The following is a 121,896-nucleotide window of genomic DNA, read 5'->3' as shown; positions in this document are numbered from 1 at the left end:
AAAATAGTACAAACAACGAATACATCGTTTTAAAGGTAATTTTGCTACTCGTCTAACAACATCATTCTCGAGGGTGGAAAAAGTTGTTTGTAGAAAAAAGGTTACCACTTAGCTAACTTTACTAAATATACACCTCCAAATATACACACAAAATATACATCCTACAGTTTTAAACAATCAATTTTTATTCATATACCCATATAGTTGTTTGGATAATGCGTTACGATTGTCTGAAAACAAAACAGATTTCGAATATCTAATTGAATGAAGTCGTGATGATTTTGGGTGATATTTAGAATGAATTCCCGTTTCTACCAATAAACACTCTAAAGTAAATTTCTCAATTCAGGTCAGACATCTACGAACCCCCTTCATTGACGGGTATCTTTCCTAGAATTCCCAATAACACAGACAGTGCATTTGTGCTTTGAGGACATCTCTTTATTGCGAAACCCTTCACAAATTAAAGAAAGTTTCATGAAAAACATAGGTGGGAGACTTCTTCTGAGAAATATTTTTTACAACAACAGTGTTGTCCCCATATCACACATGTCAATTAAACATAGACTACAGGAAAGATTGAGCAACAATTGGTGTCCAAATTGCCATGGAAAGTTGTCATCTGGGCATAACCAAAAAGGGACAAGTAAAACAACTAAATCAGAAAGAAAACAAAATTCCTAAACACTTGTCACAATCAAAAACCTCAAATGGAACTTGGCTGGATACATGGCAAGGACACAGGCAAGAATTACAAACTGGCAACCGAAGTAAAACCCTGAAAGAAGTGCAATGAGATCCAAGATCAGATTGAGAGATTAAGTTCTGTTACCATTTGAGTTTTTGCAATCAATTTTTTAATAATTCTCTATTATGAGAATATGGAGAACCAAATTAATGAATTTAATATTTTTTTAAGCTGTCATTTTTTATCCTCCACCTAATTTTTCATATCCTGGAATTTCAGATTTCAGCTCTCCTGTATGGATCTTCATATGTTCTTTCAAATTGCCTTTTCGAGAGAAACCTTTATCACATATTGAGCATTTGTGAGGTCGTTCTCCTGTATGGATCTTCATATGTGATTTCAAATTGCTTTTTTGAGAGAAACCTTTGTCACATATCAAGCATTAGTAAAGTTGCTCTCCTGTATGGATCCTCATATGTTCTTTCAAATTGCCTTTTCGAGAGAAACCTTTATCACATATTGAGCATTTGTGAGGTCGTTCTCCTGTATGGATCTTCATATGTGATTTCAAATTGCTTTTTTGAGAGAAACCTTTGTCACATATCAAGCATTTGTAAGGTCGCTCTCCTGTATGGATTCTCATATGTGATTTCAAATGGCTGTTTTGAGAGAAACATTTATCACATATCGAGCATTTGTGAGGTTGCCCTCCTGTATGGATCCTAATATGTGATTTGAAATGGCCTTTTCGAGAGAAACTTTTATCACATATCGAGCATTTGTGAGGTTGTTCTCCTGTATGGATCTTCATATGCGATTTCAAATTGCTTTTTTGAGAGAAACTTTTGGCACATATCAAGCATTTGCAAGGACGTTCTCCTGTATGGATCCTCATATGTAATTTAAAATTGCCTTTTAGAGAGAAACCTTTATCACATATCGAGCATTTGTAAGGACGCTCTCCTGTATGGATCCTCATATGTAATTTCAAATGGCTGTTTTGAGAGAAACCTTTTTCACATATTGAGCATTTTTGGGGTCGCTCTCCTGTATGGATCCTCATATGTAATTTCAAATCGCTTTTTCGAGAAAAACCTTTTTCACATATCGAGCATTTGTGGGGTCGCTCTCCTGTATGGATCCTCATATGTAATTTCAAATGGCTGTTTTGAGAGAAGCTTTTATCACATATCGAGCATTTGTAAGGTCGCTCTCCTGTATGGATCCTCATATGCAATTTCAAATCGTCTTTTCGAGAGAAACCTTTATCACACATCGAGCATTTGTGAGGTCGCTCTTCTGTATGGATCTTCATATGTCTATTCAAATTACTTTTTGTCAAAAAACCTTTATCACAGACAGAGCACTTGTCGGGGGTTTTTTCAGTGTGGATCCTCATGTGTATTTTGATGTTATTCGTTGAAGCAAAATCCATTCTGCACACATTACACTTAAAACGTATTTGCCTTTCTACAACCTTTTTGTGTTTGTTTAATTGAACATCAATCTTGATGTTGCGAGGACCAGACATTAACTTGTATTTCATACAAAGTGAGTCTTGATCATGTGATTTTTTCTTCAAAAAAGGCTTCTTCTTCACTGTCACGTTGTGACTGGACCTTATTTGTCCCATATGACTTCTGGATTGTTCTACAGAAACAAAGAAACAAAGAACTTTTTTTGTCAAAATCAAATTTGTAAAATATTTAACACTTTTCCGAAAATTATATATTTTCTCAACACAAAAGATTGTATGTTAATTTTATACATTTCCACTCACCAGGTGCAAAACAGGAAGAACTTCCGTTTGTCATGTGAACATCATCTGAACCTTCCTTTGCAGAAGCACATTTGGAATCTTCTGTGTCAGATGAATTGTTGTGTTGTCTGCCTTCCACATTTAAAAGATCACCTGTGTACAAATAAGTTTCAGTCCTTTGCAGGGAAATGAGACTGAGAATCATATTGAGAGTTCATAGAACATGTTACACCATTAAATGTATACTTCCATTTAAATATAATAATGAAGTTCAAGATTGTTTCAAATAAAAATTCCAGATGTTAAGCACGACTGAAGTAGTCCTCTACATCACCCTTGTACACCACCCTACTTAACATGTCCAAGTACTGCTAAACTGGCGGGTATTGGAAGTAACAAGAAGGCGATTTGTGTTCAACAGTGTTAAAGTATTTAATTCAATTTAATTAAAATATAGATTGTAAGATTCATCAAAATGTTTTTCGAGAATTTACTGACGTTAAAAATTTCTCAAAATTCCCTTCCACAAAGTTGGAACAAGTGTTTTTCTACCCTCAGGAAAGCGAGGAAATAATATCTCTCTCCTCTCAAGACTGAACTCTCAAACCTGCCTCCCTCCTCCAAGTCCTGGCCGTATCAGGTCAAATCCTTACATGAAATGGTTACACACCTGACAATGAACATGAAAAAGCTGAATGCCTCAACTCTGTGTTTGCCTCAAAATCTTGTGTCACAAACCCATTGCTCTTTGTACTCACCATAACCAGTCATACCGAGCTGCTCCTGGAATCTTTGTCCTTCTATCCCAACAAGGTGGAGAAGTTTCTGTCAATTCTCGACTCTAATTTTCCGCAACTGGACCAGACGGCATCAGCCCACATGTCCCAAAATCCTGCTCTGCCGCGATATCACACCCTCTCTCTGTTCTCTTCATGCTCTCTTTTGTTCAAGATCATCTGCCATCTGCTTGGAAATCAGCCAACATTAAAGCTTCACACAAAAAGGTGCAAAAAACAGATCCTGGCAACAACAGACCAACCAGCCTGCTCCCCATAATCAGCAAGGTCATGGAATCAATCATTTTTTTTTTCTGACATCAAATCCTTCCTCTTCTCCAATGGCTTGATCTCGGATCATCCATTTGGATTCAGACCAGGTCATTCTACTCTGGACATGCTGCTTCTGTTGTCTCAACAATGGATGGAGGTCCTTATTGCCAAACAGGAAATCAGAGCTGTCTCCCTCGACATATCACGTGCCTTCGATACGGTCTGGCACCACGCTTTGCTCACCAAACTCTCCTCCTATGGTATCCATGGAAATCTCCACGCATGGCTTGCAGACTTCCTCTCTGGTTGTAGTCAACGTGTGGCCCTGAATGGTTTTCTCTCATCTCCCCTTCCTGTTCTGGCTGGAGTTCCCCAAGGAAGTGTTCTGGGCCCTGTGCCTTTTCTGGTCTTCATCAATGATCTCTCCGACTCTCTGGAAAATCCTCTCCATCTCTTTGATGATGACTCCACTCTCTGCCGCTCCTATCCTCATCCCTCAGATCGGCAGTCTGCAGCCTCCTCACTCTCTGCAGAACTGGACAAAATCACAGACTGGTCAAACAAGTGGAACATGTCTTTCAATCCTGACAAATCTCACACTCTTACTATGTCTCTCCAAAAAGACCGTCTGGACTACCCTCCCATGTAATTTCTCAATAATCCTCTCCAAGAAGTTCTGTCACTCAAGAGCTTTTGGGTCTCACTATCTGTCATGATCTTTCCTGGGAAAACCACATTTCCAAACTGGCCTCCAAAGCCAGTCGCCAACTGGGCAACTGGGCATCTCATCATCATGTGAAGTACTTTCTTGGCACACCTGAGCTCCTCACCACATGCGCTGCTTTCATCTGCAGCTCAATGGAATGCTGTTCTCCCCTCTGGGTCGTTGCTCCTGCCGCACACCTAGCTCGGCTTCACGATGTTGAAACCAAAGTTTTCAGAATCATTGGAATCTCCCGCGATGAAGCTAACTCGGAGGGCCTTTCACTCACTCGCCGCAAGCAGGTTGGTAGTTTTTCTGTCTTCTACCGACTCCTCTCTGGCCTTCTTCCCCCAGCTCTCTCTGTGCTCTGTCCCCCAAATATTCCTACAGGTCACACAAGATCTGCCAGCAACCCTCTTATAGTTAAACTGCCAAAATCAAGACTCTCTATTCACCTTCTCTCTTTCATTCCCCTTTTCTGCCGCCTGTGGAACAAACTCCCTCACTCTCTTCAATCCCACTACTCCCTCCAAGTCTTCAAAACAGCTGTTCAGCACCATCTCTTATCTTCCCCCATCCAAAACCTTGATATTTTCTACCCCCGTTAATTCACCCCAGATCCATATTTTTGAAATACTGACTTCTTTCCTGGAAGTCCTCGCAGTGCCCATGTGTTTTTTTTTTACCTCCTCCCCCCAAGCCCTCTCTCTCTCTCACAGATCTCCCGATGTCTCTGCTCTCTATCTTGTCTCCCGCTCCCTTTATCATCTTTTATGTGTCAGTTTGTATTTTTGTGATCAATGTTAGTTCTTACACTAGACTCAATCTTGTATACCAAAAACAAACAAACAAACAGACAAAAAACATACTCAGTTAGGATTTTCTTGTTCATTCGGATTCGCTGTTGCCCCGACTATGACTGGTACAATTTCATGTTTCTTCAATTTCGAAATCCTGTTAACCTCATTTGTCATGTCCTGCTATTTCAGATTTCAGTTTTCATGTATGGATCTTCATATGCGTTTTCAAACGGACTTTTTGAGAGAAACCTTTATCACATATCGAGCATTTGTGAGGACGCTCTGCTGTATGGATCCTCATATGTAATTTCAAACTGCTTTCTTCAGGGAAACCTTTAACACATATCGAGCATTTGTGAGGAGAAACTCCTGTATGTACCCTCATATATAATTTCAAACTGCCTTTTTCAGAGAAACCTTTGTCACATATTGAGCATTTGTGGGGTTGCTCTCCTGGATGGATCCTCATATACAATTTCAAACTGCTGTTGTAAGAGAAACCTTCATCACATATCGAGCATTTGTGTCGATGCCCTCCTGTATGCATCTTCATTTGTTCATTCAAATTGCTTTTTGTTAAGAAACCTTGATCACAGACAGAGCACTTGTGGGGGTGCTACCCAGTGTGGATCCTCGTGTGTATTTTGATGTCACTTGTTGAAGCAAAATCCATTCTGCACACATTACACTTATAACGTATTTGCCTTTCTAGAATACTTTTGTGTTTGTTTAATTTAATATTAATCTTGGTTGTGCGAGTCCCAGACATGCACTTGTATTTTATAGGATGTGAGTCTTGATGTCGTGATTTTCTCAAAAACGGCTTCTTCTTCACCGTCAAGCTGCGACTGGAACTTATTTGTCCCATGTTGCTTCTGGATTGTTCTACAGCAAGGGTTCCCAACATTTTTTGTGTTATGGCCCCCTTCGCTCCCAGAGCACATCCCCAGCACCCCCTCCCTTTTGTGAGGAGCAGGCGGCGGAGCGCATGTAAGCAGTCTAGGGGCATGCCCGCCAGAATTTTTTTGATTTCTAGATGCTCTGTGGTGCATTCTGTGAGGTGTTTTTTTCCTTGAATTGGCTATTTTGTTTGTATGAGAATTGGTAAATTACTACACAGGAAATGAGGAATTCCAAGTAGCCAACATGAACATTTAGTTCCATAGTTTTTTTCTGTTCATTACTGGCTCCCAACTACATCGTTTTTGGAAGAAGCAAACAAAGCAACGTCGCTCGAATGATGCATGTTTGACATGAGATTTTAATATTATCAGTAGCAACACTATGGACAGCATAAAATAGAACTGTCACACAAGAAAACAGTATGAAAAGGTTCCAAGTCAAGAATATGTGAAAAATAAAAACCTCTGTTGTGTCTGTATTTAACGCAGTGTGTTATAATCTCACAAAAAGAAACTCAATTTGACAACAACTCAGGTAATCAAAACTAGGGACGTGGTGCATGCGCTGAAAAAGAGAATTAAAAACTCAGTGGGATGACTGAAATTGCATTTTTGCTACCAATTGGGGTATCTGTGGTTGAGTCACAGTCAGGGCACTGCGGAGGTCATCTTCCACATGGAGCCAATTACGCTGTTTCGATTTGATATTCAACAGTGTGGAAAACCCCGCTTCACAGAGATAGGTATAGTGGGGGAGCCATAGACCCAAAATTCTGAAGGAGGTGGTCAAACATGTTATACTTTTTTCTTATATGTTTTTGGGTAGGTATATACATTCCTCACATGATTCCTCACTGGATGAACTGAGATGTCATTTGTTTATAACAAAAAAAGGAGATACATGTTCACTGCCAGCTACAGAGGATGCATTTCAGCTACATCTTCTTCAGGCACTGCATCAAATAGCTGTTTGTAAACGAGCAACAGATATAAATCCGATTTTACCAGACCCAACAAAATTTGGACGAAAAATTGAGAATGGGTCCTTGTTTGCAATCACAATGACAAAGGCTCCCAAACCCCACATTATCGTGACGTCATTCAAATGCCAAAAAGGACGTTGTCGACTTCACTGTCCATGCAAATTAGCCAATGTCAAATGTACAATTGCCTGTGTTTGCTGTGGGAATCCTAAGCTTTGTGATCCAGCTGAATGAGATGGCCAAATGTGCATTTAAAAACATTGAGAATATTTGTAATTCAAGTTCTTTTTCTTGTTTCTATTGGTTATTGGAAGCTCCATGAAAGCCTTCCATGTACAACATTGCATGATACTCTGATACGCCTGTCGCCTGTTTCGGAATCATGAAATTGCTTCATTAGCGTATCGTCTGGTTTTGGTTAGGACTTTTGTTTTGACCATTTTTGCCTTTCTCAGTGTTCTATTATCACTATTTTCCTGTCAGTAATATCTACATATGAATGGCTGGTTTATTTGTGAGGATATGTTTGCCTTTATAGGCTGCAGTTCTCATTTAGAGCAAATACCAGTAACCATCATTTAACAATTAACGTATTAAAAATCAGGTTCATGTTTTCAGTCAATAAGGGTTAACTGCCAAACAAAGGATTAAAAGAGACATTCAGAAGTCATAGAGTGATTAAAGCATCAAGATACCCTGATTGGATGTCCTTCCAGTAGCGGACTGGGTCTTAAAACCGGTCCGGGCATCCTTCACCTAGGTCGGCCCATTATTCATTTATATGTTGCTTATCTGAGGAAATAGACGAAATGCTTGAAAAAAAAAATCCACTGAAAATTAAATGTAATGTTGCGGATATGGGATTTGGCCTCCATATCCGCTCGTAAATATTCCCCTATTTCCCCAATACTCCCCAACTATCCCCAATCCCCCATTCCCTAGTCCCATTGTCTGTAAACAACACTCCGTAGAACCGACCTGCCCCTTTTTCCCCCATTAAATGTCGTGCCCAGGTCCACCGCATCTCATGTAGACAACTTTCGGACATCTTGCGAGTTATTTTTCGTCTATGTCAGTTAAGGACTCGTTTCCATTAATTCTGACTCTTCGTTGCACCAGAATGTGATTGTATGGCACCAGTAGTGAGTTTAGGACCTCCCCATACCTCCTCCCATCTTCCTCATGAAACCACAACAACAACAACAACTACAACAACAGCGCGCGGGGAGTGTGCGTCCTCACTCCGGCTTGGTTAGCCGCCATTGCCCATGTGCGCCGACGGGGTTACCACGAAGGGGCTGACTGTCGGCCCCTCGTCAAGGGCGGAGCCCGGTAACCCCCAGCACCCAATAAGAAGCGGCGGGCCGATTCCATCTGGGGCGGAGCTAACGAGCCGAGGGCGTGTCACTCCACGCCGGATATACGCAGCCACTTACCGGACGTGACATCAGATGCGCCCCGAGCTTGAAGTGAAGAGAACCAGACGCCACCTCCGAGCGCTGAGAGACCTCCCTGCATCTTTTGGGCCGCGCTATCCTGTCCCTGAGCACAAGGTGCACCTTGTGCTGTCCACCGACTACCTGCCCTTCCTTGCCATCAATCCCGGTGTGAGTCAGTCTTGTCCTGTTTATCTGTGGTCTGTCGGGGTTACTATAAGACCGTGATTAAGTGCCCACCTTCCTATGCTGTCTCTCTTGTCCTTGTAATCTAACGTTCCGCATATCCCATATTATAACCTCCTCCGGAGGTCTTGAGAACTGTACCCCTGGTGTCTTGTCATTTTAACCCAGCCGTTGTGTCCTTTCCTTAATCGATTTAGCGTAGCGCGACTCGGCCAACGTTCGAGTATAATCGGGTAAACTGTGCAGACGCGGTCATACCAAACCGCTCGGTAAACCAACATCCACAACCGCGTCTGTAACATTTGGTGTCAGGAGTGGGATTTGGACCTGGGACTAAATTTGTTAGGCCCAAATTTTGGGACACCAATTGTACCATTAGGGTAACAGTTGGTGTCGGGAAGTGGGATTCGATCCGGAGCGCATTTCACGCGCTCGAAATTATAACGGCGAAATTTGATTGTGTTTTCCAAAAAAAAATAAAAACCCGAATTTTGAAAGTCGCGCTATGGCAGACCAAGACGGCTGGGTTCCGGTAGAAGAGAGTGAGGCAGGGTCGATCCAGGACCAAAATGAGGGACATAAGGAGAGCGAAGCAGTGAGGGTGGCAGGGTCGCAAAATAGCGTCGTCGCGCACGAGGTGGCCACGGCGTCCACGCCCGCGACCGTAGTAGCGCCGCCGATGGATTTGAACCTTTTTTTTATACAAATGAAGGCCCATATGGACAAGAATAATGAAGAAATGGAAAACAGAATGAGGAGGGCAATGTCAATGAGGGACGAAGCGAGGGCTCGGAGTGAGCAATTGGGGGTAATGGGAAACCAAATGGGGGTAATGAGGGACGAAGCGAGGGGTACCGGTGAGGGGTTAGACAAGACATTTGGGAAGTTAGACAATAATTTTGAGGAGTTAGACAAGAAATTTGGGAAGTTAGACAATAATTTTGAGGGGTTAGACAACGGGATAAAAGAGGTGAGAAATGGGTTAACGGGGGTAGAAAACAGAATGGCCACTCAAGAGAATCAAATGGAAGGGATGCAAAAGGGGTTAGAGGGGTTAGAAAACAGGATGGAAGGCAAATTGAGGGACATGAGGGACCAAGCGGAAAGGGAAGTTAAACAAATGGGGCAGCAGATAGAGGGGGTCAGAATGGGGGTAGAAACCAAACTGGATGCTCACAGGGAGGAAATGGAGCAGATGAGGGTGGCATCTGGGCAGGAGATGCAAGTGATGGGAGAAGAGATCAGAAGAGGTGTGAGTGAGGAGGTCGGAGGAGTGCGCGAGGAGGTGAGGCACTGTAAGGAGCACATGGAGAAGGAGGTGAGAAAGGGGACTGTAAAGTTACAAGGGGGCATAGAGGACCTGACGGAGGGACAAAAAGGACTAACGGAGCAGGTTCAAAGGAACACTGCAGTACTCGGAGGGTTAAAAGCGACACAGAAAGAACTAAAAGATGACTTGATAGCGACGAAGAGGGAATGTCAGATGGTACGTGAGGGACTGACAACGAGGTTGGACGAGGTGATAGAGGTAATGGAGACGAAGGACCGGCAGGTGAGGACGCACATGGAAACGGTCAAGGTAGCCTTGGAGGACGAGCTTGAGGAGACGTACCGGGAAATAAAAGAGGTGAAGCAGAAATTAGAAGAAGTGGAAGAAGAGGTGAGCGAAATTAAGAAGCGACGGAGAGGGGATAAGAAAGAGATAAAAGAGGAGATAAAAGAATTGGTTCAAAGTCTGTGTTTGGATCGTGATGATGTGCTCATTAACCGGATGAGGGATTCGCAGGTGATGGAGGAGAAGCGAAGAGGAAGAGGACCCAGTGTAAGTGGTGACCAATATGGTCGTGCGTATGATGCGCCAGGGGATTTAATAAGCTTGGGGGTCGAGATAGACCCGGGTGTTCGTGAGAGGCCGTTGGTGAAGTGTGCGACAGGTCTGGTGTGCGAAAAAGGAGGTGTGCGAGAAAGTCCGACTCTGGGGTGTGTGAGGAAAAAGTGTGTGCCAAGGAGTGAGGGTGCTGGCGAGAGTGAGTCGGTCGTAGCGCGTGTGCGAGGGAGCACATGGAAGCGCGGTTGGGTAAGTGTTACAGAGGGTGTGACGGGAGAGTGTGCGCAGGAGTGTGCGCAAGAAAGGTGTGTGACGGACAGGTGCATGGGGAAAGAGTGCGCTGTCAAAGGCAAGGAAGAATGCACGCCTGTGGTGAGTGTTACAGAGGGTGTGACGGGAGAGTGTGCGCAAGAGTGTGCGCGAGAGAGGTGTGTAACGGACGGGTGCATGAGGAAAGAGTGCGCTGTCAAGAGTAAGGGTGAGTGCGCTGTCACGAATGGAGGTGAGAGTAGTGAGAGTGACAAGGAGCGTGAGTTGGTTGTGACAGGTGAGAAAGGATGCACACCTGGAATGGTAGAGCGTGGGTGGGAATGCACGCTGGAATTGGTAGTGAGGCACGTGGTTGGGTGTGCGAATGAGAGCACACCTGTGATTGTCACAGAGGAGGTGACCGAGGAGGGGGTGCGAAGAGGTGTGTTGGTGAGGTGTGCGACCAACGAATGTGTGCCAAGGTGTTCGGTGGTCAGGTGTGTGACCAAGGCTGGGAGTGGAATGAGTGCACCGAGGTGTGTAAGGAAAGGTATGAGGAGCATGGAAACGGCTGGATGTGTGAGCAAGGAACGGGCTGCGGGGTGTAAGCGTCCAGGTGAAGCATCGACGGTAACCGGTTTAGAGGTTAGAGCGACTTTTAGCCGAATCGGGCCCTCGGTGCGTGCTGGGCCTCGCTTTGAACGGCCGCATCCGTGCTCCACCAGGCGGAGCGGGCGGCTGGATAGGAAGGGTCATCATGGCGACCACTTTTTGTTGAGGCATTCCGGCAGGTCGAGATCGGGACATTGGATGGCTCCACGCCGAGATGGTGCGTGGGATCTCGGCCCGGGTAAACCTCCTTCCCTGCACCGAATGCGGGACGTATCCAGCTGCCGGCACGGAACAACCCGCATTCATTGCTCGGCTTTACGAAGCCGGGCTTTGGACAGGAATTGGCGCACCGAGAGGCATTAGTGAGTAGACTGTGTGATGAGGATAGTGTTTTGGCCCCAAAATTAGAGAAAAACAAAATTTGATGATTGGCAAAGGAGTGGCAGTAATGATTGGCAGATGATGAGTAGTGATTGGCAAATTTTTGATTTGTTGAAAGTTGATGTGCAAAATTGGTAGTGGGAGATGCCCGATGTGGTAAGGGTGGCATCCATGCCACCCTTCCCATAGTGGGGGCAAAGGAGCACTAGATTATGGGGTGTATGGCAGTGAAAACTAGCCCGGGTGGGTTAGGTTATATTGATAGGGACCTAGAAGATGACATTAGGTAACGTTAAGTTTAGTTAGTGACTGATACCTGTAGTGGGGACGCAGGTAGATTAGTGTGGATTATAATGACGTGGGAGCGCAATAGTTTAAAGGGACGACTGGGAAGCGCAAGTTTCAGAGGGGAGTAGTTAGATGAGATGATGCTGTGTGAGAACTGGACAGGTGTGTGGAGCAGTGTATGAGTAGCGAGTGTTGTGGATCAGCGCGAATGCGCTTGGGGAGAGAAGGGTGCAGGTGGCACCAGGTGTGAGAGCACAGGTGTGCAAGTACAGGTGTGTGGAATATATGGAGCAGAGAATGAGTGGTGTGGAGAGAGTTGGAGTAAGTGGTACGGAGTGGTGTGCATGGTGCGAAGGTGTGAATGGGGGAAGAGTGGACCCCTTTCACGAGTACCCGGGGTGGGTAGTGTAAGTGTTAGGTAGAGGGTATAGGTAAATTGTGGTTGGATATTGGCATTTGTGGTGCGGTTGCAGAATGGTATTGTGGATGGGTGCATTAGTGTTGTGGAAATGGCTGGGCGTGTAGCCTGTTAGTGTGTGTAGTTGGTTGGGCACTCCACCACTGTGAGGATGTCGGCCAGGTGAGGCCGCAGGTAGGCTCTGGGAGCCGGTAGTTGTGGATGGGGCCCGAGGATCCGGAGGACGGACCCGGGTAGCCCAGTGCCAGAGAGGGCACCGAGTGGGGAGAGCGCCAGAGGGCCTTCCCCAGGTAGTTAGGTTAGGGTAAGGAGCAGGTAAGCTCGGAGGCAACTGCAGTGGTGGAGGTGTGCAGGTGGGTAGACCCGCTGGGAGAGGTACACACCACAGCCCAGAAATTGTGCGAGGGCACCGGGAGATGAATCGGGGGAGTGAGACCCCAAATTGAAAAGCACCACAGTTTGGTCAATGGGAATTGGTTTTTAGAACCCATAGTGTAAGTTGGCCAATGGATTGGCAGGGAAAGACCCCGGGTAATGTAAAGTTGTTAAAGTCATTTAGGAAATAGTTAGGATTGATGAACCTGTCGCACCATACGCAGCCACTTGCCTGTGGTGATGATGATGACTCCACACCTGTGTTTCTTTGTTCTGTGTGCAGGAAAGGAGAATTGCTGTGAGGATTTGTGAGACGCATCACGACGTGGATGAGACATTGGGGTGATTCCATCTCTCCCTCCCTAGGAGGGACTGATGATGAATTGGTGATGGCAAATTATGATGTTGAGTTGGAGATGGCAAATTTTGATGAGAGTTGGAAATGGCAAATTTGATTGGTTAGGAGGGAGAGAAGATGAATTTGGTTTATGGGAGGAACGGGGAAGACAGTAGGGACGTTTGTTGATTTGTAAAGTAGATGTTTATGGGTAGTGTTGTGTTTTGTGGATACAGTAAGGGGTAAGGGAGGGGCAATGTAGGTTACCTGATGGGGGGGGGGGGGCGTACGGTAGGAACGTACCTGTCTCACCTGGTTCCCATGTGCCCCCAGTGTGCATTACCTTCTATTGCATGCACTTTGCGCCCTTACCACCTTACTCACTTGTTTTCTTCTTTTGTCTCCCACCTCCGAGGATCTGGCTTTGGGGCAGAGAGAGAGGAGAGAGAGGTGCTGGCTCCGCAGTTGTGGGCCTGCACTTTCGCTGCTTGCTGCTGGGATTGATACACCATATGGACCGCAATTTTGGTGGCCACCCACAATGGACCGCAGTTCTTTTGCGGCCAAGCACCACCCGTGGATGGACCTATGGGTCAACGTGGCACCTATGCCATGCAGGTGAACCACTAATAGTTGGCCCCCTGACGGCCCCAATTCAGAAATGGACGCGGTTGGCACCTTTCTTTATTTTTAAAGAAGCAAGAAGGCCAAGTGCACCACACGAAGGCAAGACCAGCGGCAGAACATCGGCCGGCTGCGACACCACCGGTGATTGTTGAACACTTTATTGGTGCACCGGATGGTGCTGACTGTGTTATGGGGTGGTGCTTTTGGTGCTTGGATGGGGTGCTCTGCACATTATTAAAGGGCGTAAGGCCACAGAGCACTCGTGTGTTGGTGTATCGATGCTGGCATGCGTGCTCTCTCTATGCATAACATCTGCATGTGTTCCTCCAAAAACAGGTCCTGGATCGTAGTGTAAATATCAGCGTAGTCTTGTGTAAATAATGCTCCCTACCGGCTGTATCTTTAGTTTGCGAATTCTTTCCGCGATTCGGTTATCCTGTGGGTGTGTTTCTGTGAGGAGAAGGGTGCAACATCGCAGGGGGACATATTTACTCATTTGTGAATATCTGTAAAACTGTCGCACTCAGGGTAGAGTTAATAGTAGAGGGAACTACATCTGAGTGCCACACTAAAGTAGGTAAAAATTTATCGGGTCGGGACGCCCCGAGGGTAGAGAAGAGTGCAATGGTGTCAGGAGTGGGATGACCTGGGAGATGAGCAAAGAGGCTGCACCAAGAGGAGCGGTGAGATGCGAAACACTCCAAGCCAAAGAGGAGAGGTACTCGGCAAGGAAACCAGCTTTGGAGAGACGCGCTGAAAGGAGGGAGACGGCTCCACCACAAGAAGAGGAGCAGGTGTGCCGAACCAGCGAGTGACATCTACCGCAGCGGATACACGACGGAGGGTTTTCCCGCCAAAACCGCGAGGAATTGCGAGCTGCTGCCTCCCGACTTTGCCTCCCTCTCAAGCAATCCACCTCAAGCCCTACCTGCCTGCATTATCCCCTGTGTAAGTGTGAACGTCCTGTCCTGCTCGTTGTCTTGGGGTTAAGTAAAAATGAATAGTGTAAGTTAACGATTCGCTGTGTTACTGCTTCTTCCATCCATTGCTGTGTGTGTATAATAAATCTGTTCTTCCTCCGTATTCTTCTTCTTCTTCTTTTTCATTCTCTTTCGGTCGCTTTAGAGGTTTCCCGATTGAATATCTGTGGGGCGATCTGGTCAACATCGGGTGGAATCGGGTTCTAATCGGGGAGTAACTGTTCGGACGCGGTTAAATACACCACCGCTCGGTCAATATAACATCTAAAGCCGCGTCTGTAACAGTATTTTCAGTAACACAAGCACATGTCATGTCTAAGAGAGTAGGTGCCTGCGCAGTTCGCTGCTTCTGGCAGGCACACCATCAATGATATCCTCAGTGTCAAGCTTGGCCAGGTTCCCTTTTTCCACAGACATCAACATGAACGCCTCAAGATGTTCTTGTGTCATTGTACTTCGCAGACGGCTTTTGATTCTCTTCAAAGCAGAGAAAGACCATTCACATGCCACTTGTGACACAGGCAGCGTTAGCAGCAGCGTGTAGGCAAGCCCAATGCTCTTGTAGACATCAGTGAAGAGGTTCAACTTGAGGAGCACCTTGTATCAGCAGAGAGGACAGGCTTTACATGACTTGCATGTACTTGGCAGAGTCTTCCTGTCCTGTTCAGACTCATTGTCCTCCTGCACTGTATAAGCATCTGCTACTGATTGTTTCAGTGTTGACCATTGTTCTCCAAGGCTTCGCAGTTCTTTTCGTAGCTGTTCCGCAGTGACACCATCATCAAATCTCAGCAAATGTTTGTGCAGTTCTTCCAGAGCTCCCGATGGCACTTGATCAAAGTTCCTTGGGTGAAGAAGTGAGAGATCAGCATACAATGTTGATGTTGCTGATCTGTCAAACCGCTGCTCGATGCTGCTCACAATAGTGTCCACTATTCGGTTGTACACTTCAATGCGATACTTCTTTACTGGGTCAGAAGCTGATGTAGCCTCATCTATGGACAGTTCGCCATCAATACGTTTGTGCTGTCTTTGCCGTTTTATAGGAAGGGACTCTTCCATAACAAGATTTACATCCATTTCATCGAGCTGGTCATTAGCCCATGGAACAAAATTTGCAGCTGCATCATGACAAGCTTGGAAGTCATCCCGTAGCAATCGTAGCATCTGCATATTCTCTAGCAATTCATCCACCATCTGGTGCACAGTCAGCAGATCCAATTGCACAGTTTGTAGATACTTGGAGAGTGCTGTAGTGCGGGAGAATACATGCAGATATACTTGTGCAGTCAGAATTGTTTCAAACTGCAGGAGACTGGCAATGTATCCCTTCATCTTGGCCTTAACAGCTGCTTGGATCTGGTGAGCAACAAGTATGGCATTAAGAGTGGTGATAACCTCCATGAAAAGTGCTCCAGTTGGATTGTTGAACGAACCAAAAACCTTCTTCAAGGCGGCATCCTTTGACCACCATCTAGTTTCTCCGATAGTTCCCATTCGTTTCACAGTAGTGGAGTGTCAACTCCAGATGTTCATTCGCTGATAAGATTCCTGAAAGAATACTGCAATGTCATTCAGTAGTGAGAACAGTGATGCGCTAGTCACCACATCACTTGTAGCTTCAGTCACAACGAGATTTAACATGTGCGTGGCACCAAACATGGATCTGCATTGGAGCTTCCTTTGATAGCAGAGTACTGAAGCCTTTGTACCGCCCCTGCATGTTTGCTGCACCATCAGTTGAGTTTCCAACACAGTTCTTGAGGCCAAGATTCAGTCCTAACAAGACTTCAGAAACAAGTTGCACAAAAGCTTCGCCAGTAGATTCCTCACATTTCATTCACCACACTCACGAATCTTTCTTGGATAGTGCCAGTGCTATCAACATATCTCAGAACAACAGAGCACTGGTCTTGTGTTGAGATGTCTTGAGTGGTATCAATTTCCACAGCAAACATGTCTGTTACTTCTTCAGAAATCCACCAACGTATCTTATCCCGGATAACTGTGATAACATAATTCACTGTAGTTTTAGACAGCAAAGTTACCAAGGAGCCTCGACCTCGTGAACTCTTTGCCTTCTCATGTTGCTTCTTGCTGTTCTGGACAAAGTGAGAGAGATGATCGGCTGTGCAGGAATCATACTTCCGAAGTAGTTTTACAACTTCCAGAAATGTACCATGTTCGATCTCCTCATTGACAAGTATGTATGCTGCTTCTTCATTACTTCCTCTGGAGCTCAGTCCCCTCGTATCAATGAGTTTGACCACATCCACAACTCTTTCCATCACTTGTCGTGTCTTTCTAACCTCATCATGATGGCTACGTGCGAGCAGGTGAGAAACGCTGGACTGTTGTCGATCTACCAGGTATGCTGTAGAGCATCTCAAATGAAAAGAAGAGCGTTCCTGTTCTTCAACACGTGTATGTACATGTCGCCAGTCAGTCATTCCCTCGATGAACGTGGACCAGTCTGAGGTGCTGGAAAACGCCAAGCACACTGAACAGTGAAGAGAATGATTGTCCTTGTTGTATGACAACCACCATCTGTTTGTACCATCTTTTCGCATGAAACACCTCTTGACCACTCGGTTGTCAGTTTTTTGATTACGGTGGTAATTCCAAAACAGCAAACAATCTTCATCTCTGCATGGTTTCTTAAAGTAGTTAATCGAGGGGTATCCCTCCTCTGCAAGTGTAGCAGCTGCAGCAGGTACATCTCTCTCAGCTGACCGCACCTGTTCGTGTTCACCAATTTGCACCAATTCTGCCGATTCAGCTGCCAATTGGTCATCTACTGATTCATCTGCCAATTGATCATCCACCAATTCAGCTGCTGATGGTCGAGCTACCGATTCAGTATCCTTATCCCCGTGTTCACTGACTTCACCAGGCCCAGTATTAGTACTCTTGAACAGATCCAAAAGGTTTCTGCACTTTGAAGCACTATCTGACAGTTTCTTTTTCTTTCGATCACGTTCCTTCTCAGCACCTCCTTTTCTTCTCTTCTGGTTTGCTTTATCCATTGTTGGTTACAGATGCAGATGCTGGAAAAAAAAATTAGCATCGTAAGTCAGTTCGCGACATTGTTATCAATACTAGATCAGTAGTCAGTAGACCTATCTAAACTTACTCGGCCTATCGGCTCAAAATCCTTTTAACTGTTGATTTGGTAGTTTTTACAATGAAGGAAACACGTATCGGGAGTACATACGACATAGCGATTGTGAATGTAACAGCTCTGAGGCGTCTTTCGCTTCGCATCGCAATGACAGTGAGCACCAATATGGCGGCTGTAAGATTAAAATCTGGCTTCAAACCCCTCACCTCACAGCCCACAGCCTTCAACCAGACATATTAACATGCTCCTCCCCCTTCATTCCCGTTCTTCAAAGCAAAGCGGTAAAAATGGTTGAGTCGCCATTATATATGACGAGCAACGGTACCCGCTCTGAGGGCGGGGCTTCAATTTGGAGGCGCGATTTATTTTAACATCCGTTAAATATCACACACAAATCATCAAAATGTGAACAGTATTTTTAGAATTTCAATTAAAAAACCACATCACTGTTCATATCGGTAAATATTATTCCATCGTGTTTCAAATCGTGATTATTGACATCAACTGTTCGCTTTTCTTTAGCAAAAAAAATGGAATGATTTTGTACGGCACCTCTTCTTCAGCTTAGAACTTCAGGATACACGTCATTGCTGATAAAAGTTCCTTTTCTCTCTTTGAAGTTCTTGGCAAACATTTTAATATTGTCACTGCTGCCAACGCGACGCCATGGCATTATTCATACATTCATTCATTCATTCATTCATCTAATGATCATTAAACATTATTCTTACGCTCATTAAACGTTCATTAAACGTTCATTAAACGATTACGAAAATAAAAACGAAAAACATTACGAAATTACGTTCACACTGTCACATCAAACACTACCGTGAACACAAAAGTCACAAACATCGTCACAAATGTTACGTTACGTAATTCAAACCGTGAACACATCGAATATTGGAGAGCCCATTGCGCAAACGATTTGTTTTCTCTGGTACGTGTTACTGGGCCGGTACCGTTGCTAGTAATTATAATGAGGAGTCAGGGGCGACCTTTTGAACTTTTGATATTTAGCGGGGAATCCCCGGGGATGGAGGCAGAGCCAGAAGTTTTCCATGACAAATTTTTTTTCAGCTGTTTTTTATCCAGCCCAGCGGCCCATTTTTTACCCAGCGGTCCCAGCCCACCGGGCATTGCCCAAATGCCCTATGGCCAGTCCGCCCATGTGTCCTTCCCTGCTTCAAAATAATCTTTGTTTCATTATTCTGAAAATGTCTGAAAATTCCCAAAAAAAATCCATTTTTGCAAATTTTGTCCCTGAAACAGAAGGGGTTAACACTGTAATGCTAATATATTTGTAGTTTCTTGATAATAAAAACTTCCTATATAGGTCCTCTAAAATATGAGTCAGTTTTCTTTTTACAACCTCTTTGCATTTTTTAAATTTAACCCTTTTATTGCACACGTATCCCAGATTTTCACTTCCCCTTCAACTTCGTGACCTTTTGACCTCTGATGATGTCATTGATGACGTCATCAAAATTGGCATACCAGCAATTTTTAGCCTGATGCAAGACCTTTCCAATGATACCCAACACAAGTGGTTTTATTAACTAAAAATATATAATAAAGGCATTCTTATTTCCCCTACCCCTAATTTTTGGGTCTAATGAAATCGGGACGCAAGTCCAGATTCGAGCCCATACTGTGAGTTCGCAAGAAGATCGGCCAGGTTAACAAGTCATTTCATATGCGGAATGTATATACCTACGCAAAAACACATACGAAAAAAGTACAACATGTTTGACCACCTAAAACCTTAAATAGGCACATTTTTGCACTTTGGCTCCCCAACTAGTAGACGAGAATGGCAGAAGCACCCGGATAGCTATCTGGCTGATATTAGGGTAGCGACGGATTCCCACCCAAAACTCCTTCAAGCTCTTCTCTTCGTATGTGTCTTTGGCAAATGAATTGTTTCGGAGATCCAGTAATTCATCCTGAATTGCCTCAAGCATGTTCTCCACATAAAGGTTGACGGAAAAAGGATTCCTCACAATTTTTGCCTCATCGTCGTCTAAATCAGGAAAACACGTATGACATTCTAGCTCCAGTGACTACAGATGCTCAAGAGTCATTTTTCAGTATGGGATCAAGCTCTTTTCCCATGCTATCTTGCAATTCAGACATTCTTTCGAACATAGCAATGTTTCCTGTGTTCACTTTCCTGCGCCAGTTTTGGAGCTTGTCAACAAATCTTCTGAGATGATCGTGGAAAAGAATAATATTAGTCGCTCTTCCTTGTAGCTTACGGTTCAGCTGGTTCTGCTGCTTGAAAATGTCAGCAAGATAAGCAAGTCGTTCGTCCCACAATTCTTCGTCGTAATGCTGCAGGAGGTCATGTTTCCCTTGCAGATTCAAGAAATGTTTGACTTCCGCACGAAGTTCAAAGATGCGGTTTGGAACATTCCCTTTCAAAAGCCAGCGTACAGCAGTATAGTACAGCAACGTTTCATGTTCCGCGTTCATGTCTTTGCACAGCTCCTTGAACATTAAGGTGTTGAGAGCACCTGCCTTGATGTAGTTAACAATCTTGATTATGACTTCAAGAACTTTCTTCAATGTGAGAGGGAGAGTCTTACAAGCGAGGGCTTAGCAATAAACCATACAGTGGGTTCCTTTCGCTTGTGGTGCCAGCATAATTCACTTTTGCTTGGAATCCAGAGTTGAAACCAAACATGGCAGGAGCACCATCAGTACAGACACCACATACATTCTCCCACTGAATTCCTCCCGCATTGGAGAACAACTTCATTTTTTCCATGACGTTGTTAGCTTTTGTCGTTGTTTCCAGGGCACTGCAGAACAAGAATACTTCCTTGATATCATCTCCCATGACATAGCGAATGAATGCCAGTAGCTGGGAGCATGAACTAACATCAGTGGATTCATCAAGTTGAAAAGAAAAACAAGCCGAAAGGCGCTGCCTTAATCTCATTGATGATCTGTTGTTTCACATCTTCCGACATGTCACGGATACGACGCTGCACTGTGTTGTTTGATAAAGACACCTGTTCAACTTTGCGAGCCTCTGCCTTGCCAAGATCCCATTCGACAATGAGGAGGGTACAAGGCTTGATGAGTGTCTCCCCAATCGAGTGGGGTTTTTTCTTCTTTGCAATTTCAAGAGAAACTTCATAAGAAGCCTGGACAGTTGCTACATTTTGTTGTTCAAAAGCTCCTCCCTCATCCAACTTCTGTTGCTTTAAATTTCTTTCATGCCACTTGAAAAATTCGGGATTCTGCTTTGCATGTTGTGTGCGATTCGTCTCGAGGTGCAACTTCAACTTGGATGGCCTCATGGATTCAGTACTCAAAACCTTGTGGCATAGCACACATTGTGGTTTCACTTGGCCAGACATGGTAATGGACGTAAATCCAAGCTTTATGTATTCGTCAAGATAATTTCTTTTTTCACTCCCAGAAGCCATAACGTCAAATCTGCAATAGGAAAAAAGCAAAACAATATCAAAGTCAAAACAATATAAATTTAAAAAACAGTATTGAATTTTTAGTATGGTTCAAATTACCCCTCCCCCCCCCCCCCCCCCGAGAAATACACCATGGCCCCCCAGGGTTTGGAACCACAGTTCTACAGAAACAAATAACACATTTTTTTTGTCTAAATCAAAATGCAAGATATTTAACACTTTGACGAAAATGTTATATTTTCTCAACACAAAAGATTGTATGTTATTTTGTTACATTTCCACTCACCAGTTGCAAAACAGGCAGCACTTCCATTTGTCTTATGAATATCATCTGAACCTTCCTTTGCAGAAGCACATTTTGAATCTTCTGTGACAGATAAATCATTGCTGTGTTGTCTGCCTTCCACATTTACAGGATAGACATAACCTGTGTACAAATCAGAGTCAGTCTTTTTGCAGGGAAATGAGACCCGGAACAATCTTGAAAGTTCATAGAACATGTTACGTCATGGAACGTATTCTTCAATTTAAAATATAAACATAGGGGCAACACCCCTGGGTGCTCACCTGGTAGAATAAAGCAGTATACTACACTGGCTAAAGGTATTTTAAACCGTATCATGTGTTACGGGGTCCCCCCCCCCCCCCCCGCCTTACCCCTGGTCTCGGTGGACCTACGGACCCCGAGAGGGTCCCCGGCAGAAAGCTGCTTTAATCCCTCACTGGAACCAGCAAATGGAACAGTCGAGTCAAATGATGCAACCCCACCCAGTTATAAGCAAACCATAATATTTTATAAATCCCACACAAAGAGCCATACCGCAATGAGGCAAGCCATACAGCAATGGGGCAATCACACACTTTCAAATCCTATGATAATATCCTTATCAAGCCCCTCAACCCCACACTCACGGCACCTCCCCCAATGTCTCTGCTCCACTCTAAGGCGAAGTCCCAATGTCTCGGTGCGCTCCCGCGATCGGGGAGTCGAGGCCCGATGGTCAATTGAGGCGTCGACGAGCGAGACGACCCCGAGGTCGCGTGCTCAGCCCCCAGCACAACAGCGGTGGAGAGGAACCTCACAAAGATTTGAATTGAGTCGTCGACGAGCGAGACGACCCCGAGGTCACGGGCTCAGCCCCCAGCAACACAGCGGTGGAGAGGAACCTCACAAAGATTCGAATTGAGGCCTCGACGAGCGAGACGACCCCAAGGTCATGTGCTCAGCCCCCAGCAACACAGCGGTGGAGAGGAACCTCACAAAGACTCGCTCCGATGTACACATTGCAGTTCCACCCGCGAGCCTCCGTAGAATTCGCACGTGCCCCTCTCTGGCACGGCCGTTCCCGGCAATCCACCAGGGAATAATGCCCAGCCGACACGACGAAAGCCAGTTCCCTGCAGGGTGCTCGCGTGGCCAGAATGGCGGGAGGCTTTCGCTCCAACCCGGGTTCTCCAGGTCTGGATCCTCCGGAACCTTGCTGAGAATACCCGGCGACACCGGCTCCCCGCACTCTGGCGATATTTCTTATCGACCGACCTCCGCTCCACCTCTTCCGGTCTCGATCCGGATTTTTCCACCACATTTTATCAGGAGCGCTTTTAACCCTTTTAACCACAACAAGCATAATCTGGAAGCAACCATGAACAAGAACCACCATAATTAGGGCCGGTATCCATAACACTTCCCCCCCCTCAAGAAAGAAAGTTTGAGCATAGGGAAAACTTTTGTTGTAGGCAAAATTCTTTACACCAACAAGAGTAAGCTCACCCCCAAATCATCAATTCCTGTGAGCAACAACCATCCATAGTTCCCAAAAATAAAGCAACAAACTTTTCACACCCCCCACAGAATTCCCCAAAATTAACTCACTCTGGAAAACGCGTCCGCCATGACATTGTCCCGGCCCTTCACATGTTCAATTTCCAAGTTGAACCCCTGCAAAGCCAAACTACATCTCATCAACCTCTGCTTTTATTTTTCATTTTTTGAATGAAGGTTAAGGGGTTGATCAAAAATCCAAAGTTACGCATCTCGATAGCCCTTTTTCCGGGAGGCCAAGCCGAGTATTCACTACATGGATGCCTTTAGGAAGGTGGAGTTCACGGTTAGTCCGGGAAGGAAAGTTCACTACATGGACGCCTTCAGGAACGTGGAGTTCACGGTTAGTCCGTGCAGGAAAGTTCACTACCTGGACGCCTTTAGGAACGTGGCGTTCACGGTTAGTCCGTGTAGGAATCTGGGCTCGGCGGCTCTGCCGCATTCCGTGCTTCAACTTCTCCGGACTCCGAATAATTACGGTGGGACCACTTGTCACAGTAGTCACGGGAATAGCGGTATCCCTCTCGGCTGCTACCCTGATAATCATTCTTTCGGGAGATGCTGTAACTCTGGGAGCTTCCATAGTAATATCGGCTGCGGCCGCCACCAAAACTACTGCCAAGTTGTGCTCTTCTGTAGACCTCTCGACGCCTACGAAATGCCTTCCCTACTGTTATGGTCCGACCCTCCAAATCCTTGCCATTCCAATTCTTCTCTGCCTCTTTTGCCTCCTTTGTGCTTGCAAACGTGACAAAGCCAAACCCTCCTGACTGTTGCGTTTCCCTGTCTTTTACCAACCGCACTTCCACAAGCGGTCCATATTTGTTGAAGACAGAGGTCAGAACTTCCTCCTTTGTTTTGAAGTTCAGTCCACCTACAAAAAGCTTGCCAACTTTGCCTCCATCCCTGACTGGTGAGGTGTGATTTCCCATATTTGACTTTTTCACAACCATCAGGTTACTAGAAACTTGACCCCCGGCCAAATCATTCCCAACCACAACTGATACTCCCTCTACAGGAAGAGTGGCTTGCAACCCCACGGTGACTGGTCCTGACACCAAATCAGACTCGAGATTGATGACATGAAGGGGAGCGCTAACCCAGCCACCGATCCCTTGTAACCGAACACTATCACCAGTTGCTGTACTCTCCGACAATGGCAAAATGCCTTCAAGCATTAAGGTTTTATGTGCTCCTGTGTCCCTCAATACCCTAACAGGTCTTGGGTTAGTCGAGTCTCCCTCCAATGAGACAAACCCCTCATAAATAAATGGTTGGTAACTCTTCTGTGGGCGATTTCTCATGTTTGCCATCGCATTCGGAGTTGTACTAGTCGGACTCAGCTCCTGATTTTCCTTTCCCAAAGCATGACAGTGGGACATCAAGTGTCCGGGTTTATGGCAAAAAGCGCAAGTAGGCCCGGAGGAGAACCTCGTGGTCTGCCTCGAGGTCCACGGAGGATACGTCTGCCTTGAAGCCGTTGACTTCTGACCCCTAGAAGTCGTAATATCAGAGTGGTCCTCCTCTCGAGGCCGTCCCCATGAATTTTCGTTCTCCGCCCCTGCCGCACCATAGCTCCTCTGGCTAAGTCTAGGCGAGAAGTTAGGGTTGCGGAACCCCATCCTGTGGGTTAAGGCATAGTCATCTGCCATGGTCGCTGCCTCATACAACTTTGGTACTTTCCTTTCCTCCAGGTGTATTTTAATGTCCTCGTGGACACACTGTTGGAATTCCTCCACCAGGATCAATTGTCGCAATAGTTCGAAGTCTTTCCCAACTCCTTTTGAATCGCACCACCTATCAAAGATGGTTTCTTTCAATCTGGCAAACTCCACGTGGGTCTCACTCTCCCTCGTCCTGGCATTCCGGAATTTCTGCCGGTAAGCTTCCGGGACCAATTCATAGGCTTTGAGAAGGTGTTTCTTCAATACCTCATAATCTGCACACTGGTCAATCGGTAAAGCCGAATAAATCTCTTGAGCTTTACCCACAAAAACACTTTGCACCAGTACGGACCAGTACTCCTCAGGCCAGTTTAACTGTCGAGCCACTTTCTCAAAGTGTGGAAAAAACTTGGCTACCTCATTCTCATTGAAGGGTGGGACCAGCCTCACATGTCTGCCAACATCCCAGGTGTTCTGACTAGATGTCGAACCAGTCAGTGGGGATGGTACCTCTCCCCGTTCTCTTATTAATTCCAGCTGCTTGACTTAAATTTCCTGCTGACGCGCCAATTCACGGTCCTTTAACTCCCTTTCGGCTCTTCTCTCCTCTGCTTCGAGGTCTCTTTCCACTCTCCTTTCCTCTCTTTTTTTGTCTTCTAACCTCTCCTGGAGTTCTCTTTCCAGTACTTTTTCCCTTTCCTAGCTCCGTAATTGCATCTCCAGTTTCCGGATCTCCACATTTTCTTGTTCTTCTGGTAACCAATCCCAGGCTACCTCTTCCCATGCTTTTAATCCCACCATAGATTGTATCACCACTGTCTGCAACTCTGCCTTCCTCATATTAGTTCGGACCTCCAAGCTAAAATGTTTGGCCAATTTCCAGAGGTCCGATTTTACTAGCGCTCTGAACTGTGCTTCACTCGGGGTCACCGTAAACTTCTCTGCGTCAAACGCCATAGTGACTACTGGTAACACCTGTTAACCTTCACACAAGATATTTCTAACAAAAACAAAAGTATATATATAAATATTTTTTGTTGTTGTTGTTGTTTGTTTTTGGAAAAAATTTGGGAATGTTGGAAAAAGTTCCAAACTTGGGAATTCTTTCCCGGACTAAATTTAGGAATTTTTTAGATCCTGGACGCAGACCCAATTGCGAGTCCACGAATATCAATTTGGAGGAACCCCCAATTTCTGTTACGGGGTCCCCCCTCCCCCCCCCCCCGCCTTACCCCTGGTCTCAGTGGACCCTAACAGGGTCCCCGGCAGAAAGCTGTTTTAATCCCTCACTGGAACCAGCAAATGGAACAGTCGAGTCAAATGATGCAACCCAACCCGGTTATAAGCAAACCATAATATTTTATAAATCCCACACAAAGAGCCATACTGCAATGGGGCAAGCCATACAGCAATGGGGCAATCACACACTTTCAAATCCTACGATAATATCCTTATCAAGCCCCTCAACCCCACACTCACGGCACCTCCCCCAATGTCTCTGCTCCACTCTAAGGCGAAGTCCCAATGTCTTGGTGCGCTCCCACGATCGGGGAGTCGAGGCCCGATGGTCAATTGAGGCGTCGACGAGCGAGACGACCCCGAGGTTGCGTGCTCAGCCCCCAGCAGCACAGCGGTGGAGAGGAACCTCACAAAGATTCGAATTGAGGCATCGACGAGCGGGACGACGCCGAGGTCACGTGCTTAGCCCCCAGCAACACAGCGGTGGAGAGGAACCTCACAAAGATTCGCTCCGATGTACATGTTGCGGTTCCACCCACGAGCCTCCGTAGAATTCGCACGTGCCCCTCTCTGGCATGGCCGTTCCCGGCAATCCACCAGGGAATAATGCCCAGCCGACACGACGAAAGCCAGTTCCCTGCAGGGTGCTCGCGTGGCCAGAATGGCGGGCGGCTTTCGCTCCAACCCGAGTTCTCCAGGTCTGGATCCTCCGGAACCTTGCTGAGAATACCCGGCGACACCGGCTCCCCACACTCTGGCGATATTTCTTATCGACCGACCTTCGCTCCACCTCTTCCAGTCTCGATCAGGATTTTTCCACCACATTTTACCAGGAGCGCTTTTAACCCTTTTAACCACAACAAGCATCATCTGGAAGCAACCATGAACAAGAACCACCATAATTACGGCCGATATCCGTAACACATGGCATTTTTAACCAATTTCAATGGTTGCTAGAAGACAGGGCAGCATGTACAATCCTACGAACATAATCATAAGACTTTAAACAAACAAACATAAAAACCTATTTTTGGGGTCCAACCTCCCTCCCTCCACTCCCCCCACCCCCCATTGACTTCATTAGACCCCAATTTATTTTAATGCCTGGAACAAACGTTGGTACATGGGTGATGAACGGAATGATGTTGTCAAGTTTCATTGGAATTGTATGTGTAGTTTCTGAGAAGAAAGCAAATACCTATTTTGGAGGCAATAAAAATGTTAACGGCATGAAAAAAAAATCAAAGAAAATCGGGGTTTAAGGAGGTTTTGCCGGAGGCAAATTGGGTCCAGGTTTCCCCCCCCCCCCACCAATCCCCGCCCCCCCCCCCCAAGATAGGTATTTGCTTTCTTCTCTGAAACTACACACACGATTTCGATGAAACCTGACCACAACATTCACCACCCATGCTGTACCAAAATTTGTTCACAGCATTAAAAAAAATCTGCCCCTTTGGGGATCTATGTGGGTGGGTGGTATTATTTTTGCATTTATACAGGGAGGGTATTGCAGCCCAAGACAAAACACCCCCCCCCCCCCAAAACATGTATTTTTTTGTTTGTTTGTTTAAAGTCTTATGATTAATGTTAGTATGATTCTACATACTGCAGTGTCTTCTAACAACCATTTAAATTCCTTTAAAATACCGTTAGTCAGTGCAATATACTGTTTATTCTACCAGGTGAGCACCAGGGGTATTGCTGCTATGTTTAAAATTCCTTTATCTTTATTATTTCCCGCTTTGCACCCTTTCGTTCCTCTTCTACGATTACTTTGGTGTCTTCCATTCTTTCTTTCATTTTCTGTTATTTTGTCACAGATCCAAACAATTTTTTTTATAATGAGTTATACTGATGTTCTACCAATAAATCCAAACAATTTTTTAATTTAATTTTCCCAATTTTTTTCAATTTTCCAAATTTTTAAAGTTAATTTTCAATTTTTTCGTTTTTCAGTTTTCCCAATTTTTTTATTTCATATTCAATTTTTTTTTTCAATTTTCCCAATTGTGTGTATTTCATTTCCAAATAGATTTAATTTAATTTTCTATTTTTAATTTTTTATCCTCTTGAATATCTATAGACTTTTTATCTGTGTGAATGTCTATAGAGTTTTCATCTTTATCTATAAAATTTTCATCATTAAATGTTTCTTTGTATGATTTAAGGGGTATATCTAATTCAATAATTTCAACATCACCGTCAAGTTTATTTTTTGACTTTTCATTCAATTGGTTCACGAAGAATACAATAATTTTTTTAAAGGGATCATTCTTAGATTTTTTAATAATTATCTAAATGTTTATTTAACAATGGTAAAATATATTTTATCACTACTTTAGCTGGTTTCTGACTTCTTTGATTATATACTGCACATGAAAAAAGGCTAACATACATACGATAATAATAATAATAAGAATAATAATAAGAAGAATAATAATAATAATAAATGCTATTTTAAATTTATCGATATTATTTGCTAAAAATGTACTATTACTGCTAGTATTATATCAGTTAATAATGGTAATGGAGCAGATAATGAGAATAGACGATTTGTGAAGCAGTTCAACAAAAAATGTTAAATTACCTGTAGTATTGATATTTGTATTATCATACTGACTAATCATGACTGTATAAAAAAATATAATAAAATAATTGAACATTGTATGTTTAAATTGAAATATTAATTACTATTTTTTGCCACATTACTATTATCATTACTATCATCATAGTAATCACCATCACCGCTATTATTATAGTAGTCATCATCATACTCCCCATCGTTTTTCTCTTCACAAATATAAGTATTAATTGTAATAAGAAGTAAAAAATATTATTTGATACAACATGTATTTGAATAATATATATTTTTATGTATAATTTAGATATCGTTTGAATTTATCATGAGAAATAGCGCATGCAGATTTATTATTTATTTTTTTACATATAAAGTATAAATTATTAATAAATGAATATACAACCATTTTTTCTAGAATGCAGTTTTAAAACAAATGATCAATGGAAGAAGAAATTTTTCCAAGATTTGGCATTTGAGAAACGGGGGTTAATATTTAATCGTAAATATATATATATATATATATATATATATATATATATATATATATATATATATATATATATATATATATTAATACCAAACGGGGAATTCTTCATTCATAAAAAAAATCAATAGAAGATAAATTATTGTTTGAAAAGTTATTCTGGCGTGACACTAAATATTTTTAACGAGAACAGAAAATTAAAGTCTATAAGAAAAATATTAACAGAAAAGATGAAATTAAAATTTATTTTTATTTATTTATAGATTGAATATTCAAACTAACCAAAATTTAGAATTAATATATAATACATTACTCATTATACTTCTCCTTAACATCGATGTCTACCAATAGCCGAAATAGGTCTAACTAATTTTCAGATACTAATGGTTAAAAAATATTTCGATCTATAAATTATCCAACAGAAAATTAAAGCCAATAAGAAAAAATATTAACAGAAAAGATTTGCTTTCAAGGGTATTATCTGCTTATTTGTGTATTTTCTAATTCCTGTGAATAAAATGAACCCAAGATTTTTTCCCCATTCATATCATATAATTTATAAGTCCAAGGGATTGTATCCATTACATCAACAATTAAAAAAATTTCATTAGTCCATCTCTTTGTATAACCTTTCTCAAAATGGCTTTTCCATCTGTATAGTCTTACAAAATCACCAACTCTGAACTTGGGCTTTCTCAAATTAATCTGCTTTTCATATTCGAATTTTGTAAATGTTTCCGATGGTTTTGATTTTGTTGATGAATGAACTGTATTATTGTAATTATCTGCAATACCCTGAATTAAAGCTATCCATTCTTGAGAACCGAGTGGTGTGAATTTTTTATACAGTCACTCTTTCAAAGTGTGATTAAAACGCTCAATAACAACTGCTTTTTCTTCATTAAAGGTGCTGTATAATGTAATACAATTATCTTGAAGAAGTTTCATAAATATTTTGTTATAAAACTCTGTTGCCTCATCAGTCCATAACCTTTTTGGTTTTCTTTTGCTTTTACTAAACTAGGGCATGCCCGTACTATATATATATCTAAAATTATATCCCCCCCCCCCTCTATTTACATGAAATGGTTTGGTCCATTCGCAAACCCAAAGCGAACGGCTTGCGAGTACGGTGACAATCCCCCCCCCCCCTCTATTTACATGAAATGGTTTGGTCCAAAGCGAACGGCTTGCGAGTACGGTGACAACCCCCCCCCCCCTCTATTTACATGAAATGGTTTGGTCCAAAGCGAACGGCTTGCGAGTACGGTGACAATCCCCTCCCCCCTCTATTTACATGAAATGGTTTGGTCCAAAGCGAACGGCTTGCGGAGTTTGGTAAAGAAATCGCCATAGCGTGCACAAATGCGCAGGAAAGCGAAAGAATCGCAAATTAGTTTTAATTAGTTTTAAAACATAGTTTAACGCCAACATAGCAGCAACATAGTTTGCCAACGTGAAATAAATGAATACGCTCTCAAATGTGCCGTCCGAGGCAGAGTCTGTTCGCCACGTTCGGCACACGTGATAGCTCGCTGCTCTCTGATTGGTTGAATCGTTTTTTGGATATAGCTCGGTAACTACTTCTCCGATTAATATGAAACCTTGAAAAGGCACATCCTCGGGTCCCCAGCAATATACCTGGCAAGTTTAAAGTATATCGGACCCGTGGTTGTCGAGAAACAGCGGTCACAGACATACAGACATACAGAGATTACTGGAATTATAGATAGATATTCCACTGAAATCCAACATAAGAGTATCACCCCTTTTGTTTTTCAGGGGAACAACCCATGCAAATCTGCTCCTCAAATCAATAACGGTTAAAGTATCCCCCATCATTATTTAGTTCAATTTAATCAGTGGACCAGATGTAATCAACACCTTTGGAATAAACCTTCCTTCTTTTAAACTTTGTGATTATAGGTTTATGTAATTCATTAGCCAAAAGCTCCTCAGTCTTGATGACATCATTAGAGCTTAATAGTTTTTTGAGGGCTCTGTCCACAATAAACCTATCAACTTTCTCTCTCAACGTTGGATTTTGTATCAAAGACAAATTATACAACATTTCTTTGTCGGCTTTGTGTTTTTCATTAAACGTAGTGCTCTTCCCATAAGCAATATCATGCTTCATACACACTTCATCAACCTTATTTAGAGATTTACACCAAGGTTTTGGATTGTCAGCCTCATTTAATATTAATATTTTATCCAAGTTTGTTCCTGGACCACAGAAAGAATATCCAGAAACGTGTAATTCCCCTGGTATTCCAGTTGTTGCAAATTTACTCCCTGACAAAAACTTTTGTATATTTTCCCTCACTTTTATTCTTAGAAATAAATTGGCACTTTTTAGAGCCACACACTAAACATATTCCCTTTTGATAAACTCTATTATTTTTATTTTTAACATATGACATATTTTTAGATTTAGTTTTGTTTTTACACTTGAGACAATAACTCATTTTATTTATTAGCGTAGTTTTTATATATTTTTAATCTAATTTTCAATTATTTATTTCCGGAGAAAGCTGTTTAACCCTCCAACCCTCCTTTTTTGTATCACTTATATATTTATCTTACCACCTAGACTTATATATTTATCTTATCACCTATTATCTTAACACAGATCCATAAGGGACACTATCAATTCCATTTCTTAAAATAAACCTCTTATCATCAAAAGCCCCAAGAGCTTTCTTGTTCACCTTCTCTGTATGTAATTGATGTTTATAACTTCTTATCATATTAATTTTTCTAAACTCTTCTTTCTTTAAAGTTAAACAATTATAATAATTTCCAAAGTTCATTGTTTCTTTAATAACATTTTTACCTTCGCAAAAGCGGAAGGTTATGTTTTGATCGCTGTGTATTTATTTGTATGTCTGTGTGTGTGTGTGTGTGTGTGTGTGTGTGTGTATGTTATTCGCATAACTCAAAAAGTATTCAACCGAATTGCATGAAATTTGGTGGGATGATTGGTTATTATACGGGACACATTTGATTAGATTTTGGGAGCAATCGGGTCAAAGGTCAAGGTCAAGGTCACGAAAAGGTCAAAATCGTATTTTTACCAAGTACAGAACAGTAGCTGCGGCGAAGGTATGCGCTCTACCGAGTGCCCGTTCTAGTTCTTTATTACCTTTAACTTATCACTCTTCTCAATATTATTATTGTTATAGGAATAAGCTTTAGATCTCAATCCTATAAATTCACTCATTACCTTACCCCCCCAATTCATCCTTAAACTTTCCAATAACCTTTTTATTCTCTGAAGCAAACAACTTATCACCCGACATATTATTACTTGTATCATATATATCAATAACATCAATCATATCTGAATCAACATCTTCTGTAATAATTTGCAAAATAAAACTATCTGTGTCCATATAAAGTAGATTAACATCATCTTGATATGTCTTCCTTAAGTTATTGTAAAAGTAATCAGACATTAATGATTTTGATAAATCAAGAATTGATGTTCCAATATAAATAGGTTTATCCATTTCAATACTCTCCTTAACCAAATGGAGAGCACAAAAGTTCTCTGAAAACACCTCTGCTCTTTGAAAACTGATTCTATTAATTAATTTTGATGCTTGTTTCCAAGATGCAGCAAGTCTTATGTTTTGTCTATTCGTATTTCCATCGTCTTTCCAAATACAGCGTTATTCATCACTTTAGAAAAGTCTTTCTCAAATTCAATTTTTGCTTCAGTTCTCCTTTTTGTATTAAAATCAATATATTCCTTCAACCAATGACTTTGTTTAAACTGTAAAACTCCATGAATCTTCTTTATTCTCAGCCCCGCTGATAAACATTGCCTCAAATTCCTTTGGTGTAGAGCATAATTTCTTTATCATATAATGGACCACCTTTAGAGGCCATTTTTCCCCGCAGAGCAGGGGTTGGCCTTTTTTCAGGCACCGTGGTCCCCTTTTTGAAGCAATGTTTTATGGCCGGATGCTCTTCCTACCACCAACCCTGTTAGTCGCCTCTTGCCACACACAGGGAATTAGCAGTGAACTGGTACTCAATGAGATATTTTTGACATATAATGTAGGAAGTAATTTCTCTGTTGATTTACCTTTAGTATTAAATGATTGTTGATAATCACTTAACCATTCTTTTCTTGGACTCTATCAGGGGCATAAGGTAGATCTTTATGTTTATTATGGAGAATATATATCTCAGTCAGGATATTTCAAATCAACAACAAAATTATACCCAATTTTAGTTTATCCAATAATTTTTGTGTAGAGATAACGATATCCTGTAAAACCTTTTCATAATCTCTCTTTGACCCATTTGAGTTCTCCATATGGTAGGGATTGAGACATAGCCCATCCATACAAATTATTAGCATCGTAATACTTCAAATAAGAACTATCTTTTGTAGAATGATAATTAGAAAGATATTTGTTGTTAGCTTCAGCATATCTCTTGGAACAGACTTATGATATTCCCCCTCTCTCAGCCTTCTCTATCATCAAGAGCATATCGACATCACTGATTAAATCCAAAACTTGTTTTGTCATTTTTAACATTGCACTCCAAGCCAATCCTGGGGCAGTGTAATAGTGGGTGGGGTCTAATCCATAAGAATTTCTATTATGACAGACGGTTGTAAAAGTTTCAAATACATCAGCCAATAGTAATACATCAGTTTTAAGATACAAATCATGATACTCTCCAAGGTTCTTTAGATTAAACTTTTTCCAAACATTTTGGGCTTGTGTGTAATCTTCATCAGACATATGAGTTTCATTTAACTTATTGTGGAAATTTTCTTTTGGTGGGAGTTGTGTTTCTTTAAATCTCTCAAATGAATCCATATAAGCATACGGATATATCCCCTTTTGTGATAAGAGTTCAATCTCTTCTTGATTTGTGAAATACTCTGAAAGACTCAGAAAGTTTTTAATATTTGATACCAAGTTAGATAATGAACTTGCCATAAACATGAATGTATCAAGAAATCTAATATTAGTCATATCATATGTAATTTTTTTTTTCATGTCAAATCCTGTTTTTATTTAAAAAAAAAAAAAAAAAAAGTGAATGAAATGTATTTCTGATCCGTGTTGGGAATTGCTGAAATGTTTCCAGATGTCTTTGAAAGTTCATTGATGAATAGATGTGTATCATAATGTGCGTTGTTGTGAAGAAAGACTGGAATGAAAGTGGGAAGTTTATAATTAATATTACAACTTTGATGAGCTGGACCTCCATATTTACCAGTGAGATGACAATGATATCTAACCTTTAGACCTTCACCAATTTTTTCACAAATATGGCATATATTATTATTATCTCCAAACATAATTTTTTCTTCTTTTGTTAAGCACATTGGTATATTGTTTTGTTTTTTTTCATTATTTTAGTTAATTTTATACAATCCCTTTCCACTCGCCTCACAAACTCCTCTGAAGAACCTTCTCCTCTATAAAGTTCTAACTTCTTGTATTTATCACCTACGGATGATTTGATATAATAACAGAAACCACAAGGAGTATGTTTTTGTTATTTACTCGTGTATGTTTTTTTTGGATTTGGAGAAGCAGTACCTATCTTTTCAGGAATACTTTCAAAGTCAGCATATATCACAAATGGATGTTTTATAGTTTTGTTGAAATATTTGAATGATACATTTGAACATTCCCCCGGCATATTAATTATGATGGATTTACGTTCGCTGGTTTAATCTTCCTTTCCTATGAAAGAAGTTGAGACATTGCTTACAGGGATATGTTTTACATTTTCGATTGAATACTTGTGAAGTGGTTAATCTTAATTAAATTTTTGATGGAAGCATACTGTGAATTTTCTTCCAAATCACAATATCGGTCAATACGAGTTTCCTCATTTTTATAATTATTAGAAAATTTCAAAATCTGAACTTTGTTTCTATCTGTTAATCCAAATACATTAACAGATAGATTATTCATCTTTTCAAATTTAGGAATCTCTTTTAATGATATTGGGAATTTTAAATCTTTAACAGAAAGTGTATTCTCATATTTGTTATAATGAGATACTCTTTCTTGATTCTTATTTTGAGGATAAAGGAGCGAGAATAGACCATAGGAAACGTTTATTATCTTTGTTTTGAATATTAACAACAGCCTTTTAAAGTTTTTTTAATCCCATGGTAAATCAATGAAAGAAGAAGCTTTAAAAGGGTCTGATTTTAGAATGTGTATATCTTGGAAGATTATTTTAGAAATAATATATCCACAACCTACAAGTGTATTATCTACATCCTGTTCCTGTTTTACAAGCTCACCATAAACACCCAATGATAAGAAATCTTGGAACGATGTGATAAAGTGAGGGGGTGTTCTCATATTGGGAGTCATTTCAATACCCTCTTTTTCAATACCCTCTTTTACCATACCCATTCTTATTCCCATATAAAACTTCAAAGTATTCATCTCAGACCACGTATCTTTTACAAGTGTTTCAATAGCAGGTTTTACCAACTCAATCGCCTCAGCTATTGATTTTAGTCCACGAGTTCCAAACTCAAAAACCCTTATCTTAATATGTCCCTTAAATACTCCATCAGAGTTATTAATAGAGTATCCAAGTAACTTCTTGTGTTTTTTTGTGATTGAAGATGTCTAGGAAAGCTCTTCTTCACTACAACCTTAAAACAAACATCACAATGTTTTGTTTCTCGTTCAAGTGGGGATATCAGCTGAAAAAGCTTGAATGTGTGTTTGTTGGTTTGGAGGTGTGTTTTGTAATATTTATACATGTTCACAAACATCACAATATGTTGTATTCATCTCTATTTTCAACAACAACAACAACAACAACAACAGGCATTTTAAGGCCATTTTCCCTGCAAGAGCGGGGGTTAGCCTTGCGGTCCCCATGACAATCTTCTCCATTTTGCCCTATTTTCTGCATCACTCCTTGTTAACCCCCTTGCCCGCATTTCTTCTTCCACCATCTTTAGCCAAGTCTTTCTCGGTCTTCCCCGTCCTCTACCTCCTTCTACATTAATTTCCATCACTCTTCTCAACCAGTCACTTTCATCCTTCCTCAACAAATGACCAAACCATCTCAACCTGTTTCTCTTCACAGCATCCATCTTCACAGGATGCTCTGCACAGGAGCTTCACAGGAGCTTCACAGGAGCTTCACAGGCTCTATTTCCCATCATCTTTCGCCATCCATAATGTCTTCCTCTCTCTCAACGATAATCCACACATCCACCGAACCATTCGCATTTCCACCCTTTCCAGCCTTCATTGCTGCCCGAAGTTCATTACCCATGTCTCGCTCCCATAAATCATAACACTTCTCACACATGCAGCATACACCTTTCACTTCAGCTTCAACGACACTCCCCTTCTCGTCAGCACGCCACTCAGTCCACGAAACTTCTTCCATGCACATCTCACTCGAGAAACCGTTGCCGAGTCTGATCCACCTTCTCCATTCAGCATGTCTCCTAGGTAACAAAATGTTTTCACACCTTCCAGCTTCACGCCGTCTCCAAGATCCAACTCAACATTTCCTCCATCTGCAGCTCCCTCTGTGCACACCTTACACTTGAATGTAGCTGCCACACTGGTTAATGACCCTCTCAAACCACTACATTTTTGATGAACCCACTCAGCGCACATCGGACATTGAATGGGCTTCACTCCGACACCCTTCCTGCACACAGCACACGGCCACTTCCCAGTTCTTTCCACCTCACCACATGCTTTACCACATGCCATCACCTTCCTTTTTCCGATATTCACCTTCAGACCATTAGTTTCCATAGATTCCTTCCACTTGTTCATCTTCTCCTTCAGTCTCCTTGTCAACCCTCGACTCTGATTCTGCAACTGGTCCTGATGGCATCAGCCCACGGGTCCTAAAATCATGTTCTTCTGCTTTTTCACTCCCTCTTTCTGTTCTCTTCACCCTCTCTTTTGCTCAAGGTCATCTGCAATCTGCTTGGAAATCAGCCAACATCACCGCTTTGCACAAAAAAGGTGCAAAAACAGATCCTAGCAACTACAGACCAATCAGCCTTCTCCCAATTATCAGCAAAGTCATGGAATCCATCATTGCTTCAGATATGAAATCTTTCCTCTTCTCCAACGGCTTGATCTCTGATCATCAATTTGGTTTCAGACCTGGTCACTCTACTCTGGACATGCTGCTTCTGCTTTCTCAACAATGGATGGAGGTCCTCAACGCCAAACAGAAAATTAGAGCTGCCTCCCTTGACATTTCACGTGCCTTCGAAATGGTCTGGCACCCTGCTCTGCTCACCAAACTCTCCCCCTTTGGTATCCATGGAAATATCCACGCATGGCTGGCGGACTTCCTCTCTGGTCGTAGTCAACGTGTGGCCCTGAATGGGTTTCTCTCATCGCCTCTTCCTGTTCAGGCTGGAGTTCCCCAAGGTAGTGTTCTGGGCCCTGTGCTTTTTCTGGTCTTCATCAATGATCTCTCTGACTCTCTTGAAAATCCTCTCTATCTCTTTGCTGACGACTCTACTCTCTGTCGCTCCATTCCTCATCCCTCAGATCGGCAGTCTGCAGCCTCCTCACTCTCTGCAGACCTGGACAAAATCACAGACTGGGCAAACAAATGGAACATGTCTTTCAATCCTGATAAATCTCACACTCTTACGATGTCTCTCCGAAAAGACCGACTGGAAAACCCTCCCATCCACTTTCTGAATAAGCCTCTCCAAGAAGTTCTGTCACTCAAGCTTTTGGGTCTCACTATTTGCCATGATATTTCCTGGGAAAACCACATTTCAAATCTGGCCTCCAAAGCCAGTCGCCGACTGGGCATCCTCCGTCGTGCGAAGTCCTTCCTTGGCACACCTGAGCTCCTCACCACATACAAGGCTTTCATCCGCAGCTCTATGGAATACTGCTCTCCCCTCTGGTCTGGTGCTCCTCCCTCACACCTAGCTCGTCTTCACGCTGTTGAAACCAAAGCGTTCAGAATCATTGGAATCCCCCGCGATGAAGCTAACTCCAAGGGCCTTTCACTCACTCACCGCAGGCAGGTTGGTGGTCTTTCCGTCTTCTACCGACTCCTCTCTGGCCTTGCCCCCCAGCTCTCTCTGGGCTCTGTCCCCCAAATATTCCTACAGGTCGCACAAGATCTGCCTGCAACCCTCTTATGGTTAAACTGCCAAAATCAAGACTTTCTGCTCACCTTCACTCCTTCATTCCTCTTTTCTCCCACCTCTGGAACAAACTCCCTCACTCTCTTCAATCCCACTCCACCCTCCAGGTCTTTAAAACAGCTGTTCACCACCATCTCTTATCCTCCCCCATCCAAAACCTTGATCTATTCTACCCCCGCTAATTTTGGTCCCCTTGTGTTTTATACCTCTCCCCCCCCCCCCCCCCCCCTTCCCACGCCTCCTGCCCCCAAGCCCTCTCCCTCCCACACTTCTCCCTGCTCTCAAATGTTGTGCTTGTGTGCTTCCCCTTCTCTCCCCATCTTGTCTTCTGCTCCCTCTTTTTGTATATTTTGTTTGTCTGGTTGATTTGTTTGTGAAATAAATGTTAGCTCTTTCACGAGCCTCGATTCAGTATACAAAAAAAAAAGAAAAAAAAAAAAGGCCATCCATACTTTCTGCAATCAACACCAGATCATCTGCATACAACAACTCCCATGGTAAACCCTCCTTTATGTTCTGAGCCAGCACCTCCATGACAGCTACAAATAGTAGTGGACTTAGTACCGACCCCTGATGCACTCCCACCTTCACCTCAAACTCACCACTGTTCCCGTCCTTCGTCCTTACAGCTGTGCGCGCTAATTTTGTACATTGCCATCACTACTCTGATCAACCATTTCTCCACTCCTAACTTCCTCAATGCCCATGTCACTACTTCACGTGGAACCCTATCAAATGCTTTCTCCAGATCAACAACCCCAAGAAACAACTTCCTCCTCTTCTCCATATACTTCTCCTGCAACTGCCTCACAATAAAAAGCATGTCTGTCGTTCCTCTTCCTGGCATAAATCCAAACTGCATTTCATCAATCTTCACTTTCTTCCTTATCCTCCTATCCAACACCCTTTCCAATACCTTTATTCCATGCTCCAATAACGTTTTCGCTCGATACGAGCCACAGTCCAGAGGGTCACCTTTCCCCTTGTATAGAGGAAAGAGGGTACTCAGTTCCCAAGCCACTGGAATGCGGCCTTCTTTCACCACCACATTGCAGATCTCTGTCATTCTCTTCACACCCCAATTTCCCGCTGCCTTCAACATAACTTCCACAACTCCCGTTGGCCCTCCGCTTTTCTACTCTTCATTGCTTTTATCGCTTCCTCAACTTCCTTCTCGGTTATCTTATCTGCCGGTCCGAAAACTGAGTTACTCTCTATGTTCTCTATTCATCTCTATTTACATAACAAAATAATTATTAATCATAAAATAAATTATATTGTTACGGATCTCAGAGACGGCACTCCCCTTAGCAAGGGGGGGTTAATCCCCTTGGACTGTTAAGCTGGCCGACTCTAGTCCTGATACTTATAACACTCCTTTGCGGGGTGACATTGGTCAGGGTTATTGGTCAAGGTGTTCTCCAGAATACCTTTACCAATCCCTCCGCAAAGCAGGGAGACAAGTACCGCTCGAACCATGGACAAGATGGTATTTGCAGAGCGGTTTAGCAATCCGCGATTCGAGCCGTTAGCAATTGACTAATCCGATTCTGCGCATTGGCCAAATCGTGCCACAGGTACCAATGGGGAAATCACTAAAGCGATCGGGGGAAGAAGAAACCAAAAGGGTAAGGAAGAACACAGGTTTATTTCTATACTAAAAGAGGAAACGAAAGGCAAATATACAAGTAGGAAAAAGCAGATACACAGGGAAACTCCCCTTAGCAAGGGGGGGTTAATCCCCTTGGACTGTTAAGCTGGCCGACTCTAGTCCTGATACTTATAACACTCCTTTGCGGGGTGACATTGGTCAGGGTTATTGGTCACGATTGAAAACTTCCGTTTCCGGTCTTGCTGGCGACGGTTCGTTTTTTTCGCAGGTCTCCACGCTCTCCATCGAAATCGAAGTTAAGTCATTGTTCCAATTTGTATTTTCGTTATAACTGTATTTCTTTTATAGTGTATGTACGTATGTTGTCCCGTCAAAGATTTTTCGGTGCAAATCTTTCATACCTGTATTGAAAATCGCGTTAATTCGTGTCGTCTCGAGGCCCTGTACAGTGTGCACTGTACAACCTTGAGGCTTTGGTTTTCTCTCAGCGCCTGTCGTTTGTGGTCCAATAACTTTCGTTCTCTGTTTTCGCAGTCTTTCCACCCCAAAGCCTACTTCCTTGTGTAAATCTCAACTAAAAAAAAACAAAAAAAGGAGACTACCTTCTCTGTGCTCATTCGTTTATTCGTTCTTATTCGTTCGTTCGTTTCTTCGACCACGTGTTTCTCCCCCATTTCCCCAGATAGATTGTCAAATTTCAATTCGTTATTTTATCGTCCATGTGATATTGTTTGATTACAGTTAGTTTTGGTTTGATTTTCCTGTAACTCGTAATTAATTAATCGTGTTCTGCTCCTCGTGTGTGGCCCTGTAGTTGTACCCCCGTCGGTGTTTTGTTAACTTAAGTGTGTTTTGCTTGGCTCTTGGTTTTTTCCCTTCTACCCCGAACATAATACTGTCTAACGTTCTAAATCCCCACCCCCCCCCCAAAAAAACAAAAAAAAACCAAAAACATTTATTTTATTTTCTCCACGTGTACTGTTGTCTCATCCTGTATTTTCTGTCCAGGTGTGCTGTTCGCCCCACCCCCATTATCTCCTTGCCATCCACCGTTTGCCCTGTTCACGTGACTCGTGGTGGTCCCTCTCGGCTCTCCCCCCGTTGGTATTTTTGTGCATATAAGATTGTTCATAGTTCTGTTTAAATATTTTTAAATATGTTCAACCTTTCCCCTTCTGTTTTTTATTCAGTGGTATATTACAACACGCTGTTTTTCTTCCTATTTAAAAGGCTTTTCTCAAGTTCCTCTCCAACTCATTCCACTTCAAAAAAAAGAAATTCAATATCTTATACGTCTCCCTCACTACATGGTCTAAATTCACATTCATTCCATCCCTCCTCCATCATCCTGAACCGGATTGCTAACTTGAAGATCACAACAAACCCAATTTGTTATCAATGTTCGTCTTTCATTAATCATCCACTTTCTAAACTCCCCTCTTGCCCCTCCCATCCAAATCCCCCCCCTTGCACCTACACTCCGAAACTTCCCCCTTGCCCCTCCACTCTTAAACTCCCCCCTTGCCCTTCCCCTCCTAAACTTCCCCTTTGCCCCTCCCCTCCTAATCTCCCCCCTTGCCCCTCCACTCCTGATCTCCCCCCTTTCCCCTTCCCTCCAAAACTCCCCCCTTGCCCCTCCCCTCCAAAACTCCCCCCTTGCCCCTCCCCTCCTAAACTCCCCCCTCACTCCTCCCCTTCAAAATCCCCCCCCAATCCCTCCCTTTCAATTCTCCCCCCATACCATTCCTCTCCAATTCTCTCTCCTCCCCCCTCCTCCTCCAAGCTGCCTCCTCCCCACTTCGTCTCCCTTCTATCTCATACCTCCACCCCCCCAAACCTTCTACTTTCCTCTGCCCCCCCTCAAACAACCCCTCACTGTGCCGCATCCCTTCACCAGCAAACCTTTCATCCTCCTCATCCTTCCCTTTCTTGGAACTCTTCTGCAACATCTGAAACACTATCAACTGCTCTCCCTACCTCCCCCTCTCATCCTTCATCTTACCCTACTCCTCCCCTCCCCTGTCCTGTACCCGATGCTCCCCCTCTCTCTTCATTAACGGTATGGACCTCAAACATCCGGGGCCTTCGCTCAAACCTGACTGATCTCTCCATACAGGTTGCTTCTGACAATCCAGACTTGATCTGCTTAACAGAGACTTTCCTCCTTCAAGATGTCTCTGATTCCTTAATATCTCTTCCTGGTTACTCCCTCCTCCGGTATGATAGACCTGAGCCTCGGCCTGGTGGTGGGGTGGCTATCTTTGTCAAAAACTCTCTTCCTCACTCTCCTTGCACTGCTCTCATTCCTCCTCACCCGCAGGAGTACCTCTGGTTACGGCTTCCTCTCCGCTCCCACCTTTTGTTCATATGTGTTCTGTACCGTCCCCCAAACAGTGATGACTCCATCTACATTTCACTGTCTGACAACATGGACCAACTTCTATCCACTCATCCCAACTCTCTCTTCCTCATATGTGGTGACTTCAACTGTCATCATGCCACCTGGTTGGGTGTGGGTTCCTCTCTCACTAGTCATGGCACCTCTGCAAAGGACTTCTGTGACTCACTGGGATTGACACAATCTGTCAATTTCCCGACCCGGATCTCAGCCAATGGAGTATCTTCTCTTCTAGACTTGGTTATGACAAACTTCCCTGCTAATGTCTGCTGCTCTTCTTCTGCTCCAATCGGTTCTTCTGATCATGTGCTTGTCAAAGTGGACATCTCTCTGGCCATTCTCAGAGAGCCTCCTCAGCGTCGACGAGTCTGGCATTTCACTCAGGCCGACTGGGACGGTCTTCAAGCAGCCATCAATCGTCTGGATTGGTCTCCCATCTCCACTGCCTCTGACATCAATTCTTCCTGGGAATTCTTCCAAAGCAAACTGATCTCTCTCATGCACAGATTTATCCCATCTCGCCTTCAATTGTCTTACCCTTCCTCCCGTCCATGGTACACTGAATCTTGTGGTGAGGCAGTTGCCCTGAAACAACTTGCCTTTGCCTCTTGGAAGGCTAATCCAACTGAAGGAAATCTCAGTTCCTTCCACCAAGCTCGGAACAAGTGTGTGTCTACCCTCAGGAGTGCCAGGAAGCACTATCTCTCCTCACTCAAGAATGAACTCTCAAACCTGTCTCCTTCCTCCAAATCCTGGTGGCGTCTGGTCAAATCCGTTTCTGGTGTTTGTTCCCCCTCCATCCCCTCCCTTACCTCAAATGGCCACACAGTTGACATCGCACGTGACAAAGCCGAATGCCTCAACTCTGTGTTCGCCTCGAAATCCTTAGTCCCAAACCCATCTCTCTCTGTTCCCACCTTTCCCAGTCGAACCCAACTGCTCCTGGACTCTGTGTCCTTCTCTCCTGACAAGGTGGAGGAGTTTTTGTCAAACCTCGACTCTGATTCTGCAACTGGACCAGACGGCATCAGCCCACGGGTCCTAAAATCCTGCTCTGCCGCTCTATCTCACCCTCTCTCTGTTCTTTTCACCCTATCTTTTGCTCAAGGTCATCTGCCAGCATCCTGGAAATCAGCTAACATTACCGCTTTACACAAAAAAGGTGCAAAAACAGATCCTTGCAACTACAGACCAATCAGCCTGCTCCCAATTATCAGCAAAGTCATGGAATCCATCATTGCTTCGGATATGAAATCTTTCCTCTTCTCCAATGGCTTGATCTCTGATCATCAATTTGGTTTCAGACCAGGTCACTCTACTCTGGACATGCTGCTTCTGCTGTCTCAACAATGGATGGAGGTCCTCAATGCCAAACAGGAAATCAGAGCTGTCTCCCTTGACATATCAAGGGCCTTTGATACGGTCTGGCACCCAGCTCTGCTCACCAAACTCTCCTCCTATGGTATCCATGGAAATCTCCATGCATGGCTTGCGGACTTCCTCTCTGGTCGTAGTCAACGTGTGGCCCTGAATGGATTTCTCTCATCTCCCCTTCCTGTTCAGGCTGGAGTTCCCCAAGGAAGTGTGCTGGGCCCTGTGCTTTTTCTGGTCTTTATCAATGATCTCTCTGACTCTCTGGAAAATCCTCTCTATCTCTTTGCTGATGACTCCACTCTCTGCCGCTCCATTCCTCTTCCCTCAGATCGGCAGTCTGCAGCCTCCTCACTCTCTGAAGACCTGGACAAAATCACAGACTGGTCAAACAAGTGGAACATGTCTTTCAATCCTGCCAAATCTCACTCTCTTACTATGTCTCTCCGAAAAGATCGACTGGACAACCCTCCCATCTACTTTCTCAACAATCCTCTCCAAGAAGTTCTGTCACTCAAGCTTTTGGGTCTCACTATCTGCCATGATCTTTCTTGGGAAAACCACATTTCCAAGCTGGCCTCCAAAGCCAGTCGCCGACTGGGCATCCTCCGTCGTGCGAAGTCCTTCCTCGGCACACCTGAGCTCCTCACCACATACAAGGCTTTCATCCGCAGCTCAATGGAATACTGTTCTCCCCTATGGGCTGGTGCTCCTGCCTCACACCTGGCTCGGCTTCACGCTGTTGAATCCAAAGCTTTCAAAATCATTGGAATCTCCCGCGATGAAGCTATCTCTGAGGGCCTTTCACTCACTCACCGCAGGCAGGTAGGTGGTCTTTCTGTCTTCTACCGACTCCTCTCCGGCCTTGCTCCCCCAGCTCTCTCTGTGCTCTGTCCCCCAAATATTCCTACAGGTCGCACAAGATCTGCCAGCAACCCTCTGATGGTTAAACTGCCGAAATCTCGGCTCTCTGCTCACCTTCACTCTTTCATTCCTCTTTTCTCCCGCCTGTGGAACAAACTCCCACACTCCCTTCAATCCCTCTCCTCCCTCCAGGTCTTTAAAACAGCTGTTCACCACCATCTCTTATCTTCCCCCATCCATAACCTTGATCTTTTCTACCCCCACTAATTCACCCCAGATCCACCTTGTTTGAAATTCCAACTTATTTCCTGGAAATCCTGGCAGTGTCCATATGTTTATACCTCTCCCACCCCCCCCCTTCACATGCCTCCCCCCCTTCACATGCCTCCCCCCCTTCACATGCCTCCCCCCCCCTTCACATGCCTCCCCCCCCAAAGCCCTCTCCCTCCCACAGATCTCTCGATGTCTCCATGTCTCTCGGTCCCTGCTCTCAAATGTTGTGTTTGTGTCCTTCCCCCTCTCTCCCCATCTTGTCTACCGCTCCCGATGTTATTTGTTTTATGTGTCTGTTTGTCTTTCTGTGTGATAAATGTTCGCTCTTTCACGAGCCTCGATCTTGTATACAAAAAAAAAAAAAAAAAAAAAAAAAAAAAAAAAAAAAAAAAAAAAAACCTTAAAAACAGTCTTAATTATCAACGCCCAGGACAGAACACACAGACTTACACGAAAGGGGAATAGCAGGCAGGATTGACTGGAAGAGGGAGAAGGTCCAGGTGGGACAGCAGGGCTGGAAGGTCTGGGCAGAGGCACAGCATTGAGGTCTGCTCAAGGTCCATGCTCCGGGCTGGAAGTGAACAGCCAGCGGCAGCCTCTGGTCTCGTATCTCACACGGTCGGACAATGCGAATAAAGCGCGGGATTTAACCCGTCAAAAGGACCCACTCTCCTCCTTACAATGCTCCGTATCCTCGTCGGGTACCTCGCTCATCTGCTGGATCACGTCTTCTCCTCAAGTAATCCCTCACAGCCGCTTTTATTGTCCGTCTCGGAATCAAGCCGCCGGCTCTGATGACACGCCTACCGGTTGGCTCACCTCGGCGCTGGTTGGTCGTTAAGGGCTTGCTGACTCCACCTCTGCTGACGGGTCGACGTGCCACACCTTGTTCTTGTGGCTCCGCCTGCTTCTTCCTCGGCTTGACCGCATGGCTTATGGCAGCGTGGTGCCAGCAAAACAGCCCAATGCAACGGCAGCGAACGCTGCTGGCAAGTGAGGTACCACAATTTGGAGAGGGAGAGCAAAATGGACGGAATGGGGCCTATCTAATTTGATTAATGCAACGCAGATTCAACTATTGGGAACAGATCCTTAACTGAAACACATAATAATGAAATAACTACGGAGAGGTCCGATGGTTCGCTACGTGTTGTACATGGACTAACTAGGGTGCGATCTTTAACAAAGCCAATTGATGGGGATATTTACAGGGGGTCATTTATAAGGGAAACATTTACTACAATTTACTAGTGAAGGTTCTAAAAACCGTAACAATATATATATATATATATATATATATATATATATATTGTTACGGGTCGCGGACAAGATGTTACTTTGGGCCGAGCGGATGGTCACCCACGACCGTTACAGGATCCCCGATTAGCCCGACTCCCCCAACGTTGACCAAATCGCGCCACAGATATTCAATTTGGAAACCTCTAAAGCGACCGAACGAGAATGAAGAAGAAGAAGTATGGAGGAATAACAGGATTTATTAAGTATTTTCACAAGCCAGAGCAACGAGAGCAATCAGTTATATTCAGCGAATGGAAGGAGCAGATACACAGTGAATCGTTAGCTTATCTATGCAGTTTACTTATAAACCCCAGGACAACATTCAAGACAGACGACGTTCACACTTACACGGGGAAAATTGCAGGCAGGTATGGCTTGAGGTTGGATGGCTATTGAGAGGCAAGGGAGGCTCAGCTTCCACGTGTATTGCTGCCTGGCGCGTCCTTTTCGTGGCCGGCGTCCTCTTAGCTGCAGCGCAGCTGGTCGCACGATGGCTCGCAGGCTCGGTCACACCTGCTCGTTCAGGCGTCTTTCTTTTCCCCAGCAACAACGAGCGACAGCAAGCAAGAGGACGGGGTCAGAGCAAGAGGAGCAAGAGAAGAAGAGCAAGAGGACCAAGAGGACGGAGTGCGTCCCGCGGCTGTTTATATTGGTTTCTCACCGAACCTTCGCGCACTTTCTCGGGGGTTCCCGCTCCGCCCTTTCTTAGCCAAACCCCTTGTTCTGGGTTGGATGAGCGGGGACGACTTACTCCTCGCCCCTATGATGAGGGGGGCGACCCGTCTTCTCTAGCCACTCCCCTTGTTCGTAATGGCCGCAAATGTCGAAAACCGGTCAGCAGCTGCAGGTAATGCTCCGTCACGTTGCACAGCAGTTCAGTACTGCAATAAACGGTTGCTGTCAAAGCTCAAGTGGGGGAATTCCTGGCACTTGAGCTGCCATGGATCATCGGAGGGGCCTAGCTTATTTCGTTTGATGCAATGCAGAGTCAATCTAGTGGGAAACACATATTTAGCCTACATAGAATAAGGAAATAAACTATTTAAAAGAAGATATATCGTGGCCTGTCTGCAGGTTCATGGAAATAACTAGGGGGACGTCTTTCGATCTTATTTACTCTATGAGGGCCAGTTAAAACACAACAAACCAGTTCTCACATTCTTTACACTTTCCAAATTCGTTACACTGCACCCTCCTTTCTTCAGGTCCGGTCCCGGGCCTACAACTTTAATTTAGTGTGACACGTAGGTGTAGTTCCCTCTACTTTTAACCTGACCCTGAGTGTGACGATTTTAATACACAAATAAGTATGTCCCCCTATTGCATTGCACCCTGTCTAACAGACTCAAGCCCACAGTTAACCGAATTACGGAATTGTTCTCAAACTATACATTTACGGTGGGGAGCATTATTTACAGTGACGTTATTTCTTATTTACAACGCAACCCAGGACCTTTTTCTTTTTTTCTTTTTAGGGAACAAGAAAAAGAAATTCCTGTTGGGAGGGAGGAGACAGCATGCATTGCATCGATGCACCAGTACCAATAGCACCAAAGCACCCAAAAGCACCACAAAGCACCAAAAGCACCACTAAGCACCAAAAGCACCACTAAGCACCAAAAGCACCACTCGGTGCACAGTCACCACTGTTCATAATAAACACAACAAAACAACTGGTGGTGGTCCTCTCTTTTTCTGCTGGGCCGATGTTCTTCCCGACGTCTTCTGGCTTCATGCGGCCTACTTGGAGATAATTTTAAAAAGCACAACTTGTGTTCATTTTTATTTAGGGCCTCAGGGGCCAACTAAGGGTGGTCCACCTGTTTGGCATAGGTGCCACCTTACCGAGGTCCACAAGCAAGATTCCCTGGCCAGTCTCCAACAGAGGTGCCCTGCCCCAGAACCTGGGGTCCATCAAGTGGTACTTGGCCGCAGAACAGCGGTCCATAAAGTGGTACATCAACGCAATGCATGCTGGTTCTGAGAATCTCGTGCGAACAATGGCCACCTCACGCACGCTCCCCTCGGCGCCCAATGGCGCACAGGTCCTCAAGTGGGAGACAAAAGGGGGGAAGACAAATGAGCAAGGGGTAAGGTCACAAGGGTACACGTCAATAAAGGCAATGCAGGGTGAAGTGCGTACGGAGAGCGAAGTGAGAAAAACTCGTCCCTACCGTACGTCACCCCCCCTGTCACCTACACTACCCTTGCCCTTACCCCATATTTACAACAATGTACACCTTTACAAAGTCGTCACTACGTCTTGTCTTCCCCATCTTTCCCTTCTACACCAAATTCGTCTCCAATCCCTCTATCCAAAATTTGCCATCACCAATTCATCATCAATCCTCATAAGGAGGGAGAGATGGAACACAAAGCACAATGTCACATCCACGTCATGATGCGTCTCACAATCCAAACATTTGCACAATAAAAAATAATTAAACATGGCATGGTGCGGAGTACCTGTCACCTCAGGTGAGTGGGTGCAGATGGTGCGAGGAGACTCCAATCCTAACTATCCTCTAAATGACTTTAACACACTTTACACTACCCGGGGTCTCTAACTGCCAATCCATTGGCCACTTACACTATGGGTTCTAAAAACCAATTCCCATTGACCAACTGTGGTGCTTCTCAATTTGGGGTCTCACTCCCCCGATTCATCTTCCGGTGCCCTTGCACAATTTCTGGGCTGTGACGTGTAGCTCTCCCAGCAGGTCTACCCACCTGCACACCTCCACCACTGCAGTTGCCACCCGAGCTTACCTAGCTCCTCACCCTAACCTATCTAATTGGGGAAGGCCCCTCCTGGCTCTGTCACCCCCTGGTGCCCTCTGGCACTGGGCTACCCGGGTCCGTCCTCCGGATCCTCGGGCCCCATCCACAACTACCGGCTCCCAGAGCCCACCTGCGGCCTCACCTGGCCGACATCCTCACAGTGGTGGAGTGCCCAAACCAACTACACACACTAACAGGCTACACGCCCAGCCATTTCCACAACACTAATGCACCCATCCAAACATCATTCTTCCAGCCGCACCACAGATGCCAATATCCAACCACAATTTACCGATACCCTCTACCTAACACTTACACTACCCGCCCCGGGTATTCGTGATGGGGGTCCACTCTTCCCCCATTCACACCTCCGCACCATCCACTCCACTCCACAGTTCCCATCCTACTCACTCCACGACCATCCATTCCAATACTCCAGATATTCCACACTACCATTTATTCCATACACCCATTCTCCATACACCTGTCGTTGCACACCTGTGCAATCATACCTGGTGCCACCTGCACCCTCCTTCCTTCCTGGACCATTTGGTCAGCACAACTCCCATCACCTTCACTCACTCATACACTGCTCCACACACCTGTTCAGTTGCACACCTGTGCAATCACACCTGTTCACAATACACTTCTATACACCTCCAACACTCACACGGCATCATCTCATCTAACTACTCCCCTCTGAAACTTGCGCTTCCCAGTCGTCCCTTTAAACTATTGCGCTCCCACGTCATTATCATCCACACTTAGCTACCTGCGTCCCCACTACAGGTATCAGTCACTAACTAAACCTTAACGTTACCTAATGTCATCTTCTAGGGCCCTTCACACAATATCCTAACCCACCCGGGCTAGTTTCCACTGCCATACACCCCATAAACCTAGTGCTCCTTTGCCCCCCCCCCCCTTTCTGTGAGGGATGACCGAGTTGCTATCCCACCACAGCGGGGGGTTCCACTATCAATTTTGCACATCCAAATTCCACAAATCAAACATTTTCTAATTTCTACTAATCCTACTCACTTTTCTAAATTTCGTTTCAAAACCACTATCACTATCATCATTATCGTCCACTTATTAGATCCTCTCGGTGCCCCAATTCACGTCTACAGCCCGGCTTCGTAAAGCCGAGCAATGAATGCGGGTTTTTTGGTGCCGGTGGCTGGATGCGTCCCGCATTCGGTGCAGGGAAGGAGGTTTACCCGGGCCGAGATCTCACGCACCACCTCGGCGTGGAGCCATCCAATTGCCCGATCTCGACCTGTCGGAACGTCTCAATAAAAAGTGGTCGCCATGACGACCCTTCCTATTGGGCTGCCCGTTCCGCCTAGCGGAGCACGGATGCGGCCGTTCCCAGCGCGGCCCAGCGTGGATCACGTACGGCGGTCCTTTCGAACCCGCCGTGGTTCGGATCCCCGCTGGTCCTCGCGGCACGCGAAGCTGCCCGACATGCACCGAGGGCCCGAGTCGGCTCTAAGTCGCTCTAACCGCTAACCCGGTTACCGTCGATGCCTCACCTGCATGCTCACACGCATACGCTACCCCTTTCTTGCTCATACACCCAGCTGTTCCCATGCTCCTCGTCATTGCACCTTCTCTTACACACCCAGGTACACTCATTCTGCTCACAGACTTGGTCACACACCTGACCACCGAACACCTTTGCACACACTCGTCGCTCGCACACCTTACCAACACACCTCTTCGCGCCCCCTTCTCGGTCACCTCCTCTGTGACAATCACAGGTGTGCTCTCGCTCGCACACCCAACCACGTGCCTCACGAACAACTCAAGTGTGCATTCCCACACACGCTCTACCATTCCAGGTGTGCATCCTTCCATTCTAGGTGTACATCCTCGCTCACCTGTCACAACCAACTCACGCTCCGTGTCACTCGCACTACTTTCACCACCACTCTTGACAGCGCACTCACCCTTACTCTCGACAGCGCACTCTTTCCTCATGCACCTGTCCGTTACACACCTTTCTCGCGCACACTCTTGCGCACACTTTCCCATTACACCCTCTGTAACACTCACCACAGGCATGCATTCTCCTTCACTCTTGACAGCGCACTCTTTCCCCATGCACACGTCCGTTACACACCTTTCTCGTGCTTCCTCTTGCACACACTCTTTCGTTACTTCCTCCGTAACACTCACCACCAGCGTACATTCTCTCGTTACATCCTCCGTAACACTCCTCACTACGCGCTTCCATGTGCTCCCTCGCACATGCGCTACGACCGACTCACTCTCGATAGCACACTCACTCCTTGGCGTGCACTTTTTCCTCACACACCCCATAGTCGGACATTCTTGCACACCTCTTTTTTCGCACACCAGACCTGTCGCACACTTCACCAATGGCCTCTCACGAACACCCGGGTCCACAACAACCCCCAAGCCGACTGAAGCTCCCCTCACATCATATACATTTCCTCGTATATCGCCACTCACCTTGGCACCTCGTCTCCTCACCTCCTTTCCCACCTGCAAACTCTTTATTTGGTTAGTGAGCATCACATTATGAGTTGAGCACCGACCTTGTACCAATTCCATTACTTCCTCCTGGATTTCTCTTTTCGTTTCTGTCCGTCTCTTCTTAATTTCACTCACCCCCTCTTCCACCTCCTCTAATTTTTGCTTTACCTCTTTTATTTATCGGTGCGTCTCCTCGAGTTCGTCCTCTAAGGCTACCTTGACCGTCTCTATGTGCGTCCTCACTTCCCGGTCCTTCATCTCAATTACCTTTGTCACCTCGTCCAACCTCATTGTCAGTCCCTCACATACCATCTGACATTGCCTTTGTGTCGCTATCAAGTCGTCCTTGATGTCTCTTTGTGTCGCTTTTAACCCTCCTAGTACCGCAGTGTTCCTTTGAACCTGCTCCACTAACTCCGTTTGTCCCTCTGTCAGCTGTTCCACCTCCTCCGTCAAGTCCTCTATTCCCCCCTGTAACCTTGCCGTCCCATTTCTCACCTCTTTCTCTATACGCTTTTCACCTCGCTTTACCTCCTCGCGTACCCCCGAGACCTCCTCACTTACACCTCGTCGTATCTCCTCTTTCATCCCCTCCCTCTCTTTTGTAGATGCCACCCTCATCTGTTCCAATTCTTCCCTCTGAGCATCCAGTTTGGTTTCTACCCCGATTCTCACCTCCTCTATCTGGTTCCCCATCTGTTCGATTTCCCGGGCGGATTGCTCCCCTATTTCCCGCAATTTGTCCTCCATCCTATTTTCTAACCCCATTAACCCATTTTTCACCTCTTTTATCCTGTTGTCTAACCCCTCAAAATTATTGTCTAACTTCCCAAATTTCTTGTCTAACCCCTTTAAATTATTGTCTAACCCCTCACCGGTACCCCTCACTTCATCCCTCATTACCCCCATTTGGCCCTCCAATCGCTCACTCTGAGCCCTCATTTGCTCACTCTGAGCCCTCATCCGGTTCCCCATTTGTTCCATTCGCTCACCCTGAATATCCATTTTTGCTTCTAGCCTGTCCATAAGGGCCCCCATTTGTAACATAAAAAGGTCCGAATCCCCCAGCGGCGCTGCTACGGTCACGGGCGCGGCTAGATTTGGTGCCGCTGTAACCGCGTGCGCAAAGGCGCCATTTTGTGCGTCTGATACCCCCTCAACCGCCTCCTCATTGCTCCCCTCCATTTGATCCTGGGTTACTCCTAACCCCTCTATCTCCCCCACCGACATCTGATCGCCTTGATTGTCCATGGCGCGATCTCAAAATTCAGGTTTTATAAAACAACAAAATTTCGGCAGCTTGTAATTTTGACCAAATTATTAATTTTTTTCTACACGTTTTAAAAATTTGGTTAGGGCCTCGTATCCCACTCCTGACACCAATTGTTACGGGTCGCGGACAAGATGTTACTTTGGGCCGAGCGGATGGTCACCCGCGACCGTTACAGGATCCCCGATTAGCCCGACTCCCCCAACATTGACCAAATCGCGCCACAGATATTCAATTTGGAAACCTCTAAAGCGACCGAACGAGAATGAAGAAGAAGAAGAAGTACAGAGGAATAACAGGATTTATTAAGTATTTTCACAAGCCAGAGCAACGAGAGCAATCGGTTATATTCAGCGAATGGAAGGAGCAGATACACAGTGAATCATTAGCTTATCTATGCAGTTTACTTATAAACCCTAGGACAACATTCAAGACAGACGACGTTCACACTTACATGGGGAAAATTGCAGGCAGGTATGGCTTGAGGTTGGATGGCTATTGAGAGGCAAGGGAGGCTCAGCTTCCACGTGTATTGCTGCCTGGCGCGTCCTTTTCGTGGCCGGCGTCCTCTTAGCTGCAGCGCAGCTGGTCGCACGATGGCTCGCAGGCTCGGTCACACCTGCTCGTTCAGGCGTCTTTCTTCTCCCCAGCAACAACGAGCGACAGCAAGCAAGAGGACGGGGTCAGAGCAAGAGGAGCAAGAGAAGAAGAGCAAGAGGACCAAGAGGACGGAGTGCATCCCGCGGCGGTTTATATTGGTTTCTCACCGAACCTTCGCGCACTTTCTCGGGGGTTCCTGCTCCGCCCTTTCTTAGCCAAACCCCTTGTTCTGGGTTGGATGAGCGGGGCCGACTTACTCCTCCCCCCTATGATGAGGGGGGCGACCCGTCTTCTCTAGCCACTCCCCTTGTTCGTAATGGCCGCAAATGTCGAAAACCGGTTAGCAGCTGCAGGTAATGCTCCGTCACATTGCACAGCAGTTCAGTACTGCAATAAACGGTTGCTGTCAAAGCTCAAGTGGGGGAATTCCTGGCACTTGAGCTGCCATGGATCATCGGAGGGGCCTAGCTTATTTCGTTTGATGCAATGCAGAGTCAATCTAGTGGGAAACACATATTTAGCCTACATAGAATAAGGAAATAAACTATTTAAAAGAAGATATATCGTGGCCTGTCTGTAGGTTCATGGAAATAACTAGGGGGAATAATAATAATAATAATAATAGCGGAAATAATAAAAAATAACGTCTTTCGATCTTATTTACTCTACGAGGGCCAGTTAAAACACAGCAAACCAGTTCTCACATTCTTTACACTTTCCAAATTCGTTACACTGCACCCTCCTTTCTTCAGGTCCTTTCCCGGGCCTACAACTTTAATTTAGTGTGACACGTAGGTGTAGTTCCCTCTACTTTTAACCTGACCCTGAGTGTGACGATTTTAATACACAAATAAGTATGTCCCCCTATTGCATTGCACCCTGTCTAACAGACTCAAGCCCACAGTTAACCGAATTACGGAATTGTTCTCAAACTATACATTTATGGTGGGGAGCATTATTTACAGTGATGTTATTTCTTATTTACAACGCAACCCAGGACCAACCCAGGACCAACCCAGCAAACCAGTTCTCACATTCTTTACACTTTCCAAATTCGTTACAATATATATATATATATATATACAGTGATCCCTCGTTTATCACGGGGGTTACGTTCCAGAACCCCCCGCGATAGACGAAAATCCGCGAAGTAGCGACCATATTTTTATTTTATTATTTATATATATTTTAAAGCTTTATGACCCTCCCCACACTCTTATTAACCTTTCCCATACTCTTATAAACACTTCCTATACTCTTAAACACTTTTTACACCCTTAAACATACGTAATTTTAACAACATATAAAATTCTAATGGGTACTCACCATTGAAGATACTGTAGCTACCCATGGGTCCCCCAAGCAAGACCAGCATCAGAATCTCCTTGCTCCAGCCAGTGACGTCACCGGCGGGGATCCCCGGCGCCAGAGTGGCTGGTCACGTGACCGCTAAAGCGTGCCGCGCGTGCGGGTATAATCAGCTACACCTGTTGATCACGTGACCACCGAAGCACGCCACGCTTGAGAGGCGTGGCTTTCGGTTTCTGGTTGTGCTTTATAATGCAGCCCGATAAACGGGCTTTTCAGTGTTCCCGAGTTGGTTTTGAGAATAAATATCTTCTCGGACGAGTTTGTGTCTTGCCCGTCATTTCGTCCGTATCAAGCAAGAGCCCCGGCTCTTCAATACTACAACTTGCGTGATGAAGATGATGATGAATTAGCTGTGCAGTACTGATGACGATGAAGGTGATGACGATGATGAATGTACTGCACAGCCAGAAAGAGCATTACAGTTACCCATTACATGGGTAACTAGCGCAAGTGGAAGCTGCTGCATCTGCGTTTTCCATACGCACGACTTTGTCTCTTTGTCTACTCTTCTACTGTACACTATGTACAGTATTTTATTTCTTGTAATATGTTTTAATTACTGTATTTTTCTTATTTTTTTACGTTTTTTAATTTTTTAGGCTAGAAAATGCTTATTTTACCACAAAAATATTTAAAATAATAGTATATAAAAATACATTTATACCGCAAAATCCCGCGATATAGCAAAAAATCCACGATATAATTTTACATATACTAGCGAGAAAAACCCGCGATGTACCGAAGCCACGAAAAGTGAACCGCGATATAGTGAGGGATGACTGTATATATATATATATATATATATATATATAGTCATACCCCGTTTTACACCATTTCGACCTACGTCAAATCCGACTTTACGCCACTCTTCTAGAGTAAATTTCAGTTCAGCGAACGTCATTTTGTGCGACTTTATGTCACTCCTACATCATCATCTCCTTTATCTCGAAGGAGGAGAAGACCATGCCAGGCTACAAAGTCACAAAGGAGCGGCTAACGCTAATGCTTGGGGGTAATTGCACCGGCAACTTCAAGCTGAAGCCGCTCTTGGTGTATCTTGGTGTATCATGTGTGTGAGTATGAGGATGAGCTTTAGGCGCAAATGAGGAATTGAATGAGGATCTTTGGAATGAATTTTGTGAAATGAGGCATTGGTCGAGAATGGTTGTGTGTGTGAGAATCTGGTTATTGTTGAAATTGGTGAAATGAGGCATTGGTCGAGAATGGTTGTGTGTGTGACAAGCTGGTTATTGTTGAACTTGGTGAAATGAGGCAATGGTCTGGGGTGACCGGAGAAAGTGTATGAGTGGTGTATTGAGGACATGTGTAATGTTGAGAGATTGACTTGCATGGATAAATGGAGAGGATACTTGGTGTGTGGGAATAAATGGTGTGTGGAGTGAGCAGTGTGGATTGAGTGGTGTGGAGTGCATGGTGCGAAGGAGTGGATGGGGGAGGATGGACCCCTTCACGAATACCCGGGGAGGGTAGTTTAAATTTAGGTAGAGGGAGTAGGTAAATTGTTTGGAAATTGACATCTGTGGTGCAGGGAGTAGCAAGTTGTTGTTGATGCATATCCTTGTAAAGAACCGATCGACGTGTGCATGTGCACATGTGCATGGATTTGCAAATGCCTGCCTGTACGTCGTCGTTTCTGCGTATATCACATCGTCCAAAAATAAATAAGCAAGCAACTTCGGCCGCTCGAGGAAAGATGGGGCACGCCTACGACTCGGAGGCGAGCATTGATCCCCAGGGCGGCCGGGTTCACGGAACCCTGAGCTCGTTCGTTCGTCACAGATGACACGACACGACCACCGGTGAAACTGCTCGGACACGTTGGGTAAAGCACGCTGTGGTGAAGCGGGCCGCGGAGCCACTAGGCACACAAGCCAGCTCACGGTTGACACGTCCGTGCCGGTCACCCCGTTCGAGGAGAAGACCCGTCCGATAGAAAACAACGGAGGGACTCACGTGGGGGAGCGGCAAAGATTCAGGGCGAAGCCGCAGCCTCCTCCAGTTATTTACTCTGGTTTTACGAATTACGGTGTTTGTCTTCATTTTTAGGCATTTTTAAGACATTACGCCCGGTTTACGTCAAAAACCGAGTTACGTCATGGCTTATGGAACCAATTAATGACATAGGCCAGGGTATTACTGTATATATATATATATACATATATGTTGACACAGATCCAAACAATTTTTAATTTAATTTCCAATAATCTTTTTTAAATTTTCAATTTTTTCAATTTTCCCAATTTTTTCAATTTTTAAAATTTAATTTCCAATTTTTTATTTTTTCCCGTTTATTTCTTTAATTTTCAAAAAAGTATTTCTCAATTTTTATTTGAGGCAATGTTTTGTTACAATTTTTTTCAAAAATATATAAAATGAAATCTTTTTTTACCCGTTTGGGCAAATAAGATAAAATTTAACAACCAGAAAAATCTTCCAAATTCATTAAGATGTCTAATAGTTGGTTCAAGTGGATGTAGGAAAACCTGTTTGCTTTTAAAGATGCTCCTTACTCCCAACTTTTTAGATTATGAAAATTTAATAATTTTCACAGTCAAGTTTTCAACCCGAGTATCAACTACTATCACAAGGTTTTAATGCGATCCTGAAAAAAAGTTATAATTGGTTTATTTAAACAACACAAACTAAATGATCACAACATTGAAGATATAATACAACTATTTTGTGATACACAAAAATGTAAAAAGAAATCAAAACCCATAACTTGTATTCTCAGTGATAATACGGATGATATACCTTCACCCCAAGATTTAGATAAATCAACAAAGAGCCTCGTTAGCTTTGACGATTGTGTTAATGAGAGAAACCAATCGGTTATAGACAGCTACTATACAAGGGGCAGCATTCTTCTTGTAATTGTATTATCTCAGTCAATCATACTTTCAAATCCCTCGTCGCTCAATAAGAAACAATGCTAATATTTTTAATTTTATTCACGCTAAATTCAATAGATATAAATAATTTTTAGAGAGATAATTGTTCTACATTATGTAGTAAAAAGGAATTTGAGGGGTAGATGCAACATACGGCCAGAAAATATCAAACTGTTGTTGTTAAAGAAGATGAAATACTAAACAATATTTTAAAAATTATTTTATAAATAAATGAAAGTCGAAGAAAGAGCAAGAAAGTTTAAGAAACATCACCATTAGTTTCAAAAATTGTTAAGCAACAGGAAGAGATAAAGAAGAAACGGAGACAAAAACGAAATAGTGAAGAAACATTTAAAAGAAAAGAAGAGATTTTTGAAACCACTTTTAAAAACCCAACAAAAAATGGTTTTGTCTACAATTCCTGCGATAGTATATACTCCGAAAAAACTTCAAATGCTCGAAGAATTCAATCAAATGACAGAGCAAGAACTTGGAGAATTAGAATATCATGATGAAGGATTATTCCGGCAACTTGAGGAGACAGATCAACCTCCCAATTATATTGTGAGGGCCATTTCAAACAACGAATATTCAACAGATACAAAAACCATACCGGGTCTCATAGCAAGAGAAGAAACAGCAATGTTTCATCTTTTGAAAAAAAAAGGTATTGATACATAATGATGAATTGATGTTCTTGAGTTCTACTCAAACCCCTGTTAAATTAACCCCGAGATTAATGTTTCTTCTAACAAAAGATGGAAAATGAGCAACAATTAATAGGCTTAAATCGCATTATTTTGATAAACCATTGAATATGAAAAATGAAGATGATAGAGCATATTGTTGCGGTTTAAGAACCCTCACTTGTAAATATGACATCACTTGTAAATATGACATTAAAGGTTAAAGGTAGTGTGATGAAATCGTCATCCAAGTTATGACACTGATGTTATTCTCCTCATTGCCGCTACGCGACACCTCCGCGGCTCCTATAAAAGAGACTGCCTTTCAGCGCAGACATGAGATCTTCATCCATCATCGCTATGTAACTCTGGGCTTCCGCAGAATGGTAACTATTCTGCCATGTACACTATCTGCTCGTTTATTGTTATACCACCTGTACGCACCTGTATTCACCTGAAGTAATATTAATACAATGAATATTGGTTCCTCTCTAGATGCCGTCGAGAACGATTACAATTAAACCTACTCTTGGGACAATGTTGAATCTTATCTCTGATTTACAACAGGTAGCACCCTTAGTTAGGCCACAGCAATACCTAGGTCACCATAGGAATTCCAGTTATTTCATTATTATGTGTTTAGATAAGGCTGTGTTCCCAATAGTTGAATCTGCGTTGCGTCAATCAAATAAGGAGTAGGCCCATCCATCCATTTTGCAACCTCCCTCTCCAAGCGACGCCATTACGCTCCTCCAGTCTGCCCTATGGCCTCTCCCAAATTGTTATGCCTTCGCTGCTGCCCGTGCGCTCGTTCCTTGATGCCATAAGCTATGCAGTTTAGGGCCGAGAAAAGGGGCTGACCGGCAAGAAGAAGGTGTGGCCTGTCATCCAGCCGTCAAAGTTGTGGCCGGTAAGCCCTCACCAGCCAACCAGGGCTGAGATAACATCGCTGGCAGGCATGGCTTTGTGGAGCACGGAGTGATCGCGTGGCGCGTTATATAAGCGCAAACGCAAAGCCCTTTTATGGACTTGGTCGGGAGAGTGCATTGCAAAGGGACTACTTGTCGGGAGCGCTGGTTGCTTCAAAAGACTGATACGGAGCGCACATTTGGGAGAGGACTCACTCGCTGGCGCTTTTAAGAGAACCTTGGAGAGGGTGCGTTTGGCACGCTGGTGCAAATATTATGTACGGAGGACACCAGCTTATCCCCCCCCCCCCCCACCATATATAAGGTCCGGTCGTGTTCCAAGATACGCGGAGCTGCCTGCCGGGTTTCGTGCGCTGGACTTGAGTGGACTGGAGCCTGGACCCCATCGCCGGACCCTCTACCTGACCATCCACCAGCTACAATCCCCGTGTGAGTGTGCATGTTTGTCTGGGGTCCTAAGTTAAGACTGCAATAAGACTGCCCTGTGTCCTGCTTCTTCCTCTTCCTTTCTGTACATTCTTTCCTTTCCTCTTTTTGTTTGTAATAAATTCACCTGTTCCTTCTAGTTTCGTCTTAATCCCTTCGCTTTCGTCTTTTCTCAATTGAGTACCTGTGGCACGATTAGGAACCTCTACAATCGGGTCTAGTCATTGTTAACGGCCCGAGTCGCGGCTCGCTTTGCTCGGCGTATCCACTAACGCTGCGGCTCGGGTAGGAGGTTATCTCCTTGCTTCACGGTCGGTATTGGTAATTAGGTAACAGGACCAAATTGACCAGCAACCCTACCTAATACCGACCGGAGGGAATGGGGTAACTTCAGGATCACGTCGGTCAGTAACAGACAAGGGGATTACCCCCCCCCCCAATGATAAGGGGAAAAGGCCGACGTTTGAGATCCGCAACAATATATTGTTTTACTAAACTCACTTGATTATGGGGTTTATGTTGCTGGTAAAAGTAAGAAGAATGAGAAGGAGAAACATATTATTGATGCTTTAAGTAAGCTTGGTTCAGGTGTTAGTTTTCATCCAAATGACCCATCACAATTAGTTAATAGGCTATTATTGCTGTTAGGTAGTAAGAATGCTGAAAACAACAATTGTTTTCATGAAGCCTCAGCCATTTTTGATCAGTTGATGAATAAGAAAATAATTAATCAATGTCAATACAAAGATATTTTATTACATATTGTGACGAATTTGGTAGAGCAACATGTAGAGCAGAGTAGATCTGAATAGGTAACATGCTTCGAGATGTCGCAATAAGGAACACTTCCTGTAATAAGTCATGTGTAGGTGGTCGGGATAAGATGTATGATTGTGACTCTACCAGGAGATTCGTGTGTTAGTTAGACTAGGGTATAATGGGTAGAGCCCTTGTATGTCTCACCTGGTAGCCAAACCTTTGTCCATTTTGGCACTGCACACCACTTGTACTAAAGGTCCTAACTAATGTTTAACACTAATGACGCCCTTCCCCTCTGACATGACTTCGGAAGAAATTAGACTAGAACACCGCCACAATTAGCCGCCACCATTTACACCTCCGAGAGGCCTACCTGCCTCGGATAGTACGTGCTCTGACCAAGGAGCAGGAGCGGGGAGAGTTGGCGTGACGCAGTGGGCGTGACCTGGACGAGCCAGCGAGCCGGGGGAGGCTCTGATTGGCAGAGCAGTGCGCCATTGTGACGTCATCGGCCGGAGATATTAGCAGGGGCCGGACGCCATTTCGTGCAGATGAGATCAGAGGCCCGACCTGAGTTGGAGTCCCGGTGTGAGTGAGTCGAGTTCAGTCAAGTTCAAGTGCACCCGAGTTGAGTTCAGTACGAGTTGAGTGAGCAGTGCAGAAGGGTTGGTTCGAAGGAATTCGAGTTGAGAGAGGCAGTCTGGAGAGTTGGAGCCCGAGTTGAGATCCTGAGTTGATTTGAGAGTGAGCACCGGATGCCTTTGCAAGCAGTTGGATTCCTGGTAGCACATTTCAGAGACCCCGACCCAAGTTGGGCTGAGGTGTAGCCTGGGTGGAGCTCGCTGTCCTACTGTGGGACCTCGTGGTGCTTCGGAGCTTGCAGCGGGACCTCGGGTGTGGCGGCGAGGGTGTTGGCTGGGGCATAGCGGGGCATGCGAGGCGGACGGGGGATTCGTCCAGGCCGGGAAGAAGATGATGAGACAGATAAGCCCGAGCTCCACGTACATTGTGAACAAAAGACGTGTTTATTTTCGTATTCATCTCCCTCGTTTTTGTATTTGATATCTGTGGTGTGCGGGATCCCGATTTGGATATTTATTACCGGTGCGTGCTTTTCCTGTCTTGCTCTTCCCAATAAACCCTAATATTATTTTTCTTGTACATAATACCTGAACGCAGTTTCCTCATTGATTTGATAGTTAAGGCTGCAGGGCTCTCGTCGTTCCCCTCCATCCTGCGCGCTTGAGGCTTTTGGTTTTGGAATGCGCTATTGAGTTTTCGCCTCGGAAGTTAAAGCCTTCGTAATCGGCATCCGCAACTCTGGTGTTAATCGGAGTTGCGCGAAATTTGGTGTCAGGAGTGTGGGATTCGAAACCGTCGGACAAAGTTCTTTTTTGTCCGTGGCGAAACATCGACACGGTCGGGCGTACATTGCGCCCGACGTTCCAACGCAAAATTTTTATAGGCGAGGCGGAGAAATTTAATAGTCAATTGGACATACGATATTGGACATATACGACATACGACATACGCAAACATACGATATTGAATAGTCAATTGGACACGCGATATCGCGTGTTCAACAAATTTTAATTTTTTTTTTTTTTTTAAATTAAAACAAATACGCGCGCGGGAAACAATCTTCCAGAAAGTGGATGTCGGAGATTGACGAGATGGAGGTACGCAGCGAGGCTTCCATCAGTGTAGGGAGTGAGCCGGAAATGGGGGAAATGGAGGATAGCGTTGGAACTTCCCCCGTCGGAGGGACAGCCTCCAGAGACGACCAGGCCTTAATGAAATTTATGAGGGGTTTAATAAATGGAAAAATTGATGGGCTGGAAAACAGAATGAGTAATGAGATGGGAGAAATGAAAAGTGGGTTGGAAAATAAAATGGATGCCCAAAAGGACGAAATTCGAGGAATAAATGATAAAATGGAGTCCCAGGGGAATTAATGTAGGGAAGGAATGAAGGGAATGGGTGATCGATTGGAGGGAAAAATTGAAGGAGTGGGAAATATAATTGATGAATGGACGAATGAATTGAAGGAAGGACGAACGAATAGTGCCGCCAGGGCACAGGAGAAGCCAAATGTGGCAGGGTTTGAATCGGAATGGTGGGGAAGGCAAATTGGGAATTGCACCAGGAATGGCAAATGAAGAGGCTAATGGGAAATGCCTACAGGTAAACGGGGAGTGCTCCCAGGTGAGCGAGGAAGCCAAATTTGGAATGGGAGAGAGTGCGGCCCATGCAGATGTGCATGTTGCTCAGGAACAGGAAATTGCACTGGGAACGGCATGTGAAGAGGTAAAAGGGGAATGTCCACAGGTGAATGCGCACAGGTGAGTGTAGAGTGCGCACACGTAGATAGGGAGACTGCATGTGCAGAGGTGGATGGGGAATGTCCACAGGTGAACGGGGAAGGAAATTTGGAATGTGAGAATTGTAACAGGGAATGTTTCCCACATTCTGGCCTTGTTGTTTGTCGGGACCGGGTGGATGTCAGAACACCCCAACCGGGGGACGAATTGGAAACCTAGCAGCACCAGAGTGGTGGTGCGGAGCAAGAGGGGGTAGAGTTTTTGGGGGGTCCGTGTAATGCAGCCGGACCAGGTATTTATTGGGGATATTGATGAAAACCTGGCGGGGCCAGAAATGATTTGTGATGATGATGATGATGATGATGATGATGATGATGATGATTTGATCCAGCCGCTGGGACCTGGAACAGTCCCATGGAGGTAGAGTTTGTTCAGGCCCAAAGGAGTTTGGGGGAAGAGGTGAGTCGGTCCGAGGAGGCGGTTGTGGTGACCGTGGGGACCCTCACCATGCATACCGATTGGGCAACGGAGGCCCCAAAATTGGACAACCAGTTTGGGGAGTGTGTTGGCTCCAGGCTGGATTTGGATCTTGGAGGATCGGGAGATAGAGCCTCTGGAGATTTGGTCCCTGTAGGGAATGTGGACCAGCTGCAGGGAGGGGCAGAACAACCTGTGGTAGAGGTTGTTACCTGCAGCTGTGGTTTGGCACAGGTGGTGAGAAATTTTAAAAGAAAAAAGAAAATTACATTTAAATGGGAGTTGGATTTGGAACAGCCTTGGGGAGAGTTGGTCCCCGGGCTGCGGAATTTGGACATGGGGAGGTCATTGGAGATGGCCTCGGGCAAAAATTGCCCCTTTCAAAATTTGGGGATGCCAGCCAGCTGGGGAGCTGTGCTGGCGAGATATGGACGTGGGGTCCAGCCATGGGTGGCATGGTGCGACCTGGGCCCCACGGGGGGTCTGGTGGAGTGTGGCATCCCTTGTCTGTCGGGGCGCCGTCCGAGCTGGTGGCTCGGGCCGGCAGGGTCACTGGAACCTGGTGGGGGTTAAAACCTTCAAGGGGGTCCGAGGTGGTTTCTCAAGCCTGGGATGGCATTTATTGGGGACCACTAGGGGGAGGTGTTGTGGGTCGCGCTTTGCTGGTGGCACCGTGGACGGCCAGCTTGGGGCTGATGTAGTGACCACCCGGGCATGCGGCCTGGCACCCTCCTCCTGAGATTCTGGGACAGCCAGCATGTGGTGACCTGACATGTTGTGATGGGCTATGGACACAGGTCGAACCGCATGGACAGGAATGAGACAGCCTGCCAGACAACCATTGGGGCATCTGTGGAACGTGATGGTGTGAGAGTGACCTTCCACAGGTGCTCCGTTATGATTTATGGACTCTCGGGTTGGGAAGAGAGCCCTGAGGATGTGAATCAGGAGATTTGTAACGAGCCGAGCATATGGGCCATGCTCGGCTGGCATGTGTATGGCAAAGCATCTTTCTTTGGTTGAGATTAGTAAAATGTGAAAAATGTTTGGCATGGGTAATCTGTGGATTAGATGCAAATTTAAGGGTGAATTTTGTGAAGAGAAATGGTGGACACTGTATAGTGACGCCGTTATTGATCCAGGTGTGTCAGACCAAAGTGTTGGAGGCTGTGAAAAAAATTGATAGGGTATCAGGACACAGCTTTCAACTGGTTGCGGGGGCAACTGTGCTGATATTTGGGACGCGGGGTTATGGGGATGTAATTGTGTAGCCTGAGGGTCAACGTGGTGCTGTGCGTGTCCTAGGTGTGTGGACCATGTCTTCTGGGTGGGTCTCCTGGTGGAGCATGGCTGTTGACTGGACCTTGGAGTGGTCAAGTGTGGGTGAGCACTGCGGGGCTGCGGTTCTGTGGACTGGGGGACGAGAGGGCGGCATAGGTGACGTGAGGGGAATGCCACGCACTGCGACCATCTCCCCCAGGGCCGAGGTTGTGTGTGCGGTAGTGTGTTTTTGTCAGCAAGTGCTCACTACATTGGCCAACTGGGGCTGGTGCAGCTGTGTTCCTCACAGTGGGACTGAAGGATGGATGGTGGGTCGCACCCTTGTGGGCACTCATGGGCCATGTTGGCGTTTTGACTGCTCACCTTGTCCTGATGACCCTTGCACGGTGGAGGTGCAGAGCTGTCGTGGCCACTGGTGGTTGTGTAGTGATGATCACCATTGGATGTGGAGCCACATACCTGCCAGTGTAGTGGGGACAAAAGTGAAATTTGGAAGTATTTGGTCAGCCCGATGTGAAATTTTGGGATTGTGAAGGGTGGAATGCACTTTAGGCTTGACCAACCGGAAGTTACCTGTGCATAAAGGTAGAGGTAAGGCCTTGATGGTTACTGTCCCAGGCTTCAGGACTTGCTTGGTAAATTGAGGGACATGTAATTTGGAGTTGGGGAGGGGGGTGAGAGTGATGACATGGCCGGTGAGGGGAGGAAATTGGGGCCACACAGTGTCTTGTGGGTGGCGTATGTTTTTGTGTAGTGGTTATGTTTTTGATGTGGTCGTGAGAGTGGAAACTGGAGAGAGAGTGATGATTATTGGAGGACGAGTGATGATTATTGAGTATGGAAATGTGTAATGATTCAATGATTTGAACTGTGAATGGGATTTCACATGTATCAGGCCAGGGCAAGCTTTGTAACACCTTTTACACCATCTATGGAATTGTGCTGAATTGTGCAGAGTTGTGTTGAGAATTGAATGGCAGCAGGGGAGGAAGTGTGTTTTGGGGATCTTGTGGGTGGGGAAGGTGTGTGTGTCCGAAGGTATGGATCAAGCTCTGGGGAGCAATGCCTGCGCCCCCCCCCCCTCTGCGGCAATTACCCCTGGCAGCTGGTGGTAACTGGAAATTGGAGGTGGAGGGTCTGGTTAGGCGCCGAGGGGTGAGGAAGTCCCCTGGTGACCCGTGTTGCTGCGCTGAAGCAGGAGGCCGCAGAGGAGCCTGGTGTGTCTTGAGACCCTCACCGGCGAGGTAACGGCGGAAAGGGGCTGTTGGGCTGTCATGGGGCCAAGAGGTAAAGGGGGGGGGGGCAATGAACTTGTAAGTCGGTCGACTTGTTTTTGGACTGCGGGCACCACAGCCTGAAGCACCCCCACCATCTTTTTGTGCGGTACCTCACCGCTGCCTAGTTGAGGAATGCACACACATGATATGACATCAATGTCATGGTCCTGCAGGGGGGTGTATTGTGTAAGTGCTTGTTAACTTTTGAGATTCCTTGATGGTTTTTGGAATGAGAATGAGTGGTTAAGGGGTTTGTGTTGAATGAATGTGGGTGAAATCCACCGAGCCATGTCACTCACCTGTAACACCTGGACATGGCCCGTGGAAATTTAGGGGGTGGATTGGGGATGGCCCCGCAGGTAAGGTTGTGTCTTGTGGCATCCACTGGGGGACGTGGTCTGTAGACCGGGGTATGTACAAAGGTTAGAGTTTTGAATTTTCTTGTAGGTTGATAAGTTTTGTGGATGAGGTAGGAGTTTTGGTGTGTTGTTTGTTCCTCCCACCACAGGAGCGATGGAACCAAGAAGAAAATGTACATACTTGCATGATGGTTAAGGGGTTCAGTTGTTAAGGAAGTGTAGGTAGGTAGTCCGATTCACTTCCCACAGCCCTTCCTGATTTATTTCATAGGTTCATTAAGTGAGTGACATTAAGTGTTAAGGCTGGAATGGTAGCGCCTGCAGTGAACCTTGCAGGAGCTACGGTTCCAGGGGGGAGGGGGAGGGGAGGCTGTGTTACAAATTTGGGAGAGCAACATGTAGAGCAGAGTAGATCTGAATAGGTAACATGCTTCGAGATGTCGCGATAAGGAACACTTCCTGTATTAAGTGATGTGTAGGCGGTTGTCAGGATAAGATGTATGATTGTGAATCTACCAGGAGATACGTGTGTTAGTTAGACTAGGGAATAATGGGTATAGCCCTTGTATGTCTCACCTGGTAGCCAAACCTTTGTCCATTTTGGCACTGCACACCACTTAAACATTAGTTAGGACCTCTAGTACAACACTAATGACGCCCTTCCCCTCTGACATGACTTAGGAAGAAATCAGACTAGAACACCTCCACAATTAGCCGCCACCATTTACACCTCCGAGAGGCCTACCGCCTCGCATAGCACGTGCTGTGACCAAGGAGCAGCAGTCTGGAGAGTTGGAGTGACACAGTGGGCTTGACCTGGACGAGCCGGCGAGCCGGGGGAGGCTCTGATTGGCAGAGCAGTGCGCCAATGTGACGTCATCGGCCGGAGATATTAGCGGGGGCCGGTCGCCATTTCGTGCAGATGAGATGAGAGCCCCGACCTGAGTTGGAGTCCCGGTGCGAGTGAGTCGAGTTCAGTCAAGAGTTCGAGTGCACCCGAGTTGAGTTCAGTACGAGTTGAGTGAGCAGTGCAGAAGAGTTGGTTCGAAGGAGTTCGAGTTGAGAGAGGCAGTCTGGAGAGTTGGATCCCGAGTTGAGATCCTGAGTTGAGTTGAGAGTGAGCACCGGATGCCTTTGCAAGCAGTTGGATTCCTGGCAGCGCAGTTCAGAGACCCCGACCCGAGTTGGGCTGAGGTGTAGCCTGGGTGGAGCTCGCTGTCCTACTGTGGGACCTCGTGGTGCTTCGGAGCTTGGAGCGGGACATCGGGTGTGGTGGCGAAGCCGTTGACTGGGTCCTAGCGGGGTGTGCGGGGCAGACGGAGGATTCGTCCAGGTCGGGAAGAAGACGACGAGACAGATAAGCCTGAGCTCCGCGTACATTGTGAACAAAAGACGTGTTTATTTTCGTATTCATCTCCCTCGTTTTTGTATTTGATATCTGTGGTGTGCGGGATCCCGATTAGGATATTTATTACCGGCGCATGCTTTTCCTGTCTTGCTCTTCCCAATAAACCCTTATATTATTTTTCTTGTACATAATACCCGAACGCAGTTTCCTGATTGATTTGATAGTTAAGGCTGCAGGGCTCTCGTCGTTCCCCTCCATCCTGCGCGCTTGGGCCTTTTGGTTTTGGAATGCGCTATTGAGTTTTCACCTCGGACGTTAAAGCCTTCGTAATCGGCATCCACAACTCTGGTGTTAATCGGAGTTGCGCGACAATATTGTTGCGGTTTTGTGTTTTTATAACAAAGGTTAATCTTCCCCTCTTAGTTTAGTTACACCACAACATGTAGCTTCGTTTAAAGCTCAGTTATTTCTTCGTAAATGTAAGCGTAGTCCTTTTCCTGTGTTCGTTTTGCGTTGAGTAGGACAAGGAGAGTTAGGTCCTTTCCGATGCTTATGATGCCTCGATGTTTTGGGTTTTGGTGTGAAATACCATGAGGCCGGCCTGACCAAGTCGAACAAGGCCGAAAGAAGGCAGGACAGAAGGAGTGGGAGTGACGGTAAGCATGAGCCACCAATCAGGGCTTGAGGGGAGTGGCTTACCACTGTGGCAAAAGGCGGGGCTTGGAACATTTGATGCGTGCTAAGGGCATGGCAATATAACCCTTTGCCCAGAGCCCCCCACCTTAGTGTGAAGAGACGGGACCTCAGTTATGAGGCGAGAGGAGACGCGCATGAATTACGAGTTATGAGTGGAGTTGAGCCGAAGGCAGATCCTCCATTGAGTTACGAGAGTGAAGGTGCGCAGTTGTATTAATCGCGCTGTGAAAGACAGCCGTGCTGGGCCACAGATGCGCATATTTCCCGCCTGCCTGCTTTGCCGATATTCGTGCTGCGAGGATTCTTCCCGCCTGCATGCCTGTCTTCGCCGGGGAACGTGCGGCGACCGCCAGAGGGCCATGCCGGGTGAGCTGTTCCTGGACGACCAAAGCCAGCACGTTCAGCGCATGAACAATTCTTCCTTCATCCCCCTGTGAGTGTGAATGGGCCCATTGTCTGGGTAATAACTTAAGACTGTTTAAGAATGCCCTGGTTCTCTGCTTCTTCTACCACTGCACATTGTGTAAATAATAATAATTAAATCTGTTATTCCGTTGATTCGATCGTTTTGTCTCTTCCATCATTGACTTAGCGTGGTACAAATTATATCGCTTTGATCGGGTTCCAATAGCAAGGTAACAGCATGGACCACGTGGTACGCCATCCGCTCGGGTGTACTCAAATTATGCGTGGTTCGTGCGAGACTTGATCCCCGCTTCCGCGGCGGCGTGGGTACTTAGGTACGTGAAAACATTGTCCCGAAACCCTGTCCCACATCTGACCGGAAGTGCCGAATCAGTCTCGCGGTTTCGAAGACCCAAGGAGAACAAGGGGCTTAATCTCCCCTTGGTAAGGGAACGGGCTTCGCACAAAACCGTAACAATATTATATATGGAATGAGAAGCACAATTCTTAGTTTTAATTTCACAACGAGTGATCACACAGCTTCATTCCCTTACCCACCACAACTTGACCCCGCAAAAGAATATGAGGCATCTTTATTGTCAATGGAAACTTATAATATCTTGTTTAATGTCACAGAGAAAAACAAAAAGTTCAGTTATAATTCAGGAAGTGGATATCAAACTATAACAGTTTCACCCAGAGCTTACGAGATTTCTCAAATATCTTATGGAATTGTCCGTCTTATGAAAGCCAAAGGTGATGAACTGAAAAATATTGTAATAGATATTCAAAAACATATTTCAAAATCAACCATTAAACTTAAAAATAATTATAAAGTTGATTTCACGATTGAAAATTCATTCCGAGAGCTATTGGGTTTCTGTTCAAAAAAGATTGAGAATAACGGGACATTTTACAGTGATAATGTTATTCAAATATCCTCCGGTATAAATTCGGTATTAATTCATTGTCTCGCGAGAAGTCTCGAACTCGCGAGTCTCGCGAGATCACGGCGAGGTCACGTCTTTTCGAAGCTGTTCCATGCGCTCACGCTTTCGAAGCTAAGTGATATTTCTCAATTGTGTTTTTGTCGAGACTGTATCTATCTTTCGGTGTCTGTACATATAGCGTATCTTTTTGGAAAATTTTCGGTGCTAATTTTTCGTACATGTATACACAATCGTCGGTTAATGCGTATCGAGTATTCTGCGGCCGAGTAGTAGTACTCGTAGGCTTGGCTACCGTACCGTCTCCGACCTTGTGGTTTTGTTTTTCTCTCAGCGATTCGTCGAATACGCTGAAATTATTTTCGTTCTCTGTTTCATCCCAGTCGTTCACCCCATACCTCCTTGTTTAATATCTCTACTCACAAAAAAAATAAAACCCAAAAAATATTTCCTTCCCAGGTCTTATTCGTTTATTTGTTGTTCTTTTTGTTCGTTCGTTCTTCTTTCGCGATCACATGATCACGTGGTTAGAAATGTATAATCTCTCCCCTGAACAACTATTTTCTCTCATATATTATAACACCCTTTTCTTCTTTTCCTACAAAAGGATGCTTTCGTCTTGCTCACCAAATCTATTCATTCCAAAAAATATATATAATACCATCTCTTACAGTTCCTCCTTTCTACATTCCCTAAACTATCCAGAACTCCACCCCTCCTCCAGTGTCCTCAAACGTATTTTTGACTCGAAGGTCTCAAACTCATTTTGCAAAAAATGTTTGTTTCCCATGAATCGTACACTTTTCAAAATCCAATCTCACCCCTCCCCTCCAAATCCTCCCCATCACCCATCCCTTTCAAATCTCCCCCCTTGCCCCTTCCCTCCCATCCCTCCTAAACTCCCCCCACACCGCTCCCCTCTGAGACTCTCCCTCGCTCCTCCCCTCTTGGACTCCCCTCTCACCCCTCCTCCTCAATGCATCCTCCCTGCTTCTTCCCCCTTCCAACTTTCACCTTCATCTCCCCCAACCTTCTGCCTCGCTCTTCCCCCTCCTCAAATAACACCTCACTGTGCCTCACCCAATCTCCATCAAACCTTTTGTCCACCCCATTCTTCCCTTTCTCCAAGCTATTCTGAAATCTCTGAAATCTCTGACACACCTTCAACAGCTCTCCCTACCTCTTCCTCCTCTTCCACATCTTACCCTACCCCTCCCCCCCCCCCTGTTCTGGACCCGATGCACCCCCTTCCTCTTCATTAACGGTATGGACCTCAAACATCCGGGGCCTGCGCTCAAACTTGACTGACCTTTCCATACAGGTTGCTTCTGACAAACCAGATGTGATCTGCTTAACAGAAACTTTCCTCATTCATGATGTCTCTGATGCCTTGGTATCTCTCCCAGGTTACTCCCTCCTCCGGTATGATAGACCTGAGCCTCGTCCTGGAGGTGGGGTTGCTATCTATATTAAAAAAACTCTCTTCCTCACTCGCCCTCCACTGCCCTCTCTCCACCTCACCCCCAGGAATACCTTTGGCTACGGCTTCCCCTTCGCTCCCACCTATTGTTCATATGTGTGTTGTACCGTCCACCAAACAGCGATGACTCCATCTACATCTCACTGTCTGATAATATGGACCAACTTCTATCTACCCATCCCAACTCTCTCTTCCTCATATGTGGTGATTTCAATTGTCACCATGCCAGTTGGCTGGGTGTGGGTACCTCTCTCACCAGCCATGGCTCTTCAGCAAAGGACTTCTGCGACTCACTGGGACCGACACAATCTGTCAATTTCCCGACCTGGATCTCAGTCAACGGAGCATCCTCTCTTCTGGATTTGGTTATGACAAACTTCCCTGAAAATGTCTGCTGCTCTTCTTCTGCTCCAATCGGCTCATCTGATCATGTGCTTGTCAAAGTGGACATCTCTCTGACCATTCTCAGAGAGCCTCCTCAGCGTCGACGAGTCTGGCATTTCACTCAGGCCAACTGGCACTGTCTTCAAGCAGCCATCAATCATCTGGACTGGTCTCCCATCTCTACCGCCTCTGACATCAACTCATCCTGGGAATTCTTTCAAAATAAATTGCTCTCTCTCATGCACAGATTTATCCCATCTTGTCTTCAGTTGTCATACCCTTCCTCCCGTCCATGGTACACGGATTCTTGTGGTGAGGCTGTTGCCCTGAAACAACTTGCTTTAGTCTCCTGGAAAGCAAATCCAACGGAAGGAAATCTCATTTCCTTTCACAAAGCCCGAAACAAGTGTGTGTCCACCCTCAGGAGAGCCAGGAAACAATATCTCACCGTTCTCAAGACGGAACTCTCTTATCTGTCTCCCTCTTCCAAATCCTGGTGGCGTCTGGTCAAATCTGTTTCTGGTGTTTGTTCCCCCTCCATCCCCTCCCTCACCTCAAACGGCTTAACGGCTGACTCCGCACGTGAAAAAGCTGAATGCCTCAACTCTGTGTTTGCCTCTAAATCTTGTGTCCCAAACCCATCCCTCTCTGTACCCACCGTACCCAGTCGTACCCAGCTGCTCCTGTACTCTGTGTCTTTTCCTCCTGACAAGGTGGAAAAGTTTCTGTCAACCCTCGACTCTGATTCTGCAACTGGTCCTGACGGCATCAGCCCACGGGTCCTAAAATCATGTTCTTCTGCTCTTTCACTCCCTCTTTCTGTTCTCTTCACCCTCTCTTTTGCTCAAGGTCATCTGCCATCTGCTTGGAAATCACCCAACATCACCGCTTTGCACAAAAAAGGTGCAAAAACAGATCCCAGCAACTACAGACCAATCAGCCTTCTCCTAATTATCAGCAAAGTCATGGAATCCATCATTGCTTCAGATATGAAATCTTTCCTCTTCTCCAATGGCTTGATCTCTGATCATCAATTTGGTTTCAGACCTGGTCACTCTACTCTGGACATGCTGCTTCTGCTTTCTCAACAATGGATGGAGGTCCTCAACGCCAAACAGGAAATTAGAGCTGTCTCCCTTGACATTTCATGTGCCTTCGATACAGTCTGGCACCCTGCTCTGCTCACCAAACCCTCCTCCTTTGGTATCCATGGAAATCTCCATGCATGGCTGGCGGACTTCCTCTCTGGTCGTAGTCAACGTGTGGCCCTGAATGGGTTTCTCTCATCTCCTCTTCCTGTTCAGGCTGGAGTTCCCCAAGGTAGTGTTCTGGGCCCTGTGCTTTTCCTGGTCTTCATCAATGATCTCTCTGACTCTCTTGAAAATCCTCTCTATCTGTTTGCTGACGACTCTACTCTCTGTCGCTCCATTTCTCATCCCTCAGATCGGCAGCCTGCAGCCTCCTCACTCTCTGCAGACCTGGACAAAATCACAGACTGGGCAAACAATTGGAACATGTCTTACAATCCTGATAAATCTCACACTCTCACGATGTCTCTCCGAAAAGACCGACTGGAAAACCCTCCCATCCACTTTCTGAATAATCCTCTCCAAGAAGTTCTGTCACTCAAGCTTTTGGGTCTCACTATTTGCCATGATCTTTCCTGGGAAAACCACATTTCAAATCTGGCCTCCAAAGCCAGTCGCCGACTGGGCATCCTCCGTCATGCGAAGTCCTTCCTTGGCACACCTGAGCTCCTCTCCACATACAAGGCTTTCATCCGCAGCTCTATGGAATACTGCTCTCCCCTCTGGTCTGGTGCTCCTGCCTCACACCTAGCCCATCTTCACGCTGTTGAAACCAAAGCGTTCAGAATCATTGGAATCTCCCGCGATGAAGCTAACTCCCAGGGCCTTTCACTCACTCACTAACCGCAGGCAGGTTGGTGGTCTTTCCGTCTTCTACCGACTCCTCTCTGCCCTTGCCCCCCCAGCCCTCTCTGGGCTCTGTCCCCCAAATATTCCTACAGGTCGCACAAGATCTGCCTGCAACCCTCTTATGGTTAAACTGCCAAAATCAAGACTTTCTGCTCACCTTCACTCCTTCATTCCTCTTTTCTCCTGCCTCTGGAACAAACTCCCTCACTCTCTTCAATCCCACTGCACCCTCCAGGTCTTTAAAACAGCTGTTCACCACCATCTCTTATCCTCCCCCATCCAAAACCTTGATCTTTTCTACCCCCGATAATTTCGGTCCCCTTGTGTTTTATACCTCTCCCCCCCGCCCTCCCTCCCACGCCTCCTGCCCCCAAGCCCTCTCCCTCCCACACTTCTCCCTGCTCTCAAATGTTGTGGTTGTGTGCTTCCCCTTCTCTCCCCATCTTGTCTTCCGCTCCCTCTTTTTGTGTGTTTTGTTTGTCTGGTTGATTTGTTTGTGAAATAAATGTTAGCTCTTTCACGAGCCTCGATTCAGTATACAAAAAAAAAAAAAAAAAAAAAAAAAGTACGATTTGATTGATGGTGCTTATAACGATGGAATGAGAACAAATACAATATTTTCATTCAGCACATACTCAACCCCGATTGGTTATAAATTCAACATGGAACCAAAAAATCTCATCTATTTACCTGTCAGGAAAAAATATTTATAGAGTAAATTTTAGGATAACCAATCAAGATAATCGGATGATTTCTTTCAATGATGAAATTATATCCATCAGAATTCACAGAAGTGAAGTTTTTCAATAAATAAATAACGGTGAATAATTTTTTTTCTAATAAATAAACAATGGTTATTGTGAGAAAACACGAGTTGGGAAAATATAAAAGAATTATGATAGATGGGAATGGGAATGGGGAAGGCTTTTTTTTTTTTTTTTTTTTTGTATACTGAATCGAGGCTCGTGAAAGAGCTAACATTTACTTCACAAACACATGAACCAGACAAACAAAATATATAAAAAGAGAGAGCGGAAGACAAGATGGGGAGAGAAGGGGAAGCACACAAACACAACATTTGAGAGCAGGGAGATGTGTGGAAGGGAGAGGGCTTGGGGGGACGAGGCATGGGAAGGGGGGGGGGGGGGGAGGGAGAAGTATAAAACACAAGGACACCAAGGACTTCCAGGACAGAAGTTGGTATTTCAGAAAAGTGGAATTGGGGTGAAATTAGCGGGGGTAGAAAAGATCAAGGTTTTGGATGGGGGAAGATAAGAGATGGTGGTGAACAGCTGTTTTAAAGACCTGGAGGGTGGAGTGGGATTGAAGAGAGTGAGGGAGTTTGTTCCAGAGGCGGGAGAAAAGAGGAATGAAGGAGTGAAGGTGAGCAGAGAGTCTTGATTTTGGCAGTTTAACCATAATAGGGTTGCAGGCAGATCTTGTGCGACCTGTCGGAATATTTGTGGGACAGAGCCCAGAGAGAGCTGGGGGGGCAAGGCCAGAGAGGAGTCGGTAGAAGACGGAAAGACCACCAACCTGCCTGCGGTGAGTGAGTGAGAGGCCCTTGGAGTTAGCTGCATCGCGGGAGATTCCAATGATTCTGAATGCTTTGGTTTCAACAGCGTGAAGACGAGCTAGGTGTGAGGCAGGAGCACCAGCCCAGATGGGAGAGCAGTATTCCATTGAGCTGCGGATGAAAGCCTTGTATGTGGTGAGGAGCACAGGTGTGCCAAGGAAGGACTTCGCATGACGGAGGATGCCCAGTCAGCGACTGGCTTTGGAGGCCAGATTTGAAATGTGTTTTTCCCAGGAAAGATCATGGCAGATAGTGAGACCCAAAAGCTTGAGTGACAGAACTTCTTGGAGAGGATTATTCAGAAAGTGGATGGGAGGGTTGTCCAGTCGGTCTTTTCGGAGAGACATCGTAAGAGTGTGAGATTTGTCAGGATTGAAAGACATGTTCCACTTGTTTGCCCAGTCTGTGATTTTGTCCAGGTCTGCAGAGAGTGAGGAGGATGCAGACTGCCGATCTGAGGGATGAAGAATGGAGCGACAGAGAGTAGAGTCATCAGCAAAGAGATAGAGAGGATTTTCAAGAGAGTCAGAGAGATCATTGATGATCATGTACCTTTGTACATGTACCTTTCAAAGGTACATGTCCCTTTCAAAGCTTTCATGTACCTTTCACCATACTATAAGGGTGAAGGTATGTTTCTTGGTCGAGGATACTGTAACGATTTTGAGAAGTGTAACGGTTTTTGAGAAGTGTAACAATTTTGGAGGAAGTGTAACGAATGTGAAAACGTTACAATGTGAACGTTACAAACGTACGGTACCACCCTGTAATGTAAATAATGGTCGCAGTCAGCGTCCTAGTTAAATTGCATGAAATGTACACGCAGGCCACGATATATCTTTTAAATAGTGTATTTCCTTATTCCATGTAGGCTAAGTATGTGTTTTCCCACTAGATTGACTTTGCATTGTATCAAACAAAATAAGCGTAGGCCCTTCCAATTTCCCCAAAACCTCCCTTCCAATTGCCTTCCGCATTTTGGCCGGTTTTCTTCAAACCACCATTGGCCACGAGGTAAGGTTGGGGAAGAAAGGCGTGTCTCCACCTCGTCATAAGAGGGAAGGAGTGAACCAGCCCTAACAGCCAATCAACACCGCGGTGAGTGACCCGGTACGTGTGCCCTCGGAGTCGGCGGCTTGATTTCGCTCGAGGTGATAAAAGGGACTGCTTTACGAGATGACTGGAGATGAGCTGGAGATGACCCTGGGAGAGGAGCAAAGAGGCTGCACCAAAGAGAGGCGGTGAAATGCGAAACGCTCCAAGCAAAAGAGGAGAGGTACTCGGCAAGGAGACCAGCTTTGGAGAGACGCGCTGAAAGGAGGGAGACGGCCCCACCCCAGAAGAGGAGCAGGTGTGCCGAACCAGCGCATGCCGTCGACCACAGCGGATACACGACGAGGGTTTCCCGCCAAAACCGCGAGGAATTGCGAACGGCGGCCTCCCGACCTTGCCTCCATCTCAAGCCTACCTGCCTGCAATTATCCCCTGTGTAAGTGTGAACGTCCTGTCCTGCTCGTTTGTCTTGGGGCTAAGTAAAAATGAATAGTGTAAGTTAAGGATTCGCTGTGTGACTGCTTCTTCCATCCATTGCTTGTGTGTGTATAATAAAACCTGTTCTTCCTCCGTATTCTTCTTCTTCTTCTTTTTCATTCTCTTTCGGTCGCTTTAGAGATTTCCCGATTGAATATCTGTGGGGCGATCGGGTCAACGTCGGGTGGAATCGGGTTTTAATCGGGGAGGAACTGTTCGGACGCGGTTAAATACACCACCGCTCGGTCAATATAACATCTAAAAGCCGCGTCTGTAACATTTGGTGTCTGGGAGTGGGATTCGAGGCCCGACCAAATTTTTTTTTAAAACAACGAATAGAGGAAAAAAAAAAATTTGGCCAAAATTTGGAGCGGCCGAAATTTGTTTTGTTTTATAAAAGCCGCGTCTGCAACATTTGGTTGTCAGGAGTTGGATTCGGACCTGGGCCTAAATTTGTTAGGCCCAAATTTTGGAACACCAATTGTGTTATAGCAGTAACATTTGGTGTCGAGGAGGGAGATCGGACCCGAAATCGGATCCGAAGCGCGCTTAACGCGCTCAAAATTACAAGCTGCCGAAATTTATTTTGTTTTATAAAACCCGAATTTTGAGATCGCGCCATGGACAATCAAGGCGATCGGATGTCGGTGGGAGAGATAGACAGGGTGGAATCGACCCAGGACCTCGGGGAAATGTATGTGGAGGAAAAGGAGGAGGAGAAAAATAGCAATGTGGTTGCGGAGGTTTCAGACGCACAGAATGGCGCCCTCGCGCACGTGGTTGAGGGGGCCACGGTCGTGGAACCAATGAGCGCGGCCCAAATGCAAGCCTTCATGGCCCAATTCATGGTGGAAATGCAGAAAAAAAACGACAGTATAGTACAAATGCAGGCGTCCCTCAACCTGCAGAGTGAGCAAAGGAGGGCTGATAGTGAAAAAATGGAAAGCAGAATTATGGGGCAAATGGGGGTAATGAGGGACGAAGCGAGGGGTACCGGTGAGGGATTAGAAAAGAAATTTGAGGGATTAGACAAGAAATTTGAGGGGTTAGACAATGGGATAGAAGGGGTGAAACATGGGTTAACGGGGGTGGAAAATAGAATGGCTGCCCAGGAGAATCAGATAGAGGGGGTGAAAAATGGGTTAATGGGGTTAGAAAATAGGATGGAGGACAAATTGCGGGAGATAGGGGAGCAATCCGCCCGAGAAATTAAACAAATGGGAGAGCAGATAGAGGAGGTAAAAATCGGGGTAGAAACCAAACTGGATGCTCAGAGGGATGAATTGGGACAGATGAGGGTGGCATCTACAAAAGAGATGGAGGAAATACGACGAGGGGTAAGTGAGGAGGTTTCGGGGCTGTGCGAGGAGGTAAAGCGAGGTGAGAGGCGTATGGAGAAAGAGGTGAGAAATAATACGGCTAAGTTACAAGGGGGAATAGAAGATCTGACGAAGGGAGTACAACAGCTGACAGTCGGACAAAGGGAACTAGCGGACCAAGTGGAAAAGAACACTGCAATCATCGGGGGTTTAAAAGCGACACAAAAGGACATTAAAAACGAATTAATAGCAACACAAAAGGAATGTCAGATGGTACATGAGAGGTTGACGAAGAAGTTGGAGGAGGTGACAGAAGTGATGGAGACGAAGGACCGAGAGGTGAGGACGCACATCAAAACGGTTAAGGTGGCGTTAGAGGAAGAAATAGAGGGGGCGCACCGGGAGATGAAGGAGGTAAAGGAAAAATTAGAGGAGGTGGAAGAGGGGGTGAGCGAAATTAAGAAGAGATGGAGGGAAACTAAAAGGGAGATAAAGGAGGAAGTCATGGAATATGTACAAGGTCTGTGTTCAAATCATGATGAGGTGCTCACTAACCAAATAAAAAGTTTGCAGGTAGGCTTGAGATGGATCGCTTGAGAGGCAGGCAATTTTGAGAAGGGTGCTTTCATGTACCTTTCATGTACTATAAGGGTGAGGGTATGTTTCTTGGTCGAGGATACTATAAACCTAAGAGACAACGGGGTGTAAGACATCAATTTAGAAATAAAGGAGATGGAATAATTGATACTCTAATGGGTAATGGTTCAACTATTCTTCAACATAAAGACCTAATTGATTGAACCGTGTCTGCCATGGGAAATGTAGCGGATGCTGTAAAGAGTATAAAAGACGCTCAAAAGGAGTCTCATAAATTACAAGCAATCAAAGAAATTAAGAAAGGTAAAATGCAACTATCTCCACATGACAAAAAATGATTGAAATACTTGGGTCAGGGTTTCAAAAGTGTTAAATATTAGTAGAATGGAAATGTTGATTCTGGCTCACAGCACCCCAATGATGGTTCAACATGGTTCAATATAGTTCAACATGGTTCATTATGGTTCAACATGGTTCAACATGGTTCAACATGGTCCAACATGGTTCAACATGGTTCAACATGGTCCACTATGGTCCACTATGGTCCAACATGGTTCATTTTTCAATTTTCCCAATTTTTTCAATTAAAAAAAAAAAATTAAATTTTTCAATTTTAAATTTTACATTTAAAAAATTTTTTCAATTCTTTCTTGAATTTTTCGTTTAAAGAATATTAACATACTAGTGGGGTTTATAAATGTTTATAGATGTGCATAAACCTGTCTCAAAAGATGAAGCTAATGCTATTTCTATGTTTAAAGGTTCATTTATCCAAAATTGACGTCATTGAGAAATTGAAAAAGGAAAAAGGAAAATTTAAAGCATTTGTTAATGCAATGGATATATTTTGGCGGAAACGTGATGGAGAAATTCTTGTTGAAAATCATCCACCGGTAATGTATCCAAAATTGTTAACCAAACTTGAGAAATATAGAGATACTACCATTCCTCTTGAAATCACAACTTTCTATAACAGTAATGTTACCAAAGATGGTGTTGATACTGATTCATGTCATATGGATCCTATTGAGAATAATTTGTTAAATACCAAGTGTCAAGTTGTCTGTGCCATACATGTTTCCAATATTTTTATTGGATGTAATGGACCCTCAATTCAACTAAAGGAAAATTATGTAATTGTACAGCAAATATTTGAACGCTGTAATAAATTAATGATCAACGTCAAAAATATTAAACCCGTTGAGAATAACAGCGATTGTGTATGTTGACAAATCAAGATTCCAATCAATTTTTTTAATATAAAGAAAAATTGATAATAACAAAATAATGCAAAATAATGCACGATCAAAACATTCAAATAAATTTAAAGCTCTATTTGAAGTACTATATCATAATATGACTACAGTTTGTTTTACCATTAATGATAAGGGTTTATACCTTGAAAAATACACTGCACAAAATACGTTAATTAAAATCGAATTAGATGCTGAATATTTTGAAACATACAAGTATAATCATTCTGAAGCAATTCATATAGGATAAGGCTCACATATTAATCACTTTTTTAATTTCATAAAAAACAAGACCGAGATTGTTTTTAAAATTAAGTAACTGTTTAAGTTTAAGTAACTATTCTCAATTGTGTTTTTGTCGAAACTTGTCTTGTATGTACCTATTGGGGTGTCTTGAATAGTATTCTTGGCGTTGGTTTTCCATACCTGTGTACAGAATCGTCGGTCTTTCTTATCGTGTATTCTGAGGCCTAAGTGTAGTACTAGGCTACTGTGTCCAACCTTGGCTTGAGGCTTCGTTTTTGTCTCAGCGGTTCTCCGATCGCGCTGCAATTATTTTCCGGTCTCTGTTTTTCACGGTCTTTTCATCCCATACTTCCTTGTTTTAAAATCTCAAAAAAAAAAAAAACCCAAAAACATTTCCTTCCGTTCTTATTCGTTTATTCGTTCTTATTTGTTCGTTCGTTCGTTCTTCGACCACGTTGTTTGTGATCACGTTGTTAAAAAATGTCTCATCTGAACCCTGAAGACCTGCATTCTGTCATATTCTATAACACCTTTTTCTTCTTCTTCTATAAAAGGATGCTTTCGACTTACTCACCAAATCCATTCATTCCCAAAAAAAATTCCACCTCTTATAGTGCATCTTTCATTCATTCCCGAAACTCTCCAGCACTCCATCCTCCCTCCAGCGTCCTCAAACGTATTTTTGACTTGAATGTCTCAAGAAACTCATTTTGCAATAAATGTTCGTTTCCCATTAATCGTACATTTTTCAAAATCCCATCACCCCAAAATCCCATTTCCCATCACCCCTCCCCTCAAAACCTACCCCCTTGCCCATCCCCTCCAAATCTTCCCAATCACCCATTCCTTTCAAATCTTCCTCCTTGGCCCTCCCCTCCAAATCTTCCCAATCACCCATTCCTTTCAAATCTCCCCCCACACCCCTCCCCTCCGAGACTCTCCCTCGCTCCTCCCCTCCTAGAATCCCCTCTCACCCCTCCCCCTCAAAGCGTCCTCCCCGCTTCTTCCCCCTTCCAACTTTCACCTTCATCTCCCTCAACCTTCTGCCTCGCTCTTCCCCCTCGTCAAATAACACCTCACTGCGCCTCTCCCAATCACCATCAAACCTTTTGTCTGCCCCATTCTTCCCTTTCTCCAAGCTATTCTGTAATCTCCGACACACATTCAGCAGCTCTCCCTACCTCTTCCTCCTCTTACCCTACCGCTCCCCCCCCCTGTTCTGTATCCGATGCTCCCCCTTCCTCTTCCTTAACAGTATGGACCTCAAACATCCGGGGCCTTCGCTCAAACTTGTCTGATCTCTCCATACAGGTTGCTTCTGACAAACCAGACGTGATCTGCTTAACAGAAACTTTCCTCCTTCATGATGTCTCTGATTCCTTGGTATCTCTCCCAGGTTACTCCCTCCTCCAGTATGATAGACCTGAGCCTCGTCCTGGAGGTGGGGTTGCTATCTTTATAAAAAACTCTCTTCCTCACTCGCCCTGCACTGCCCTCTCTCCACCTCACCCCCAGGAATACCTTTGGCTACGGCTTCCCCTTCGCTCCCACCTTTTGTTCATATGTGTGTTGTACCGTCCACCAAACAGTGATGACTCCATCTACATCTCGCTGTCTGAGAATATGGACCAACTTCTATCTACCCATCCCAACTCTCTCTTCCTCATATGTGGTGATTTCAACTGTCACCATGCCAGTTGGCTGGGTGTGGGTACCTCTCTCACCAGCCATGGCTCTTCAGCAAAGGACTTCTGTGACTCACTGGGACTGCCACAATCTGTCAATTTCCCGACCCGGATTTCAGTCAACGGAGCATCTTCTCTTCTGGACTTGGTTATGACTAACTTCCCTGAAAATGTCTGCTGCTCTTCTTCTGCTCCAATCGGCTCTTCTGATCATGTGCTTGTTAAAGTGAACATCTCTCTGACCATTCTCAGAGAGCCTCCTCAGCGTCGACGAGTCTGGCATTTCACTCAGGTCAACTGGCACGGTCTTCAAGCAGCCATCAATCATCTGGACTGGTCTCCCATCTCTACTGCCTCTGACATAAATTCTTCCTGGGAATTCTTCCAAAGCAAACTGCTCTCTCTCATGCACAGATTTATCCCATCTCGTCTTCTGTTGTCATACCCTTCCTCCCGTCCATGGTACACTGAATCTTGTGGTGAGGCTATTGCCCAGAAATAACTTGCTTTCGTCTCCTGGAAAGCAAATCCAACGGAAGGAAATCTCATTTCCTTTCACAAAGCCCGAAACAAGTGTGTGTCCACCCTCAGGAGAGCCAGGAAACAATATCTCTCCGTTCTCAGGACTGAACTCTCTTATCTGTCTCCCTCTTCCAAATCCTGGTGGCGTCTGGTCAAATCTGTTTCTGGTGTTTGTTCCCCCTCCATCCCCTCCCTCACCTCAAATGGCCACACGGCTGACTCCGCACGTGAAAAAGCTGAATGCCTCAACTCTGTGTTTGCCTCTAAATCTTGTGTCCCAAACCCATCCCTCTCTGCACCCACCATACCCAGTCGTACCCAGCTGCTCCTGGACTCTGTGTCCTTTCCTCCTGACAAGGTGGAAAAGTTTCTGTCAACCCTCGACTCGGATTCTGCAACTGGACCTGACGGCATCAGCCCACGGGTCCTAAAATCCTGTTCTTCCGCTCTTTCACCACTCTCTCTGTTCTCTTCACCCTCTCTTTTGCTCAAGGTCATCTTCCATCTGCTTGGAAATCTGCCAACATCACCGCTTTGCACAAAAAAGGTGCAAAAACAGATCCCAGCAACTACCAACCAATCAGCCTTCTCCCAATTATCAGCAAAGTCATGGAATCCATCATTGCTTCAGATATGAAATCTTTCCTCTTTTCCAATGGCTTGATCTCTGATCATCAATTTGGTTTCAGACCTGGACACTCTACTCTGGACATGCTGCTTCTGCTTTCTCAACAATGGATGGAGGTCCTCAATGCCCAGCAGGAAATTAGAGCAGTCTCCCTTGACATATCACGTGCCTTCGATACGGTCTGGCACCCCGCTCTGCTCACCAAACTCTCCTCTTTTGGTATCCATGGAAATCTCCACGCATGGCTGGCGGACTTCCTCTCTGTCGTAGTCAACGTGTGGCCCTGAATGGGTTTCTCTCATCTCCTCTTCCTGTTCAGGCTGGAGTTCCACAAGGCAGTGTTCTGGGCCCTGTGCTTTTTCTGGTCTTCATCAATGATCTCTCTGACTCTCTTGAAAATCCTCTGTATCTCTTTGCTGATGACTCTACTCTCTGTCGCTCCATTCTTCTTCCCTCAGATCGGCAGTCTGCTGCCTCCTCACTCTCTGCAGACCTGGACAAAATCACAGACTGGGCAAACAAGTGGAACATGTCTTTCAATCCTGACAAATCTCACACTCTTACGATGTCTCTCCGAAAAGACCGACTGGACAACCCTCCCATCCACTTTCTGAATAATCCTCTCCAAGAAGTTCTGTCACTCAAGCTTTTGGGTCTCACTATCTGCCATGATCTTTCCTGGGAAAACCACATTTCAAATCTGGCCTCCAAAGCCAGTCGCCGACTGGGCATCCTCCGTCGTGCGAAGTCCTTCCTTGGCACACCTGAGCTCCTCACCACATACAAGGCTTTCATCCGCAGCTCAATGGAATACTGCTCTCCCCTCTGGGCTGGTGCTCCTGCCTCACACCTAGCTCGTCTTCACGCTGTTGAAACCAAAGCTTTCAGAATCATTGGAATCTCCCACGATGAAGCTAACTCAAAGGGCCTCTCACTCACTCACCACAGGCAGGTTGGTGGTCTTTCCATCTTCTACCGACTCCTCTCTGGCCTTGCCCCCCCCAGCTCTCTCTGGGCTCTGTCCCGCAAATATTCCTACAGGTCGCACAAGATCTGCCTGCAACCCTCTTATGGTCAAACTGCCAAAATCAAGACTCTCTGCTCACCTTCACTCCTTCATTCCTCTCTTCTCCCGCCTCTGGAACAAACTCCCTCACCCTCTTCAATCCCACTCCACCCTCCAGGTCTTTAAAACTGCTGTTCACCACCATCTCTTATCTTCCCCCATCCAAAACCTTGATCTTTTCTACCCCCGCTAATTTCACCCCAATTCCACTTTTTTGAAATACCAACTTCTGTCCTGGAAGTCCTTGGTGTCCTTGTGTTTTATACTTCTCCCTCCACCCTCCCCAGCCCCCTTCCCACGCCTCCTCCCCCCAAGCCCTCTCCCTTCCACACATCCCTGCTCTCAAATGTTGTGTTTGTGTGCTTCCCCTTCTCTCCCCATCTTGTTTTCCGCTCCCTCTATTTGTGTGTTTTGTTTGTCTGGTTGATTTGTTTGTGAAGTAAATGTTAGCTCTTTCACGAGCCTCGATTCAGTATACAAAAAAAAAAAAAAAAAAAATGGAAACCCCCTTTGAATTCATTATCGATATCACTTCATTGGTGGATAATTCCAATACATGGTTAAAAATTAATACCGAATCTATTCAAAATATCATACCGACCCCTATTCACGATTATACGTCTAATCCAGTTCTTATTTCAATGATACATTTTGATAAGCTTTGTCATTCGTTTAAGGACCCTATTATTGAAATAAAACGCACTAAAATATTCTTTATTTTATATTCGAAATAATACATATCTCAAAGAAAATTGTTCATTATAAAACAGACGATGATGATAACAATGAAGATGATAACGACAAAGATGATAACGATTATGATAAAACAAATAAAACAGATAAAAAGAGTGATAAAACAAGGTGTGATGAAACATGTGATGAAATGTGTAAGGAAATAGGAGATCCACCCATGGATCACGCCAGATTAACTTGTCATCATTATTTCAAATCCGAACAATTTACTCGTATCGGAAAAATTGGCTCGATATCTAATAAGCCTATCACTGTATATACCGAATTAGATGAAAATAATCAACCCAAACCGTTATTATTATATTGTAATAGTAATATCGGTATTGTAAAAATTTATATTACACCAAATATAGATTAATAATATAGATGAAATAATATACAATGAAATAAAATATTGCTTTTCAAAACAATAATTTATCCACTATGGTTCAACATGGTTCATTTTTCAATTATATAATTTTGAATTATATAATTTCCCCAAAAAATTTCTCCCATTTCTCCTTAACATTCTTAAAATGTTGGTGTAAATTGCCACCCCAATATATTAAATAAACCCTTACATATTTTATCGTGAAATTGTTTTCTTTAGACCGTTTTAAGTATCGTAAAATCTTCAATATTACATTTATGATTATGCTTACGTAATAACTGAAATAATAAATATTGTATATTCATCAAATTTTTCCAATCTAATTCTTCAACTTTATTTTTACCATGTTTTTCATCGTATAATTTTAATAATTGTTTAAAATCTTTAACCAAATCATACTCCAAATGAGAAATATTATCTAATTTCTTTTTCGTTAATATTATATATATTAAATTAACACCATCATAATATTTTGTGTATTTTAATTCTTTTAAAAACATAATGATATGAGTAGTAGAGAAAGGGGGGTTCTGGCTCACCTCAAATGTAACATTGGAGTCAATGGGGAAAGAGGTAAAAAAAAAAAAACTGAATAAATCACTGTTTTTTCACCCAGATTTCACCCTCTTTTTGCCCATCTACAAATATTAAATCCTCAATAGACCCAACTACTAAAACATATTAAATATAACATTGAAGTCAATGGGGCTATTGACTCACACTTGCATTTTACTTATTAACTCTCCCCATTTTTCATTATACTCATACAGAGACCCAACAAATATTTGTGTTTCATTTTTAGGTAATAACTTAATTTTCTTAAAAGCAAAATCACCATCTTGAGCTAACATTGCATCATTTCCAGTTAAGGCATTGCATTGCATTGCATCATTTCCAGTGAAGGCTTGCCCAGGGAATTCCCACAGGAAATGACACACACCAACCATTCTTATATAAAGGGTTCCAGTGCAGGCATTTTTTAAACAGACTTCCTGCTTCCCTTGAGAATGGACTACTGCCCACAGCTTGAGTGGGATGATTGTGGCCTACCTTGGGGTCCTACTACCTGTGTGGAGCTCAACCTTCACCTTGATGAACTGGACTCGAACCTCCTATCAATGATGGAGGTAAGTTTGTTTGTTTGTTTATTTGTTTTGTTTATTTGCTTGTTTATTTAATTATTTATTTATTTATTTATTTATTTAAATATTTAATTATTCATTTATTTATTTATTTATTTATTTATTTTTTACAAAGTTTGATTTATGCAAATAATAATATTGTAATAAATTAATACATTGTTATTTTCTCTCACAGGAAATTGTATCTGAGATGCAATATGAAAATACCACTTTTGCCACAAACTGGGGTGAAATGATTGATTTGTTTGAAGACCTTTTGAGCAACCAAGACCAACAGAATGAGTTCTACCCTGATGATCCAGCCAAAGAGTTATACCTTGGAGACTCACTAAATTTGGGAAAAACAGATTATGAGGTCTGCCTAGATGGTTCTAACTGTGGAGCCTGCCTTGGAGACTCACTAAATTTGGGAAAAACATATTATGAGGTCTGCCAAGATGGTTCTAACTGTGGAGGCTACCTTGGAGACTCACTAAATTTTATAAAATCAGGAAAAGAGTTTTTGCCTTCGAGACTTTGAAAACTGGTTTCATTTTGGAGACTGTACTTGTGGGACCCATCTTGGAGACTCTTTGGATTCTAAAGCAATGAACAATGTTCTTTGTTTAATGACGCCTGATTTAAGGTAAGTTCAGTTGATTGAAAATAAATTAAATTCTATATGTTATTTAATTTAATACGAGATAAGTAATATACCGTATTTTCCGGTATATCAACCGCGGTTTTTTACCGACGGGAAAACCCTAAAAAAGGGGATGCGGTTGATACACAGTAACAGAAAAATTTGTGCATTGAAAAACAGTCATATCAACGGGACGTAATCTTTATATTACTTTGGGGTTGCGGGGATACAATGATGAATGATCGTCAATTACGTTACTAAGGTAGGTTCATCGCCGATTACTGCTGCCAGTCAAAATACAAGAAAGTTTGAAGTTTGTAATATTTGATTTTTCTATGCGTGTTTGTGAAAATGTGTACTTTCACTAGTCCTCTTTGAATGACAGGTCACATAGTGAATAGAGTGTGCTAAATAAAGACAGGATTAAGTCACAAAACAAAAGCGTCAACATGGTAAACAGGATGTTTTGCATGGGACATTATGACGTACCTATTGTCTAATCAACGCCGCGGTAAGGCCACATAAAAATAAAAAGTTGTTGAGCGTCCTTTTTTTCTCAAAAGTTCGGGTAGGGAGGGAGGTTTTTATTTTTATTTTTTATATTTTGTCCTACTTTCCATTGAGTTTTGTTGACATGGAAAAATATGAAATAAAGACTCCTTTCTCCTCAAAATGATTTTATTTCTTCATTCATCGGGTTCCATCCTGTGATCCGTGGCCGTGTCTGCAGCCAACACAAATTTGAGAAATGAGCCAAGAGACTTTGTCACATAAGAAACTTTGCAAGCTGGTGAAACTTTCGTCATGTCAGTTTTACTGGGGCCGGCGAATACTTTGACAAAAGTACCACGTTTATCGTCAGGCAATGGCTCCCTATCCCCATCATACTTGCAGTCTGAGAACTCTGCATAGAAGTCCGAGATTGTAACATCCAACTCGATATTGCACGCAAACCAGTCCTTCACCGTCTTGGAAGAGCCCTCACGGGCTATTGATGCGATCACAATAGGCATTTCAAGCCGATTCTAGCATGAATCAATACAGATTTCAGTGGGAAAAATCTCACACGATAGCCGCCATGAATGGCCAACGTAAAATGGGTGAAGTTGCCCGAGGCACTTGCGATGCTCGGCACAGCATGCACTGCGCATGCGGTGCAGAACGGCACCAAATTTGAATGTGAAAAGATCGTTTTTTATGATTTTTTTCAAAATAAAAAAGTTTCGGGTCGGGTGTGTTTCGTAGGGTCGGGCGAAGACGATCAACAACTCTTTTTTTTATCTGGCCTAACCTATTGAAGTCGGCTTTGATGCCGCTGCATGGGCTGGGCGAATGTATAAAACGGAGAGGTCAACGGGGAGTTTCACCATTCGTTCTATCCTGTTCGAGCTATCAAGACCAAGATTCACCATTCGCTTCTATGCTGACCAAGACCAAGCTTCACTATTCGCTTCTATCCTGACCAAGACCACGAGATGGCACCGCGATCATTCACAGCAGCTTTCAAGCTCCGTGCCTGCAGGTTTGCAGAAGAGTTTAGTAATCGGGTGGCTGGCCGACACTTTGGAATCGACGAGTCCGTCATTAGATGCTGGCGGACTAACAAGCAGATGCTGGAGACGATGCCGAAGAATAAGAAGGCGATGAGGGGCAAAGCAGCCCAGTGGCCGGCCTTGGAGGAGAGACTGCTAATGTGGGTGAGAGAGAAGCGAGCCGAGGGACACGCCATCGCGACACTAGCATTGCGACTCCAGGCCCGACTCATCACCAGGGAAACAGGGGTCGATGTCTTCACGGCCAGTACGTCTTGGGCGTACAGGTTCATGGGTCGTCATGGCCTTTCCATTCGCCGGCGAACCCACATCGCACGGAATCTCCCTGATGACATAGCAGAGAAGACTGCTAATTTTCAGAAGTTCGTGATCAAGTTCCGCAAGCAGCACGACTATCCCCTAAGCCGCATCGGCAATGCAGATCAGACGCCGCTGACGTTCGATGTGCCTCGAGGGACCACCATCTCAGCCAAAGGTGACAAGTTGGTGTCCATCACTACAACAGGTCATGAGAAAGATCGTTTTACGGTTATGCTAGCGTGCACCGCTGATGGGGGAAAGCTGCCGCCGTATATCATCTTCAAGAGGAAGATGCTACCAAAGGATAAATTTCCTCTGGGTGTAATCGTTCGTGCCCAGGCCAAGGGGTGGTTGGACCAAGCGCTGGTAGATGACTGGCTCCGCGTCGTGTGGGGGAGACGAGTTGGTGGGCTTTCGCGGCGACGGAGCATGCTCGTCCTCTATGCCTTCCATTGTCACAAGACAGAGGAGACCAAGTCAATGCTGAGGGGCCTCAACACTGATCTGGTGATGATCCCGGGTGGCATGATGTCGCTGCTGCAGCTGCGAGACGTTTCAGTCAACAAGCCGTTCAAAGACGGTCTGCGGTGCTGTTGGTCAGAGTGGATGCTGTCGGGGGACAAGACCTTCACCAAGACTGGGAGGATGAGGAAGGTGGACCTCCCGACGATCGGTAGCTGGATACTGAAGGTCTGGGAGGAGTTGCCGGCAGCCATCATCGAGCGGGCCTTCCTCAAGTGCTGCATATCTAATGCCCTTGATGGCACTCAAGATGACATCATCTGGGAGGATGAAGTGGCAGTGACCGACGATGGAGAAGAGGATAACGATGACGATGATCTCCCCTACCCAGACTCAGATGATGACCTTCGTAATGTCTTCCCTGAAGAAACAGATGACGAGGACTTCTTCAGATTTTAGAGCCTAAACCCAACGGCCCTTTTCAGGGACCCACATTGGCAAGAAAGAATAATTATAATGTTTTTTAAATTCTCTTTCAACTCATTTCATGTATTTTCACTCTTTCTCTGTCTTCAGTTTCTCTTTCCTTTGCATCATATTTCGCTTTCCAGTTTATTTATTTATTCTCTTCTCTTTTTTAAATTTTCCTAATTTTTTTTTTCCCCTCGAAAATCTGATTTTTATTTTTATTTTTTTTGAAGTCGAAAATTGGGGGTGTGGTTGATACACCGGAAAATACGGTATATATATTTTTACATATATTTCAGCAATATCAAGAAAGTTCGAGGAAGAAAATGCTGGAAAATTCTTTCTTCCCATTTCTACTTCTTCAAACTTGAAAGCCTTGCAAGACAGAATTGGGAGAAGCGAATTGGGAGAAATCCACTCTCTGCCGCTCCATTCCTCTTCCCTCAGATCGGCAGTCTGCTGCCTCCTCACTCTCTGAAGACCTGGACAAAATCACAGACTGGTCAAACAAGTGGAACATGTCTTTCAATCCTGACAAATCTCACACTCTTACTATGTCTCTCCGAAAAGATCGACTGGACAACCCTCCCATCTACTTTCTCAACAATCCTCTCCAAGAAGTTCTGTCGCTCAAGATTTTGGGTCTCACTATCTGCCATGATCTTTCTTGGGAAAACCACATTTCCAAGTTGGCCTCCAAAGCCAGTCGCCGACTGGGCATCCTCCGTCGTGCGAAGTCCTTCCTCGGCACACCTGAGCTCCTCACCACATACAAGGCTTTCATCCGCAGCTCAATGGAATACTGTTCTCCCCTATGGGCCGGTGCTCCTGCCTCACACCTAGCTCGGCTTCACGCTGTTGAAACCAAAGCTTTCAGAATTATTGGAATCTCCCGCGATGAAGCTATCTCTGAGGGCCTTTCACTCACTCACCGCAGGCAGGTAGGTGGTCTTTCTGTCTTCTACCGACTCCTCTCCGGCCTTGCACCCCCAGCTCTCTCTGTGCTCTGTCCCGAAAATATTCCTACAGGTCGCACAAGATCTGCCAGCAACCCTCTGATGGTTAAACTGCCGAAATCTCGGCTCTCCGCTCACCTTCACTCTTTCATTCCTCTTTTCTCCCGCCTCTGGAACAAACTCCCTCACTCCCTTCAATCCCACTCCTCCCTCCAGGTCTTTAAAACAGCTGTTCACCACCATCTCTTATCTTCCCACATCCAAAACCTTGATCTTTTCTACCCCCGCTAATTCACCCCAGATCCACCTTGTTTGAAATTCCAACTTCTTTCCTGGAAGTCCTGGCAGTGTCCATATGTTTTATACCTCTCCCACTGCCCCCTTCCCACGCCCCCCCCCCCCCCAAAGCCCTCGCCCTCTCTCAGATCTCTCGATGTCTCCATGTCTCTCGGTCCCTGCTCTCAAATGTTGTGTTTGTGTCCTTCCCCCTCTCTCCCCATCTTGTCTACCGCTCCCTATGTTATATGTTTTATGTGTCGGTTTGTCTTTCTGTGTGATTAATGTTCGCTCTTTCACGAGCCTCGATCTTGTATACAAAAAAAAAAAAAAAAAAAAAAAGAGGAAAAAAATATTTAAATACGTACTAAAAACAAACAAACAAAAAAGTATGTTGGGTTAGGGATTTTTTTTTTTTTTTTTTTTTTTTAAATACAAGATTGAGGCTCGTGAAAGAGCGAGCATTAATCACACAAAAAGTCAACCGACACAAAAAACACAAAATAAGGGGAGTGGAACACAAGATGGGGAGAGAGGGGAAAGGACACAAACACAACATTTGAGAGCAAGACACCGAGAGAAATGTGGGAGGGGGCGGGTTTGGGAAGAGGTGGTAGAGGTATAAAACATAACACTGCAAGGACTTCCAGGAAAGAAGTTGGAATTCCAAAAAAAGTGTATCTGGGGTGAATTAGCGGGGGTAGAAAAGATCAAAGGTTTGGATGGGGGAAGATAGGAGATGGTGGTGAACAGTTGCTTTAAAGACCTGGCGGGAGGAGTGGGATTGAAGGGAGTGGGGGAGTTTGTTCCAGAGGCGGGAGAAAAGGGGAATGAAAGAGCGAAGGTGAACAGAGCCTAGATTTTGGCAGTTTAACCATAAGAGGGTTGCTGGCAGACGATAGCGACCTGTAGGAATATTAGGGGGACAAACGATAGTGACCTGTAGGAATATTAGGGGGACAGAGCACAGAGAGACCTGGGGGAGCAAGGCCAGAGAGGAGTCGGTAGAAGACTGACAGACCACCAACCTGCCTGCTGTGAGTGAGTGAAAGGCCCTCAGGTTAGCTTCATCGCAGGAGATGCCAATGATTCTGAAAGCTTTGGTTTCAACAGCGTGAAGCCGAGCTAGGTGTGAGGAGGAGCACCGGCCCAGAGGGGGGAACAGTATTCCATTGAGTTGCGGATGAAAGCCTTGTATGTGGCGAGGAGCTCAGGTGTGCCAAGGAAGGACTTCGCATGACGGAGGATGCCCAGTCGGCGACTGGCTTTGGAGGCCAGCTTGGAAATGTGGTTTTCCCAAGAAAGATCATGGCAGATAGTGAGACCCAACAGCTTGAGCAACAGAACTTCTTGGAGAGGATTGTTGAGAAAGTAGATGGGAGGGTTTTCCATTCAGTCCTTTCGGAGTGACATTGTAAGAGTGTGAGATTTGTCAGGATTGAAAGACATGTTCCACTTATTTGACCAGTCTGTGATTTTGCCCAGGTCTGCAGACTGTCGATCTGAGGGATGAGGAATGGAGCGGCAGATAGTGGAGTCATCAGCCAAGAGATAGAGAGGATTTTCCAGAGTCGGAGAGATCATTGATGAAGACCAGAAATGGCACAGGGCCCAGAACACTACCTTGGGGAACTCCAGCCAGAACAGGAGGCGGAAGGGGAGATGAGAGAAATCCAATCACGGCCACACGTTGCCTACGACCAGAGAGGAAGTCCGCAAGCCATGAGTGGAGATTTCCATGGATACCAGAGGAGGAGAGTTTTGGTAGCAGAGCTGTGTGCCAGACCGTATCGAAGGCACGTGATATGCCAAGGGAGACAGCTCTGATTTCCTGTTTGGCATTGAGGACCTCCACCCATTAATGCGATTAATGCGATGTGATTTTGAATGTGAGGGTTCGGGTTAGGGTTGGGGTTGGGGTTGTGTTGCGATTTTGAATGTGAGGGTTGGGGTTGGGTTCGGGTTGCGATTTTGAATGTGAAGGTTGGGGTTGGGGTTGGGGTTGGGGATGCGATTTGAACACAAACTCTTTGTTTTTGATTTGAACACGTAACTATCGTTTGAACACAAACTCTCAGTATCATAACTGTCTTCTTTTCCAATAGAGATACTATCATCACTATCATCATCCCCAAATCTTTGGTTGTATAATGGCGCATATTTAATTTGTAGAAAAAACATTTCCGTCTATATCCATATACTTTTTTTCATTAGAGATAAGACATAATCAAATCTTATAGGTTCTGTGAGTGAGTTTCTTAAACTTAATACTTTATAAAAAGTCATATTTTTAAACACTTATTTGTTATGATCTCAACTTAAATACTATATAAATAGAATTTATTTTTTAATCTACTCTACAGGGTGATGCCAGGTCCACGCAGTGGAGTAGGGACATAAAGGCGCTTCTGACATGCTATTTGGGATTGGGACTAAAGACGAGTGATAACGAGACGAGCAAAGTGAGTTGAACTATTGGAAGTTTTTGGGAGCAGTCCCAAATAGTGTGTTAGAAGCTCCATTTTGTCCCTACTAACATCTGACGCTTCCTTTACAGAAGCATATCTCAAAGCTTCTAAGACAGAAGAATCGTTGTTGTTTTGTGTGCATTCCACTTTCATTGGATAGACATCACCTGCATACATTTCAGTGTCAATCTTTTGCAGGACACAAAGTTTAAAACTTCCAAATATAAATCAGGTAATTAAGACATTCAGATAATCCTTTTCCTCGACTGAATAAATATCACAATCACTACACCATCACACGACATTTGGTCCACGTCCTTACTGCAACCTCCTCCCAGCACACGTATCAAAACTAGAACGGCACTCAGTAGAGAGCATAGCTCCGCCTGGTTGGCCATATCACTCAATGGTGAAGAATCACTTTTAAAATTACACGAGCTGGATCCGGATCCGTATCAAAATGATACTGCTCTTGCACCTTATTTCCATGTGGTGATAATCACAATGAAGATTGTGAATTTTTACACAACCTTCCAGGAAGAGACAGCATGACTGACAGACAGACAGACGGAAGGAAGGAAGGAGCTGATTACAAGATGACTACGATGAAGCGTCTTCATATTTTTCAAAAAGCGTGGGACAAGGACAAGCCTTCCATGGGTAAAGAGAGGTAAAAAGAAAACCTACTTCCTGCATGCAGATAACTTAAATGCACCGTTTAACACAAAACACGTAGAAATTTAATGCAATTTCCAAAAAAGAAAAAAAAATAGAGGCAATGGACCCCGATTTTTCAAATGCTGTGAACAAACTTTGGTACATCACTGGTGATGAAGGTTGTCATCATGTTTCATCGAAATCGTATGTGTAGTTCTAATTTGGGGGGCTGCGGTGAGTCAAACCTGGACTGACTTTGACCCCCAGTAGACCCCCTGAGACGACGATTTTTTTTAATGCCGCGAACAAACTTGAGTTCCAACACACAAAATATAGTCTTAGACAAGTTTGGTCACAATCCCATTAGCAGTTTCGGAGAAGAAGTTGCAAGTGTTTATGGACAGACTGACGACGCACCATCCCATTAGCTCCCCGGAAATATGCTCCAGGTGAGTTAAAATTTACCTTGTACCCTACGTCAAAAATCCATTCTCATTAGACAATACAAAACTGCACCAATAGAGATCACACAAGTTAAAAGTATCCCAAAAAAAAAACAATGGCAAAAGATCAAGATATTTGTTAGCATGCGATGTTGTATTAAAAAAAGTTACATACCAGACGTGGGTCTTGATCCATCATCCTGAGAGTGGAGGCTGCAGAAATCACTGAACCTGATTCCAGAGAAATCAGAATCATTTTCCAGCTGCACATTTTGGAATCTAACAAAGTTTTGAGAGAATTAGGAAACTTCCCGAATAACATTCTCCAAGTTGACAAAAAATACTTCCCAACAGAGAAGAATCCACAATCTGGAAATCTTGCGACTTCGAAAAAGAATTCATAAATTTACAGAAGTCAGCATACATTGCAAATTGTATTTTCTCTTTGGAGAGAGAGAGGAGCTCGGTCCGCAATGCATCCGACTCAGTACAAGGTCGAATAACCTCCCGATTCTCAATTCCAAGCTTATCGATCACTGCTTGGGCTGTTTCTGCTCTCAGGCCTTGGAACTTGAGCCATTCCAAGAAGCTCTCCATTTCACCGATGACCTGCCAGGGATACAATGCCTGTGTTAAGAAAGGAAAGGTTATACATGTTATTTTGTTTACTCTCTTTGGAATGTTTGCGAGTTATTTACATTGACAATCCAATCAATTATTATCCAATAAATGCGGCCTTTTGCATCCAGTTTGTTCACCGCTGTGTCCCATTTTGTAAGTTTTCTTATCAATCAGCATCGAATGAATGTGAAATTTTTTATACAGAGACAAAAATAAACCCAGAGTAAACGAGAGGAGACCATTCGGCCCATTATGCTGCGCCACATCAACACAAGGCCAATTTTATCCACCAAAACAATGCAATTTCATTTGGGGAATGAGGGGAGGAATGTGGATGAGATGATGTGGCACGACCAGGGATATTCAAAGCACATCAAATACAAATGGAGAAATACATTTATTTTCATTATTAAAATTAAAAAAGAGAAAAAGGAATTTTTGTGGGGTGGGGGGGGGGGGGTTTCAGAGGGGTGGTGGGTGGGGGGGGGAATGTTTGGGCGATGGCGGTTCTTGAATGACAATCATCAACCACACCACCCCTTGATGAGACCTCACACAGACACGACACTCCACTTCACTCAGATGCACACAATCTCCCAATCCATACTCTAGTAACAAACGTCTTGCCAATATCCCAATACTCTTCTTTCTCTAAAGCTTCCAGATACTTGTCTAATCCTGATTTAAACTTATCTATTGGTTCTGTTGCCATTGCCTTTGTCGGAGACCAACCCATGCATTAACTACTCAGAGTGAAAGACCCTTACCTTACTACCATATTAACTCTTATTTTCTTTACTAGATTACTGACCCTGGGCCTGTCACTGTCTCTGCGGAAGAATTATTCTGCACTTATTTTGTCGATACCATTCATTATCTTAAACATCTATCATATCCCATCATAAGCGCCTCCTTTCTAATGTATAAAGCCATCTCCTTCAAGCACTCCTCAGAGTTGAGTCTAGCTAGGCCTGGAATCAATCTAGTAGGCCTGTGTTGAACCCTCTCTATAAGCGGCTATGTTTTTCCAGACCTGTGGTGACCAAAACTGCAAGCAATATTGTAGTTGAGGCCTCACCAATTGTTCAAGTGCATACTTCAATTTTAATAAAATAATAATATTAAAGATGGTTTTTTTTTCACCATCTTTAATATGATTTATCTATCGATAATTCCAGTAATCTCTGTACGTCTGTACGTCTGTTTGTCTGTGACCGCTGTTTCTCGACAACCACGGGTCCGATATACTTTTAACTTGCCAGGTATATTGCTGGGGACCCGAGGATGTGCCTTTTCAAGGTTTCATATTAATCGGACAATTACTTACCGAGCTATGTCCAAAAAACGATTCAACCAATCAGAGAGCAGCGAACGATCGCGTGTGCCGAACGTGGAGGACACACTCTGCCTCGGATGGCACATTTGAGAGCGTATTCATTTATTTCACGTTTGCAAACTATGTTGGCGTTAAACTATGTTTTAAAACTAATAAAACCGAATTTGCGATTCATTCGCTTTCCTGCGCGTTTGTGCACGCGATGGCGATTTCTTTACCAAACTCCGGAAGCCGTTCGCTTTGGACCAAACCATTTCATGTAAATAGAGGGGGGGGATTGTCACCGTACTCGCAAGCCGTTCGCTTTGGACCAAACCATTGCATGTAAATAGAGGGGGGGGGGATTGTCACCGTCTTCGCAAGCCGTTCGCTTTGGACCAAACCATTTCATGTAAATAGAGGGGGGGGATATAATTTTAGATATAGATATAGTACGGGCAATGCCCTAGTATATATATAAATCATATTAAAGATGGTGAAAAAATCCAGAAGTTTAGTGCTACTGAAGCAGTCTCATCAATCACCAGTATGGCATTGTATACTGTAACAAGACGACGTTTTTTTTGTTTGTTTTTTTTTGTATACAAGATTGAGGCTCGTGAAAGAGCGAACATTAATCACACAGAAAGACAAACCGACACATAAAACATATAACATCGGGAGCGGTAGACAAGATGGGGAGAGAGGGGGAAGGACACAAACACAACATTTGAGAGCAGGGAGCGAGAGACATGGAGAAATCGAGAGATCTGTGGGAGGGAGAGGGCTTTGGGGGGGGGGAGGCATGGGAATGGGGGGTGGGAGAGGTATAAAACATATGGACACTGCCAGGACTTCCAGGAAAGAAGTTGGAATTTCAAACAAGGTGAATCTGGGGTGAATTAGTGGGGGTAGAAAAGATCAAGGTTTTGGATGGGGGAAGATAAGAGATGGTGGTGAACAGCTGTTTTAAAGAACTGGAGGGAGGAGTGGGATTGAAGGGAGTGTGGGAGTTTGTTCCAGAGGCGGGATAAAAGAGGAATGAAAGAGTGAAGGTGAGCAGAGAGCCGAGATTTCGGCAGTTTAACCATCAGAGGGTTGCTGGCAGATCTTGTGCGACCTGTAGGAATATTTGGGGGACAGAGCACAGAGAGAGCTGGGGGAGCAAGGCCGGAGAGGAGTCGGTAGAAGACAGAAAGACCACCGTTGAGTCACAGTTTAGAAGCCGGACGTTTTATTGATCAACATAGAACACAGCGTCAATCAGCCTCATACTACACAGCCATATCAGCAGTCACATTCACCCTAATCCTGTCCCTCTTACATGCGAGGCCCTCTAATGCTAAATATCGAAATATATCATGGTTCTTGAAAGTATTATGAAAGCGATTTATGTTATGCAATATTCAAGTACGAGTGGGGTCACCCATGGGAATCCCACGGGCATGGACGTGTGTGACATTTGGACATATTGAGTTAGATGCTGCACCTGCACATTCAGTTTTACAAAATGGTTGCTGGCAATTTATCAGATCCACAAATGATGTAATCTACACAATTTATTTACTTCTGATAACATGTGAATGCATGTGTGTGCACATGGGAAATACAGTTTGAAATGTGGAATTACATCTCATGTAAAATGTGACTTTAAGAGCTCAAATCCTCTCCCTCCCACATCACACACACAGGGGAGAGTGGGTCACACACACGGGGGAGAGTGGGTCACACTTTACTCCTCTTCCCTCATTACTTTCCAACTCCTCCTCAGACCTCTCCCCTCCCCAGTCTCCTCTCCCCTCCCCAGTCTCCTCTCCCCCCCCCCCAGTCTCCTCTCCCCTCCCCCCTCCTCCAGTCTCCTCTCCCCTCACCCAGTCTCCTCTCCCCCTCACCCAGTCTCCTCTCCCCTCCACCCAGTCTCCTCTCCCCCTCGACCAGTCTCCTCTCCCCCTCGACCAGTCTCCTCTCCCCCTCGACCAGTCTCCTCTCCCCCTCCACCAGTCTCCTCTCCCCCTCCACCAGTCTCCTCTCCCCCTCCACCAGTCTCCTCTCCCCCTCCACCAGTCTCCTCTCCCCCTCCACCAGTCTCCTCTCCCCCTCCCCCAGTCTTCTCTCCCCCTCACCCCCTCACCCAGTCTGCTCTCCCCCTCACCCAGTCTCCTCTCCCCCTCACCCAGTCTCCTCTCCCCCTCACCCAGTCTCCTCTCCCCCTCACCCAGTCTCCTCTCCCCCTCACCCAGTGGCCTCTCACCTCCCGCAGTCACCTCTACCCCTCCCCCAAGTCCCCTCAGCCAGTCTCCTCTCCCCCTCACCCAGTCTCCTCTCCCCCTCACCCAGTCTCCTCTCCCCCTCACCCAGTCTCCTCTCCCCTCACCCAGTAGCCTCTCCCCTCACCCAGTTTCCTCTCCCCTCACCCAGTCTCCTCTCCCCTCACCCAGTCTCCTCTACCCCTCACCCAGTGGCCTCTCGCCTCCCACAGTCTCCTCTCCCCCTCCCCCAGTCGCCTCTCCTCCTCCCCCAGTCGCCTCTCCTCCTCCCCCAGTCGCCTCTCCTCCTCCCCCAGTCGCCTCTCCTCCTCCCCCAGTCGCCTCTCCCACTTACTCCAGCAGTTGTTCCAATCGAGCATGTACGGCAAATATTAGAGGTGATTGAACTTTTCTCTTGGAGCAACACAGTGTAAATCCAATCCCTTGTCCCATTCATTCATTTGTGAAATGTTTCCCAGAACAATACATGCATGGTGACGTCATCTGACTCATACCGCAGTGATGATCTTTAACAATATTTCCGATACTTCATCCGGATTCATTACCACTGCTCTTGTATACGTTTGCTGAGCACACATTACCTTCCAATGTCTTTGTTGCTCAGCATCTCGTGCAAGTCTGGGTTAATGTTCATTGGCGGTCTCATTCTGTTCTCTCGTTATTTTATTCATTTTGGAGACAGCATTTACAAACGTGACTGGCGACACGTAAACGATGCTCCGCCCTTCTCTCCACGTGCAGAGTCCCAAATTGCAACGTTTTATTGTGACGACGTCGAAAGAATGAAACATTCCGACTATATAAAGAATATAGCTCAAATGGAAAAGTCCCTGGGAAAAAAGTATTTTGGGCGGTGTATAAGGTAAATTACATTCCACCTTTCTGACTCACGAAAACCATAGTTACTCTTTTTGTTACAGCATACAAAATGACATTTTTAAAATTAAAGATTTAAAATAAACTTCTTCAAAGTGTACGTGCACATAGCTAATAAAATAAGAACGAAAAAATATCTCTCGGCAATTTCTGGTCTGTGTTTACTTATTTATTTATTTTACATGTGTGAATTACATGTCCATGCACACGTGAAATGGAGTTTTTTTTAAATTAATCCTCGATGTGGACACGATTCAGCCTTGAAAACTCGTGTGAAAAAAATAAAACATCGATGGAATGAATGGAGTGTTTAAACAGGATTACCTTTACTTCCGTATCTTATTATAATAGAGCAAACGTATATGGTTATGTATGTATGTGTGGAAGCTATGCTCACACGATAAAGCCGGACAAAATGGATGACACCAGGAACGAAGTTTCACTGAGCTATTTATTTCAGCTCAAACCGCAAGAACTCAAAAGCACTGAATCAGCCCATCGAACGGGCGGCAATTTATAAGTAAAGCTCAACACACAAAAGCCCCGCCTCCCAGGCAGGGCGTGGTATGCAAATAGGTAAGCCAAGTGTTCGCCCAGGAAAGGCAAGTCTGGACACGCCCTGGCGAGTGCGGACAAGTGACCGCTCGCTGGGTGCGTCATCGGCCGGTGCAAGGTAATTGTGTCATGCTTCCGGTAACCGCTACATGCGCCCCCCCAGAATTAACCTGCACTGGGAGAGTCAGTTTGAGGCGGTTCTCGATGACCCGGCCGAAACGACCACTGGCGATTCGTGTGGGGGTGGCAGGCGGCGTGGCGGTGGATGGTCGGGAGGGGGGTTTGGTTGATGGGGGACGGCCCCGTCGTGGAGGAAGGGCCAACCGTGAAGGTTGGTTGAGGTCCAAATGGGCCGGCTTGAGGCGGTCCACGGATATGCGGTCCGGCTTGCCGCTGATGTCGATGATGAATGACTTGTCGTCCCTCTGCAGGACCCGGAAAGGTCCATCGTATGGCGGCCGGAGCGGTCCCCGGTGTGTGTCATGCCGGATAAAAACGTACTCCACAGTGCGAAGCGCTGGGGGGACGGAGGGTTGGGGGCAGCCGTGGTGGGACGTGGGCACAGGGGCAAATCTCCTGGCGGCCTCCTGGAGGTCCGAGCATTGGCGAGCCGCGGACCAGGGGCCGGTGGCATCAGGGATGAACTCGCTTGGCACGCGCAGTGGCTGGCCGTAGACCAGCTCGGCAGTGGAAGCCTGGAGGTCCTCTTTAGGGGCCGTTCGGCAGCCCAATAGGACCCACGGGAGCCTGTCGGCCCAACCGTCATCCTGGAGGCTGGCCCTGAGAGCGGCCTTCATCGAGCGGTGGAACCGCTCGCACAAGCCATTGGCTTGGGGGTGGTAGGCCGTGGTGCGGTGTAGCTTGACCCCCAAGGCCTGGGCGACTGCGCCCCAAAGTTCGGAGGCGAATTGCGGGCCTCTGTCGGAGGAGATGTCCGAGGGCGCACTGAAACGGGCAATCTAGGTGCCAATGAAGGCCTGCGCCATGTCGGCGGATGTCGTTGATGCCAGCGGGATGGCCTCCGGCCACCTGGTGGTTCTGTCCACCATTGTGAGGAGGTGGGTGAAGCCCCGCGAGGAGGGAAGGGGTCCCACCAGGTCCACATTGACGTGGTCGAAGCACCGCGTGGGTACGTTGAATGGTGCCAACAGGGCCTGGGTGTGCAGGTGGACCTTCACGCGTTGGCAGGCGACACAGGCGTTGGCCCAGTCGCGGACGTCTTTACAGAGCCCGTGCAAGACGAACTTTGCTGCCACGAGCTTCTGTGATGATTTCCGGCCCAGGTGGGAAAGGCCGTGGAGGGCGTCAAAAATGTGCCGTTGCCATCCGGTGGGCACGATGGGGTGAGCTTGGCCCAGGGAAACGTCGCAGAGGAGAACCGTGCCTGTGTCCTCAAAGGGGACGTCGGCCAACCGCAGGCCTGTGTCGGCTGTCCGGAGGGCATGCACCGTGGGGTCGGCGGTCTAGTCGGCCGCCATGCGGGCGAAGTCCACACCCAGGTGGACGGCGTTCGCGCCGGACCGGGAGAGGAAATCGGCCACAGTGTTGTCCTTGCCCACGACGTGCCGGATGTCCGTCGTAGATTCGGACACGGCGGAGAGGTGGCGCTGCTGGCGGGCCGACCACGGCTCCATAACCTTGGCCATGGCAAAGACCAGGGGTTTGTGGTCCACAAACGCCATGAACGGGCGGCCCTCCAAAAGATGGCGGAAGTGGCGAACAGCCAAGTAAACGCCGACGAGCTCGTGGTCGAAAGCGCTATACTTGCGCTCGTTAGGGCGAAGCTGCCGGCTGAAGAAGGCCAGCGGTTGCCAAGCCCTGTTCACCCACTGTTCATACACGGTGCCCACCGCATAGTCGGAAGCGTCCGTGGTGAGGGCGATGGGTACGTCGAGTGCCGGGTGCGCCAGCATGGTCGCATTGGCGAGGGCCAGCTTAGCGCCTGTGAATGCCGCGTCCATCTCTGTGGTCCAGGCGACGTCGTTCTTGGCCGGCTTGCCACGGAGGGCTTCGTACAGGGGGCGCATGAGTTGGGCGGCGCGAGGCACGAACCGGTGGTAGAAATTTACCATCCCCAAAAATTCCTGTAGGGCCTTGATGGAGCAGGGGCACGGGAAACTTGTGACTGCCTCCACCTTGGTAGGCAGCGGGACGGCCCCGCACTCCGTGATGCGGTGCCCCAGGAAGTCGACGGCCGTTACGCCAAACTGGCATTTCGCCGGGTTGATTATGAGGCCATGCTGGCCGAGGTGCTCAAAAAGCATGCGCAGGTGGATGAGGTGCTCCGCCCGGGAAGTGCTGGCGACGAGAATGTCGTCCAAGTAGACAAAAAGGAAGGTGAGGTCGCGCAGCACACTCTCCATCAGCCGTTGGAAGGCCTGGGCCACGTTCTTAAGGCCCAAAGGCATGCGAAGGAACTCAAAGAGGCGAGGCCAAAAGGTGTAATTACCGCCGTCTTTGGTACGTCGGCTGAACGGACGGGTACCTGGTGGTAACCCCGAATGAGGTCGACCTTGGAAAAGATCACCCGCCCCGCCAAATGGGCGGAAAAATCCTGTATGTGTGGTATCGGGTACCGGTCGGGGTTGTGGCGTCATTGAGGAGGCGGTCATCGCCGCATGGTCGCCATCCGCCACCCAGTATTTGGCATTATGTGTAGGGGTGAGGCCCACGCGCTATTCGAGCGCAGCACAATGCCCAATCGCTCCAGCGCGTCAAATTCCGCCTTTGCCACGGCGAGTTTGGCTGGGTCGAGGTGGCGAGCCCTGGCATAGACCGGTGGACCTGTGGTCGGGATGTGGTGTTCGACGCCGTGCTTGACGGCAATGGCCGAAAACATCGGCTGCGTGAGGGTGGGAAACTCGGCGAGTAGGCGGGTGAAATCGTCCACGGCCGGGAGCGCGCAGGCTAGCTTGGCGGAGCCGCTCAATGAGCAAGCGAGCGAGCTGAAGGTCTCCGCGTTGATGAGCCGACGCCGTTTGACGTTGACCAAAAGCCTATGCGCACACAGAAAATCTGCACCCAGCAAGGCCATGGGCACGTTCGCCGTGATAAAGTCCCACCTGAAGCGCTGGCCCCAGAAGTAGAATGCGACGCTGCATGAACCGAAGGTGCGTATGGAGGAGCCGTTTGCAGAGACCAAGGCGGGGCCGCACAGCGCGGCCTGTTTGTCCTGCACCGAGATGGGTATCACGCTCAGCTGGGCGCCGGTGTCACACAAAAAACGCTGCCCGGACGCTGTGTCCGTGATAAACAGAAGGCTGCCTGAATGGCCGACGCTCATGGCAGGCAGCGAGCGCCGGCCTGGTCGTTTCCTGACCTGCCGAAAGTGCACGGTGGGTGGCACGTTCTGGCCTTCTGCCCGAACCTGGCGTGGTAATAGCACATGGTCTGCTCTGGTGGAGGCTCCGGCGGTCGCGTCGGGTTCGGTCGACGGGGCGTCGCGGTGGCCGCTGCCGCCAGTGGTGCTGACTCGGCCAGTGGTGGCGCCGGTCGTGGCGCGGGCGTTGCCTCGGTTGGCCCAGGGTTCCAGGCGGCCGCTCTGACTTGTCGCCTGGCCGAGAAAAATTTATCGGCCTCCTTAGCCAGGGCGCGAGGGTCCGTGATGGGCGAGTTAGCCAAAGCTAACCGTACCTGCCCGGGTAGCTGCCGGAGCAACAGCTCGCGGAAGAGGAAATCCGGGCTGTGGTCACCGAGTAGAGCCAGCATGTGGTCCATGCGCTCAAATAGACGGGCCTCACCCAGGTCCGGGAGGTCGAGCAGCTTTCGCGCGCGTTCGGTCTCTGTGAGGCCAAACGCACCGAGGAGTAGACCTTTGAGCGCACCGTATTTGTCGGCGTTCGGCGGGTTCTGTAGGAAGCTCAGGACCCGGGCAGCAGTGGAGGTGTTGAGCGCGGAGACCACATGGTGGTAGTGCATCGTGTCCTCTGTAATGTTCCGCAGGGCGAAGAGAGAATCCGCTTGGGCGAACCAGACGGCCGCGTGCGATTCCCAAAAGCCAGGGAGCTTCAAAGATACAGATGACTCCATCGCCGTGTTCTCGAAAAGGGGTCACCAATTGTGGGAGCTATGCTCACACGATGAAGCCGGACAAAATGGACGACACCAGGAACGAAGTTTCACTGAGCTATTTATTTCAGCTCAAACCGCAAGAACTCAAAAGCACTGAATCAGCCCATCGAACAGGCGGCAATTTATAAGTAAAGCTCAACACACAAAAGCCACGCCTCTAAGGCTGGGTGTGGTATGCAAATAGGTAAGCCAAGTGTTCGCCCGGGAAAGTCAAGTCTGGACACGCCCGGGCAAGTCCGGACAAGTGACCGCTCGCCGGTTGCGTCATCGGCCGGTGCAAGGTAATTGTGTCATGCTTCCGGTAACCGCTACATATGTATGTTTATATGCGACGAAAACGTCTTATTCGTCTTCAAATAAAATTAGCACCCTCTTAATTAAAAATTAACCCTCTTAATTGCGTTAAGACTGCTGAGTCCCCTCAGACCTTTGACGACCCTTTAATTCCCCCAAGACCCTTAAGACCACCAAGACCCCCTAAGACCCAAAACACCCCTAAGACCCAAAACACCCCTAAGACCCAAAACACCCCTAAGACCCAAAACACCCCTAAGACCCAAAACACCCCTAAGACCCAAAACACCCCTAAGACCCAAAACACCCCTAAGACCCAAAACACCCCTAAGACCCAAAACACCCCTAAGACCCAAAACACCCCTAAGACCCAAAACACCCCTAAGACCCAAAACACCCCTAATACCCAAAACACCCCTAAGACCCAAAACACCCCTAAGACCCAAAACACCCCTAAGACCCAAAACACCCCTAAGACCCAAAACACCCCTAAGACCCAAAACACCCCTAAGACCCAAAACACCCCTAAGACCCAAAACACCCCTAAGACCCAAAACACCCCTAAGACCCAAAACACCCCAAAAAGACCCAAAACACCACTAATACCTAAAATACCCCTATAACCCAAAACACACCAACAACAAACAACAATATGCATTTTAAGGCCATTTTCCCTGCAAGAGCGGGGGTTAGCCTTGCGGTCCCCATGACAATCTTCTCCATTTTGCCCTATTATCTGCATCTCTCCTTGTTAACCCCCTTGCCCGCATTTCTTCTTCCACCATCTTTAGCCAAGTTTTTCTCGGTCTTCCCCGTCCTCTACTTCCTTCTACATTCATTTCCATCACTCTTCTCAACCAGTCACTTTCATGCTTCCTCAACACATGACCAAACCATCTCAACCTGTTCCTCGTCACAGCATCAATCACAGGCTCTATTCCCATCATCTTTCGCAATTCATCATTTGTCTTCCTCTCTCTCAACGACACTCCGTACATCCACCGAACCATTCGCATTTCCACCCTCCCAGCCTTCGTTGCTGCTCTACATTCATGACCCATGTCTCGCTCCCATAAATCATAACACTTCTCACACATGCAGCATACACCTTTCCCTTCAGCTTCAACGACACTCCCCTCCTCATCAGCACGCTACCCAGTTCCCGAAACCTCTTCCATGCACATCTCACTCGAGCAACCGTTGCCGAGTCTGATCCACCTTCTCCATTCAGCATGTCTCCGAGGTAGCAAAATGTTTTCACACCTTCCAGCTTCACGCCGTCTCCAAGATCCAACTCAACATTTCCTGCATCTGCAGCTCCCTCTGTGCACACCTTACATTTGAATGTAGCTGCCTCACTGGTTAATGACCCTCTCAGACCACTACATTTTTGATGAAACCACTCAGCGCACATTGTACATTTAATGGAGTTCACTCCGACACCCTTCCTGAACACAGCACATGGCCACTTCCCAGTTCTTTCCACCTCACCACATGCTTTACCACTTGCCATCACCTTCGTCTTTCCTATATTCACCTTCAGACCTTTTGTCTCCATACATTCATTCCACTTGTTCATCTTTTCCTTCAGTCCATCCATACTTTCCGCAATCAACACCAGATCATCTGCATACAACATCTCCCACGGTAAACCCTCCTTTACGGTCTGAGCCAGCACCTCCATCACAGCTACAAATAGTAGTGGACTTAGTACCGACCCCTGATGCACTCCCACCTTCACCTCAAACTCACCACTGTTCCCGTCCTTCGCCCTTACAGCTGTGCGCGCTCTTTTGTACATTGCCATCACTACTCTGATCAACCATTCCTCCACTTCTAACTTCCTCAATGCCCATGTCAATACTTTGCGTGGAACCCTATCGAATGCATTCTCCAGATCAACAAACCCAAGAAACAACTTCTTCCTCTTCTGCATGTACTTCTCCTGCAACTGCCTCACAATAAAGAGCGCGTCTGTCGTTCCTCTTAGTGGCATAAATCCAAACTGCATTTCGTCGATCTTCACCTTCTTCCTTATCCTCCTCTCCAACACCCTTTCCAATACCTTCATTCCATGCTCCAATAACTTTATCGCTCGGTACGAGCCACACTCCAGATGGTCAACTTTTCCCTTGTATAGAGGGACAAGGGTACTCAGTTCCCAATCCACTGGAATGCGACCTTCTTTCACCACCAGTTTACAGATTTCTGCCATTCTCTTCACACTCCAACTTCCTGCTGCCTTCAACATATCTCCCCCAACTCCCGTCGGCCCTCCTGCTTTTCTACTCTTCAATGCTTGTATCGCTTCCTCAACTTCCTTCTCAGTTATCTTCTCTGCCGCTCCTAAAACTGGGTTACTCTCTATTTTGCCATCACATTCATTCTCTTTATTCAACAGCATTTCCATATATCTTTTCCATCTCCCTTTAATTCCACCTGGGTCCACAACGATTTGTCCCACTTCATCCTTCAAGCAACTCACCCCCATCACATCACACCTCTCTTTCGCTATCTGCTTTGCAATCCTGAATACCACTCTCTGACCCTCTTCCGAATCCAAGCGTTCTCCGAACACTTTCCTACATGTCTCCGGTGCCTTTGCTACCTCTTTCTTTGCAGCCTTCTTGGCTGCCTTATAACTTTCATGCTATGCTTTTTCTGCCCCCATACCCTTCGCCTTCTGCCACGCCTTGAACTTCTTCCTCTTCTCATCAATCCTCTTTCCAAATTCGTCATCCCACCACCATGTTTCCGAGTGCCTTTGTCCATCCACATACATCACCAATGGCTCCCAACAGACTATCTTTCATTGACATCCAACCACGTTCAAGCTCAACAACATCATCCTCTACCCGACTCAGCCTCTCTTTTAATGCCCCCCTTACTGTCACCTCTTTCAACCTCCACACATTCATTCTCGGTTGGTACTTCACCCGCCGAGCTCTCCTCGCACCTCTCACCCTTATGTAGCAGGCAACCAAGTGGTGCTGTGAAACAGTCTCCTCCCCCGGGATCACCTTTGTGTCCCGGAGGTGCCCCCTATCTCACCTACGCACCATCAGGAAGTCAACAGTTGTCGTCGACCCACCTGACGTGTATGTAACAAGCCTATTATCCCCTTTCTGGAACTGAGTGTTACAAATTAACAAATCAGCTCCATCAGCAAACTCCAAAATCCTTTCACCTTCTCCATTTCTCACACCATATCCGTAACCCCCATGAACTCCCTCAAAACCGTCCATACTCCTTCCCACATGTCCATTTAGGTCTCCTCCTACCACAACAACTTCCTCATCTTTCACGTTTTCCATCAGCTTCTCTATCGCACACCAGAACTTGTCCTTCTCTTCATCGCTCCGACCAACCTGCAGAGCATACCAAAAAAACCCAAAACCCACCGAAGACCCAAAACACACCGAAGACCCAAAACACACCGAAGACCCAAAACACACCGAAGATCCAAAACACACCGAAGAACCAAAACACACCGAAGACCCAAAACACACCGAAGACCCAAAACACACCGAAGACCCAAAACACACCGAAGACCCAAAACACACCGAAGACCCAAAACACCCTGAAGACCAAAAATACCCCGAAGACCCAAAAAGACCCAAATACCCTTAAAGATCAAGAAGAACCAAAAGACCCTTAAGACCCAAAAGCCCCAAAAGACACCGAAGACCCTCAAGACCCAAAAGCCTCTGAAGACACCAAAGACCCAAAAGACCCTGAAGACCCAAAACACCATGAAGACACAAAAGACACCGAAATGGTCAAAGATGCCTACACCTCTGAAACAACGTGCCGTGCCCTAACAACGTTGCCCTAACAACGTAACAACAACATGCCCTAACATCTTAAACCAGCCACATTCACCATGAAGCCAACACCAGGATTAGTTTCACAGGTGCCGAAGTAGAACGACACTCGGTATCGCACAAACCTCCGACAGGATAAACAGGTAACGTTTTGTATCTAATGATAGACCGGATCTGGATTCGGAGCTGAAGCTAAATCGAATCAGCTTCTTCTTCTTCTCCCTTACCCACCTCATCCACCTAGTTTCGTCATAATCCATCCACATCTTTGTCATATCGTGCTATGTATAATCATAATGATCCACATCTTCAAATGATCGTTTTACAGAATATCTTGCTCAGTATGAATAATAAAATTAGAAACTCCGAACAAACCTTTTCCCCAGAAGATCCGACCCGATCCGATCACGGGGATCTTCGTCACAGTTGCAGTTAAACGTTCACAAGATCACCCGGAAGTTTTCGGCGTTATTGACTCCTTCCTGTGAACGCAATTCATTCTTCTTCTTCCTCCTCGGATTTACTGATCTCCACCATGTGATAGTTGATGGCTCATTGGCCAATTGGCGTCAGATAAAGAACTGAAGCCACATATCGGCCATTTTACCACTCTCGGTCACGGTACATGAGAATAATTACATTTAGTTCAGTTGTTTTTCAATCGTCGACTTGGCACGAAGTTTGTAGTTACACAGAACCCCTTATATTGACCTAGTAGTGAACGTGAGAACATCAAAACCCTTTCCAGAATACGGCGCCCTTCGGAGTGCCACCCGCCTCTCACGCCGCGCCCGGCTGCGCCGCCCCGCCCCGCCCCGTCCGGTCCCGTCCCGTCCCACCTCGTCCCGCACCTTCCAGGCCTGCCACGCCTCTTCCCGTCCCGCCCCTTCCAGTCCTGCCACGCCTCTTCCCGTCCCGCCCCTTCCAAGCCTGCCACGCCTCTTCCCGCTCCGTCCCGCCCCTCTCCTCCTCGATTGTAATCCTCGATCCGACTGTTCTTGGAAACACCGAAACCGAAATCCGGGTAGATCTACGAGCCGATACTAACAGCACATTTATATTTTTGTTTTCTCCTTTACGATACCAACTCGGGGAAAGTCTGTGAAAATGACGGGTGCACAAAAATAAACAACACGGAGGATTACAATAAACACAGTTATGGATTATGTCTGATGGATTATTTGAAATAAATAAATACATTAATGCTGTGCAGGAAATGAGAGTTTCCCTGGGAAGGATTAGAGGTGAGGACAGAAATTTGTCCAAACCGCATGTTGAAAAGAGAGCATTGTAATATCAGCATGTCCCTCCTCGTCCTCCTCTGCCCAACAGGAGGGTAAGGCGATATCTAGCATCTCACTCCCCCCACCCCAAACTAAGAGGAGGGTTTCCAGGCGATCTCCAGCGATCTAGCGATCTAGCGATCTAGCGATCTAGGCGATCTCCAGCATCTACCACACCCCTTATCCCCCTCCGTCGAAGAGGGGAGTAAGGCGATCTCGAGCATCTCTCCTCCCCCCCCCCCCACCCGCCCCCGAACACACACACACACACACACACGAAGAGGAGGGTTAGGCCGATCTCCAGCATCCCCCTGCCCCACCCCACAAGTTTTTTTTATATAAAAAAAATTCTAATATTTATATAATTTATATAATTTAATTTATATAATTTATGATGACATTTATAATTTAATTTTTTTTTAAATTAATTTTAATTAAAATCATAAAATATATATATATTTTAATATCTGCTTTCAAGCTAATATGGCTGCTGCACCACATGACATATGACCTGAAAAATGTACACTCGGTATATGTATGGGTCGGGGATCAGGTTTGTGAAGTTTCGTGTTGATCGGATAATGTTCGTTTTTCTATCCAAGATGGCTGCCAAACCACATGATCTACAATGTCATCATTTTCAAGCTATGTGCAACAGTCGTCTTAGATGATGTTTGTAAAATTTCACATTGTTAGGGTAAGTAGTTTCAGAGATATAATTATTTAATATTTTCCTTCAATCCAATATGGATGCCAAATCATGTGACCTATGATGTCGGAAATTTAATATTTCAATACAAATGGGTCATAGATCATGTGCATGCAATTTCAGATTTTTAGGATAAGGATTTCGATTAATAGTCTAAGCGGAGTCCAGGTAATCATAATCCAGAATGAGCACATTCCCTTTGGGGAGATAAAATACCTTATTTGGTACAATCTCTGAACAGGTATTTTTGGTTATTAAAAACATGGAGTTCTTGTACTGAAGGTAATTTCACTTGAAGGTAAAATCATATCTCCAGGACAATTAAACATTCATCTATCTATAATTCCAGTAATCTCTGTCTGTACGTTTGTACGTTTGTACGTCTGTTTGTCTGTGACCGCTGTTTCTCGACAACCACGGGTCCGATATACTTTTAACTTGCCAGGTATATTGCTGGGGACCCGAGGATGTGCCTTTTCAAGGTTTCATATTAATCGGACAATTACTTACCGAGCTATGTCCAAAAAACGATTCAACCAATCAGAGAGCAGCGAACGATCGCGTGTGCCGAACGTGGCGGGCACACTCTGCCTCGGATGGCACATTTGAGAGCGTATTCATTTATTTCACGTTTGCAAACTATGTTGGCGCTATGTTGGCGTTAAACGATGTTTTAAAACTAATAAAAACGAATTTGCGATTCATTCGCTTTCCTGCGCGTTTGTGTACGCGATGGCGATTTCTTTACCAAACTCCGGAAGCCGTTCGCTTTGGACCGAACCATTTCATGTAAATAGAGGGGGGGGATTGTCACCACTCGCAAGCCGTTCGCTTTGGACCAAACCATTTCATGTAAATAGAGGGGGGGGGGATATAATTTTAGATATATATATATAGTACGGGCATGCCCTAGTTACAATCAATACAGGTAGTCGGTTTTGTTTACCTGTTTCGCAATTACTCGCAATTAATTTTAGGAGAACACAAATTATTCCCACACCGTGAAACACCTGGACGGCAGTTTATAGCTGGATCTGGACTCGAACCCGGACAAGTTGAAAATCTTCGGTAAAGATGGAACATTTTAGCCATGATGGTAAATGTCCAGGTGAAGTACGTGACATTCCCATTGCTCTCCCTCACACCAATCCCCTTTTCTTACCTGTGCAGGTGTTTCCAGGTGTTCAAATCGAAGGGTTGATCTTTATAAACGAGCGAATACTGTATCAAGGTCCAGGTAAATTGTAATGAGCTAAAGATTCCACCAACAACCCCAAGGCATTCCTCCTGGGAGACAAGATCACGTTTACCGATTGTTATCGAGTTCGTTCGAACGAACATGATTGATTTGTACAAGGACAGGTAATCGGGACTCCAGGTTACACTGCAGCCATTGTCCGGTGTACACGTTTAAACCAGGTATCCAACAATGGTCTTTGAACGTGATTCACTTCGTTCGAGGAATCGACTCAGACATGATGGAACAAGCGTTATAAACCGGGTTACCTGGTGTGGATCGGGTTTTCAATCACACCATAATACTCCATGTCGTGATGACGTTTTATCACGTTAGTTTGTGTACGATGACGTAATACCTCGGTGGAACGATTCTGGTGTCACGTGTTCCCGATAATCTAACAAATGCTCGTCGTACCTTTACCTTATTTACAGGAGTGCCTCATGGGCAGCGGCGTAGTGATGGTTTGGGGCGAAGGTTAAAGAAATCACCACCTGCAGGTAGTGACAGTCAGAAATTCCTATTGGGGGGCCATGTGAAACAGCTTAAGCTTCCCCAACAGGTTCAGCAGCAGAGCCCGGTACCTGTTCAAAATGAGAATAGATTTAGATTATGATCACCTGAGATTATTCGGCTTATAAACTACAAAGAATCCGGAAGAATTCCTGTGTTTCAAAACAGGAAGGTGCATAGAGCAGTTTAATAGGTTCTTCCATGAAATGTTTTTTTTTTTTGTTTTTTTTGTTTTTTTGTATACTGAATCGAGGCTCGTGAAAGAGCTAACATTTATTTCACAAACAAATCAACCAGACAAACAAAATATACAAAAAAGGGAGCGGAAGACAAGATGGGGAGAGAAGGGGAAGCACACAACCACAACATTTGAGAGCAGGGAGAAGTGTGGGAGGGAGAGGGCTTGGGGGCAGGAGGCGTCGGAAGTGGGGGGGGGGGGGGGGGTGGGAGAAGTATAAAACACAAGGGGACCGAAATTAGCAGGGGTAGAAAAGATCAAGGTTTTGGATGGGGGAGGATAAGAGATGGTGGTGAACAGCTGTTTTAAAGTACTGGAGGGTGGAGTGGGATTGAAGAGAGTGAGGGAGTTTGTTCCAGAGGCAGGAGAAAAGAGGAATGAAGGAGTGAAGGTGAGCAGAAAGTCTTGATTTTGGCAGTTTAACCATAAGAGGGTTGCAGGCAGATCTTGTGCGAACTGTAGGAATATTTGGGGGACAGAGCCCAGAGAGGGCTGGGGGGGCAAGGCCAGAGAGGAGTCGGTAGAAGACGGAAAGACCACCAACCTGCCTGCGGTGAGTGAGTGAAAGGCCCTTGGAGTTAGCTTCATCGCGGGAGATTCCAATGATTCTGAATGATTCCTCGCTCTCCTGAGGGTGGACACACACTTGTTTTGGGCTTTGTGAAAGGAAATGAGATTTCCTTCCGTTGGATTTGCTTTCCAGGAGACGAAAGCAAGTTGTTTCAGGGCAACAGCCTCACCACAAGAATCCATGTACCATGGACGGGAGGAAGGGTATGACAACTGAAGACGAGATGGGATAACTCTGTGCATGAGAGAGAGCAATTTACTTTGAAAGAATTCCCAGGATGAGTTGATGTCAGAAGCGGTAGAGATGAGAGACCAGTCCAGATGATTGATGGCTGCTTGAAGACCGTGCCAGTTGGCCTGAGTGAAATGCCAGACTCGTCAACGCTGAGGAGGCTCTGTGAGAATGGTCAGAGAGATGTCCACTTTGACAAGCACATGATCAGATGAGCCGATTGGAGCAGAAGAAGAGCAGCAGACATTTTCAGGGAAGTTTGTCATAACCAAATCCAGAAGAGAAGATGCTCCGTTGACTGAGATCCGGGTCGGGAAATTGACAGATTGTGTCAGTCCCAGTGAGTCGCAGAAGTCCTTTGCTGAAGAGCCTTGGCTGGTGAGAGAGGTACCCACACCCAGCCAACTGGCATGTTGACAATTGAAATCACCACATATGAGGAAGAGAGAGTTGGGATGGGTAGATAGAAGTTGGTCCGTTTTATCAGACAGCGAGATGTAGATGGAGTCATCACTGTTTGGTGGACGGTACAACACACATATGAACAAAAGGTGGGAGCGAACGGGAAGCCGTAGCCAAAGGTATTCCTGGGGGTGAGGTGGAGAGAGGGCAGTGGAGGGCGAGTGAGGAAGAGAGTTTTTTTTATAAAGATAGCAACCCCACCTCCAGGACGAGGCTCAGGTCTATCATACCAGAGGAGGGAGTAGCCTGGAAGAGATACCAAGGCATCAGAGACATCATGAAGGAGGAAAGTTTCTGTTAAGCAGATCACATCTGGTTTGTCAGAAGCAACCTGTTTGGAGAGATCAGTCAAGTTTGAGCGAAGGCCCCGGATGTTTGAGGTCCATACCGTTAATGAAGAGGAAGGGGGAGCATCGGGTCCAGAACAGGGGGGGGGGGGAGGGGTAGGGTAAAATGTGGAGGAGGAGGAAGAGGTAGGGAGAGCTGTTGAAGGTGTGTCAGAGATTTCAGAGATTTCAGAATAGCTTGGAGAAAGGGAAGAATGGGGCGGCCAAAAGGTTTGTAATGGTATTCCCATTACAAAATAAATAACGACCAAAACAATGATAACATTGTAACAAAGCATTTATTAATAGTAATAATATTAACAACAATGATAATATTCGTCCCTTTTGGCAATAATGACACGAACGTGTAATAGCAAGCAGACCTGGGCTTCGTGAAAGGTAAATTAATGCTGAAGCAGTAGAGCAGGCAGGTATGCTACAAGGTAGTTAACAAAAACTACTTCAAACAGCAGCAAGGTGTGGTATTTATATGCAGCAAGGTGTGGTATTTCTATGCAGCATCGTGTGGTATTTCTATGCAGCATGGTGTGGTATTTATATGCAGCATGGTGTGGTATTTATATGCAGCATGGTGTGGTATTTATGTGCAGCATTGTGTGGTATTTCTATGCAGCATAGTGTGCTATTTATATGCAGCATAGTGTGGTATTTCTATACAGCATGGTGTGGTATTTATATGCAGCACGGTGTGGTATTTCTATGTGGCATGGTGTGGTATTTCTATGCAGCATGGTGTGGTATTTCTATGCAGCATGGTGTGGTATTTCTATGCAGCATAGTGTGGTATTTCTATGCAGCAAGGTGTGGTATCTATATGCAGCATGGTGTGGTATTTATATGCAGCATGGTGTGGTATTCATATGCAGCATGGTGTGGTATTTATGTTCAGCATATTGTGGTATGTATATGAAGCATGGTGTGGTATTTCTATGCAGCATGGTGTGGTATTTATATGCATCATGGTGTGGTATTTCTATGCAGCACAGTGTGGTATTTCTATGCAGCATTGTGTGGTATTTCTATGCAGCATGGTGTGGTATTTCAATGCAGCAAGGTGTGGTATTTATATGCAGCATAGTGTGGTATTTCAATGCAGCATAGTGCAGTATTTTAATGCAGCATAGTGTGGTATTTCTATGCAGCATAGTGTGGTATTTATATTCAGCATGGTGTGGTATTTCTATGCAGCATGGTGTGGTGTTTATATGCAGCATAGTGTGGTATTTATATGCAGCAAGGTGTGATATTTATACACAGCATAGTGTGGTATTTATATGCAGCATATTGTGGTATTTATATGCAGCATGGTGTGGTATTTATATGCAGCATGGTGTGGTATTTATATGCAGCATGGTGTGGTATTTATATGCAGCATAGTGTGGTATTTATATGCAGCAAGGTGTGATATTTATACACAGCATAGTGTGGTATTTATACACAGCATAGTGTGTTATTTATATGCAGCATAGTGTGGTATTTATATGCAGCATGGTGTGGTATTTATACACAGCATAGTGTGGTATTTATATGCATCATGGTGTGGTATTTCTATGCAGCACAGTGTGGTATTTCTATGCAGCATTGTGTGGTATTTATATGCAGCATGGTGTGGTATTTCAATGCAGCATAGTGTGGTATTTCTATGCAGCATAGTGTGGTATTTCTATGCAGCATAGTGCGGTATTTTAATGCAGCATAGTGTGGTATTTCTATGCAGCATAGTGTGGTATTTATATTCAGCATGGTGTGGTATTTCTATGCAGCATGGTGTGGTATTTATATGCAGCAGAGTGTGGTATTTATATGCAGCAAGGTGTGATATTTCTATGCAGCGTGGTATGGTATTTAGGTGCAGGATCGTGTGGTATTTCTATAGCCTATTGACTGTAGCTGATGAGACAGAGCAGAAGAGGAAGGAAACGAAGTTAGAGAACTCACTTGACACGTGATCCTGGCCTTGCTGATTAGGACATACACCGAGATATCTCGATTTTATCGATGTAATTACATAACAAAGGTCCAACAGTTGCACCCCTCCATCCCTTGGGCCAATTGTCGACCTCCCTGTTACCAAGTGCATGATTATTTAACCTCATTATACAAGATAAGAGATCTACGCAGCAAGCAGCCCGATTAATTACTGACACCATAACACGGATTGATTTACTCGGAGAGATGTTCGTGAAGCTAGCACCCTTTACCCTTTACCCTTTACCAGATTCAACCGTTTACTGGATTCGAACCTTTACCCTATTCAAATGTTTACTGGATTCGAACCATTGACCGATTCAAACGTTTGCAGGATTCGAACCATTATCGGATGTACATAGTCCATAATTACCCTATTTACGCATCCGCACCCGCCTTTTGCACAAAGAAATCCACAACACCCTCCATTTTGTAATGGTACAACCCTAACTTTGAATGGGGTAAAGGGTAAAGGGTAAAGGGTGAAGGGTAAAGGGTGAAGGGTAAAGGGTGAAGGGTAAAGGGTGAAGGGTAAAGGGTGAAGGGTAAAGGGTGAAGGGTGAAGGGTAAAGGATAAAGGGTAAAGGGTAAAGGGTAAAGGGGAAAGGGTAAAGGGTGAAGGGTGAAGGGTGAAGGGTGAAGGATAAAGGATAAAGGATAAAGGATAAAGGGTAAAGGATAAAGGATAAAGGATAAAGGGTAAAGGATAAAGGATAAAGGATAAAGGGTAAAGGATAAAGGATAAAGGATAAAGGATAAAGGGTAAAGGGCAAAGGGTAAAGGATGTTAACTTCACAGACATCTGTGCGAGGTGATAGAAATAGGAATTAGGAAAAAAGAATTGAAAAAAAAAAGCTCGTTTTTTTGGAGTAAAAAACAAAACAAAAAAAAACGTTCGTTTTTTTGGAGTAAAAAACAAAACAAAAAAAAACGCTCGATAGTGCCAAAGCTTTTTTCAATTAATGACAGTTAAATAGAAGTACACAATTGCATAAATAAATACAAAACAATCACCAGACATTTGAACACAAATAAATCAAACAATTCCGGAAAGTGTACGAAGATGGCAGTGCAGGTTCTTCTTTTCCTGTTCGGCATCACACTGAACGCAGAAACGGAATGAACGCCTTCCTCCTCCTCCCCCACTCCCCTCCCCTCCCCTTAACCCCCACACTTCCCCTCCCCTTACACCCCTCCCCCTTACCCCCCATTCCTCCCACCCCTCTCCTCCATTCCTCCCACCCCTCCCTCCTCCACCCCAACCCCCCCAATCCACGCCCGGCAATGCCGGGTACTTCTGCTCGTAATTTATAAACAATTCAAACAAATGGAGCATTTTAATGGTTTTTTGAGGGTGTAATTTGGCGCCACATCCACTTCGCGCCTGGTGCGGTCGCCACTTCTTCTCCGCCTCCCTCCCTCCTCCTCCTCCTCCTCCTTCTCCTCCTCACCCCTTGCTCCTCATCCTCCCCCCTCCTCCCCCCTTTCTCCTTCTCCTCCCACCCTGCTCCCCCCCTCCCATCACGACGCCACTGCTCGTGGGTTTCAGCAGGAATGTGTAATTTGGTCAGGATGCCGGCGATAGCTTGCCTACTCTTCGTGAAGTACACCGTCTTCTGGGCTGGTACACAGAGTAAAGGGTTCAAGATCCGATTGATGAGTGTAAAGATCAAGTACCAGGATGGGAGCAGATTGTGGTACGTACAAAATAGACCATTACAGTTTTATTGTGGGAGGAAGAATGTTCTCTTCACTTTTGTTACAATCAAACCACAGCTGGTCAGAGAAGTTCAATTCCGTTTGTTTGGCCTTTGCTCAGAACATCAGGTTTAAAATTTGTTTGAAATCATCGGAATAAGGAAAGAACAGCACTCGGTAGAACATACCTCCGCTACGTGAAGTGTTTACGTTTTGGATCCCACTGACAGGCAGCATCTGGATTCGGACCTGAACCAAAATCCAATCTGCTTGTTGTTGTCAACCAACCAACTCATCCACCAAATTTTATCGTACCCTGTCCCTAACCTTTTGAAATATTATGCCATAAATCTTATTTAGCACTTTCTCAATGGTGAAGTCATTTAAATTAAAAGAAAAAATCTCGTATCCGGATCTTCATGAAAATCAAATAATTCATTCTTGTCAAAAACCAACATGTCCACCAAATACGGCCGAATCTGTCCACAACGTTTTGAGATATCGTGCTGGACAAAAACATGGATATCCTGCTGATAGGCCAGATCTGCATCTGGATCTTAACCAAAAGCTAATCAGCTTGTTTTTATCATCACTCCAACTCGACCGCCAACTGATCTGAACTGATCTGTCCATACCTTCTCTAAATATAATGCTATATATTGTAGCATCAACAGCTCAACTAACATCAAGCATGTTCGATGGGAGGTTAAAATCCCGCGATGGACCCAAAGGTTTTAATTTCTGTGGAGACGTACCAATGATGGCAATATTATGCTCGTGCGCATGGGCTGAGGAGAATAACCACGAGGATCTTATCTTTCTATAATTCACCAAATGTCTGTCCGTCTGTCCATTCAAAGCTACCGCAAAAACGGCTGAACCGATCGCAACGATATTTTGGGTGGGTAACCCTTGGACCCGCTGGAGTAAAATAGGCTATATTGTTTCTCCCAGTTTTCCAAGTATTCCAATTTTTCATTTTTTCCAAACACGATGGAATAATATTTACCGATATGAACAGTGATGTGGCTTTTGGGGAAATTATACGTACCAGGATAGAGTAGATCGACTCCTGACGAACTCTTCCTATATAAACATGCGGCTCTGAAGTAACACGGCAGAGTGTGCAAAGCGACTGAGAAACAGGTGTAGCGGCCGCATCCGTGTTTCAGATTTGGCACGCACTCTTCACACATAAACATGCGACTGAGAAAGACGTGTGGCGGCCGCTTCCGTTTTGCAGAATTCAATATTTTTTCAAAATAGGTGCCATGTACTGTTTAGACTTTAGATTTTGATAATTTGCGTGTGATATGATTCAACGGACGTGTCGTGAAGTAAGATGGTTCCATCCAAGGCATGCCCTCCATCTTCGAAACATTACTCATGATGCTATTCCGACGCTGACCGCTTGGGGAGGATTTATATACCAGCTATAAGTAAGGATGGGTCATTCCACTCTCTTGTGCCTTCGAGTTGGTAAGATTGTTGCAAGATCTGTGTTACATTTGCTAATATCTCTGCAATTGTGTAATGGTAATGGAAGTGGCCAGAGATGCTTGCTTATTAGCTTTTGTGTTTTCTTTGTAGATCAGTCGCATTCAAGTGAACGAAAGCTCACAGCTTGGAGTTTTGGTGAACCGTCTCGTTTCGTTTCACCACATTTTTAATCACTTGAATTCTACGGTTGGAGCCATGGAGAAGCTGCTCACCCTGGAGGTATTCTCGGGCGACCCTCAGGCTATGAACGCTGCGGACCAATGGGAATATTGGCACAACTCTCTTCTGCACTACACCGCGGTGGTTCCGGATCTCACCGAGGCACAGCGGCTATCAGTTCTGACCTGTCATGTCAGCCTCCCAGTGTTCGGGTACATATCCCACTGTACCACCACGATGCGGCAGTGGCGACGCTGCATGGCATATATGTCCGGCAACGAAGTGCATTGTACCGACGACACATGTTGGCTACCCAACGCCAGGAAGCTTCGGAGAGCCAGGAGCACTACGTCCAGGAGCTGATACGCCTGGGGAAAGGTTGTCTGATGGAGGGTTGAACCACCGCGGAGGCGACCGACGAATTGATGCGGGATGCGTTTGTTGCTGGTATCTCGTCGCCGGCCATCAGACTCCGTTTGCTGGAGGACACCACGTTGACCTTCCAACAAGCGTGCGACAAAGCATGCATTCTACAGCTGGCAGCATCCTGCACGAAGGCATACGGTGGACCCGATCTCACAGCGGGGGCTGCTGCCGCGGCACGGCCGGAGTCGACCGCATCGCCAGAACGGGCTCTCGCGGAATCTCCAGACGATGCTCCGGCACCGATCGCTGGAGATGATGGGAATCCAAACGCTGCAGCTGTGAACTCTGCGGAGAATGCCAAATGTTATTTTTGTGGCAATAAGAGACACCCTCGCTCCGCGTGTCCCGCCAAAAATTGTGAATGTCATAATTGTGGTAAAAGAGGACACTTTGCTAAAATGTGTCGGGCGGCTAAATCGAAGTCTTCCCGGGGCTCGAGTCTCGCAGGTACGCGCACCTCATGGACGGTGCGAGGCATGCGCCGTGCCGTGCTACCTGTACTCGTGGAAGGGATCCACGTGGAAGGGCTTATCGATACTGGTAGTTCCTCCAGTTTTGTCAGCCATGCTTTGGTACGACGTCACGGCTGGACAATGGGCTCGGATACCCAATGAATTTACCTGGCTTCGTCCGGACATAGCGTACGCACCAAAGGCGTTTGCTCTCTTAAACTCGTCATCGATGATGAACTGTATGAGGATGTGAAACTCGCGGTGATGCCGGAACTGTGCACCGACGTATTGCTCGGTCATGACCTCCTGAGCCAGTATGGCCGGTTGGAGATGCGTGTGGGAGACGGAGGGAATACTCTTTCGGTCTGCGGCTTAACTGAGATGGCCATAGATCCTCCAGCATTATTTCCCAGCCTGACGGCCGATTGCCGACCGGTAACCGTGAAATCTCGACGGTACACTCGTGCCGACGCTGCATACATTGCCGATGAGACTGAGCATATGCTCCAAGAGGGCATTATAGAGCCGAGTAGATCGCCATGGAGAGCACAGGTTCTAGTCGTACGCTCTGACAATCACAGGAAAAGCCTGGTCATTGATTACAGCCGAACGATAAATAAATTTACACAACTGGACGCTTTTCCTCTGCCGAAAATTGATGACCTCGTTCAGGAGGTTGCCAAATTCAGGGTCTTCAGCACTTTGGATCTAAAATCAGCGTATTATCAGATACCCATCAGAGAATCTGATAGGCCATATACTGGTTTTCAATCCGGTCGACGGCTGTATCAATTTCGGCGGATTCCTTTCGGAATCACTAATGGGGTGGTGTGTTTTCAACGTGCAATGGATGACATCTTGGTTAAAGAGAATTTACAGGACGTATTCGTTTATATAGATAATGTGACCGTCTGCGGACATACCCAGGAGGGACACGACGCAAACTTGAAACGATTCCCTGGAGGTTGCGCAATGTTATAATTTAAGCTTCAACCACGAGAAATGCCACTACGGTGCAAAAACAATCGATTTACAGTGACCGGCAGGGAGATAAAACTGGACGCCGAGCGCCTCCAACCTTTGCTAGAAATGGCGGCACCCTGTGATCGAGCATCCCTGAGGCGGTGCCTCGGGCTTCTCGCACATCACGCGAGATGGATTGAAGGCTACTCAGAGAAAATAAGACCTCTGGTGGACAGCAAGGTCTTCCCTCTGACGCAGGACGCGCTATACGCTTTTCAACTTCTGAAGGAGAACATAGCTCCGGCCTGTGTGACCTCCATTGATGATAAGGCCGAGAAAAATATATTTCTGGTCTCTGGTCAGCGCGAGCATCGATTTTGACCCTGCGTGTCAACAATTTTTTTTTTTCAAATTTCCAACGGATCCAACAACAGCACGTACCTGTTGTTACCGGGCCGGCGCGCTATCTCGGGGAATACGGGTCTGTGGGGGGGGGGGGGGTCGCCATTGATACCGACGTTCGCGCACGGTTCTCCCCTACAAAACTCCGTTTAGTTTGTCCGTATCCAACCAGCGGTTCCAAAGATATGAGTGGTTTTGTGTGCCGTGCCGTCATGAATCCAATCGGCTGGATATTGTCATTTATTGAAACGAAGACGTTCTTTGTCGGGTTCGTGTGAAGCAACCAGAAGGCCTAGAGAGCTGCGGGTGATCTCGTTAGTTAGGCCTGGATCCTACCTCGTTTGTCATGAAGTTGTAAGTGTCTGTGATAATCTGGTGGACTGGGAGAAGAGATCGTGGGAGACCATCGGCATGGATTCAAGCGCGACCACGTTCGCCGTTTAGCCCAGCTGCGCATGCGCGATTTGAATAACACCATACAGCCCATCTGCACATGCACGGCTTTGATACACATGCAGTGTCATCCCGTACACCAAGATTGGTCCAGGGGTGTCGTCATTTGCACATGCGCGGTTTTTTCAGCATTCAAATGCTTCAGCAATCGCCTGATAGACCACTTGCGCATGCGCAGTGTTGACGCGATCGACGCATTGGAATGTTTGAGAGAACGGCTAGGTGATCTCGAGAACGAAATGGCAGTCTATAATATGCTTGAAGAACTTTATGATTTTCAGAATAAATACATTTTAAAATAACAAGCTTGTGTTCGTTATTTACAAAAAGGCCGACCTGTCCCATTGGCTGTCTTTAATTTCTCTCTGGATGGCGCCACGGCAGATGAGGTGGACCGCAAGGTATGAGGACACAAAAAACACCTTTATATGTGCAATCCATGCTTTTCAAAAAAAAACCAAAAAAAAAAAACCGCATCGCCGCATCAATTCTGGAACTTTG

General features: G+C 45.5%; 1 protein-coding gene across 2 annotated transcripts; it reads right to left on the bottom strand.

Moving 5' to 3' along the window:
• Window positions 1-419: 419 nt before the first annotated feature.
• Window positions 420-108,595, bottom strand: LOC137417925 (uncharacterized). Of its 2 annotated transcripts, none has more exons than XM_068103879.2 (6): window positions 108,159-108,595; window positions 94,385-94,569; window positions 94,136-94,239; window positions 21,443-21,583; window positions 2,469-2,600; window positions 420-2,338 (listed from the first exon to the last, which is right to left on the bottom strand). In XM_068103879.2, the coding sequence occupies exons 2-6, from the start codon at window positions 94,555-94,557 to the stop codon at window positions 1,131-1,133; spliced, it is 1,758 nt and encodes a 585-aa protein (XP_067959980.2). In that variant the 5' UTR covers window positions 94,558-94,569; window positions 108,159-108,595; the 3' UTR covers window positions 420-1,130. The 2 variants fall into 2 exon arrangements, with proteins under 2 accessions (XP_067959980.2, XP_067959987.2); XM_068103886.2 differs by having other exon boundaries at window positions 2,469-2,579; window positions 108,159-108,560.
• Between the last annotated feature and the right edge of the window lie 13,301 nt (window positions 108,596-121,896).

The sequence above is a fragment of the Myxine glutinosa genome, chromosome 1 (genome assembly GCF_964187855.1).
Source record: "Myxine glutinosa chromosome 1, kmMyxGlut1.1, whole genome shotgun sequence".
In the NCBI taxonomy this organism is placed as follows: domain Eukaryota; kingdom Metazoa; phylum Chordata; class Myxini; order Myxiniformes; family Myxinidae; genus Myxine; species Myxine glutinosa.
Note: the sequence above shows the minus strand (reverse complement) of the source record. Positions and strands in the feature narration are given on the sequence as shown.

What these genes read in the sequence shown, in the direction of transcription:
- LOC137417925 (XM_068103879.2), bottom strand. Translation starts at nt 94,557, where the DNA reads ATGGAGAGCTTCTTGGAATGGCTCAAGTTCCAAGGCCTGAGAGCAGAA. An exon ending in GAGAAAATACAATTTGCAAT is followed by an intron (nt 94,240 to 94,384) that starts GTATGCTGACTT and finishes AAACTTTGTTAG; the next exon opens with ATTCCAAAATGTGCAGCTGG. An exon ending in TGCTGCCTGTTTTGCAACTG is followed by an intron (nt 2,601 to 21,442) that starts GTGAGTGGAAAT and finishes ATTTGTACACAG; the next exon opens with GTGATCTTTTAAATGTGGAA.